Here is a 144,179-nt window from a genome sequence, read left to right on the forward strand (position 1 = left end):
GTCAGCCATAAGCCCCCCATTAGCCCCTCATGTCAGCCATAAGCCCCCCATTAGCCCCTCATGTCAGCCATAAGCCCCCCATTAGCCCCTCATGTCAGCCATAAGCCCCCCATTAGCCCTTCATGTCAGCCATAAGCCCCCCATTAGCCCCTCATGTCAGCCATAAGCCCCCCATTAGCCCCTCATGTCAGCCATAAGCCCCCCATTAGCCCCTCATGTCAGCCATAAGCCCCCCATTAGCCCCTCATGTCAGCCATAAGCCCCCATTAGCCCCTCATGTCAGCCATTAGCCCCCCATTAGCCCCTCATGTCAGCCATAAGCCCCCATTAGCCCCTCATGTCAGCCATAAGCCCCCCATTAGCCCCTCATGTCAGCCATAAGCACCCCATTAGCCCCTCATGTCAGCCATAAGCCCCCCATTAGCCCCTCATGTCAGCCATAAGCTCCCCATTAGCCCCTCATGTCAGCCATAAGCCCCCCATTAGCCCTTCATGTCAGCCATAAGCCCCCCATTAGCCCCTCATGTCAGCCATAAGCCACCCATTAGCCCCTCATGTCAGCCATAAGCCCCCCATTAGCCCCTCATGTCAGCCATTAGCCCCCCATTAGCCCCTCATGTCAGCCATAAGCCCCCATTAGCCCCTCATGTCAGCCATAAGCCCCCCATTTGCCCCTCATGTCAGCCATAAGCCCCCCATTAGCCCCTCATGTCAGCCATAAGCCCCCCATTAGCCCCTCATGTCAGCCATTAGACCCTCATGTCAGCCATTAGCCCCTCATGTCAGCCATTAGCCCCTCATGTCAGCCATAAGCCCCCATTAGCCCCTCATGTCAGCCATTAGCCCCTCATGTCAGCCATAAGCCCCCATTAGCCCCTCATGTCAGCCCCAGGTCCCTCATGTCAGCCTTCAGCCCCTAGTGCAAATAAAATAAAATAAAAAAACCACTTACCTCTCCTGCTCCTGGTCACCATCGCGATCCTCTTCATTCTGCTGTCGGCTCTGGCTGTGTATAGCGGCGCACAGCGTGAGGTCACAGAGAGACCTCACGATGAGAGACCTCACGCTGTCACAGAGAGACCTCACGCTGTGCGCAGCCATGCATACCCGATAGCCGAGCCGTGGACCAGGAAGCGGTGAGTACAGATCCTTCACCGCTCCCTGGTCCTTCTGTACTAATGAAGAGCTTCCATAATGGAAGAGCTTCATTAGTACAGAGTTAAAGACTGCCCTGATCGCCGCGGCCTGGCTAACAATCCTCCACGGCCCGGTCCTGGGCCGCGGCCCGGCAGTTGGGGACCGCTGCTCTATGGGATATGGTCGTCTATTATGAGGGTGATAAAATGTCGGGCCCTTAATAATATGGGAGCACTGAAGGCAGTGCAAACATGGAAACATGCCCTTCCGTTGTGTTGTCAGTACCTGTTGCTTTAATGTCACTTTCCTACTCCCTAGATCAGGGTGCACAAGTCTATCCCTGTAACTAGGGTTTCTTTTATTACATATCAAAGGTGGGTTTTTAACCACCTCAGCCCCCTTAGCTTAAACACCCTTAATGACAAGGCCACTTTTTACACTTCTGAACTACACTACTTTCACGGTTTATTGTTTGGTCACACAACTTACCACCCAAATGAATTTTACCTCCTTTTATTCTCACTAATAGAGCTTTCATTTGGTGGTATTTCATTGCTGCTGACATTTTTACTTTTTTTGATATTAATTGAAATTGACCGAAATTTTTGCCAAAAAATTGCATTTTTCACTTTCTGTTGTAAAATTTTTCAAATAAAACTACATTTATATATAATTTTTTCTCTAAATTTATTGTTCCACATGTCTTTGATAAAAAAAAATGCAATAAGTGTATATTTATTGGTTTGCGGAAAAAGTTATAGCGTTTACAAACTATGGTACAAAAATGTGAATTTCCGCATTGTGAAGCAGCTCTGACTTTCTGAGCACCTGTCATGTTTCCTGAGGTTCTACAATGGCCAGACAGTACAAACACCCCACAAATGACCCCATTTCGGAAAGTAGACACCCTAAGGTATTCACTGATGGGCATAGTGAGTTCATGGAAGTTTTTATTTTTCGTCACAAGTTAGCGGAAAATAATTTTTTTTTTATTTTTTTATTTTTTTATTACAAAGTCTCATATTCCACAAACTTGTGACAAAAATTTTTTTTTTACATGAACTCGCCATGCCCCTCAAGAAATACCTTGGGGTGTCTTCTTTCCAAAATGGGGTCACTTGTCGGGTATTTATACTGCCCTGGCATTTTAGGGGACCTAAAGCGTGAGAAGTAGTTTGGAATCCAAATGCGTAAAAAATGCCCTGTGAAATCGGAAAGATACTCATTGGAATTTGGGCCCCTTTGCCCACCTAGGCTGCAAAAAAGTGTCACACATGTGGTAATGCCATACTCAGGAGAAGTAGGGCAATGCGTTTTGGGGTGTATTTTTACATATACCCTTGCTGGGTGAGAGAAATATCTCTGTAAAAGACAACTTTTCCCATTTTTTTATACAAAGTTGTCATTTTAGAGAAATATTTCTCTCACCCAGCATGGGTATATGTAAAAATACACCCCAAAACACATTGCCCTACTTCTCCTGAGTACGGTGATACGCAATGTGTGACACTTTTTTGCAGACAAGATGCGCAAAGGGGCCCAAATTCCAATGAGTACCTTTTAGGAGGGCATTTTTAGATATTTGGATTCCAGACTTCTTCTCAGGCTTTAGGGCCCCTAAAATTCCAGGGCAGTATAAATACCCCACATGTAACCCCATTTGGGAAAGAAGACACCCCAAGGTATTCCGTGAGGGGCATGGCGAGTTCATAGAAGATTTTTTTTTGGGCACAAGTTAGTGGAAATTTTTATTTTTTATTTTTTTTCCGCTAACTTGGGACAAAAAGTTCAATCTTTCATGGACTCAATATGCCCCTCAGCGAATACCTTGGGGTGTCTTCTTTCCAAAATGGGGTCATTTGTGGGGTGTTTGTACTGCCCTGGCATTTGAGGGTCTCCACAATCATTACATGTATGCCCAGCATTAGGAGTTTCTGCTATTCTCCTTATATTGAGCATACGGGTAATGAGATTTTTTTTTTTTTCGTTCAGCCTCTGGGCTGAAAGAAAAAATGAACGGCACAGATTTCTTCATTCGCACCAATCAATGTAGATGAAAAAATCTCTGCCAAAAAAAAAAAGGAGGGGAAAGGCGTCTGCCAGGACATAGGAGCTCCGCCCAACATCCATACCCACTTAGCTCGTATGCCCTGGCAAACCAGATTTCTCCATTCACATCAATCGATGTGGATGAATAAATCATTGCCGGGATTTATTTTATTTTTATAAAAAATGTTTGCCAAAGTATATGAACACCGCCACCTCCTTAGCTCATATGCCTCGGCATACGTATCTTTTTTACTGCAGAGGAGAAATCTCGTCTTGCAGCGCCGCATACACTGACTTTGTGTAATCTGACAGCAGCGCAATGCTTCTGTCAGAATGCACATCAGTGCTGCAGCTAGTCGATCGGTTAGTCCACCTGGAAGGTAAAAAAAAAAAAAAAAAAACCAGGCCGCAACGCAATAAATTTATTAACATTAACTTTATATAACATTTGAAACAGAACATTAACTTTTATAAACTTTATTGAACTTTTGGAACATTAACTTTTTTGCTTACCTGTGATTTTTTTTTTTTTTACCTTTATAGGACAAACCTCTCCTTCCCCATGGGACAATGTGCAAAGCGCAAATCGCCCAAAGATGTGGCGAAGTACATTATGCACTTTGTCCCAGGTGAAAGGAGAGGTTTGCAGCAGCTCTGTGTGAAAGGGCCCTAATAGCCCTGTGTGCCTGTCCTGTGAGATGCAATCCCTATGCTAAGTGTACCTGTGTGTGGTACTTCCGGAAACACTCCCCTAAGCATAGGGCAGGGTGGTCAGGGCAGTCAGGACAGAAATAGCGGGTGTCACGCCTTATTCCACTCCTGCTACAGACACAACATCTTTTTCGGAGTGGCGCTTGGGTTGAGGTACCAGCAACGACACTGGGGAAATGTCGCTCGTGTGGACGGCTAACTACACTGGTGGATGGGGCCACGGAACCTTCTGGATACAGGTGGTTCTCGATGATCTCTTCCTGAAATTTGAGGAAGGATCCTGTTCTCCCAGCCTTACTGTAGAGAACAAAACTATTATATGCAGCCAATTGAATTAAATATACAGACACCTTCTTATACCAGCGTGTGGTGCGTCGGGAAACTAAATACGGAGACAACATCTGGTCATTGAAGTCCACCCCTCCCATGAGCAAATTATAGTCGTGGACTGAGAGGGGCTTTTCAATGACACTGGTTGTCCGTTCAATTTCGATTGTCGTGTCTGCGTGAATGGAGGAGAGCATGTAAACGTCACGCTTGTCTCTCCATTTCACCACGAGCAGTTCTTCATTACACAAGGCAGCCCTCTCCCCCCTTGCAAGACGGGTGGTAACGAGCTGTTGGGGGAAGCCCCGGCGACTAGGTCGCACGGTGCCACAGCAGCCAATCTGTTCTAGGAACAAATGCCTGAAGAGGGGCACACTTGTGTAGAAATTGTCCACATAAAGGTGGTACCCCTTGCCAAATAAGGGTGACACCAAGTCCCAGACTGTCTTCCCACTGCTCCCCAGGTAGTCAGGGCAACCGACCGGCTCCAGGGTCTGATCTTTACCCTCATAGATCCGAAATTTGTGGGTATAGCCTGTGGCCCTTTCACAGAGCTTATACAATTTGACCCCATACCGGGCGCGCTTGCTTGGGATGTATTGTTTGAAGCCAAGGCGCCCGGTAAAATGTATCAGGGACTCGTCTACGCAGATGTTTTGCTCAGGGGTATACAAATCTGCAAATTTGGTGTTAAAGTGGTTTATGAGGGGCCGAATTTTGTGGAGCCGGTCAAAAGCTGGGTGGCCTCTGGGACGAGAGGTGCTATTATTACTAAAGTGCAGGAAACGCCTCAAATCGTCTCAAATCGTGCCCTGGACATAGCAGCAGAGAACATGGGCATGTGATGAATCAGGTTCGTGGACCAATATGACCACAATTCATGCTTTTTGGTTAGGCCCATGTTGAGGAGAAGGCCCAGTAAAGTTTTAAACTCGGAAACTTGGACGGTTTTCCACCGGAAAGACTGGGCATAAAAGCTTCCCGGGTTGGCGGCTATAAATTGAGTGGCATACTGATTTGTTTCTGCCACGACTAAGTCCAAGAGCTCCGCAGTCAAGAACAGCTCAAAAAACCCCAGTGCCGATCCGATATGAGCTGTCTCAACCCGAACTCCAGACTGGGCGGTGAAAGGGGGAACTACAGGTGCGGCTGAAGTTGGTGACTGCCAATCAGGGTTTGCCAGCACCTCAGGGACTCTAGGGGCTCTACGGGCCTGACTGTGCGGTGGCTGCGACGGGGGAACTACTGCACGTGCCACCGTACCAGCTTCAACTGCCCTTCTGGTGCTCGCCACTTCACCATGTTGTACGGCAGTGCTGGTACTAGGTCCAGGGAGGGCTGCGCTGCTGGTGTATGCCTCACCACGTAATCCGACAGCGCCAGCCCCACTCTGCTGCCCTTGAAGCGGATCCTGCGCAACCTGTGGTCTAGCGACACGGGGTCGGGTACGCCTGGTGCTATCAGGGACCTCAACCTCCTCGTCCGAACTTTGGGTCAGAGAGCCACTGCTTTCTACAGGTTCATATTCTGACCCGCTAGATTCGTCAGATGAGGGTTCCCACTCCTCATCCGACTGAGTCAGAATCCTGTAGGCCTCTTCAGAAGAATACCCCTTACTTGCCATTTGGTCAACTAAATTTAGGGATATTCCCTGAGACTACCCAAGAAAAAAAGCAAGCCTGTCTTACAAATGGGAGGCTAGCGATGTACCGGAAGTCGCTGCGATTGATAAAAAATATCAAAACTGATATTTTTTTTTTATCGCCGCAGCGCTTGTGTAGTAATTGTGCAGTGATAAAAAAATTTTTAAAATTTTGTCACTGCGGTGGGGCGGGCGTGGGTGAACGCACGTGTGGGCGACCGATCAGGCCTGATCGGGCAAACACTGCGTTTTGGGTGGAGGGTGAGCTAAGGTGACACTAATACAATTATAGATCTGACTGTGATCAGTTCTGATCACTTACAGATACTATAAAAGTACCAATGCTGATTAGCGATACGCTAAACAGCGAATAAGTGACTGCGGTGCGGTGGGCTGGGCGCTAACTGAAGCTAACTACCTAACCAAGGGGCCTAAACTATCCTAAACCTAACAGTCAATACCAGTGGGGAAAAAAAGTGACAGTTTACACTGATCACTTTTTTCCCTTTCACTAGTGATTGACAGGGGTGATCAAGGGGTTAATTGGGATGATGGGGGGGGATTGATCTGGAGCTAAATGTGTAGTATTGGTGGGTACTCACAGTGATGTCTGCTCCTCTGCTGGGACCAACCGACCAAAAGGACCAGCAGAGGAGCACAGAAGCCATTTAACACCTTATATTTATAAATACAAGGTGTTAAATGGCTTGTGATTCGATTTTTTTAAAGTCAGCAACCTGCCAGCGATGATCATTGGCTGGCAGGTTGATGATGAACTTCTCCTGTAACTTTTCGCGGCCCGCACTGCGCATGCGCGGGCCGGCTATGCTCGTAATCTCGCGTCTAGCGAGAGGACGCGCCGATGCGTCCAGGAGGAATAACCCTGTCGCCGCCAGGAAGCATCCCTGCGTTAGGCGGTCAGGAGGTGGTTAAATTCCTCAATCAAGGGGTATGCTTTCCCCAACAAGTGCCAATGTTTACGTATAATATAATCAAACCTCTGATTATAGGGATGATACTTGTGCACCAATGCCAATCTAGAGGATTTCATATCCTTGGTTTTACTAGAATCTTTATTCAATTCCTTCAAAGTTGAGAGGGGGGTATCCCCTCTCCTCAAATCTACTGGACATTTTTTATATTAGTGATTTGTGATTTGTCGGATCCGTGACTATTCGTCGGACTCTCTGAAATTTTGATTTTGGAATAGCCCTCTTTAGGGATGGTGGATGGAAACTGGAGAAGTGAAGAATGCTATTTCTATCTGTCTCTTTTCTAAATAGATCAATTGATAAATTACCCATTTGATCCTTAATTACTAATGTATCCAAAAAGCTCACCATGTGGTTATCACAAACCAATGTAAACTGTAACTCATCATATACATGATTCAAATGGTCAAGGAAGGCTGATAGGGTCTCCCGTGGCCCCGCCCTCATATGCAAAAAATGTCATCAATAAATCTTTTCCAAACGAGGATATTATTTTGGTACCATTCGGTATTATATACAAAGGAATCCTGAAAGCTTGACATATACGCATTTGCATAGGGAGGGGCCACGTTCGACCCCATCGCGGTCCCACGTCGCTGTAGATAGAAGTTATCCTCGAAAATAAAATAGTTCTCATACAACACAAGATGTAAAAGCTGAAGAAAAAAATTCTTGTTCATTTTTCGTGTATTGACTTCTATCTAATAGGGATCTCACTGCTTGTATACCCCTGTGTACAAGCTAACTACATCAATAGTTACCAGAAGGCTATCTACAGGAATAGATCCTAATCCAGCAATAGTACTGAGAAAGTGCTGTGTATCAAACAAAAAAGATTTAGTATCCTTAATCAAGGGCGTTAATACTTTCTCCAGTACAATTGATAGGGGAGATAGAATAGAATCCACAGAGGCCACAATAGGGCGCCCTGGGGGATCAATTAAAGTATTATGCACTTTAGGAAGAACATAAAACCACCGGGGTAATGGGTGCGTATATTAATCAAAAATGTATACATTTTACCATCAATTACTCCCATAGATAAAAAGTGCTGTACTATTTTCGCAATTTTTTCTTTTTACCGAAACACTGGATCACTTTGTAACTGTTCATATGTGTTGTGATCAGAAAGCTGTCGCATAACTTCCGTGCAAGGATAGGACAATAAAACGGAAGAAAAAAACCTGTATAAGGCGCCAAATGCCTCAAAAGTAATAGCCTACTTGTAGTAAAATGGTTAATTATGGGGTAGTTTTGATAAGTTTGTTTAAAAACATTATGTGCGGCTCGGACGCGGACCAAAACAACGGCCGTGTGCATAAGGCCTTAGGCAGGGAAAATAAAGGGAAAGTTAGTTTGAATAACTTTGATTGCATCACCCTAAGTTAGGGTGTCTGGGGTCCACAGCACAGCTGTGTGACCCTAGACCCCCCAGGGGTGCTGCCGCTTGGCATTTTTTCAGTGACCCACTGGTAAATAAGATGGTGGAGCAGACGAACCTGTACGCCCAACAGTTCGTTGCTCAATACCCGGGCTCCTTTTTGGCCAGGCCCGGTGGCTGGACGCCGGTCAGTGCAGCCGAGATGAGGATATTTTGGGGCCTCGTGCTGCATATGGGCCTGGTCAAGAAACCCAGTGTCAGGCTGTACTGGAGTGGGGACGTCCTATACCAGACCCCACTTTACAGTACGGCCATGACACACTCCCGGTTTGAGGCCATCCGGAAATGTCTGCATTATTCCGATAATGCAGCATGTCCCCCCCGAGGTGATCCTGCCCATGACCGTCTGTATAAGATACGGCCGGTCATCGATCACTTTGGGGCCAAATTCATGGAGGCCTATGTACCTGGAAGGGAGGTCGCGGTTGATGAGTCTCTCATTGCGTTCAAGGGGAGACTCATTTTCCGCCAGTATGTGCCCTCCAAGCGGGTGAGGTATGGCGTGAAGCTATACATAATTTGTGAGAGTACCTCAGGGTGTATACGAGGGGCGAGATTCCCGGATTCAACCCCCAGAATGTCCCCCCACTCTGGGTGTTACCGGGAAACTTGTGTGGGACCTTATGCACCCACTGCTAGATAAGGGTAACTTTTATACTAGTATCCCCTTGTTCCAGTCCCTTGCCGCCAGATCCACGTCCGCTTGTGGGACCGTGCGGAAAAATCAACGCGGCCTCCCTGCCCTCCCCCTCCAGGTACCTATCCCCAGGGGTGAGACCCGTGCCCTTACCACTGGAAACCTGTTGCTGGTCAGGTATAAGGACAAGAGGGATGTCCTTGTACTGTCCACAATTCATGGTAACGGCATCACCCCTGTCCCTGTGCGAGGTACCGCGGCAACGGTCCTCAAGCCCGATTGTATCGTCGACTACAATCGGTATATGGGAGGAGTTGATCTCTCTGATCAAGTCCTCAAGCCATATAATGCCATGCGCAAAACCCGGGCATGGTACAAAAAGTTGCGGTCTACTTGGTACAGGTTGCCTTGTACAACTCTTTTGTGCTGTCCCAGAGCGCTGGCAACACAGGGACATTCCTTCAGTTCTATGAGGCAGTCCTCAAGGCCCTGATCTTTTCGGACCGGGAAAGAGCAGACCGGAGTACCTCGGGAACTGTAGGCGCCCGGATCGTCCCTGGCCAACACTTTCCAGGTGTGGTCCCCCATACTGGAAAGAAGGGACGAACCCAAAAAAGGTGCAGAGTGTGTCACAGGAGGGGGATACGGAAGGACACGACTACTCAGTGCGACACGTGCCCCGATCATCCGGGCCTCTGCATTATTGGTTGCTTCAGGGAGTATCACACTTCCATGGAGTACTAAATTTATATCCCAATTTAGCACTGACATCGGATAAAAAAAACTGGTTCTCAGACTTGAGACACCCAAAAAATTTGTAAAAACTAAAATAATTTATTAAAAATATACAAAATATAAAAATATACAAATTAGGTATCTCAGCGTCGGTAAGAATCTCCTCTATAAAAATACCCCATGACCCAACCCCCCAGATTAACACGGTCCAAAAAAAAACAATAAACGGTGCAAAAAATGAATTTTTTTTGTCACCTTACATAACAAAAAGTTTAATAGCAAGCGATCAAAAAGTCATATAGCCCCCAAAAAAGTGCCAATAAAACAAAAAAATTAATCTTAGACTTTAGAGATACAAAATAAATCTTTTTTGTATCAAAAAGGATAATATAGTCTAAAACCTAAATAGTTGTAAAAAAAAGTAGACTTATTTGGTATCGCCGCGTCCGCAAGAATCTCCTCTATAAAAATACCCCATGACCTAACCCCCCAGATTAACACGGTCAAAAAAAAAACTGTGCCAAAACCACTATTTTTGGCACTTTTCCATTTCAATCTGTTTTTTCCGGTAACAGAACAAGGTGTAACTATAAACTAGATTTTGCGTATATATGTGAAAAATATGTTTAACTGCCTGAATACACACTTAAAAGAATTTTTATTAGTAATATATTAAAAATCGTGGCGAACTTGCCACATATTGAATTCGTCAGGCTAAGCCTGGATGGGTGGCTCACTCCACAATTGTATGGGTACAGCCACTCAATCCACGCCTATAATACGTGCAAAACTGGAATATCAGTGTGGTTTGCTTTATATGCGTCTCCTGATATATTCCCAGATGCACTACCAGTTACTCACTAAATGTGCTGGATATACTTGTGGTTTATCAAGAGCACCAGCTATGAACATTAGTAGCAGCTACAACCAATAAGCCGCAACAATGTAATACAGGTAGTGAGGATGGACCGATAGTAGATGGGATAGATGACCTGCGGGTGAGAGCTTTATGTTTGAGCTCTACTTACAACCCAGCTAGTCTTAGTCTCTATTATCCCATCACTATCTTACAAAAGGACCGTCTCTGCCTATTCATGCGTCTGCTCGACGCGTTTCTATGTTACTGTATAACTAGTAACATGTCCTCAGGAGCAGAGTAGCAGTGGCATAGGTGCAGTTTCTTTCATCTCTGATAACTTGCGCTGTGCACACTGATAGAGAGAACGCTGCACGCTTCTGTTTGCGCGCGTGCAGCTCAAAGAGATACAGCCTCCGGCACTATGTTTGCAGCCGTCTCGCGGCCGCTCAGCCGCTGATCTCATATCAAAGTCGCCACTCCCACTGGGCGGAGCTTCATCGGCAGGCGGTGACGTCACCCAGAAGGGGTGAAACGTTCTGCTGATCCGCTCTGTCTGATCTCCTATGCTGACCGCTGTTGTGGGTATGTTTATTATGGGCAAAAATTGCCTACCATCGTAGGGGGACACTGGGGGGTTGGTATCCTTTCATAGGTAATGATTGGACAGTAGAAACCAGCACATAGGGAAACTTGTATTTATTTACACTTATGAGTCCCATGTATCAAGCCTTTAGGACAATGGATACATGGGATAGATTAATAGCCACCACATCACATATAAAAATTAAATCACCATGTCTACACATCCAGAGCACGAACATGCTCTTGAGATGGTATGGGGTATCTCATACATCCCGGTATCTATATGGTGTGGTGACCAATGTGTCACTCACATGTATTTCTCATAACACATTGTGTGAATGGAACTTTTGGGGGGGGGAGGTGGAGAATTTACATCAGATGAAACAGGTGTATGATATATGGTCATTAAGACCGAATGGTTTCACTGTGCGCAATGTAAAGGTCCATTGAGCCTCTTTTCTCAGTAATAGATTATCTATATCTCCACCTCTTGGAGATGCTCTGACATGTTCTATTCCCTGAAAAGAGATGCATTGTTGTACTCCTGGATGGCATTCCGCCACATGTTGGGCAATGGGCGTATCATCCTCGCTCGTGATGTTTAACAGGTGCTCACCAATACGTCTCCTAAACTCCCTCTTTGTTTTGCCTACATATTGTTTAAGGCAGATACATGTGGCCACATAGATCACCCCTACTGTTTTACAATTTATAAACCATCTGATAGTGAACTCTCGTCCTGTGGTTGTGCATTTTACCACGTTGCCCTTTTTGATGGCTTTACAGGCAATGCACTTGCCACATTTGAACGTACCGGGTGGTCTATTTGGAAGCCACGTAGATTGTATTGAGGGACTGTACAGGCTGTGCACCAATTAATCTCGCAGGTTGCTTCCTCTTCTATAAGTGATCAATGGAGAATCACTTATGAGGTGTCCGACTATCGGATCAGATTTGAGGATGCTCCAGTTCTCCCTGATGATGTTTCTCACCTCCTTATTGGCCTGGTCATAAGTGCCTATAATTCTTATTTTATTATCTGTAGCTCTTTTTTTGGGGACCAGGAGGTCATCCCTGTTGCTGGCTGAGGCATGTTGATATGCCTCAGTGAGACAGGGGCCAGGGTATCCTCTCTGACTAAACCGTTTTTGTAGATCAGAGGATGCTCTCTTGAAATCAATCCATTCGGAGCAATTTCGTCGAGCTCTCAGATATTGCCCCTTAGGTATCCCAGATTTTAGTTTGGTAGGATGTGCACTCTCCCATCTAAGTAAGATGTTTGTGGACGTAGGTTTCCGAAACATTTTGGTGATAATCTTTCTAGATTTATCAATGCTAATGCATAAGTCCAGGAATGTCAGTTGCATATTGTTGATCTCGCTCGTGAAGAATAGGCCCAAATCATTTTGGTTGAGTTCCTTAACAAAGTTACTGAAGGCCGTGCTGGTACCGTTCCACAGAATGAACACGTCGTCTATGAATCTTATCCACAGAATATTAGACGACGTCCATTGTTCCATAGCCTCACTAAAGACGCATTCCCTCTCCCACCAGCCCAGGTAGAGGTTGGCATAAGTCGGGGCACACGGACTTCCCATGGCCACTCCCCTGAGCTGGTGGTAGAACTTGCGATCAAAGGTGAATACGTTGTGATTCAAGATGAAATCGAGTAGCTCGATCACAAAGCCATTGTGGTTGGCCAAATGTGATCCACTTTCAGTGAGGAAAGCGCCTACTGCCTGGCAGCCCCTATCATGGGGTATTGAACTATATAATGCCTCTACATCGAGGCTTGCCAGTAGGGTGCCTGGATCACAATAGATGTCATTTAGTCGTCTCAGGACATCCATAGAGTCTCTAACATAGGATGGAAGGTTTAGGACAAAGGTTCTCAACACCTCATCTACATACAGACTGATTTTCTCTGTTAAACCAGGGGTCTGCAACCTTTAAGACATAAAGAGCCACTTGGACCCGTTTCCGAAGGAAAAAAAAACTGGAAGCCGCAAAACCATTGCTACATTTAAAACAAATATAACACTGCATATATTGTTTCTTACCTTAATGCTATAAACAGGATCGTGCAGTCAGCTGTCAATCTGAAGAAAAAAAGGACTTTTTCACTTAACAATGTAAAATATATTTTTGCAAATGAATAGCTAATTAAAATATTTAATTTACCTTTACCAGACCACCCCCAATCATGTGCCAGTAATACCAGACCCCCCCAATCATGTGCCAGTAATACCAGACCCCCCTCCAATCATGTACCAGTATTACCAGACCCCCCAATCATGTGCCAGTAATACAAGACCCCCCAATCATGTGCCAGTAATACCAGACCCCCCTCCAATCATGTGCCAGTAATACCAGACCCCCTCCAATCATGTGCCAGTATTACCAGACCCCCCCAATCATGTGCCAGTAATACCAGACCCCCCTCCAATCATGTGCCAGTAATACCAGACCCCCTTCCAATCATGTGCCAGTAATACCAGACCCCCCTCCAATCATGTGCCAGTAATACCAGACCCCCCTCCAATCATGTGCCAGTAATACCAGACCCCCCCAATCATGTGCCAGTAATACCAGACCCCCCTCCAATCATGTGCCAGTAATACCAGACCCCCTCCAATTATGTGCCAGTAATACCAGATCCCCCTCCAATCATGTGCCAGTAATACCAAACCCCCCTCCAATCATGTGCCAGTAATACCAGACCCCCTCCAATCATGTGCCAGTAATACCAGATCCCCCTCCAATCATGTGCCAGTAATACCAAACCCCCCTCCAATCATGTGCCAGTAATACCAAACCCCCCTCCAATCATGTGCCAGTAATACCAGACCCCCCTCCAATCATGTGCCAGTAATACCAGACCCCCCTCCAATCATGTGCCAGTAATACCAGACCCCCCTCCAATCATGTGCCAGTAATACCAGACCCCCCTCCAATCATGTGCCAGTAATACCAGACCTCCCCAATCATGTGCCAGTAGTAATACCAGACCCCCCAATCATGTGCCAGTAGTAATACCAGACCCCCCCCAATCATGTGCCAGTAGTAATACCAGACCCCCCCAATCATGTGCCAGTAGTAATACCAGACCCCCCCCCCCCCCCCCCCGAATCATGTGCCAGTAATTCCAGGGGCCCCCCCAAATTCCCCAATCATGTGCCAGTATAATACCATTATGTGCCAGACTGCCAGTTAAAAAAAAAAAAATTAACACTTATACTTTCCTCTTTGGAGCGATGCGATGCAGGCCTCTTCCGGCCTGTGTCCCGACTCCAGCGCTGTACGGCTCAGGTGGCGCGATGAAGTCATCGCGCCGCCTACGCCGGCCTCTGATAGGCTGCCGCCCTAGTAGTGCCGGCAGTCTATGAGAGGAACAGGAAAGGGACACACCTCCCTGCCCTGCTCATCCGCACAGCCTTCTGTTTGTATCACTGTCCTGAGGACGGCAGGGATGGACTGGGACAATAAAGTGGCCCTGGACTTCAGCCAGACCGGCCCACTTTATTTTTCCCAAACACACTCAAAAAAAAACATGTGAATGGCGCTGTTATGGAGGGGATCTGTGAATGGCACTGTTATGGAGGGGATCTGTGAATGGCACTTTTATGGAGGGGATCTGTGGATGGCACTGTTATGGAGGGGATCTGTGGATGGCACTGTTATGGAGGGGATCTGTGGATGGCACTGTTATGGAGGGGATCTGTGGATGGCACTGTTATGGAGAGGATCTGTGGATGGCACTGTTATGGAGGGGATCTGTGGATGGCACTGTTATGGGGGGATCTGTGGATGGCACTGTTATAGAGGGGGATCTGTGGATGACACATACCGTATATAGCATCTTATGCTATGTGTCATCCACAGATACCCCTCCATAACAGTGCCATTCACAGATACCCTCCATAACAGTGCCATCCACAGATCCCCCCCATAACAGTCATCCACAGATCCCCCCATAATAGTGTCATCCACAGATCCCCCCATAACAGTGTCATCCACAGATCCCCTCCATAACAGTGTCATCCACAGATCCCCCATAACAGTGTCATCCACAGATCCCCCCATAACAGTGTCATCCACAGATCCCCCCATAACAGTGTCATCCACAGATCCCCCCCCATAACAGTGTCATCCACAGATCCCCCCCATAATAGTGTCATCCACAGAACACTGTTATGGAGGGGGATCTGTGGATGACATTGTCATGGGGTGGATCTGTGGATGACACATATAGCATAAGATGTTATATACGGTATGTATCATCCACAGATTCCCCATAACGGTGCCATCCACAGATCCCCCTCCATAACGGTGCCATCCACAGATCCCCTTCCATAACGGTGCCATCCACAGATCCCCCTCCATAACAGTGTCATCCACAGATCCCCCTCCATAAGTGTCATCCACAGATCCCCCTCCATAACAGTGTCATCCACAGATCCCCCTCCATAATGGTGCCATCCACAGATCCCCCCCATAAGTGTCATCCACAGACCCCCCCCCATAAGTGTCATCCACATGACAGACCCCCCCCCATAACAGTGCCATCCACGGATCCCCCTCCCTATAACAGTGCCGTCATCCATAGATCCCCCTCCCCGCCACTCACAGTAGTATACATTAATAAATCGGTATCCTGCAGGCTGCAGACAGTAACTTTAATTTTAACACAGCGCTCATCTCTTTACTACCTTACATTCAGCTCCCTCCAGCCTCCAGTAACAAGTGCGGGCGGCAGCGCTCACTCACTGACGTCACGCGCCTGCGCCGCCTAGTGGGAGGAGCAGGCGTGTGACGTCAGTGAGTGAGCGCCGCCCCCACACTGCCTGCTGTTACTGGAGCTGAGTCAGTGTAAGATAGTAAAGAGATGAGCGCTGATTTTAAAGTTAACACACTGACAGCAAAAAAAATAAAATGGCTCGGGACCGGCCGGGCCCCCCCGGGGTCCGGGCCCCTTACTGGGGTATCGGCTTTACCCCCCTGATGGCGGCCCTGGCCGGCCCATAATTCGATCGGCCCACCGGGATTCTCCCGGTACTCCCGATGGCCAGTCCATCGCTGGAGGACGGCGATGCAAACAGATCACTATGGAGATGAGCGCTTCGCTTCCACAATGGAAGCGCTCATCTCAGTGCCTGCCCCGCCGCCGCCGCACACACACTGCTCATGCCCATGCCGGAGCCGCGGCAAAGGTTCAAAAGAGCCGCATGCGGCTCCAGAGCCGCCTGTTGCTGACCACTGTGTTAAACCATTAATGCCAGACACAATGGGCCTGCCCTTCAACGGGCTCAGCCCTTTGTGAACCTTAGGCAGGCTATAGAATACTGCTGTGACCGGATGCTCTGGTAACAAAAAAGCAAATTCATTCTTGTCTATGAGGTGTTTTTGCATACCTTTATTAAGGATACCCCTTAATTCATTTTTGAACACTTCCATTGGATTATGCTCTAGTCGCCTGTAGCAGGACTTATCATCTAGGATCCGCATGCACATCTCCACATATTTACAGTCATCTAGAACCACCACATGCCCCCCTTTATCCGAGGGCTTGATCACTATGGTGGTGTCCTTTTTTAGTATGTCTAATGCAGTCTTTTCTTCTACTGTAACATTAGATATGTGAGATTTGTGCATACAGAGTGATCTCAATTTTTCTGTGGTTACGGTGAGGAATGCATCCAGTGGAGAGTATTCATTTATGGGTGGAGGCCTACGTGAGGGTAGGCGAAGATTTGTAAACGGACCCTCACCAATTTCTCTTTCACCCTCCTCTATAAGGCCCGCTAAGAGTCTTACATCCTGTAGTTCTTCAGAGTCAATGCCTAGCTTATGGCATTGTTCTTTGTCATTGGTGAGGAAAAATTTCTGCCATTTTAGCTTCCGTATAAATAAATTTAGGTCCTTCACCCAGTTGAATGGGTTGTAGTGGCAGTCAGGGACGAATGATAGGCCTTTACAAAGGACGTCCATTTCCACGTCAGATATATGGCGTTTGGAGATGTTGATGACTTGTAATTTATCAGTCTCTTTTTGTTCTAGTTGCCCCTTCTGTTCCTCAATGGGTATTCTGAGGTCATTGGCGTAGACCCTAAAAAAACGCCTCTCATCCCCCTTTCACTGCCTCCACGACCACGGCCACGATTTCTGTAGCCCCCTCTTTTTCTCCCTCTATTCCCAAAGTTGTTCTTGGATTGACTGTCAGATTCAAAATCACAGTCCGAGGATGACTGTTCAGCTTCACTTTCACTTATAGCTTTTCTGTCCGTTTTGATGAAGTCAAATATTTTACCTTCTTTAAAGTCCTTTGTGTCCCTTATAAATTGAAAATGTTTCTTTTCTTTTAGGAACCCAGTGAATCTTTCGACAGATTGCTGAAGTACTAATTCTCTTTTCTCAAAGTCTGTGACAGCAGCCAATTTCTTTGCTGACTCAATACATTCCTGTAGCTCAGATGTATTCTTAGTTAGTAACTCCCTTTCTTCCTCTAGAAGTAATTTCATAAGTCTAAGGGATGACTCAATGGACTCTTTCTCCCATTTCTTCATAAACGATTCTGATCTAATTCTCCCATTTGGTAGAATCGGGTTTCTCAACCCCCGTGGGACTATTTTATTTTTCAGATAGGTTTCTAAGGTTTGTACCTCCCACCACGAGCGCACCTGATTTTTGTAGACTCTAGTAAGGTTTTTAAATACAGAGTTTACACTCAGTGTTTTGGATTGTGCTGGTAATTCTTTGTCCGAGAACACCTCTTTAGGATTTCCCAACCATTTTTCAGTGTTAAAGTCCCCCGATAGGACTTTAACACAGGCAGTTAAACATATTTTTCACATATATACGCAAAATCTAGTTTATAGTTACACCTTATATAAGTATTTCCGACAGAATATGGCAGGCTTCCTATCAGGGGACTTTAACACTGAAAAATGGTTGGGAAATCCTAAAGAGGTGTAAACTCTGTATTTAAAAACCTTACTAGAGTCTACAAAAATCAGGTGCGCTCGTGGTGGGAGGTACAAACCTTAGAAACCTATCTGAAAAATAAAATAGTCCCACGGGGGTTGAGAAACCCGATTCTACCAAATGGGAGAATTAGATCAGAATCGTTTATGAAGAAATGGGAGAAAGAGTCCATTGAGTCATCCCTTAGACTTATGAAATTACTTCTAGAGGAAGAAAGGGAGTTACTAACTAAGAATACATCTGAGCTACAGGAATGTATTGAGTCAGCAAAGAAATTGGCTGCTGTCACAGACTTTGAGAAAAGAGAATTAGTACTTCAGCAATCTGTCGAAAGATTCACTGGGTTCCTAAAAGAAAAGAAACATTTTCAATTTATAAGGGACACAAAGGACTTTAAAGAAGGTAAAATATTTGACTTCATCAAAACGGACAGAAAAGCTATAAGTGAAAGTGAAGCTGAACAGTCATCCTCGGACTGTGATTTTGAATCTGACAGTCAATCCAAGAACAACTTTGGGAATAGAGGGAGAAAAAGAGGGGGCTACAGAAATCGTGGCCGTGGTCGTGGAGGCAGTGAAAGGGGGATGAGAGGCGGTTTTTTAGGGTCTATGCCAATAACCTCAGAATACCCATTGAGGAACAGAAGGGGCAACGAGAACAAAAAGAGACTGATAAATTACAAGTCATCAACATCTCCAAACGCCATATATCTGACGTGGAAATGGACGTCCTTTGTAAAGGCCTATCATTCGTCCCTGACTGCCACTACAACCCATTCAACTGGGTGAAGGACCTAAATTTATTTATACGGAAGCTTAAATGGCAGAAATTTTTCCTCACCAATGACAAAGAACAATGCCATAAGCTAGGCATTGACCCTGAAGAACTACAGGATGTAAGACTCTTAGCGGGCCTTATAGAGGAGGGTGAAAGAGAAATTGGCGAGGGTCCGTTTACAAATCTTCGCCTACCCTCACGTAGGCCTCCACCCATAAATGAATACTCTCCACTGGATGCATTCCTCACCGTAACCACAGAAAAATTGAGATCACTCTGTATGCACAAATCTCACATATCTAATGTTACAGTAGAAGAAAAGACTGCATTAGACATACTAAAAAAGGACACCACCATAGTGATCAAGCCCTCGGATAAAGGGGGGCATGTGGTGGTTCTAGATGACTGTAAATATAAAATTTGGATAGGGGGTCACTCAATATTAGGCAAACACACGATAGTTAGGTATCCACATAAATTTTATAGGCTTAAAAATAGACACGCTACAATATTACATATAAAAACATTTCATAAAATGCAGTTAAAAATATAAATACCGCACAAATCAATAGCACTAAAATCTGGAGTTCAATAGCACTAAAATCCCTGAGAGGGGCTATTTCTCAATAGCATTAGAGCCCTTGGAGAGGCTAATTAGCCGTAGCTGTTATCAAGTAGCTCCAAGCAATATAGTCCAGAGACAGTTGAAGTTATAAATTCCACAGTTGTTGGAAAGTCATTAGTATATCCACATTATACAATATTTGGATAGATAATTATACAGGGTACTTTACCGTTCCTGTGGTCGGTCCGTTGGTACACCAAGGTTTTCAGGTGTAGTGCTCTGTTGTGAGCTGCAAGGACCTGTGGGTAGAGTCTGTATGTGAAGTTCCCCACGCTCCTGGATATTCGTTATAGCGGTGCCGTTTAATATCACCGCTCTGACCTTCCAGGACCTGTGTGGCATCCCACGTGGTTTGCTGGGAGGTCAGGTGAGCTGTAGTTCCAGGCGGGGTTTTCAAATTTCTTTAGCGTAGATAGTTGCTTTCAATCCAAATGTAGATGCACAATTGTAGATATTTCTTCTTAGTAATCCCTCACTGTCATCACCAAACGCGTTTCGGGGTAAAGAGACCCCTTCCTCAGTGTTTTAACAGTGGAGGTGTAATGTCCTCTTTTATATAGTGTCCATGATTAACAGCTGTGGGTTGGAACATGGGTTGAACCATGGGTTGGACCAGTGAGGGATATCCTGAAGACCAGGAAATCAAATCCAAATGTTGGGACATGTGCTGTTTTGTAACTGATTTGTATTTCATGTATTCTGGTTCTAAAGTCTTTCTATTGACGAATTTATCATTCAATTTGACATTTCATGTGGTATATTTCACTTTAATATATATGTTGAACTTAAAACACATAAAATCCGGAAAAAAAATAGAAATAAAAAAAAAAATATGTGAAATTAAAAAAAAATGTAAATTTTTTTTTTAAAAATTCATTAAAAAAAACCAAAAAACACATGTGCGGTTTCTATGCTTATTCAATGCGTTTTTTCCGGAATTAGGCTAAAATGGATCACATTATAAAACTGGATACTATGGTGGGGTTAAAACTTAAAATTAATGCATTGTACACTTTCAAAGATCGAAATAGGGATGGGACTCAATCTAACAGCATGTATATATAATTATCATAAATATTCTATACATTGTTGTTATTAGTATCCTGAATGTAGTGTCAGTAGTTTTCGGTTTTAGTAGTTTTTAATTTTCAATAGTTCAGGTGTAGATGAAAAAGGGGGGGCTGAGCTGACAGGAGAGAGAGATCTGGGTGCTGGGAAAAACAGCCTGACACAGATGTCTCTGTCCCACCAGGCCAACGCCCCATTCATAAGAAGCCGAATAGTTCCATGTCTGCATTCAAACCTTTTGGTAATAGGGTATTGAACTCAAATATCCTCTTAGATTCCATCCGGGACATCTGGAGGATATGGTTGCCCCCTCTCCATGTATATCTGACTTTTTCTAACGCCATATATTTGAGGCTTGATGGGTCACTATCATGGTGATCTTTATAATGTTTGGATAATGAGTGTAGTTCATATCCCTTTTTAATATCTGCGACATGTTCTGACACTCTCTTTTTCAAAGTTCGTTTAGTTCTGCCGATATACTGTTTGCGGCACGGACATTCAATTAAATAGATGACACTCGTTGAGTCACATGTCAATCCTTCCTTAATATCCATTGAGAACGAATTTTGTGTCGACTGTGCTTTTGAAGTTTTTTTTAGGGAATTTAGTGATTTTACAGTTGGAACAGCGTCCACATCTGTAAAAACCACTAAAGGATAACCAATTTTGTTTCTCTTGTGTAGTGAGATTCTTCTTTTTCACTGATGGGGCAACTTTAAGACCCAAATTGGGGACCCTAGTGTATGCAATTTGAGGTATGGTATTTAATAGGGGTCCAACTATTTTGTCCCCAAGCAGATGATGCCAGTATTTCTTAATAATTCTCTCCATGCCTTTATACTGTGCATGGAAAGGCAGGATCATTCTCAATGTATCTTCTGTTGTTTCTCTATGCTTGGGGACAAAGAAGTCTTCCCTACTCATTGTTCTAACTTCCTCTAGTGATCCCTCCAAGAGGTGTGTGGGATATTGTTTTTCTATAAATTGTTGTTTTAATATCTCTGCTTCCATCTCAAATTGTGATTCTTGGGTGCAGTTGCGTTTTATCCTTCTAAATTGACTTTTTGGCACATACGTTTGTTTTTGTTTTGTTTTTTAAATTTTTTTTTTTTTTATTTCAAATTTTTTTTTTTTTTTTTTTATTTCATGCGTTTTTTTCGGATTTTATGTGTTTTAAGTTCAACATATATATTAAAGTGAAATATACCACATGAAATGTCAAATTGAATGATAAATTCGTCAATAGAAAGACTTTAGAACCAGAATACATAAAATACAAATCAGTTACAAAAAAGCACATGTCCCAACATTTGGATTTGATTTCCTGGTCTTCAGGATATCCCTCCCTGGTCCAATCCATGGTTCAACCCATGTTCCAACCCACAGCTGTTAATCATGGACACTATATAAAAGAGGACATTACACCTCCACTGTTAAACCACTGAGGAAGGGGTCTCTTTACCCCGAAACGCGTTTGGTGATGACAGTGAGGGATTACTAAGAAGAAATATCTACAATTGTGCATCTACATTTGGATTGAAAGCAACTATCTACGCTAAAGAAATTTGAAAACCCCGCCTGGAACTACAGCTCACCTGACCGCCCAGCAAACCACGTGGGATGCCACACAGGTCCTGGAAGGTCAGAGCGGTGATATTAAACGGCACCGCTATAACGAATATCCAGGAGCGTGGGGAACTTCACATACAGACTCTACCCACAGGTCCTTGCAGCTCACAACAGAGCACTACACCTGAAAACCTTGGTGTACCAACGGACCGACCACAGGAGCGGTAAAGTACCCTGTATAATTATCTATCCAAATATTGTATAATGTGGATATACTAATGTCTTTCCAACAACTGTGGAATTTATAACTTCAACTGTCTCTGGACTATATTGCTTGGAGCTACTTGATAACAGCTACGGCTAATTAGCCTCTCCAAGGGCTCTAATGCTATTGAGAAATAGCCCCTCTCAGGGATTTTAGTGCTATTGAACTCCAGATTTTAGTGCTATTGATTTGTGCGGTATTTATATTTTTAACTGCATTTTATGAAATGTTTTTATATGTAATATTGTAGCGTGTCTATTTTTAAGCCTATAAAATTTATGTGGATACCTAACTATCGTGTGTTTGCCTAATATTGAGTGACCCCCTATCCAAATTTTACACTTACTCTTATATACCAGCATTTGGGAGTGCTGAGGGGTAGTGCACCATTCCAGAAGTGGTACAGTGGGAGAGCCACCATTTCTTTTCCAATGACTGTAAATATGTGGAGATGTGCATGCGGATCCTAGATGATAAGTCCTGCTACAGGCGACTAGAGCATAATCCGATGGAAGTGTTCAAAAATGAATTAAGGGGTATCCTTAATAAAGGTATGCAAAAACACCTCATAGACAAGAATGAATTAGCTTTTTTGTTACCAGAGCATCCGGTCACAGCAGCATTCTATAGCCTGCCTAAGGTTCACAAGGGGCTGAGCCCGTTGAAGGGCAGGCCCATTGTGTCTGGCATTAATGGCTTAACAGAGAAAATCAGTCTGTATGTAGATGAGGTGTTGAGAACCTTTGTCCTAAACCTTCCATCCTATGTTAGAGACTCTATGGATGTCCTGAGACGACTAAATGACATCTATTGTGATCCAGGCACCCTACTGGCAAGCCTCGATGTAGAGGCATTATATAGTTCAATACCCCATGATAGGGGCTGCCAGGCAGTGGGCGCTTTCCTCACTGAAAGAGGATCACATTTGGCCAACCACAATGGCTTTGTGATCGAGCTACTCGATTTCATCTTGAATCACAACGTATTCACCTTTGATCGCAAGTTCTACCACCAGCTCAGGGGAGTGGCCATGGGAAGTCCGTGTGCCCCGACTTATGCCAACCTCTACCTGGGCTGGTGGGAGAGGGAATGCGTCTTTAGTGAGGCTATGGAACAATGGACGTCGTCTAATATTCTGTGGATAAGATTCATAGACGACGTGTTCATTCTGTGGAACGGTACCAGCACGGCCTTCAGTAACTTTGTTAAGGAACTCAACCAAAATGATTTGGGCCTATTCTTCACGAGCGAGATCAACAATATGCAACTGACATTCCTGGACTTATGCATTAGCATTGATAAATCTAGAAAGATTATCACGAAAATGTTTCGGAAACCTACGTCCACAAACACCTTACTTAGATGGGAGAGTGCACATCCTACCAAACTAAAATCTGGGATACCTAAGGGGCAATATCTGGGAGCTCGATGAAATTGCTCCGAATGGATTGATTTCAAGAGAGCATCCTCTGATCTACAAAAACGGTTTAGTCAGAGAGGATACCCTGGCCCCTGTCTCACTGAGGCATATCAACATGCCTCAGCCAGCAACAGGGATGACCTCCTGGTCCCCAAAAAAAGAGCTACAGATAATAAAATAAGAATTATAGGCACTTATGACCAGGCCAATAAGGAGGTGAGAAACATCATCAGGGAGAACTGGAGCATCCTCAAATCTGATCCGATAGTCGGACACCTCATAAGTGATTCTCCATTGATCACTTATAGAAGAGGAAGCAACCTGCGAGATCAATTGGTGCACAGCCTGTACAGTCCCTCAATACAATCTACGTGGCTTCCAAATAGACCACCCGGTACGTTCAAATGTGGCAAGTGCATTGCCTGTAAAGCCATCAAAAAGGGCAACGTGGTAAAATGCACAACCACAGGACGAGAGTTCACTATCAGATGGTTTATAAATTGTAAAACAGTAGGGGTGATCTATGTGGCCACATGTATCTGCCTTAAACAATATGTAGGCAAAACAAAGAGGGAGTTTAGGAGACGTATTGGTGAGCACCTGTTAAACATCACGAACGAGGATGATACGCCCATTGCCCAACATGTGGCGGAATGCCATCCAGGAGTACAACAATGCATCTCTTTTCAGGGCATAGAACATGTCAGAGCATCTCCAAGAGGTGGAGATATAGATAATCTATTACTGAGAAAAGAGGCTCAATGGACCTTTACATTGCGCACAGTGAAACCATTCGGTCTTAATGACCATATATCATACACCTGTTTCATCTGATGTAAATTCTCCACCTCCCCCCCCAAAAGTTCCATTCACACAATGTGTTATGAGAAATACATGTGAGTGACACATTGGTCACCACACCATATAGATACCGGGATATATGAGATACCCCATACCATCTCAAGAGCATGTTCGTGCTCTGGATGTGTAGACATGGTGATTTAATTTTTATATGTGATGTGGTGGCTATTAATCTATCCCATGTATCCATTGTCCTAAAGGCTTGATACATGGGACTCATAAGTGTAAATAAATACAAGTTTTCCTATGTGCTGGTTTCTACTGTCCAATCATTACCTATGAAAGGATACCAACCCCCCAGTGTCCCCCAATTTTTGCCCATAATAAACATACCCACAACAGCGGTCAGCATAGGAGATCAGACAGAGCGGATCAGCAGAACGTTTCACCCCTTCTGGGTGACGTCACCGCCTGCCGATGAAGCTCCGCCCAGTGGGAGTGGCGACTTTGATATGAGATCGGCGGCTGAGCGGCCGCGAGACGGCTGCAAACATAGTGCCGGAGGCTGTATCTCTTTGAGCTGCACGCGCGCAAACAGAAGCGTGCAGCGTTCTCTCTATCAGTGTGCACAGCGCAAGTTATCAGAGATGAAAGAAACTGCACCTACGCCACTGCTACTCTGCTCCTGAGGACATGTTACTAGTTATACAGTAACATAGAAACGCGTCGAGCAGACGCATGAATAGGCAGAGACGGTCCTTTTGTAAGATAGTGATGGGATAATAGAGACTAAGACTAGCTGGGTTGTAAGTAGAGCTCAAACATAAAGCTCTCACCCGCAGGTCATCTATCCCATCTACTATCGGTCCATCCTCACTACCTGTATTACATTGTTGCGGCTTATTGGTTGTAGCTGCTACTAATGTTCATAGCTGGTGCTCTTGATAAACCACAAGTATATCCAGCACATTTAGTGAGTAACTGGTAGTGCATCTGGGAATATATCAGGAGACGCATATAAAGCAAACCACACTGATATTCCAGTTTTTCACGTATTATAGGCGTGGATTGAGTGGCTGTACCCATACAATTGTGGAGTGAGCCACCCATCCAGGCTTAGCCTGACGAATTCAATATGTGGCAAGTTCGCCACGATTTTTTATATATTTCTAATAAAAATTCTTTTAAGCGTGTATTCAGGCAGTTCAACATAACAAAACAAGGGTTAACAACCAAACAAAAGTTAATATTTATTACCCTGATACTGCAGTTTACAGAAATGCCACATTTGTGGTCGTAAACTGCTGTATCAGTAAAAGGGAGGCCGCAAAAGGAAAGGACCGACATGGTTTCTGGAAGGCTGATTTTGATGGCCTTTTTTATTGACACCATGTCCCTTTTGAAGCCCCCCTGATGCCCCCCTAGAGTAAAAACTCCCTAAAAGTGACCTCATCTAAGAAATTACACCCCTCAAGGTATTCAAAACTGATTATACAAACTTTATAAACCCTTTTGGTGTTCCTCAACAGTTAATGGCAAATGGAGATGAAATTTCAGAATTTCAATTTTTGGTAACCTTGCCTCACAAAAATGTAATATAGAGCAACCAAAAATCATATGTACCCTAAAAATAGTCCCAAAAAAAACGCCACCTTATCCCGTAGTTTCCAAAATGGGGTCACTTTTAGGGAGTTTCTACTCCAGGGGTGCATCAGGGGGGTTGAAACAGGACACGGTGTAAGTCAGAGTCAGGGCAATAAAGATACAGTCTCGTTTGGCTGTTAACCCTTGCTTTGTTAGTGGAAAAAATGGGTTAAAAGGGAAAATTTGGCAAAAAAATGAAATTCGCAAATTTCATCCCCATTTGCCAATAACTCTTGTGCAACACCTAAAGGGTTAACAACGTATGAAAAATCAGTTTTGAATTCCTTGAGGGGTGTAGTTTCTTAGATGGGGTCACTTTTATGGAGTTTCTACTCTAGGGGTGCATCAGGGGGCTTCAAATGGGACATGGTGTAAACAAACCAGTCCAGCAAAATCAGCCCTCCAAAAACCATATGGCGCACCTTTCCCTCTACGCCCCGCTGTGTGGCCGTACAGTAGTTTACGGCCACATATGGGGTGTTTCTATAAACGGCAGAGTCAGGGCAATAAAGATACAGTTTTGTTTGGCTGTTAACCCTTGCTTTATCAGTGGAAAAAATGGGTTAAAATGGAAAATTTGGCAAAAAAATGAAAATCTCAAATTTCATCCTCATTTGCCAATAACTCTTGTGCAACACCGAAAGGGTTAACGACGTATGTAAAATCCGTTTTGAATACCTTGAGGGGTGGTTTCTATTATGTAAGCCTCGCAAAGTGACTTCAGACCTGTAGTGGTCCCTAAAAATTGGGTTTTTGAAAATTTCTGAAAAATCTCCAGATTTGCTTCTAAACTTCTAAGCCTTGTAACATCCCCAAAAAATAAAATATCATTCCCAAAATGATCCAAACATGAAGTAAACATATGGGGAATGTAAAGTCATCACAATTTTTGGGGGTATTATTATGTGTTACAGAAGTAGAGAAACTGAAACTTTGAAATTTGCAAATTTTTCAAAATTTTTTGCAAATTTTGTATTTTTTTATGCAAAAAAATGAACTTTTTTGACCGTATTTTAGCAGTGTCATGAAGTACAATATGTGACAAAAAAATAATATCAGAACGGCCTGGGTAAGTCAAAGCATTTTAAAGTTATCAGCACTTAAAGTGACACTGGTCAGATTTGCAAGAAATGGCCTGGTCCTTAAAGTGAAATAAGGCTTAGGGGTTAAGAACCAGTTCAGGTCTGAAGTCACTTTGTGAGGCTTACATAATAGAAACCACCCAAAAATGACCCCATTTTAGAAACTACACCCCTCAAGGTATTTAAAACCGATTTTACAAACTTTGTTAACCCTTTAGGTGTTCCACAAGAATTAATGAAATTTCAGAATTTCACTTTTTTGGCAGATTTTCAATTTTAATTTAAAAAAAATCCCGCTAACAAAGCAAGGGTTAACAGCCTAATAAAACTCCATATTTATTGCCCTGATTCTCTAGTTTACAGAAACACCCCATTTGTGGTCGTAAACTGCTGTACGGGCACACGGCAGGGCGCAGAAGGGAAGGAACGCCATATGGTTTTTGGAGGGCAGATTTCACTGGGATAATTTTAAGCTGCCATGTCATTTGAAGCCCCCCTGATGCACCGCTAGAGTAGAAACTCCAAAAAAAAGACCCCATTTTTGAAACTACAGTATAAGGTGGCAGTTTTGTTAGTACTATTTTAGGGTACATATGATTTTTGGTTGCTCTATATTACACTTTTTGTGAGGCAAGGTAACAAAAAATAGCTGTTTTGGCACCATTTTTTTTTTTGTTAGATCACATGGTATGTTTATAGAGCAGGTTGTTACGGATGCAACAATACCAAATATAACAACTTTTTGGGGTTGTTTGTTTCAGTTTTAAATAATAAAGCATTTTTGAAAAATATATATTTTTTTGTCTCTCCATATCCTGAAAGCCATAGTTTATTTTTATTTTTTGAGCGACTGTCTTATGTAGGAGCTCATTTTTTTCAGTATGAGATGATGGTTTGATTAGTACTATTTTAGCGTGCGTATGACTTTTTGATTGCTTGGTATTACACTTTTTGTGATGTAAGGTGACAAAAAATGGTTAGATTATGTGATATTTTTTATACAGCAGGTTCTTATGGATGCGGCGATACCTAATATGTATACTTTATTTATTTATTAAAGCTTTACACAATAACAGCATTTTTGAAACAAAAAAAATCATGTGTCACGATACTGGTGTAACAGAACTGGAAACCGATGGCCAGGACTTGGGAGCAGAGTATATATAGTACGGATGTAGCAGAACCCACGTTGTTATGCCCAGCACAGATGAGGCAGAGTCTGTAGACGAGAACCGAGGTCAGGATTAGCAGAAGTCAGGGCAGGCGGCAAGCTGGCAGGAAAGGGAGACGAGCAGAAGGTCAGGTCAGGCGGCAAGCAGGTACGAAGGTCCAAGGACAGTCCGGGTCGGCAACAAGAGGTAGCAGGGAGAACCGCTAGGGCACAGAACACACGGAGGAGTGCGTTCCAGCAAGAGGATTGCAGACTAAAAGCCAAACACAATACTCTAGCAAAGACAGGAAGGTCTGGCCAGTTTAAAAAGGAACAGGAACAGGAAGTGAGATGGCAACCAGTAAACACATAATCCACCATCTTGACTGAGGGCAAACTTGAGGGCAAGGTAAACTATATCAGGGTAGTTTCTGACACAGAAACAGGAAGTAAGATGGCAACCAGGAAACACATAATCCACCATCTTGACTGAGGGCAAGCTTGAGGGCAAAGTAAACTATATCAGGGTGGTTTCTGACATCATGTTTTAATGTCTCCATATTCTGAGAGCCATAGTTATTTTTTTTTGGGGGGTAATTGTCTTAGGTAGGATCTCATTTTTTTGCGGGATGAGGTGACGGTTAGATTGGCACTATTTTGGGGTGCATATGACTTTTTGATCGCTTGGTATTACACTTTTTGTGACAAAATATTGCTTTTTTGTACACAGTTTTTATTTTTTTACGGTGGTCACCTGAGGGGTTAGGTCATGTGATATTTTTATACAGCAGGTTCTTAAGGACATGGTGATACCTAATATGTATGCTTTTTTTCTTTATTTAAGTTTCATACAATGATATCATTTTTGAAACAACAAAAAAAAATCATGTTTTAGTGTCTCCAAAGTCTGAGAGCCATATATAATTTTTTTTTTTGGGGCGATTGTCTTAGGTAGGGTATCATTTTTGCAGGATGAGATGACAGTTTGATTGGCACTATTTTGTGGTGCATAGGACTTTTTGATCGTTTGCTATTACACTTTTTGTGATGTAAGGTGACAAAAAATTGCTTTTTTTACATCGTTATTTTTTACGGTGTTCACCTGAGGGGTTAGGTCATGTGGTATTTTTATAATGCAGGTTGTTACGGATGCGGAGATACCTAATATGTCAACTTTTTTTTATTTATTTTTACATTTAACACAATAAAAGCATTTTTGAAACAAAAAAAATCATGTTTTAGTGTCTCCATAGTCTGAAAGCCATAGATTTTTTATTTTTTAGGCAATTGTCTTAGGTAGGAGCTCATTTTTAGCGGGATGAGGTGATGGTTAGATTGTTACTATTTTGGGGGCATACGCCTTTTTGATCGCTTAGTGTTGCACTTTGAGTGATGTAAGGTGACAAATAAATGCTTTTTTTAGCACAGTTTTTATTTATTTATTTTTTGACGGTGTTTATCTGAGGGGTTAGGTCATGTGATATTTTTATAGAGCCGGACGATACGGATGCGGCAATACCTAATATGTCTACTTTTCTTTATTTTGGGAGAAGGAAGTTTTTTGTTTTTTTTACTTGAAACTTTTTTTTTTGTAACACTTAATTTTTTTTTATTTTCCACAACTTTTGGGGTTCTGATTCCCTTTACAATGCATTACAATACTTCTGTTACAATACGGTCTGTGGCCCTCAATAATGGCTCTTATCACCGATGAATTCCTAGGAATGCTTGTTTCTTTTCCAGGGAGGCAAACTCTTCTCCTACTGGTCAGGGATGCAAGTCTATAGTCCGGCTACAGAAGGAAAACGCTCTTCTGCGCCTAACATCTGAGTATCACCTCCTAGCGAAGTTGGCTCCACTCACTAATCTGTGTTGCGAAGTCTTCACTCTATCTTTCACTCTATATTTCCTCCCACTAACTTGATCTGACTACCTCAGATCTGCTCTCTTCTGACTACATTTTCAACTGCCTAATCTACTCTCACCTCCACAACAACTGACTAACTAGGCCTGGCGTAGGATATATATAGGACCTGAACTTTTATCCCCATCTAGTGGTGGGATGTATAAATTGCACCTAATAGGCCTGTTAACAGGGATTTTGCAGATACATACAGTACAGACCAAAAGTGCTGGAACCGCCTCCCATCAGGTGCACTGGGTGGGGTCATTAGTTTAAATAGCACTCCAGCCCAGTGCTCTGAGCGGATTATAGGTGTCACAGTCGTTACCTTTGGCTGTGACCTTCTGTCTATGCTCTCGCTGCAGCTCCGTTCCTGTGTGTCATTGTGGTTCTTTATGGGTTAACTCCCCTGTGTGCCTATTAAGAGTTAATCCTCTCTGTCTGCTCCATGGGTGTGGCCTCTCTGCTGCACCCATGGAACCTGTATATAAGGCTGAGGTTTCCTCAGTTCTGGGTCAGCTCTCCTGGTGTGTGTTGTCTTGTCCTGCTCCTTGTTTGTACTCACTCTCCCATGCTGCTGACCCATGGGATCCGTGTCTGTCTGTGCTCTGTGGGTTTCCTACTTGTTCATTCCCGTCCTCTTTCCTGTCTTTCTGTTATCTGTTCTGCCAGTTATGTTTGTCACCTTGTGTGTATTAATATGTCTCTGTTCAGCAAGCCCTTGCTGCAGCGTGCCTTGCTGCAGAGTGCTATGGGCAAGGCCACGTAGTATACCACTGGTGGAGCTAGTCCTTCTCTGCTCATTGCCACTCCTGTTCCCTTGCGTGAACTCCTGCTTGTGTTTTTAGTTGCTGTTTGTATTTGCCTGTTTGTTATGTTTGCCTATGTACCGTCTGGTACCTGTTGTCTGTTTGCTCCTGTTGTCACTGTCTAGTTCACGCTCCAAGGTGGACCCTGGCAACTCCCTGCGGCAAAGCCTAACCCTACCATCTGGGGCCCTAGCGAATACCAGGAGTTGCTTAGTCACGCCCCTCTGGAGTATTACTAGACAGTGGCACAGTGGGGGTTTTCCTCCCACTGTGCGGACGGTACATAGAGCTCTCAATTTTCCCTGTGTTTCCCTCCTTCGTTTCTGTTTGTGCAATAAACTCTGTTGTGTCTGTACCGTATTGCTGTATGTTTTTGTTTGACGATGCAGAGGTCTCTCCAGGGACCTCCAACTCGTGACAGAATGAACAAGTGAACTTTCACAGAGTTTTTGTGTTCTGTTTTCTGCTTATCTGTGGTGTGTGCTTTCTGTTTTTGTTTCCCTCTTCATGGTGCCTTTAGGTATCAGATTTAGTTGCCTTGGTGTACTGGCTGCTGTGTTTTCCGTGTATGCTGGTTGCCAGGGGCGACGTCCGATGTAGCCTTTTTAGCTTGCAGTTCTGCCTACGGCCGTGTTTTCCGTTATCGGCGCAGGTATCTGCTTCTGGTCCTGGGCCTCTGGAAGGGGGTGTCAGCATGTCTGACCAATCAGTTCTTGGCAGACATGCCATTCTCCGGAGGGAGAGTGGAGGGGGAGGTGTTAGCACACTGCAGTTCACTATGACTTTTGTGGCCGTGTAGGCTGGCGGCATTCCCCTTGGCGTGCAGAGTGCTATGGGCAAGGCCACGCAGTATTCCACTGGTGGAGCTAGCCCTTCTCTGCTCATTGCCACTCCTGTTGCGTTTTTCGTGTAGGCTGTTGCTAGGGGCTGCGTGCTGGCTTCGGTCGTCTTATGTGTTCTGCTTGTGTACCTCTGTACCCCTTTGATTCCGATTTTCTTTGTATTCTAGTCTGGTTCCTGTTCCTGGTCCCAATCCTCCGGAAGGGGGTGTCTGCATGTCTGGCCAATCAGTTCTTGGCAGACATGTCATTCTCCGGGGGGAGAGTGGAGGGGGAGGTAACTTCTTAGTGCAGTTCACTTGACGTGTATGCCGTGTTGGCTAGCTATCTTCCCCTGGCGTACTGGCTGCGGACCCTCCGTGTAGGCTGGTTTTCAGGGGTTGGGCTGGTTGCGGTCGTCGTGTGTGTTCCTGCCCTTGTACCTCGTAACCCCTTTGATTTCTGTCCCCTTGCCTGGTTCTGTTTGGTTTGTTGCCCCACTTCCTCCCCTTTTCTGTTTGGGGAGGAGAGGGGGGGAATTTGAGGGGTGGGAGTGTCACAGTCGTTACCTTTGGCTGTGACCTTCTGTCTATGCTCTCGCTGCAGCTCCATTCCTGTGTGTCATTTGTGGTTCTTTATGGGTTAACTCCCCTGTGTGCCTATTAAGAGTTAATCCTCTATGTCTGCTCCATGGGTGTGGCCTCTCTGTTGCACCCATGGAACCTGTATATAAGGCTGAGGTTTCCTCAGTTCTGGGTCAGCTCTCCTGGTGTGTGTTGTCTTGTCCTTCTCCTTGTTTGTACTCACTCTCCCATGCTGCTGATCCATGGGATCCGTGTCTGTCTGTGCTCTGTGGGTTTCCTACTTGTTCATTCTCGTCCTCTTTCCTGTCTTTCTGTTATCTGTTCTGCCAGTTATGTTTGTCACCTTGTGTGTATTAATATGTCTCTGTTCAGCAAGCCCTTGCTGCAGCGTGCCTTTTCTGCAGAGTGCTATGGGCAAGGCCACGTAGTATACCACTGGTGGAGCTAGTCCTTCTCTGCTCATTGCCACTCCTGTTCCCTTGCGTGAACTCCTGCTTGTGTTTTTAGTTGCTGTTTATATTTGCCTGTTTGTTATGTTTGCCTATGTACCGTCGGTACCTTCTGGTACCTGTTGTCTGTTTGCTCCTGTTGTCACTGTCTAGTTCACGCTCTAAGGTGGACCCTGGCAACTCCCTGCGGCAAAGCCTAACCCTACCATCTGGGGCCCTAGTGAATACCAGGAGTTGCTTAGTCACGCCCCTCTGGAGTATTACTAGACAGTGGCGCAGTGGGGGTTTTCCTCCCACTGTGCGGATGGTACATAGAGCTCTCAATTTTCCCTGTGTTTCCCTCCTTCGTTTCTGTTTGTGCAATAAACTCTGTTGTGTCTGCACCGTATTGCTGTATGTTTTTGTTTGACAATGCAGAGGTCTCTCCAGGGACCTCCAACTGGTGACAATAGGAATCACTTTGGTCTTGGAAGCTAGGAAGGAAGGTTGTCTGTTCTAGCTCAGAAAGATAAGTGTGGTTTCAAGTTTGATTGTTTTGTGTCATCTCTCCCATCCAGGTTCTGTGTGAGCAGGCTGCTCCTATTTCCCCTCTTCACCATCTCAGGGAATTTAGGGTGTTTCAGCCCAGGCACGGGGACACATCATACCTACCACCAAGGTCTGCATGTGGGCTGAGCAGTGCAGGGAGAGAGGTCAGGGATTAGCTAGGAGGTGACCCTTCCCCTGCCTCTCGTCTAGAGCCTGGTTGGTGGTTTATCTGTTAGTCTGAGTGCACGTCCGCCGTGACAATAGTGAGCCAAACGTTGCTTTACTTTAAACAGTCCAAACTTTGTACATACAGTTGGTAATGATGCAGTCCCTTTTATCATATATTTCACAAGCAGGCTTACTTTCAATAATGGCAGGTATAATCTTGCAAGATACTCAGAGGATACACAATTAATACTTCACAGACCAGGCTGCACTATCTCCACAGCAATTCTGGCTGGCTGTATCCCAAGGCCCGGATGCCTAAATGCTGGCTTTAATCCTTGGTAGTTAATCTTCCTCCCGTATTGACCCTTGCTATTACTTTATAGTACCTCTGCCCATCAGGTTACTTATCTGAGCTGGTTGCAATGTCACTGCTTGGTTGGGGGATATCTGCAGGTTTCTCCCAGGAGGTACATCTCTTCCCTTCGGGTAATCTTCTGAGCTAACTGTGGCTCACTTTATCAACAGACAGGCTATAATTCTTCACTAGCCTCCTGGTAGCAACTAGCAGCCAGGACTATCTAGCTTGTCAGGAGGAGGCCCTCAGCATATCTCTGGCTAAGATGCCCTCTCACTTCTGTGTCCACAGACTCCTGACTACAGACTAACTCCTCCCTGTCTGGGCCTGAACATTTATACTAGGGGCTCCCTATCTCCCTCTAGTGTCTAGGATGCCTAACTACACCCTAATAGGCCTGCTATGCATATCACAGGGGAACAATACATGTAAAAACACATAAAAAATACATTAAAGTACATGGTTAAATATAATATTACTGTCCCTTAGGAGTAGGAGTAACACGTGACCCAATTGACCCTTGTGTAGTGCCCACCCCTACCTAGTGGGACACTACACAGGCGCTAGTCAATTGGGTGGCCGACAGTGGATCCAGCACGTTCACATTATCTCCCACCCAGTCTTCTGCAGAAAGCGCACAGGTGGCGCCTGAAACCCATGCCCATCAGTCTGTCACATCACCCCCGTGCATATCGGGGAACCTGTCTGAGCCTCAAGTCATGCAGCAGTCTCTTATGCTGTTTGAAGACTCTGCTGGCAGGGTTTCCCAAGGGCATCCACCTAGCCCTTCCCCAGGGGTGGAAGACATAGAATGCACTGACGCACAACCACTTATGTTTCCTGATGATGAGGACATGGGAATACCACCTCAGCACGTCTCTGATGATGACGAAACACAGGTGCCAACTGCTGCGTCTTTCTGCAGTGTGCAGACCGAAAAGGAGGTCAGGGAGGAAGACTGGGTGGAAGACGATGCAGGGGACGATGAGGTCCTAGACCCCACATGGAATGAAGGTCGTGCCACTGACTTTCAGAGTTCGGAGGAAGAGGCAGTGGTGAGACCGAGCCAACAGCGTAGCAAAAGATGGAGCAGTGGGCAAAAGCAGAACACCCGCCCCCAAGAGACTGCTACTGACCGCCGCCATCTGGGACCGAACACCCCAAAGGCAGCTTCAAGGAGTTCCCTGGCATGGCACTTCTTCAAACAATGTGCTGACGACAAGACCCGAGTGGTTTGCACGCTGTGCCATCAGAGCCTGAAGCGAGGCATTAACGTTCTGAACCTTAGCACAACCTGCATGACCAGGCACCTGCATGCAAAGCATGAACTGCAGTGGAGTAAACACCTTAAAAACAAGGAACTCACTCAGGCTCCCCCTGCTACCTCTTCTGCTGCTGCCGCCTCGGCCTCTTCCTCCGCCTCTGGAGGAACGTTGGCACCTGCCGCCCAGCAAACAGAGGATGTGCCACCAACAACACCACCTCCGTCACCAAGCATCTCAACCATGTCACACGGAAGCGTTCAGCTCTCCATCTCACAAACCTTTGATAGAAAGCGTAAATTCCCACCTAGCCACCCTCGATCCCTGGCCCTGAATGCCAGCATTTCTAAACTGCTGGCCTTTGAAATGCTGTCATTCAGGCTGGTGGAGACGGACAGCTTCAAACAGCTCATGTCGCTTGCTGTCCCACAGTACGTCGTTCCCAGCCGCCACTACTTCTCCAGGAGAGCCGTGCCTTCCCTGCACAACCAAGTATCCGATAAAATCAAGTGTGCACTGCGCAACGCCATCTGTGGCAAGAGCCACCTAACCACAGATACGTGGACCAGTAAGCACGGCCAGGGACGCTATATCTCCCTAACTGCACACTGGGTAAATGTAGTGGCGGCTGGGCCCCAGGCGGAGAGCTGTTTGGCGCACGTCCTTCCGCCGCCAAGGATCGCAGGGCATCATTCTTTTCCTCCTGTTGCCTCCTCTTCCTACTCGGCTTCCTCCTCCTCTTCTACCAGCTCCTCATCCGGTCAGCGACAGACCTTCACCACCAACTTCAGCACAGCCAGGGGTAAACGTCAGCAGGCCATTCTGAAACTGATGTGTTTGGGGGACAGGCCCCACACCGCGCAGGAGTTGTAGCGGGGTATAGAACAACAGACCGACGAGTGATTGCTGCCGGTGAGCCTCAAGCCTGGCCTGGTGGTGTGCGATAATGGGCGAAATCTCATTGCAGATCTGGGACTAGCCGGTTTGACGCACATCCCTTGCCTGGCGCATGGGCTAAATTGGTGGTGCAGAAATCTATTCACAACTACCCCGACATGTCAGAGCTGCTGCATAAGGTGCTGGCCGTCTGTGCGCGCTTACGGCGCTCTCATCCTGCCGTCGCTCGGCTGTCTGCTCTACAGCGTAACTTCAGCCTTCCGGCTCACCGCCTCATATGCGACGTGCCTACCAGGTGGAACTCCACCTTGCACATACTGGAGAGACTGTGCGAGCAGCAGCAGGCTATAGTGGAGTTTCAGCTGCAGCACGCACGGGTCAGTCGCACTGCGGAACAGCACCACTTCACCACCAATGACTGGGCCTCCATGCGAGACCTGTGTGCCTTGTTGCGCTGTTTCGAGTACTCCACCAACATGGCCAGTGGCGATGACGCCGTTATCAGCGTTACAATACCACTTCTATGTCTCCTTGAGAAAACACTTAGGGCGATGATGGAAGAGGAGGTGGCCCAGGACGAGGAGGTGGAAGAGGGGTCATCTCTAACACTTTCAGGCCAGTCTTTTAGAAGTGGCTCAGAAAGAGGATTTTTGCAACAGCAGAGGCCAGGTACAAATTTGGCCAGCCAGGGCCCACTACTGGAGGACGAGGAGGAGGAGGATGAGGAGGAGGAGGAGGATGGGGATGAAGCATGTTCACAGCGGGGTGGCAACCAACGCAGTTCGGGCCCATCACTGGTGCATGGCTGGGGGGATACGGAGGACGCAGACGATACGCCTCCCACAGAGGACAGCTTGTCCTTACCTCTGGGCAGCCTGGCACACATGAGCGACTACATGCTGCAGTGCCTGTGCAATGACTGCAGACTTGCCCACATTTTAACGTGTGCTGACTACTGGGTGGCCACCCTGCTGGATCCCCGTTACAAAGACAATGTGCCCACCTTACTTCCTACACTGGAGTGTGATCGGAAGATGCGCGACTACAGGCGCACAATGGTAGACGGGGGACAAGTGGAAGCACAAGGCGAAGTCAGGGGAGGAGGAAGAGGTCGCCAACGCAGCTGTGTCAGCGCCAGCACCTCAGAAGGCAGGGTTAGCATGGCCGACATGTGGAAAAGCTTTGTCACCTCGCCGCAACAACCGGCCCCAACTGCTGATATGGAGCGTGTTAGCAGGAGGCAGCATTTGAACAACATGGTGTAACAGTACCTGTGCACACGCCTACACGTACTGACTGATGGTTCTGCCCCATTCAACTTCTGGGTCTCCAAATTGTCCACATGGCCAGAGCGTGCCCTGTATGCCTTGGAGGTGCTGGCCTGCCGGGGCAGCCAGTGTACTCTCTGAACGTGTATTTAGCACGGCAGGAGGGGTCATTACAGACAGACGCAGCCGCCTGTCCACAGCCAACGTGGACAAGCTCACGGTCATTAAAATGAACCAGGCTTGGATCCCACAAGTCTTGTCTGTACCTTGTGCAGAATAGACAGTTCTAACAGCCTCAACCATCCATCCTTGTACTCAAGTGCACTTATTCCTTTTTTTTTTTTTTTATATGTCCCAATATTTTGGGGGATACCCCTATGTAAAAATGCTAAATAACACACATCTGTGTTGGCTACCGATTCCTCCTTCGCTGCCGCTTCCACCTAGACCGCCACGTGAGCCTACACGGCCACATCCACCCATTCACCACCTCCTCAACCTCTTCCTCCTACATCATTCCTAATTTTAATTTTTTTAAGGTCTTTTATGTTTTTTAAATTCATTTCCCTATCTACATTTGTTTGCAGAGCACTTGCCATGCTCTTAAGCACATTTTGCTGCCTTTTGCAGCCCTCTAGCTCTTTCCATGACATTTTTACAGCCATTTTAGTGCTCAAAAGTTCGGGTCCCCATTGACTTCAATGGGGTTCGGGGTCAAGTTCGGGTCAAGTTCGGGTCCCGAACCCGAAATATTTTTTCAAGTTCGGCCAAACCTGCCGAACCCGAACATCCAGGTGTCCGCTCAACTCTAGTCACGTTTTGTCAGTGCTGATGACCACCGTCCGTAATCCCTGGTACTGATTACCAGACTCTGCGGGTAAAAGCCCAACCTCAGACATTACTAAGCGATGTGAACATTCTGCAAGACATTAATAACCGATGACAAAGATTTAAAGGGCAATTCCCCCTTCTACAGATTTGTACATGGCTGTAATCAGTCGAGGAGTGACATCTGGAAATAATTCAGGACCATGATGCTTTGCTGTAATGGTTGGGCGAGTCTTGTACTCAGGGGCGTAGATAAAGGCTCATGGGCCCTAGTGCAAGAGTTCAGCTTGGGGCCCCCCCCCCCCCCTTCCCTCAGTGCTTTGTGGCCAGGGGCAGGGGTGCACAAACCTTTGTGCCGTCCAAGGTAAAATTTGAAAGGGCACCCCCCCCCCCCATGCCAAATTCTTGACCTAACCCCTTCCCTCCAGCCAGAGGTGTAACTTGACCAGCATGCACTTTCTATAATGCTGGTGTCTTCTTATGCACCACAAGGGTCTTTGGGCCCCGCAGGCTCCTGGGCCCGGTAGTGACTGCTACCTCTGCACCCCCTATAGCTACGCCCCTGTTTGTACTATGTTGAGGTCAGCTCTGATAGTTCCTTCCCCTGGATTATAGAGCACGTCTACTTCTGGCTTTGCGACCATTTTTTATTGTTCCGATTAATCAAAAAATCAAAAATACAAAATGAAGCAATAGTTTTGAGTTAAAATCTCCTTCTATTTTGTGCACGCAGTTCCTAAGTAGACCAAAGTGTCTCCATGGTAACAGACTACAAAAGAAACCCTGTGTAGTCTGATCCTGCAACCATGTGCTACTCCCTGTAAACTTAAGGGCGTGGTCAAGTCTAAATGATAGGGAGGGTGTAAAGGCTAGCCCGTTGTGGCGAAACCAACCTCGCCACTGGGTTTTGGAGAGGCCTGTTTATCCGCCTCTTGCCTCAGGATTATGGCCCATACTAACTTTTAAACCCCTGAACCTATTCAAGTGAATTTTGGATAGGTTTGTCCCCAAGTTATACTGTTTAAATTGATGTAAGTTATATGTATGGTTAATGTAAACTCACAAAGTTGTAACAATTTATAATAAGTGTAACTTGTCAGCTTGGGAGGAATATGCTGGGTGTGTTTCTATTGTGCCATTGTCCCATTGTGTGTTTAAATGGTGATGTCTGTCCTGTTGTCTGCACATGTGTATTGGTGATTTCTCTTTGTCTTGGGAGATAATTGGATTGCGCCTCGGGTGTCTCCAGGGCAGAGAGGAGGAAACCATGATGCATTGTGGGGATGTATTGTCTCTGTGTATCCTACAGTGCTGTATATCTGTCCTATGTCACAGTCTTCATTCTGGTCCCCTAGGGGCGTGTACACCAGATGGGCTTGGTGGTTTTATACCTCCCTGTGGGCGGACCTGTATTTGCAAACAACTGTAATAAAAACCAGGCTGGGTGTGCCAGCACCTCAGACCACTGCTTGACCCTCAACACGGAGCCTTGTCTCGTTATTGGGGGGATCCGCTGTATGCTGTTAGAGACTGATTGCCAGGAGTGTAAGCTGATTCCTGTTCGTCTGCTAGCAGCTATTCGTGAGGTTCCAGTTTGGAGTGCTACTTTGTATCCAGTTCGGGAGTTGGTGTCCTGCAGTAGCTGGGCCTGTCTCTCAGAAAGGGGCACATCGCCTAAACGGATTTTAACCCCTTGTCTGCTGAAACGGTCCGTTACACCCGTTTGGTCCGATACCACATAAAAGCAAATTGCTGACACCATTCCTGCTGGTGACAATAGAAAGGTGTCAGAACATCGCAGCTTGTTGCGTATGGGGACAGTCAGAGCGCCCATGCGGAGTTCTGTTCACCACTAAAAGTGGTTACAATGGGCACATGAGTATTAGAACTGGACCACTGAGCAATGGAAGAAGGCGGCCCAGTCTGATTAATCATATTACATCATGTGGACGCCGGGTCCATGAGCATCACTTACCTAGGGAAGAGCTGGCACCAGGTGCACTATGGGAAGAAGGCGGCCTGGTCTGATGAATCACATTACATTGTGTGGAAGGCCGGGTGCGTGTGCGTCACTTACCTGGGGAAGAGATGGCACCAGGTGCACTATGGGAAGCAGGCGGCCTGGTCTGATGAATCACATTACATAATATGGACGGCCGGGTGCGTGTGCGTCGCTTACCTGGGGAAGGGATGGCACCAAGTGAACTATGGGAAGAAGGCGGGCTGGTCTGCTGAATCACATTACATAATATGGACGGCCAGGTGCGTGTGCGTCACTTACCTGGGGAAGGGATGGCACCAAGTGAACTATGGGAAGAAGGCGGCCTGGTCTGCTGAATCACATTACATAATATGGACGGCCGGGTGCGTGTGCGTCACTTACCTGGGGAAGAGATGGCACCAGGTGCATTATGAGAAGAAGACAAGCTGGCGGAGGCAGTGTGATGCTCTGGGCAATGTTCTGCTAGTAACCTTTGTTACTGGCACCATGTGGATGTTACACCTCCCACCCCTCATGGCAGAGGTAAAATGGCGCTTGTCTCCACATTATTTGGTGCCCAGTATGCATAAACATCATACTGGTGGATTCATCTTAACGCAGGTATGTCAGTGTAAACTGTTATTGTATTAGCTTCAGCTTTGTTGGTACTTGTCTATGTTGATCTCATGGACTTGGGTTATATACTGCATCTTTTCATTTCTTGTGTATCTGTTGATAATGGAGACCATGATGATAAAGCGTGATGTATGAATCTTATAATTACATAGGTAGCACTAGCTGGTGGGCGGCTGTGTGCTGGGTGGAAATCAATGGGATGGGAGGAGAAGAATAGTCAGATTCCGGCTGGGTGATCATATGGGGTAGTCATCATCACGGGACCCTGGTCTCTCTGCACCGATACTGTCCCCGTCTACCCCAGGTGACTGCTGAGGCCAGTGACTGGCTGTAGAGATCACATGGGGGAGCCAGATCAGGGGTGCACCAGCAATGAGGCGAGGTAAGGCGATCACCTCAGGCAGCACCAGGAAGGGACAAGAGGGGGGCAGCAGAAGGGCCATGGGCAATGAGCGCTTTCATTGTGGCAAAGGGGTTAGGTTAAGAAATTGACATTGGGGGACGGGGGGCGCCGTTTCAGTTTTTGCCTCAGGCAGCAGAAAGGCTAGGTGCTCCCCTAAGCCAGATACGTTATGTCTGCAGCCTTTGGATTTTTCTCTCTGCATCGCAAAGGTGAAAATCTGCAGAATCAATCAATAGTCTATGGGTTTAAGATCCACCGGTGAAATTAACGCTAAAGAATTTTTCTTAAAATTTTCGTCCACTTTGCCGGTCCTGTAAAACACTGTGGACTTTCCGTATGCAAATTTGCAGCGTTTACGATCCCATGGGCCCTCTTACACTGGGCACGGATCGGCCCACTTCCTACTAAAGTTCCCTATAATTGCCCCATTCAAAGGTGTCGCACCATTTATGTGGCAGCAGCAGGCCGCCCCGTGTAATCAGGGATGTGCCGCCAACAATATCCAAAGTGAATGTGCAATGAATGATCATCATAACGATCATGCACTCCACATTTATGTTGCATCATGCCATATGAAAGGCACTGTAAACGAGCAACAATCGGCGACTAGTGCCAAATTATCTATGTATGATGGGACATTGGGTGACCCATTGGTCCCTCAAACATGGTTATCCAGTTCCTTATGGGCCACCAAAAACCAACGGACCCTGGTTTGCCTGGTGCTGTTGTTACTAATAACATTGAACTAGGGGGCACCTTTGTAACTACCACATAACATAAAATGTATAAACCCCCCTCCTCCGACATTCACCAAGATGGGTCACGTGACACTTTCTTCATCTTCTGAAACAAGACCATGTATCTCTTAAAATGTGTGTATACTGAGGTCATAGTTGCCACATAAAAGAGAAGCCACTGTTATAAATAGTACATGGTAGATGGAGGTAGAATGTCTAGATGTTTTGCATTGGGGCCTTGGACCTTCTAAAAGAAGACATGACCAATGGTTTTCCTTTCTCTTGTTTTATTACGGACAAGCAAAATTAAAAGCTAGACTTATGATACTTTGAAATGTATATCCGGGAGGATGGACAACCACATTGGCCGATGCTACTGTCATGTCCCAAGCGTCTACGAATCCCACATTTATTCCTTGGAAAACCTCCCTCAAGACCAAATATTGAGTATAGCCATGAAGGTCTCCTTGCATCTCCACCGGAGAATAGATCTCCCTGGTATTCTCCGATTTGATGATAACCTTGGTGTCAGGACTTCTGATGAAGAGATGTTCCACCGCTCTCCGGATATTGAATGCCCGTTTAATGAAAACCTTAATTGGGAAATGTCTAAAGTGTTGCCCCAAGGTAATCATAAAAATAGTGCCCTTCCCCCCTGCACTCTGGTCAATCTGACGACTGATGTACATGTCCTCCTTGAAGTAGTAGAATGACGGATGTTCTAATGGAAATCCATGTCTTTTATAGGAAATGTACATATCTTTCTCCATATTTATAGCTTCCAGAGCTTTATGCCACTCTGCCCATCCACCGCTGTGGTACCGGAAGTATTTCACCACTGTAGGAGACAGATCAAAAATATGATTATATTGCTTTAAGACATAGACAAAAAATATAATTAACATAACTATAAGAGATAGACCAAAAATCTGACTAATTTGGCAGTAGGATATAGACCAAAAATCTGACTAATATAGCAATAGGATACAAACCAAAAATCTGATTAATAAGGTAGTAGGATATTAACAAAAAATCTGATTAACCCGTAGAGGACCCGCGCCGTACATGTACGGCGCAACCGGACGTGACTTAAGGACCATAGCCGTACATGTACGGCACGAGGCCCGCCGGGCTCTGGGTGAAAATCGCGGGGGGGGGGACCGGAGCATGATAGCGGCGCTTACCGTCTGGCAGCCGTGCCGGGTAAGGGCAGTATCGGCTATTTCGGCTCCCCTGCAGCTCCGTGCTCTGCGATTGGCCGATCAGTGAAGACCGGCACATCGCAGCCCCAGAAGCACATGTAAGCTGCGGGCGGGGGGAGGTCAGGGGAAGGTGGCCGCTGCTGAACTCGTCAGCACCGGTCACTTCCGAGGTGAGGCAGGGGACACCAGTGTTTGGAGTCCCCGCCAGCGCTGCGATTGGCTGTAACAACGCTCCAGCCAATGGCAGTGCTATAGCTGCACAGGAAAGGGCAGAACCTCCCTGCATGCAGCCATTCTAGCTGGTGACTGCATGCTTAGAGGTTCTATGCTTCTCTGTGCTCGATCTGCTGGGATTTGTGGTTCTACCACAGCTTATACTGCCTTTACTACTCCTGTATAGAAGAAGACGAAGAACATCCGGAACATCTGCTGCAGTGATTTATTTATTTTTTCTGCATCAGAAGTTCCGGATCCCTAATCCACCCCCCTTCCCAAGCCCTAATCCCTGTCCCTATGCTCCTTCTCCCCCCCCCCCCCCCCCTCCCCGTCCTATTTTGCCTGCGGTGAAGAAATTTTGAATTTTTTTGTCACTTTTATCACTTTTTTTCCTGCTCTGCACCACTTTTTCTGTGTGCGAGCTGTGAATGCCAAGTGCTGATCAGTCCGTACTTCACTGCTCAGCACCAGGGCTCTTTTTATTGCCGCAGATATATTTTTTTTTCATCTGTTCCCTTTTTTTTTTTAAAGAAGTAAGTAGTTAGAATCATATATATATATATGTTAATTTTTAGCTAGTGTTCTATTTTTGTATCTGCAGTAAATTTTTATATTGCAGTGTCTGCACCAAAGTCCGCTTGCGTGCGTTCTGCAGCCCTGAGCACCAATAAGTACCATTTTTTTTACTGGTCGCTTTTGTGCTCAGTTTTTTTTTTTTTTTTTGAGGTGTAAAAAGTACTTTTAGTGTTAGATAGAAAACAATTTTAGTTAGGTAGTGTTAGAGTAGATTTTTGCACGCACGTAATATCTGTGTGCGTGTGGACGTCCTGCAAATGTTGAGCGCTGATCAGAAACATCCCTTTTTCTGACCGGTCTGCTCAGTTTACTGTGCACATTTTTTTTTTTTTTTCTGTAGTTAGTTTTATCTATATATATATATATAAATCTCCATATACATATATATAGAAATCTATTTTAGTTAGGTAGTGTTAGTGTAGGTTTGTGCGTGCATCCAGCAATTATTATTATTTTTTTTTCTACTCTTTTCTCTATATTTCAAATTTCTAACAAGCCCCTTCACGTGTGAAAACACTACATACACACCCCATACTAAATAAAGTTTTACACATTTCATACAAAACACCCCAATAAAATAAAAATGGCCCGTCCGTCCCAACGAGTTTACTCAGCTGAAGAGGCATACACGTATCTTGCCTCTGATACTGAGTCGGCCAGTGAGGGAAAAGAGGATGCCACTTTCCTCTACTCCTCTACCCCCTCATCATTACCATCACCCGCTGATGAAGGACACTCTAGAAGGTGCCCCAGGGTAGCAGCGGAGGCAGTCCCCCAGAGTAACCCCATATGGACCCCACCCACTGACGATTATCAGCCCCAAATTCCTGATTTTGTGGGTAACTCCGGAATACAGATAGACTGTGTGGGCTTCACTGAACAAGATTTTTTCAAAATCTTCTTCTCTGAAGATTTTGTAAATTTAATGGTGGCCCAATCCAATTTGCACGCCCAACAATTTATAGCTCAGAACCCTACCTCACCACATGGTATACCCCTAGGTTGGACCCCAGTAAGTGCAGCAGAAATTATGAAGCTTTGGGGACTTGTGCTGCATATGGGCATAGTAAAGAACCCAAACGTCAGACAATATTGGAGTTTGGACATTTTCTACCAGACTCCAATTTACAGTAAGACAATGACCCGGAAGAGTTTTGAGTCAATTCGGTAATTCCTACACTACAACGACAATACACAGTGCCCACCCCAAAATGACCCGACATTTGACCATCTGTTCAAGGTTAGGCCCGTCCTTGACCACTTTAACACCAAGTTTGCTGAGGTGTACACCCCTGATAAAAATGTATGTGTAGATGAGTCCCTGTTACTTTTCAAAGGGAGGGTTAGATTCCGGCAGTACCTGCCTAGCAAATGGGCAAGGTATGGCATAAAAATTTACAAACTTTTTTAAAGTAGCTCCGGGTACACCCACAAGTTCCGCGCGTCGATGAGGGGAAAGATTCCTGCAGAGAACCCACAGAATGCCCCCCCATCCTAGGAGTTAACGGAAACATTGTGTGGGACTTGCTGCACCCACTGATGGATAGGGGTTACTACCTCTATGTGGATAACTATTATACCAGCATACCCCTATTCAGGTCCCTAACTGCCAGAAGTACTGTGGCTTGCGGCACAGTGCGCAAAAATCTGAGAGGCCTCTCTAGATTCTTGGTAGGGCAACCACAGAGAATGGGTGAAAGCAGGGCTCTCCTCCATGAGAACATGCTGGCGGTTAAGTACAAGGACAAGAGGGATGTCCTTTTACTGACCACCGTTCACACAAATACCAGCTCCCCTGCTCATGTGCAAGGTACCACTACCACTGTCCCCAAACCAGTTTGCATCCTGGACTACAATAAGCACATGGGAGGGGTGGATCTTTCAGATCAAGTTCTGAAGCCCTACAGTGCCACACGAAAAACAAAAGTGTGGTACAAAAAGCTGGCCGTACACATTGTACAGGTGGCAATGTACAATGCGTAAATGCTATTTCAATCTGTAGGCCACACAGGAACTTTTCTCCAGTTCCAAGAGGTGGTTATCAAGGCCCTAATTTTTCAAAACCAGGCCGAGGAGGGTCCAAGTACTTCTGGAAGTCATGGTGCCCGAGTCGTACCAGGGCAACATTTTCCAGGTCAAGTCCCCCAGACAGCAAGGAAGGGAAGGACCCAAAAAAGATAAGAAAAGGATAAGAAAAGACACCATTTACCACAGCGAAACCTGACCTGAAAAGCCTGGCCTGGGCATGCAGGAGTGTTTTAGAATCTACCACACATCCATGGAGTGTTAATTTCATCCTTTATGCACACTGTAATTTTACAACCTTATACCTCTGATTTAGTCCGCATAGCTTACATATCCACTTTTCACCAACCACTACATCATCATATGAAACACCTGTTAGGTCAAAAGTGCCCTTTCCACCTCTTAAAATGTTCGTATGGGGGTCCACTTTCCAAAATGGGGTCACTTTTTGGGGTTTTTAATTTCAGGAATTTTTTAAATGCGACATGGCACCTAAAATTCATGGGGTGTTTTCTGAATGGGGAGAAAATGGTGAACACAACCTGGGGTGCATTTTCTCCTTTAGCCCCTTGTGGGGGAAAAATTGGGGTCTGCTAGTAATTTTTCTTTTTTTTCACAAATATGTGCTTAGAAATGCTTTCCAAGTATTTATGTCTTCTGTGAGACACCTGTTTGCTGAAAAGAACCCTTTCTACCACTTAAAATGTTCGTATGGGGGTGCTCTTTCCGAAATTGGGTCACTTGTTGGTGTTTTATTATTTCTGGGGACCTCAGGAATTTATTTATTGCGACATGGCACCTAAAATTCATGTCTGCCAATTCACGTCAGCAAAATCCATATTTAGCTGTTTGATTCTAGAGCCCTGCCATGCGCCCAGACATAATTTTTTGAGCACATATGGGGTGTTGGTGTATTCGGGGGGAAATGGGGATCAAAATGTGCATTTTGTCCTGTTACCCCTTGTGAAAGTGAAAAATGTGGGTGTAAAGCAACTTATTCTGGAAAAAATTGTTATTTTTCATTTTCACAGCCAAGCATTTCCTAATTCTGGGAAGCGCCTGATGGGTCAAAGTGCTCACTACACATCTTGAAATATTCCTTGAGGGGTGTAGTTTCCAGAATGGGGTCACTTTTTGGGGGTTTCCACTCTAGGGGTACCTCAGGGTGTATTTATATGCGACATAGCTCCCAGAAGCCAAACCTGCAAAATATGTCCTCCAAAAGCCCTATGGCGCTACTTGCCTTTTAAACCCTGCCATGCATCCATACATCATTTTTTGAGCACATATGGGGTGTTGGTTTATTTGGTGGGAAATGGGGATCAAAATGTGGGGTGCATTTTGTCCTGTTTCCCCTTGTGAAAGTGAAAAACGTGGGTTTAAAGCAACTTTTTTCTGAAAAAAAATTTCATTTTTAATTTTCACAGCCAAGCGTTTCCAAATTCTGTGAAATGCCTGATGAGTCAAAGTGCTTACTACACACTTTGAAATATTCCTTGAGAGGTGTAGTTTCCGGAATGGGGTCCCTTTTTGGGGGTTTCCACTCTCAGGCCACCTCAGGGTGTCTTCATATGCGACATAGCTCCCAATTACCATTCCAGCTAAATCCGCTCTCCAAAAGCCATATGGTGCTCCTTCCACTCTGAAGCCTGCTGTGAGCCCATACATCAGTTTTTGAGCACGTATGGGGTGTTTCTGTAAAATACTGATTCAGGGTAATAGATTTTGAGTTTTGATTGGCTGTTAACCCTTGATGTGTTGCAGAAAAAAATAGATTAAAATTTAAAATCTGCTAAAAAAAAATGTGAAATTTAAAATTTTCATTCCCATTTTTATTTACCGGTAATTCTCGTGGGGCACCTAAAGGGTTAACCAAGTTTGTAAAATCAGTTTTGAATACCTTGAGGGGTGTAGTTTTTAAAATGGGGTGATTTACGGGTGGTTTTAATATGTAAGCCCCAGAAAGTGACTTTATAACTGAACTGGTCCTTAAAAAATTGGGGTTTGGAAATGTTCTTAAAAATTTAAAGATTTGCTTCTAAACTTCTAAGCCTTCTAATGTCCCAAAAAAATTAAATGTCATTTTCAAAATGATCCAAACATTAAGTAGACATATGGGGAATGTAAAGTAATAACTATTTTTGGAGTTATTACTATCTATTATAAAAGTAGAGAAATTGAAATTTGATAATTTGCTAATTTTTCTAAATATTTTGTCAATTTGGTATTTTTTTATAAATAAAAATGACATTTTTTGGACTCACTGTCATGAAGTACATTATGTGACGAGAAAACAGTCTCAGAATGGCCTGGATAAGTAAAAGCGTTTTAAAGCTATTACCACATAAAGTGATACATGTCAGATTTGATACAAAATGGCCTGGTCCTTAAAGGGAATCTGTCACTAGCAATTTACCCAATTTTTTTTTTCATGAATCCATGTTTAACAGAGTACCTTTTTTCCATCTGTCTCATTCTTTTGATTGTCAGTCTTGTCATTCCTTCAAAAAATCAATTCTTATGAGATGTAAATGACGCTGTAAGGAGCCCAGAGGGGCGTTCTTCTTTCTCCACGGTGCCCAGGAACGCCCCTCTGAAGTGCCGTGCCCGGCTAAATTTGAAAACTAATAACGCCTCCAAGTTCATCTAAATCGCCTCCCAGAGGCGCTGCTAAGTGCTCAACACCCCCCCTCCTCAGCGCCGCGCTCTGCGGCAAACACCCCGATCCTCCTCTCGCCGGCATCCCAAATCCCGCGCAGGCGCAGTGCCGGCGATTGCCTGCGCTATGATGAGATGAGTGATGGCACTGCGCCTGCGCGGGATTTGGGATGCCGGCGAGAGGAGGATCGGGGTGTTTGCCGCAGAGCGCGGCGCTGAGGAGGGGGGGTATTGAGCACTTAGCCGCGCCTCTGGGAGGCGATTTAGATGAACTTGGAGGCGTTATTAGTTTTCAAATTTAGCCGGGCACGGCACTTCAGAGGGGCGTTCCTGGGCACCGTGGAGAAAGAAGAACGCCCCTCTGGGCTCCTTACAGCGTCATTTACATCTCATAAGAATCGATTTTTTGAAGAAATGACAAGACTGACAATCAAAAGAACAAGACAGATGGAAAAAAGGTACTCTGTTAAACATGGATTCATGAAAAAAAAAATTGGTAAATTGCTAGTGATAGATTCCCTTTAAGGGGAAAAATGGCAGGGTCCTGAAGGGGTTAATAAGGCAGTAGGATATAAACAAAAAATCTGATTAATAAGGCAATAGGATATAAACCAAAAATCTGACTAATATGGCGATAGGATATAAACCAAATACTCTGATTAATAAGGCAGTAGGAGATAAACCACAAATCTGATTAGTAAGATTTTAGGAGATACCCCTCACCTCAATTTGGCCTTGAACTAAATAAAGAATAATCAAAGACAGACTAGTGACTAAGTACTGCATATAAAAGACTGTGGTTGTTAAGAACTGTATCCCTAGCAATCAGATTGTCAGGCATGCCAGTCCCCAAATCAGCCTGTGCTATTAATGTCCCACAATTTGACAATATGAATGTAAAGGCAACCATTTGACCAGACGTCTTACTCTTGATTCCCTCGGTGAAATACATCATGAACTGACGTAACGTGGAATCTCCAATGAGGAAGAGGTTCTTCCCCTGCAGACATTTAATGAAATCATTCTCCGTCATATAGAAGGTCATGTTACAATAAACAGGACGCCAGATGTTATTGTAGAAGTATCCACTGGGATAGGGAGAGCCCATCCCCGGCTGACATTTTGGCTTTGGGGCTTCGATTAGGTCTGGAAAAAAGACAAGATCAAGAGTATTAAAATATCATCAGTACTTTTCCCTTTAAGGGATTGTCTACTTTCAACAATATCTTCCAATTAGAAGAGTCCCGTGGCCATAAGCTAAACATAGCACACTGGAACTCCCAGTGATGAGCTGTAATTGTTTGGAAGAATCTAGCAGAAAATTCCCAACAGCGCCCCCAGAGGTGACCTTGTGATGTGCTGAGCGATCCATACATATTCATGGTAGCCTCTTTAAGCTCTGGTTGGAGGATCACACATTTTTGGAAACTAGGAAGCCACATTTATGTAATGCAAAAGTAACTGCACCTATTTAACAGCCTACAACAAAGTGTACATTAACAGAAAACATTTTGTCATATATACTGTGGCAATTGTCCACCAAAAAAATAAATGCAATTTTACAATGTGTCCATAAGAAGATGGCGGTATTCATTTTACATTGTGTCGATCAGAATATGGTGGTATTCATTTTATGATGTGTTGATCAGAAAAGGACTGTATTCATTTTAACATAAGTAAGAAGGAATCCAGCATGTAAAAATTCTTTCAAGTCGCTTTGGTCTTTATTTTTAGTCCTCAAAAATACATCCAGTGAACATCATCTTCCCTCACCCTCTCATTGACGCAGTATGGTTCTTATTCGTAACAAAACAATGAACATCATCTTCCCTTACCCTCTCGTTGACGCGTTTCAAACAATATAGTTCTTATTTGTCACAAAAATTTAGTTACGAATAAGAACTATATTGTTTGAAACGCGTCAACGAGAGGATGAGGGAGTATGATGTTCACTGGATGTATTTTTGAGGACTAAAAATAAAGACCAAAGTGACTTGAAAGAATTTTTACGTGCTGGATTCCTTCTTACTTATTTTGAAAACCAAGGTTGACCTGCAGCTGTCCGTGCACCAGGGGGTAGAAAGGAAAGGTGAGCTGGATTTACTTTTTTACCTGTATTCATTATACAATGTATCGCTAGAAGATGGCGGTATTTATTTTACAATGTGTTTATCAGAAGGTGGTGGTATTAATTTTACAATGTGTTGTTCAGAAGATGGTGGTATTCATTTTGTAATGTGTCAATCAGAAGATGTCGGGATTAACTTTACAATGTCTTTAATAGATGGCGGTATTAATTTTACGACATGTTCATGAGAAGATGCTTTAACTGACAGTTTCAGAAACCTATTCTTGGCTCCTTAGTGGCAAATCCTGTTTTCTGCTGATATTAAATTCGACTTAAGCCGAGAACTGTAATGATGCATTATAACAAGAAGCTCGGCACTCCTGCCATTGAAAACACAAGTGGGAATTATCATTCCTCGTAAATCAAAACAATAAAAGGATATGTATGCTTTTGCAACAACTGTTTAGTTGCCGCAATGCATATAAAATTTTAAAAACTAAGCAACACGGCAATAAATCTTGAGTTGACCAATAAATCTCCTACAGTATACAGCTGCTAGGCTCGTAGGCAGACCTATGTGTAGTCTGATCCTGAAGTCTTATAGCAGCACAGCAAAACCTTGTATCCGGCTGGTCAACAAAATCTCATGGAGACCCTTGTCTAGTACGACTGGCAGTCTCCTCAACAGGCCTGGGGGGATTGATTCTAAATTGGGGGAAGATATCCTAAAACTGGGGAGTGTGTAGATATCACAGGATGGCGCTGCTTCATCACAGTCCACAGTACACGGGATTGTAGGTTTATTTTATGCTGGAACCCACACGTAAGGGTTTGAATAGAAATGAAGCCACCATCTGCATTCTCTACAGTGACCCAGATTATGTCTCTAGATTGGGTAAACTGAGCTGCAATACCTAACACAACCCACGGACAAGGGTGGCGCTGTTTTTGGACATGTGCAAACTTTTTCTAACCCTGGAAACCTCTTTTAAGTAAGATAACGCTATCCTCTGAGATCAAAATGAAAGCCTTTAAGAAAAATCACAATTTCTATTTTGGTAGCTGGGCTTGTGTATCTACTGTGCATACTGCTCCCTCCCCCCCTCTCACAGCATACAGTTTCATATACCCAACGAGTGAGAGAAACTGCAGCTGCATCCGTCTCCTCCCTCCATTGTGTTCGTTGTGTGAGGTTTATGAACTTTTTGAAAGGACCGTGATGTAAACAGCTATGAACTGTCACAAAAACTTACTTCCACATTTGGTAACAGTTACGGCATCGAATGTTAAGGGGATTTCAACAGCAACATTTGGGCTAAAAAAAAAAGAAAAGTAAGATTTCACATATATTCATGTAGTGTCTACATGTGAACATTAAAGGTGTCGTCTCACTTCAGCAAATAGCATTTATTATGTAGAGGAAGTTAATACAAGCCACTTACTAATGTATTGTAATTGTCCATATTGCTTCCTTTGCTGGCTGGATTCATATTTCAATATAACAAAACAATAACAAACATAGGTGCACTCTGCAATCTAACTAAACCCTCAAACTGATTTTAAAATTGAGAGATTAGTCAACATGTCCTACGGTGTAGAACATGTCTAAGCCCGGGCACCACGCCAAGGTTTCTCAAGTAGCCCGGGACCTAACACTCTCCTACCTGAGCCGTATGGGCAATACCAGGAGCCAGTGGGCAAATTACAGGAGCATAAGGCCGACTCACAAACAGCTCACCAGTTACCTCCAGCATGTAGCCATGCCTGCAATGGGAGGAGGGAGGAGTCTGTGAGTCCCACTCAAGACTGGCTGGTATGGCCCAGGCCTCACAGGTGCACCTACATGTAGCCTGTAGATGGAAAACAGGCACATTTAAATTGGAGTTTATACACCTCCAAGAATCTATATATACAAACTAAGAAGACAGGTTGGCATTAGCAGGAGCTGCTCAAACCCACATGCAGTTGTGCATATATATAGGGGAGCAAATCCTGCACTTGTGGCTTGTTGCTAATGGCAATCCCCAGCAAAATGCATACGGTGGAGGATGCCCGCGGCGAACCACAAGTACCACAATAGACATCCTACACAAGGTAACAAGTGCGGATGTTGTAATTAATATAACAATATAACAAAACAATAACAAATACAGGTGCACTCTGCAATCTAACTAAACCCTGAAACTGATTTTAAAATTGAGAGATTAGCCAACATGTCCTACGGTGTAGAACATGTCTAAGCCCGGGCACCACGCCAAGGTTTCCAGGAGCTCCTGGTATCGCCCATACGGCTCAGGTAGGAGAGTGTTAGGTCCCGGGCTACTTGAGAAACCTTGGCGTGGTGCCCGGGCTTAGACATGTTCTACACCGTAGGACATGTTGGCTAATCTCTCAATTTTAAAATCAGTTTCAGGGTTTAGTTAGATTGCAGAGTGCACCTGTATTTGTTATTGTTTTGTTATATTGGTATATTAATTACAACATCCGCACTTGTTACCTTGTGTAGGATGTCTATTGTGGTACTTGTGGTTCACCGCGGGCATCCTCCACCGTATGCATTTTGCTAGGGATTGCCATTAGCAACGGGCCACAAGTGCAGGATTTGCTCCCCTATATATATGCACAACTGCATGTGGGTTTGAGCAGCTCCTGCTAATGCCAACCTGTCTTCTTAGTCTGGATTCATATTTCCATCACATTATACATTATTCGTTTCCATGGTTACGACCACCCTGTAATCCATCAGCAGTGATCATGCATGCACACTATAGGAAAAAGCACTAGCCTATGAGCGCTCCCAAGGTCCCCGGCACCAGAGAAGCTGCCACTTTTTCCTAAATTTTTTCCTATAGCAATCCAGCACGGCCACCGCTGCTGGATTGCAGGGTGGTCGTAACCATGGAAACGAGCAGTGTTAGAAAAATAAATCCAGCCAGCAAAAGAAGCAATATGGACAATAACAATACATTAGTAAGTGCCTTGTATTAACTTTCTCTACATGATAAATACCTCTTGCTAAAGTGACACAATCCCTTTAAATCATTTTCAACTGGAAACCATCAGCAAGTAGGGAAGCTACTATTTGCTTTTTCTGTTCTAATTATGATAAGTTGAAAAAATGAAATCTAAATCTGGATGCAATGTCTAAACTGGATGCAACTGTAACAAACCCTTAGCTATCTGTAAGTTATTATCCTCCCCTGGACCCGACTATGTTTTACTATATTTCTCGATAGGTTCAGCTTCTGACACCTTTTTATTTTGCTGATACAGAGCTCCAAATTCCTTGCCTACATAGCACAGCTAAATTATAAACTACGGTTACCTGCAACCACCACAAGGGGGAGCTCACTGCATATAGATTTATTATTGAGTTCATTATATTCAGTAAGCTCCCCCTAGTGGTGAAAGCAGGCAGAAAAAATTGTATCATTAAGCTCTTTGCCCATGCCGGAGGTTTGGAGCTCTGTATGAAAAAAAAAGAGCTGTGACCCCTGTTCTCCTTCGCTTCAATGAGCTCAACCTTCACTAATATTGAGATGGGTGCCCTTGTTTAGTGGAAACCCTGTTGACTTGAGATTCTTGTGCTCTGCCTCCCACCAATGTACTATACACAGAACCAACTATTGTAAGGAACCCATTAACGACCATAGAGAATAGACAATGTACCTCTGAAACATTTGTCTTTCCGCAGCTGTAAGATAGGATACTGGAAGATAGTAGCCTCTCATATCTCTCAGGCTTTCACAAGTAAAGTTTGGAACTTTGTAGCAATAGTAGGCCTCTTCGTAGAGTTGGTCCTTGTACTCACAGACCTCCTTACCTTCTACTCTGTTGAGTTCAAATCCGCATTCACTTACAGATTCCTTACCAAATGTTTCAAATTTGCCCTCGAAACCAAGAACACCTAGACTGGAATGTCTAGCTCGCCACAAGGCGGCCACCCCTTCACTTGGGTGGAATAAAAGGATGTGGACTTTGACCTTCCCAGCCCAGTACAATGGAAAGAGAACCTGGTAGGACCCATTGTTGAAGTCTTTAACAATTCCAGATACAGCAGCGCCAAGTTCTGGAGAAAAGAGTCTTGGTCTTATGAAGTCTCCTCCATATGTCTTCCTGTTGCCCAAGTGATCAAACATATCAACCCTCACCACAAAGTCTTCTCCAACACAGTAAGTTTTCTGGGGGTTTACAAGGGACACCTTACTCTTCGTTCCACTTGTGGTTGTGTTGAAGTGTGTAAATGTCACTTTGGGGATGAGTTTTTCGAGTTTGTCATACATTGCATCTATTTTTGCTTGGAGCTTGGTCTTAGGTGATGGAGTCACTTCTTTAATTTCTGTAAGATGCTCTTCATCCGTCGGAGGTCTGAGACAATTTTCAAAAACCTGCTTCAACGACTCCTGCAGATTATGTTCCGTGAAACAATAAATATCTGTTATCTACATATATATATATAGTAGCCAAAAACAATTAGCATTTTACAATTTTTTAAATTAAGTTGTTCCATTATACATGTCAACCTGCACATACAATTCCTAGGGATAACCATCCATCTGCTACATACAACGCAACGTGCTTGCAACAAGTCTACTTGATGACTTTCCAATTGGCTTTCATTAGACCTATGTAGAAATGATCCACGTTTGGTCTTGGGAGTTGATCACCTCTGACCATTACAATTTCTTGAGCTCCACCTCAAAACCCTCAAATCGCTAAGCATGGGCTCCTCTAGAAGTGGCACTTGTGCAATGACCACCCTCTTGAGCTATGGATGGGGAGTAAAGTGATGGCTTATCTGATTCATTGGTCCTTAATAATCTGACAGGATTTGTAAGCACTATTAATGGTTTTTCTTGCTTCTCTGTTGATGTTCAGTTATCTTTCCCATAGTCTAGACAAATAAGACAGGCTCAGATAGGATGATGTAAGACCACTGCCTACACCATGGACCTTCCCTGGACTGTTGTTATTGATTTGGCTGTTGGAGTAAGCACTCGCCCTGGGAGAGGAGACCACCTGGAATAACATAAGTGGTGCTGGACCACTTCCAGCTTGGAGATATGGTAGGCCAACCCTGATGCTCTGGAAAGACACTGTATACCCTGCCAGCCTCCTAGGCCTTGCAAACGCTCGCTGAGTGTGTGTACTGGACTGTGCCTGGTGGCCCTGTTGATATGTGCAACCACCAAGTTTGCACCACATTACTGTATGCCACCAGTAAGCTCTGTGCCACTTTAATGTGGGTAATCAGCAAGCTCTGTGCCTCCATATTGTGTGCAACTGCCAAGCTATGTGCCACCTAACTGTGTATAAACACCAAGCTCTGTGTCACCACATTGTGTGTGCAACTGCCAAGCTCTGTGTCACCATATTGTATGTAACCACCAAGCTCTGTGCCATAATAATGTATTTTACCACCAAGCTCTGTGCAACCATACTGTATGTGTAACTGCCAAGCTCTGTGCCACTATACAGTGTATAACCACCAAGCTCTGTGTCACCACATTGTGTGTGCAACCGCCAAGCTCTGTGTCACCATATTGTATGTAACCACCAAGCTCTGTGCTATAATAATGTGTTTTACCACAAAGCTCTGTGCCACCAAGTTTGTGCACTCTCTGAGAGACTGTAACTTCTTGCCGCAATCTGAGTAAACTGCTGTTGGAGTTTAAACTTGTCGAGCCCGCATGAGTAACTGTGCTATCCTTACAAGGGGGTACCGTGTTATGGTCATAGGCCGAACCTATAGGTCTCTGAGGCTCATATAAGCCATCCAGTTCAAGTAGGACTTTTTTCCATCTGGGACTCTACTTTGCATGAATAACAGGGTGATATCTAGGCATTGATGACCCAACAGATCAACCAGACTAGGGTGTATAAAGAAGTCACGGGTCTAAGCCAAAACTCTGAACTGGACACCATATCGATGGTGCAATAACATAAGCTTTGTGACAAGGAGTTTGAATAATGGGTACCCAAATGGTAGATCTGCTCTTACTGTGAGAATCCACCACTTAACGTGTTGTTTTTCTAACATTCTTTGCTGATTAACATTGTAATATATCTTTATAATTATTACAATGGAGGTTCATGACTACCACTTTGAATTAGGGTCCACTGTTCATTGTATCTCACCTCAGTTGTGTGATTCCTGGATACTGACTCACTGCCACCTGTCCTGACCTGTGCCTGTTCACTGTACTGCTACTGTGCCGTCTCCCCTGACCTGTGCCTGTTCACTGTACTGCTACTGTGCCATCTCCCCTGACATGTGCCTGTTTACTGTACTGCTACTGTGCCATCTCCCCTGACCTGTGCCTGTTCAATGTACTGCTACTGTGCCGTCTCCCCTGACCTGTGCCTGTTCACTGTACTGCTACTGTGCCGTCTCCCCTGACATGTGCCTGTTCACTGTACTGCTACTGTGCCATCTCCCCTGACCTGTGCCTGTTCACTGTACTGCTACTGTGCCATCTCCCCTGACCTGTGCCTGTTCACTGTACTGCTACTGTGCCGTCTCCCCTGACCTGTGCCTGTTCAATGTACTGCTACTGTGCCGTCTCCCCTGACCTGTGCCTGTTCACTGTACTGCTACTGTGCCGTCTCCCCTGACCTGTGCCTGTTCACTGTACTGCTACTGTGCCGTCTCCCCTGACCTGTGCCTGTTCACTGTACTGCTACTGTGCCGTCTCCCCTGCCCTGTGCCTGGTCACTGTACTGCTACTGTGCCGTCTCCCCTGACCTGTGCCTGTTCACTGTACTGCTACTGTGCCGTCTCCCTTGACCTTTGAAATGTTTCACAGATCTCTGCCTATTCCTGACTATGAGTATTGCCTGATCCCTTGGTGCTTTGCACCAGGGTCTCTGACCCCCGCGGGTCTGCTGCTAACTATACTGGCATTTTTCCAAGAGGCAACAGCCTGGTGGCCCCCCTGCAGTGAAGAGACCCCCAGGACAATGCCCTCATGAATAGCCCAAAGTCAAACTGGATAGTTGGCACAGTGGGTCCACAAACATTTCACCTAACAATAATGAGCACAGCTCAAAATCACCTGCATAGACATAGAAAGAGTTATATGTTAAAAGGCAGCTTTCCTGCAGCCACCACTAGGGGTAGCTGAAGAGCTTACCACATACTTCTTAATTATTGAAACCAGTACGCAGAGAGCTCCCTCTAATGGTGGCTGCAGGAAGCCAGATTTTAACCCCTTCTCGACCAGCACCATACATGTACACCGCTGGGCAGGACTTTAAAGATGGCACCATAGCCGCCGAGTGCCTGCTGTTTTAAACAGCAAAGACCTGGGACTAATGTATGCAATCGACAATAATATTGATTGCATACTTTTAACCCCATGGCACCTGGGAGCGCAAAAAACCAGAAGCACACACACTTCCAGATGAGTCCTAGCTCCCCCTAGCGAGGATTGGGGGAGCCAGAGTGTTTGTGCGGCAGCCTCCGTATTCCTGAATGATATGAGGCTGCCGCACACTAGTTCCTATGGAGCCCCTGCCTGTGGCATTGATGACTGTTTGTTATAGTTCCCTATAAGAACTATAAAAAAGTGGGAAAAAATTAATATTTTTGAAAAATATAAATATAAAAATTCAAATCACCCACCCTTTCCCCACAATAAAAAAAAAAATACATCATGGCCATCGCCGCATGTGAAAACGCACGGACTATTAAAATATAAAAATATTTATCGCATACAGCAAAAAGTCATTTTTGATTGCTTTACCTCCCACAAAATATTAAATACAAAGTGATTAAAAAGTTAAACACACCTCAGAATGGTATCAATGAAAAATATATTTTTTTTGTTTTTTTTCAGTATTAAAACTAGAAAAAAACGATACATATGTGGTATCACCGTAATCATATTGACCTGGAGAATGAAAGTAAAGCCGTAAAAACAAAAACCATAAAACTGTTGCAGGATTTTTTCCAGCTCCCCACTACATGAATGCAATATTAAATGCTGCAATTAGAAAGTGCAACTTGTCCTGCAAAAAAACAAGACCTCCTATGGGTATGTGAACTGAAAAATAAAAAAGTTATGGCCCCGAAAAGGCAGGGAGTAAAAAAAAAAAAAATGCAGAAAGAAAAGAACTTTACACCTATGCAGGGGATTTGGAGCTCTGCATTGGAAACGAGGAACTTCAACTGCTCGAAAAATATAGAAAGACAGGAATCAGCACAGATTTTAGGATTTCCCTTAAATAAACCCCATAAATGAGAAATAAAGAAGATGAATCTTCACCTGAAATAGGTTTCGGTACCAAGAGAAGCTCATAATAAATATGGCAGCAATGACCAACGGCAAGTACGTTCTGCACAGGGCTGCAGCTTTGAACCGAGACATCATCCTGTGGATGGAGAGACGTTATGGGACTAGGGCTGGATTGCACTGTGGTGGTCATCAGTTGCACTTGGTATATCAGTATACAAGCAGAGATATGGAGCATGCTCCTATAAGAAGTCCTTACCGTGTCTTGCAGATCTAGTAAGACGATGTTAACAATAAAGTCATCCTGCTCTTCCTGGATATAAAATCCTGTGTCTATTTTCATCGTAGGAAACAAGTTCCTCATGACAAAGTACAAGTTCCATCTTATGCTTACGCATTTCAAACATAGCTGAACCTGATGAAGCCAAAACTCGACTTTCACTTACCGATCTATCGCTTCATTCAGGAGAAAAAGCCCTTTAAATACAGGAGCAGTTAAGTCCAGTACTCTGTGCACCCTCCTCGCTCGTCCTGCTGTCTCTGCCAGATCCTCCCTCTCCTTCTAGATCGAGATCATGCAGAAAACTGTCTCTGGTTGCAGGGCAGGGCTCGGGTGCCTGCCGCATGTCTTGCAGGTTCTATAGTTGTGAGGAGTCACAACGGGAGGTCTCACTTTGCTGGTATCGCCCGATCAGCATATGGGATGCCTGCGCTGCTGCCTGGGTTCCTACGTTTCAAGGGCGGAACGCCCCCTTCATCGGGAAAATGATACACCCTAGGGCTCTTTCACACTTGCGTTCTTTTCTTCCGGCATAGAGTTCCGTTGTCGGGGCTCTATGCCGGAAGAATCCTGATCAGGATTATCCTAATGCATTCTGAATGGAGAGTAATCCGTTCAGGATGCATCAGGATGTCCTCAGTTCCGGACCGGAACGTTTTTTGGCCGGAGAAAATACCGCAGCATGCTGCGCTTTTTGCTCCGGCCAAAAATCCTGAACACTTGCCGCAAGGCCGGATCCGGAATTAATGCCCATTGAAAGGCATTAATCCGGATCCGGCCTTAAGCTAAACGTCGTTTCGGCGCATTGCCGGATCCAACATTTAGCTTTTTCTGAATGGTTACCATGGCTGCCAGGACGCTAAAGTCCTGGCAGCCATGGTAAAGTGTAGTGGGGAGCGGGGGAGCGGTATACTTACCGTCCGTGCGGCTCCCCGGGCGCTCCAGAGTGACGTCAGGGCGCCCCACGCGCATGGATGACGTGATCGCATGGCACGTCATCCATGCGCATGGGGCGCTTTGACGTCACTCTGGAGCGCCCCGGGAGCCGCACGGACTGTAAGTATACCGCTCCCCCGCTCCCCGCTCCTACTATGGCAACCAGGACTTTAATAGCGTCCTGGGTGCCATAGTAACACTGAAAGCATTTGGAAGACGGTTCCGTCTTCAAATGCTTTCAGTACACTTGCGTTGTTACGGATCCGGCAGGCACCTCCGGCAACGGAAGTGCATGCCGGATCCCAACAACGCAAGTGTGAAAGAGGCCTTAGTTGTTTTGACGTCTCCTCTGATGTACATCTTCTCTCTCATCATCTTCTCCATTAGGTTCGTATAACTTCTTTCAGCCGCGCCTCGTCTCTGCAGAGTGTGACACACAGACATTTTAGCTTCCCCACATTTTTATATAATCATCCCCCAACCTGGAGTCCACACAGTGTTATTCTGCTGCTCGCTGTGCTCCCCAATACCCCCAAATACTATCCTGAAGAAATATGAGTGCACCCATAGTAATAGTGCTCCTCATAGTTCCAATAATAGTAATTCCCTTCTAGAATGCACCATTAGTAATACTGCCCCCTACAGTGATAGTGCTCCCCAAGAGTGCCCCCATTAGTAGAAGAGCCCTCCAGTACTAATAATGCCCTCACAGAGCCCCCAGTAGAAATAAGGCCCCCTATTGTTCCCCCAGTGGTAATAAAGCTCTCTACAGACCCCTCAGTAGTAATAAGGCCCCCATATTGCTCTTAGTAGAAATAAGGCGGATCTATAAGTCCCTCCTATAGAGCCCCCAGTAGTAATAAGAACGCCTAATGTCCCCTGGATTTATAATACCCCTACAGTGCCCCCAGTATTTATACTGCCCCCTACTGTTTGTTGTGCCTTTTCATAGGTATATGCATTGATATCCGATTTATTCTAGTCAAGATGGATGTTCATTGCCTTTAAGTGCCATGCTCGACTATAGTTGCAATTTTGTATGTCTTGAGTAGGCCAAAGTAAGGTCGTACAAAGGTTTATAACCTTTAGGGTCCATTCACACGTCCGTTGTTTCTTTCCTGATCTGTTCCGTTTTTTTGTGGAACAGATCTGGACCAGATCTGTACCCATTCATTTTCAATGGGTCCTGAAAAAAAAATCAGACATTTTGCTGTCCGATTTTTTTCAGGACCCATTGAAAATGAATGGGTACAGATCTGGTCCAGATCTGTACCCATTCATTTTCAACACGCTTCTTGCGACCCTGTTGACTATTTTGAATGAAACGCTTGATTGTTCGATGATCACGCTTCAGAAGCTTTGCAATTTTAAGAGTGCTGCATCCCTCTGCAAGATATCTCACTATTTTTGACTTTTCTGAGCCTGTCAAGTCCTTCTTTTGACCCATTTTGCCAAAGGAAAGGAAGTTGCCTAATAATTATGCACACCTAATATAGGGTGTTGATGTCATTAGACCACACCCCTTCTCATTACAGAGATGCACATCACCTAATATGCTTAATTGGTAGTAGGCTTTCGAGCCTATACAGCTTGGAGTAAGACAACATGCATAAAGAGGATGATGTGGTCAAAATACTCATTTGCCTAATAATTCTGCACAGGGTGTATATGGCATGCATAGTCATGTCTTTTGTTTTATGATATGTACTTTTATCTAATGTCCCTATGTGTCACTGTATTTATTTATTACATCAATGTCACAATTTGTAACACACCCACTGGGTGGAGTGTGATCACATGATTTGTATGCTGATTGATTTTCTTATACAACTGCTATCATTTGAGTTGTATCTTTGCTTGAAGAAGGCTCATGTTTGGAGCCAAAACGTTGCACCACCTGGGTGAATAAAGGGTTCACTTGCTTTTATCCATCGGAGTGCCGCTCTTTTTTCTGGATCCATTTATCGGGGTAAAAAGTCCATTCCCCTTGGGACGTGCACCCGTACCTCTCTCTTTTAGCCAGTGCCGCCATTTTTCTTCATCTATATATATATATTTGTTACACCCAGCTTTTCCACAGTCTGATATTGTCCATCCCTCTCATCTCTCCTTCTAAATCCTGGTATGTCTTGTCTGAACTATTAATGTCTCTTTCCCTGCTGGATTTATTGAGTATTTGTTTACATTGACTATATCACCCCTGTATCTGGTCCTCCTTGATTAGGCCAAATGTACCCCCTCCCCTCTTGGTCACACCTGATTGAACACTGAGTGGTATAAATCTAAGGTCCTAGGTCTTTTCAGACCTCGGTCTTTCCAAATGCAACATCTCTCAAATGCAACTCTTAAAGAGATTCTGTCACCTGCTTTTAGCATTTTAAGCTGGCACCATCGCTATGTTGACTAAAGTACCTTATTTTCAGGACTCTTCTTTTTACTTATTTTCGTTTGGTAGTTTTGTTATAAAAGCGATTTTTATGTTATGCTAATTAGGGTCCAAGGTGCCCAGAGGGGCTTTTTTTTCAGTCTCCGGTGCCCAGTGACGCCCCCCTGCAGTGCCCAGTGACGCCTCCTGATCATCAAAACACCCCCTCCCCACGTCATAGTCTACCTTATAGATATGCCCCGTCCTCCTTCCTGTCTGCGGCCAGAAAACTCGCGCAAGCGCAGTATCGCCTGCGGCCTGCGCGATCATCAACGTCCTGAGGGCAACAGCGCTCAGGTCACATCACTGGGCTCGGCGCATGCCCAGTGAGACTTTTGAGGCTGTTGCCCTCAGGAGGTTGATGATCACGCAGGCGGTACTGCGCCTGCGCGAGTTTTCTGGCCGCAGACAGGAAGGAGGACAGGGCATATCTATAAGGTAGACTATGACGTGGGGAGGGGGCGGAACCGTTTGCCGGGCTGTGGGAGGTGTTTTGATGATCAGGAGGCGTCACTGGGCACTGCAGGGGGGCGTCACTGGGCACCGGAGACTGAAAAAAACGCCCCTCTGGGCACCTTGGACCCTAATTAGCATAACATAAAAATTGCTTTTATAATAAAACTACCAAACGAAAATAAGTAAAAAGAAGAGTCCTGGAAATAAGTTACTTTAGTCAACATAGCGATGGTGCCAGCTTAAAATGCTAAAAGCAGTTGACAGAATCCCTTTAAGTGCTCAGACTGAATTATACCAGAATTGGACCAGAAGGGGACCACAGGTAATTACAGACATAGTTAATGCAAACAATGTTTCAATTTTTCATCTTACTGTTCCCACCTGTCAACAACCTCCTGAAATACACCCACGTTTATTCACCCAGCAAGGAACTATTCATCTCTCCCTCCATCTTACCTTCTCATCTGACCGCTTGCACAAACCTGCTTGGCAACATAAAACACTTCCTTCCCAAACACACACAGATACCTCCTGTCCTCTCCTATTCCAGTGCTTCTCAATTATTTTCTGTCATGCCCCCCCTAGCAAGAAGAAAACATTTTGCGCCCCCCGCGCGACTGTAAATAGTATCATTTGTCTATAAAATTGTTATAAGTACTGCTACTGGGGCTCCCTCTCTCCAGCCGTAGAGTTGCTAGGCAACCGACGCCGTGTGGGACGCCGCTTGTGGATGACGGACACTTATGGGGGGATCTGTGGATGACGGACACTTATGGGGGGATCTGTGGATAACGGACACTTATGGGGGGGATCTGTGGATGACGGACACTTATGGGGGGGATCTGTGGATGACGGACACTTATGGGGGGGATCTGTGGATGACGGACACTTATGGGGGATCTGTGGATGACGGACACACACTTATGGGGGGATCTGTGGATGACAGACACTTATGGGGGGATCTGTGGATGACGGACACTTATGGGGGATCTGTGGATGACGGACACACACTTATGGAGGGATCTGTGGATGACGGACACTTATGGGGGGGATCTGTGGCTGGCACTGTTACAGGGGGATCTGTGGCTGGCACTGTTATATATGTGCCATCCACAGACCCCCCACCCCATAACAGTGCCATCCACAGTGCCCCCCCAGCCCATAACAGTGCCATCCACAGTGCCCCCCCAGCCCATAACAGTGCCATCCACAGACCCCCACCCCTTAACTGTGCCAGCCACAGATTCCGTGTGCCCGCCGCCGCCGTTTAAATTTATTAAACATGCCCCCCTCACTCCTAATAGTACCGTATATCCAAATTTCTTCTGTATAATGCCGGCAGGCGGGCCGGGCGGCCGACGCGTCCCTCAGTGACGTCACTTGTCTGTGCCGCCTGCTTCATTCATAAAGCAGGCGGTGCAGGCACGTGACATCACTGAGGGACGCGCCGGCCGCCCGGCCTGCCTGCCAGCATTATACAGAAGAAATTCGGATATACGGTACTATTAGGAGTGAGGGGGGCATGTTTAATAACTTTTAATTCAATAATACATTTTATATTAGCATACCGGAGGGAGCGGTGGGGCGGGGCTATAGTACAGTGACCGCACCGCCCCACCGCTATTGCCGGCCCCCAGCTCCTCCTCCCAGTCCCTCCCCCGGCCACCGCTCCGTACATCGCGTCCAGCGCCTGCGCCGGCCTCTGATCAGAGGAAGGGAGATGAGCGCTTCCACAATGGAAGCGCTCATCTCCCTGCCGCATATTACACTGCGAGCTGTCGGCCACCCGGCGCCCCTGTTGCTATGGCGCCCTGTGCGGCCGCACAGCCCGCACACCCCAAAGGCCGGCCCTGAACGAGCTCCCCTTTACGGAGCCTGGCGCCCCCCTTGGGGGGCGCGCCCCACTATTTGAGAAGCACTGTCCTATTCTCACCTATTAACACTTTCTCTGCTTCTCCTTACTGCTGGTGATATCTCTCCAGATCCAGGCCCCCCTCAGCAAATCCCCACTATCACCTCTACGTCCCAATACAAATCTCCTTCTACAAATTTCTGCAACCCCTTAAACCTAATAACCATCCCTGTGACCCCTGCTCCTTTGGTTCCTCTTGCAGGAGCATTATGGAACGCACGCTCTGTCTGTAACAAACTGTCGTATATTCATGAACTTTTCATCTCTCAAAATCTTTCCTTTCTGGGTCTCACAGAAACATGGCTGACATCCTCTGACACCTCCTCTCCTGCTGCACTCTCATATAGTGGATTTCAATTCACTCACACCCCCCGCCCCGGCTGCAAACATGGTAGAGGAGTTGGTCTTCTCCTATCAGACACCTGCTCCTACAGCCCAACTCCACTGCCACCCTCCATTACGCTCACCTCATTTGAAGTACACTCTGTTCACATCTACTCTCCCTCCAACCTCCAAGTAGCCGTCATTTACCGCCCCCCAGGCCCAGCCACCATCTTTCTTGACCACTTTAACACCTGGCTACTACACTTTCTTTCTGCCGACATCCCCACTATCATCATGGGTGACTTCAACATCCCTATTGACACCTGCCACTCAGCCGCCTCTAAACTCCTATCGCTCTCTTCCTCCTTCGGCCTTTCACAGTGGTCTTCAGTTCCCACCCACAGAGATGGTCACACTTTGGATCTTATCTTTACCCGCCTCTGCTCCCTATCTAACCTTTCTAATTTGCCTCTCCCCCTATCCGACCACAACCTACTCACCTTCTCTTCATTGGTCTCTTCTGCTGCTCCTCCAGTCCACACACTAGCACACCCCCGCAGGAACCTTAAACATCTAGACTTTTGCTTGCTTTCTGACTCTCTTCTCCCACTCTCTACCATCTGTTCCCTCCAAGACCCAGATGCTGCTACCACCCTATATAACACCACAATAAATATAGCTCTGGACACTGTTGCCCCCCTCACACACAACAAAACCCGAAAAATTAACAGACAACCCTGGCACACCAACCTGACCAAAAAACTCAGACAAGCTTCCAGGGCTGCTGAGCGGCGATGGAAGAAATCCCATTCAAAAGATCATTTCACCGCATACAAGCAATCCCTCCTCATATTCAAATCCTCACTCGCTGATGCAAAACAGGCCTACTTCTCATCTCTCATATATTCCCTGGCCCACAGCCCTAAACAACTTTTTAGCACTTTTAACTCCCTTCTCCATTCCCCAGCGCCCCCACCCTCTCCTCTCTTCTCAGCTGAGGACTTTGCCAAATTTTTTAAACAAAAGATAGTCAAGATCAGAGAAAGCTTTACTACACAGTCCCCACAGACCCTCTACACAACTGCTCGGTCCTCTTCTCCCAAAACCCGCTTCTCCACCATTACAGAAGAAAAACTCTCCACTCTACTCTCCAGATCACATCTCACCACCTGTGCACTTGACCCAATCCCATCCCACCTCATCCCTAACCTCACCACAGTGTTTATCCCAGCCCTAACTCATCTCTTCCACCTATCACTAGCCTCTGGTGTCTTCCCCTCTGCTTTTAAACACGCTACCACTACACCCATCCTCAAAAAGCCTTCACTTGACCCATCTTCTTTGTCCAGTTATCGCCCCATATCACTGCTTCCGTATGCCTCAAAGCTACTTGAACAACATGTCCATTCTGAACTGTCCTCTCACCTTTCCTCCTGCTCCCTCTTTGACCGCCTACAATCTGGCTTCCGACCCCACCATTCGACTGAGACTGCCCTCACCAAAGTCACCAATGACCTACTGACAGCCAAAACCAAGAAATAATACTCTGTCCTCCTTCTCCTTGACCTGTCCTCTGCCTTCGACACTGTTAACCACTCCCTTCTGTTGCAAACTCTCTCATCTCTTGGCATCACTGACCTGGCCCTCTCCTGGATCACATCATACCTCACAGACCGGACGTTTAGCGTCTCCCACTCCCGCACCACCTCCTCGTCTCATTCCCTCTCTGTTGGTGTCCCACAAGGCTCTGTCCTAGGACCCCTGCTCTTCTCTATCTACATTTTTGGCCTGGGACAGCTCATAGAGTCCCATGGCTTTCAGTATCACTCCTACGCTGACGACACACAAATCTACCTCTCTGGTTCAGACATCACCACCTTACTATCCAGAATCCCACAATGCCTATCTTCTATATCATCCTTCTTCTCCTCTCGCTTTCTAAAACTTAACATGGATAAAACAGAATTCATCCTCTTTCCCCCATCTTGCTCAACCCCCCCAACAGACCTATCTATCACGTTCAATGGCTGCACACTCTCCCCGGTCAACCAATTCCGCTGCCTTGGAGTGACCTTGGATTCTGCCCTCTCCTTCCGACCGCACATCCAAGCCCTTTCCACCACCTGCCGCCTCCAACTCAAAAACATCTCCCGCATCCGTGCCTTCCTTAACTTTGAATCTGTGAAAATGCTTGTACATGCCCTCATCATCTCCCACCTAGACTACTGCAACACTCTCCTCTGTGGCCTTCTATCTAGCACTCTCGCACCCCTCCAATCTATCCTCAACTCTGCTGCCCGACTAATCCACCTCTCACCCTATTACTCCTCTGCCTCTCCCCTCTGCCAATCCCTTCACTGGCTCCCCATTGCCCAGCGAATTCACTTCAAAGTACTAACAAATACATACAAGGCCGTCCATAACCTGTCCCCTCCCTACATTTCTGAGCTACTGTCCCAATACACCCCCACATGCACTCTCTGATCCTCACAAGACCCCCTTCTCTCCTCTTCTCTTATCGCCTCTTCCCACAATCGCCTCCAAGATTTCTCCCGTGCATCCCCCATACTCTGGAACTCGCTACCCCAACATATCAGACTCTCACCTATAGAGGAATCCTTCAAAAGAAACCTGAAAACCCACCTCCCCACCTCTTCAGACAAGCCTACAACCAGTGACCCTGCTGCCTCCATACCGCCATGACCAACTTCACCTTCACCTACTGTGCCCTTCTCCCATACCATGTAGATTGTAAGCCCTCACGGGCAGGGCCCTCTCTCCTACTGTACCAGTTTGTAACTCGTCTTGTTTATGATTAGTGCAATTGTCTGTATTATGTATGTATGTATAACTCTTCTCATATGTACAGCGCTATGAAATGAATGGCGCTTTAATAATAAATAATAATAAATAATAATAATTATATGTTATGAAGACAACATGTATCCAGTATATTATATATATTTCTCATTAGGAGAATATTCGTCTCTAAAAGAGTGTCTGTAAAGATGTGTATTTTGTAACCATTAATCACATCTTTGTTATGACAGAGGAGGTACTGATATCTATGTGAGAAAACAAAGCCATTCACTTCATCATGGTCCATAAATCAACAGTGTGAGAAACATTCAGAGAGACGCCTAGAGGTCTGTCTCTAATTACTGCAAGTGTCAGAATTAATCCCTATAGCTTGGAATTAAAGCTTTTAAGGTCAAATGTATAAAATACATTTTATTCAGACTTACATAAGTTAACCCTTTATACTGTGATGCAAATAGCTTACACAGCAGTGCCACCTAGGTATGAGTAGGTGACATTACAACAGTAGCAAAAGTGCACTCTGGGAAGGTTATGATGTCACATTTTTTATCAATGGTCACGCCCATCCGACAATGATTGGAAAGTTCCAAACTAGGAAGGTCTGTCTAACTGATAAGTTTGTGATCATAAACCATACACAGAAGGTAGAAGGGAAGGAGAAAAAGAGAGAGGAGAAGAGAAGTTGAGCTCTCTAGAGGGGTCTATCAAGATGAAAGCCATGGTGAGATGCGCTATGATGAACCACCCAGCTTTCCTAGGAGCAGAAATGAGATTCCTACTAGGACTTGGTAAGAGACACAGAAAATGATATTTCATTTTATTAAGACTAATTTGATAGTGTGGGTGAAATTATACCATCTAGATTGGCGAATAAATAAATAATTAAATTAATTGATCATCTCCATATTTAGATGTAGTCTTAGGATATTGTGAGGCTTCATTCTACCTGCAGAAGAATCTAGACTCATAATCTAGCAAAGCATTAAATAATTGCTTATATATATATATATATATATTTATTGATAGAACATTCTTCGCCAAGCTAAGTGATGGATTCCCACGGGAAAGACTTGTTTCAAGTCCTTCCCATTTAAGATCCTAGATCCCTGTTATTTGTCTTAATAGTCTTACCAAAGTTATATATGTGAAAATAGTCCAGGATGGGGCGGAAGGATACAGTTATCTCTTCTAAGTTATATCCTTTAATGGATTTGCCCATCTTGAAGTCATGTGATGTGTAGTTGGTTAGAGAGGGGTGGAATGTATTTAGCATTCTATAATGATGTCTAGGATTAGAAATGCCCATCTTGATATCATGAGGTTTTCTCTGAACAGAAGTAATGTATATAACTTATGTTCCTACTTTGATATCCTAACCTTATAATAGCTTGGTTATAATGTGACAAGTTATTTCCACTCACATGTATTGTTAAGCTTGTAATGCTTTATATTAACGCTACATATATTCATTTGTATGTATCATTGTGTTTATTTACTTATATATGTTTATAATCTTGTAACCAATAAATCTGCATATTTTTTACAATACCTGCATATTATTGTATAATACAGAACTACATTTTATCATTAACGTCATCTCACGTCAAAAAGAACTTATTTATCTGAGGAAATAGTCGGACTCAGATGTGAATTGTATCAATTAGGTTGTCTACAATTCACCAGGTCATGAAAGGGTTATTGTGCATTACCCGGGGCCTACTTACCCCACATATAAACTCCCCCCCTTTTTCCCCCAACCCTCTCACGCCCCTTAAATTAATACACTCAGTCAGGGTTGGATTAAATCGGCCACAGCAGCCGTTTATTAATAAATAAATACATAACATATATAAATATATATATAAATATATATATATAACTTTTGCCACACCCCCTGACGAGGGAGGTCATAGAAGCCCCAAATTTCTAACATATATGTATAACCACGCCAACCCGGCACTTCCATCTTGCCTCCAGCCGCAAAACTCCAGCTCGGAGACACCAACTGATGGACGCCTCTCTGAACGAACCAAAAATGCCTCAACTATGAGAGTCCAGCCCCCCCTCCTGGGGGCCCTCCCATTTTTCCAGACCATCCAAGACCACCAGCTTCTATGACCTTCCCCCGCCAACAACGAGCGGCTTGACTCCTCCCTCAAGCCCGCGCGTTGCTCCACATGCAAAGCGCCCTCTCAATGCCTCCCTGCAGGCCCAAAGACCACAAATCGATCCCCACCGCGTTCAAATGAAAACCATCAGGCCTCCAAAATCCTCCCGTACCCGCCTCCAACTCCACATGCCGAACCACCACCGCCCCATTCCTGGCCGCAAACTTCCCCACAGCCCTGTTCACCTTCACCCTTGTCTTATCCACCCTCTCAAACGACCTGGCCTCACGCCACGACTGCCTATACACCATGTCCGACCAAACCGTGATCATCCCAGGAAACAAAGGCCACAAGCGCAACAAGTCAAACTTGATATCCTTGATCAAATCCCTACAGGACCTCACCCCCAGGTCATTTCCTCCCACATGCAGCACCAGAATATCCGGGGCCCCATCCAATCTCGCATGCCTATGAACCTCACCCATCACACTCCCCCACAACATCCCTCTGCGTCCAATCCATCTCACCACCGCCTCATCCCGGCCTATCCCCAACTGCCGACCGTTGGGCCTCACATCCGCCCGCAAAGCACCCCAAAAAACTAACGAATGTCCCAGGATCCAGACTAACGCCGCCTCACCACCTGCAACAAGAAAAACAAGAATAAAGACACCAACAAAAAACACACTGCGCCCACCAACCCCCACTCACAAGTCCCCCAAACGCACATACGACTTAAAACGGGCCGACTCCCACCGCCCAATCTTCTTAATCACCTCGTCCCCCAACCCCAATCTCGCAGCCTCCGTCGTCGCCCCAATACGAAAGGAATGACCCGTAAAGCCCCTAGAGTCCATTCCCAATTCCGTCATACACTTCTTGAATACGGCCACAAACTGGAATCTTGACAAAAACGAACCATCCTGATGCCTCAACAACGGACCCTCCCCCACCCAACCTCCCTCCGCCCTATACTCTCTTAAACAATTAACTGGACAGACCAAGCACCCTGCCACTGTATACAGAGACACATAACGGCCCCTTCCCTCCCTGTCCGTCTTAGATACCCTAATCCGTACAACCACCCTATCCTCGTACAAATCTACATCATCGCTCCCCAAACCGCCCCCACAAACCGTACTCTTACTCACCAGTTCCCCCAGCCGGAAAGCTCTGAAAAAGGCCAACGCGAATGCGAGCCTAAACAAACGGACCTCACTCACCGAGCTACAAACCGACTCCACACAAACCCCCACTCTCAACAGCAACTCAAAGGACACCGGCCTACGACCGTCCGCTGCCCGGCCCCCACGTCGAAAACCCTTCAACACCTGCCTTGCCAAAAAAGATTTGGTAACATCCGGAAGGCCCCTCAATCTAAAACCAAAAACCAAACCTGCAAAGCACCGGTTAACCCTTGCCACCGACCAACCCTCCTCCACCATGTGCCCCAAAAACAACACCAATGGGATCTCCCCCCCATTAACCCCAACCCCAAAACTCACATACCACTGCTCCCAAGAACGCCACGCCTTACCATAGTCAGACCAAGTACCTTCACTCAAAGACCTCCTAAACAAATCCGCTATGGTACCTCCAATAGTTCCCAGAGCCACACCGGGCAGTCCAATCCCTCCTCCTCTGCCTCTGGAGCCAGCTGACGAAAACGCTCCCACTGAAAACGAGAAAGAGAGTCAGCCACCCCGTTATGAACACCTGTACCGCCACAACTCTCGTGTTCAGAGGCAAACACATCAGCACCAAGTGCTGCAATAACCTAACCACAGGAGGCGAAGATGCCGTAAGACTATTAACTGCCTGTACAACCCCCAAGTTATCGCAATGCCACTTCACTTTACTATCTTTGAACTTGCCCCCCCATAGCACCACCACCAGCACTATCGGGAACAATCCAAGCAACGCCACATTCCTAACCCAACCCCTCTCAAACCAACTCACCGGCCATTCACCCGCACACCACTGACCCTCGCAATACACACCAAAACCCACCCCCCCAGCGGCATCCGAAAACAAGTCAAAACTCTCCACCGCCTCCCCCATGACCAACGCCCTGCCATTAAATTGCTCCAAAAAACTGTCCCAAACCTCCAGATCCCTCCTCAATTATTTTCCAAGCCGAATAAAATGGTGGTCCGACACCACACCTGCCGTTGCCGCCGCCAACCTCCTACAAAATATTCTGCCCATCGGAATAATCCTACAAGCAAAATTCAACTTCCCTAATAAGGATTGCAACTCCCTCAAACGAATCTTCGCCCCCCCCCCCCTCGCCGACCGCACCGCAGACCGCACATCAATCAATTTGTCCTCAGGTAACCTACATTCCATCCGAACCGTATCCAGCACTATGCCCAAAAAACATAACTCAGTAGTGGGGCCGACCGTCTTCTCAGCCAACAACGGCACCCCGAACCTTCTGAACACCGACTGCAACGAAGCCAACAGCAACCCACACACCCCGGAACCAGCCGGCCCCAAACAAAGGAAGTCATCCAGATAATGAATGAGCGACTGACACCCTGCCACCTCCTTCACCACCCATTCTAAGAAGGAGCTAAACTTCTCAAAATAAGCACAAGAGATCGAACACCCCATCGGCAAACACCCGTCCACATAATACCCCCCCTCCCAAAAACATCCCAACAAGCGCAAACTATCTGGATGAACCGGCAACAGACGAAACGCAGCCTCAATGTCCGCCTTTGCCAACATCGCACCCGGCCCCAACTTCCTAACCCAATTAACCGCCGTATCAAAAGAGGTGTAAACAACCGAACACAATTCCGGATCAATCCCATCATTCACCGATGACCCCTTTGGGAAAGATAAATGGTGAATCAGCCGAAAAGCATTCGGCTCCTTCTTTGGAACCACCCCCAACGGAGAAACCACCAAGTTCCCCAAAGGTGACTCCACAAACGGCCCGTACATTCTCCCTAAACTCACCTCCTTAGCTAGCTTCTGAGACACCACTTCCGGGTGCATCAAAGCCGACCTTAAATTCTTACCTCTTCCCCCCCAACATCCTCACGACAAGACGGAATCACAAACCCCTCCTCAAACCCCATCCGTAACAGCTCCGCCCCCACCCTATCCGGGTACCTACTTAAATACGGCCCCATCACGTCCACCCTGACCGAAGTCCGCCCCTTTTCCAACCGTCTCTCCCCCCCCTCGGCCTATGCCCCCGGAAACACCGGCTGGCCTTGTGGCTCCCCCCACACCCCGAACACTCGTGCTTAAACTTACATTTTTGACCGAACTTGCAACTCCCCTCATTGAACAAAAAGCACAAGCCCTTGGCCGAGGCAGTGGCAAAACCCGACTGCCCACCACCCCCTCCCCCCCATCCCCCCCCCTGCTCAGCACGAAAAGGCTGCCCCTGTCTACCAGCCCCCATCACCCCACTTCTGGTAATCCTCCACTGTAGCCTGGCGACCCAGCACTCTCAGGGCTGGTCGCGTCTTGTTCAGCCCCTGCCATCTGCTCACCCGACTCCTCAATAAGACCAGCCGCCGGCTGTCCGTCATCTATAAGGGGCCTGTGCACCCACTCCGCCTCCCGGTGCACAGCCCCGCAGCCCCTCGCACCACTTGCTCTCCCACGTCGAGCAGGCCACCCCCCAGGCCCAAGAGGGGAGCCTGCAGTACCTGGTCCTGTATTCCCGCCGTCTGCAGCCGCACGCGATGAAGGGGGCCGCCCCCCTCCCTTCACTGAGTCCCGCCGTGTATGCGGATTCCTCCCGAGCTGTGAGGACTTAGGGAGGGGTTGAGCATGTCCCCCACGGCCCGGAGGGTCCCTAGAGGGGCTCCTAACTCGGCGCTGGACTCTGGGGGTGTCCTCCTCAATCAGGCGCGCCGGCGGCCTAGCCCGCCGCGGCCGTTTTTCCTCTGCCTTCACTTACCTCTCCTCATGTAGCAGACATCACCTTAGCCTCTTCCCCCAGGTCTTCTCTTCTTCACTGCCGTCCTCTCCTGCACTGGTCACATGATGGTGACATCATCGCAGGTCCTTCTCAACCACTGCCTGTTTTGCTGGTCACATGATCTGTGATGTCACCACAGGTCCTTCAGATCTTCCACCACATTAGATGTAATTATATTGCTGTCCTGTGGATGGCAATACAGTTGTATCTAGCAGGCAAGCAGGACATTCGGGGCCTGGGACAAAACATCAGGGGCCCAGGCCTCGAATGTCTTAACCTATCAACGCCCCTAATTAAATGTGACTATAACCTCCCTCATCCATAGAAATTCACCCATGTGCAGTATTCCTATGAATGAGGGGGTTATAGTCACATTTAATGCAAACCCTTAGGCCAATAATAGTGCAGCTCCCGGACAGTGTTTATATTAAATGTGACTATAACCCCCCTCATCCTAAAGAGTGCACCCATGTACTGCAGTACATGGGTGTATTCCTATAGATGAGGAGAAGTTATAGCCATGTGTAATACATATTTGTCCAGGTAGGCCCTTGACCCCCCCCCCTTCTTTATATCCAGGCTGTCACTCACCAAGTCTCAGGTAGAGACAGCCCAGTAGTCCCAGGGGAAAGCAGTGCTGACTCGGGGGGCCGGAGGTTCAGTACTGGCGAGCAGTCGGGCAACTGACTAAACTGATTGGTGGAGGCGGCAGCTCCCGCCGTGCTCACCACCAATCAGCTCACCATACAGGGCAGCAGTGCCGGAGCGCGTCACAGTAGGGGAGGGAGGTGTGGTGCGGAGGACAGCACAGCGTCAGTGCTGCTAAGCAACAGCAGACTGAGCGCTCACACGTCCTATTAAACATACGTGCTGGTGGCATTTAGCTTCAATGACCGCCGCCCGCCCCACACTTCCTACTAGAGGGCGCCACTTCACATTATTAACACTGGAGGTGCGTCTCTAGATAATAGCCTGCAATATGGCGGCCATATTTCTGGGCACGTTCACTTTATAAGACGCATTGACTTCTTCCCCCCATTTTGGTGGGGGGGGGGTGCGTCTTATAAAGCGAAAAATACGGTAAATTATAATAAAAAAAGACTTGGAGGAGAAGATGAGACGCAGGTCACAGTAGAGAGCCAGCTCTACATATAGGGGAATACAGCACCACACACCTCTTACTGCCAGGGACATCTCCTGTCATGTAGACCTTCTCTTTCCTCTTCTCCTACGTTTGACCCAGACCGCCATGACTAATTCTTTCAGCCGCATCTCGTCTCTGCAGAGTTTGTTACACAGACACGTTAGATTTCTCATAATTGGGGTCATTTATCAAACTGGTGTAAAGTACAACTGGCTTAGGTGCCCACAGCAACCAATCAGATTCCACCCCTTTCATTTTCAAAAGGAGCTGTCTAAAATTTAAAGTGGAATCTGGTTGCTATGGGAAACTAAGCCAGTTCTACATTACACCAGTTTGATAAATTACCCCCAAATGTCCCTATAGTGTCTACAGCAATTATAATGTCCCCTAGAGTGCCCCCAGTAATAATAACACCCTATATTGTGCTCCAGGTAATAATGCCTGTATAGTGTCCCTGAAAAATAATGTCCCCTAATATGTCCTTGTAATAGAAATGCCCCTATAGTTCCTACCCAATAGCAACATCCCCCACACTAACCCCATATAGTAGTTTGCCCCCACAGTATTAATTCCTCCCACGGTAGTAATTTTCCCCCACACTGCCCCTACAGTATTAATTGTCCCCCACACTACCCCCACAGTATTAATTTCCCCCACGGTAGTAATTTTCCCCCACACTGCCCCCACAGTATTAATTTCCCCCACACTAGTAATTTGCCCCCACGTAGTAGTTTGCACCCCACTATCCCTTCAGTAATATTCTCCTGTCCCCCCCGTAATGTCCCCCAAAGTTGGCACACAAAAAATAAAAAAAATAAAAGCTAATACTTACCTGTGTCCCAGTCGGCGCTCACTCGTAGATGGTAGACAAGCGCACTGCGCACACACGTCAGTGTGCTGCGTCCGGGCACAGGCGCCTGCACCGGGATTTTACTACCGCATAGGCTTCAGGCCTACTAGGCCTGAAGCCTATAGCGGCGATCGGGGAGCAGGGAACTATGCGCCCCCGTGCCCCGCCATAGCCAAAAATTATTTTAAAAATCACTGATTGTCGATGTTATTTGTATCATTGTCCCTATGAAGGGGGCGTTCCGCCCTTGAAACGTGTTGACCTGAAATAAATTATCTTTTTTTTTTTTACCAATACTCACCTGTTACTGCATCCCTGCGCCGATACAGAGGCTCCAATCGTTCTTCTATTCTCTCACGGACAGCTGACACCCTGCTATAATGGCCTGGATCGCAGATAACCCCAGGGCCACCCATTTAACCCTTTGGGGATACAGAAGAATCAGGTTCCCTCTGCCACCCCATCAGAACCCCCACAGAGGGGTTTTTTCTATGGGTTGCTTTGGGGGCCAGGGGATCGGAGGTCCAAGTTTCCCTGTAAAAAAAAAAAAAAAAAGTCAAGAAATGTTCTAAAAGGTTAAAAGGTTTTAGGAAAATAAATAAAAAGAAACCCTAAAAAAACACCTTTTATCCTTTTTTACATAAAAAAAAATAGGAAAACAAAAATAGTCAATTTGGCAATCCCAGGCAGATCAGGATCTGTCAAGGGCTCCCATGAGGACGTGTGTGTCACCTGGCGAGGGGCTTGTCTGCTCACTGGGGCCAGCTTCCTTTTAGTTTTCTTTTTAACTGCTGTTGATGGATCCTATTGTTTTCTCTCAGAAGGATCCTCGAATGTCTGTGTATAGGGGGAGGGGTTCAGCTAAGGGAGACTTAGCCGTTTATTGACTTGAGCATTTTAGGATACTCTGTCTCATGAACTGGGTGCTGGAAAGGGAGGGGCGTGTGTATATTTGCATTAAAAGGGGTCGGGTCATTTCTGGACAGAGTTGGATGGACTTTGAATTAGGAATACCCTGAAAGCCAGGCAGCAGGCGAGTCTTCCTCTTGAGTGTTCCATTTCTCTGCTTGCTGTTAGTGAATAAAAACATTCTTTTAAAGGGTGAAATCCTCTACAGACCTAATACTTCTCACAGCTGGGAGTTTGTCGCAATTGTATCCAGTCCAGACAATAATGGCCAGTGTCCTGCGACCAAATACTGTCATGTGGGCAAGACAGTATGGTAGTGTAGAAATGCAGGGGTGGATTTGGACCCCATTACGGTCCCTTCTGTAAGCTAGACCATCAGGTACACTGGCATTAACCCCTTCACTTCTCTAGACCAACCCTTTCACTACCCCAGACCACCAGGTATATTGTAATTAATTGCCCCACTACCTTAGACCATTGGTAATGCAGACCCATTCACAACCTTAGACCACCAGTTATACTGGAATTAACCCCCTCACTTCCCTTGACCACCATAATGTGTACAATCATTGTCCATTATCAGTCTACCCCCCAGCCCCCCCCCCCCCCCCCTCATTCTCTCTACAATTGCATTCACTAATCTGGTCATTACCTGGACCCTCTGTGCCTCATTCACATTCAGGATGATTCACGGGATGGAGCTGTAAATGTGCGACTTTACTGACAATCATCCAAAATAGTATATAAGAAAAATCCACGGCTATGTGCACAGACTGCATATTACCTGCAGATTTTCCATGAGGATTTTTGCAGTGTAATACAGGACCAGAAAATTAGGAGATTTTATCTCCTCTACACATAGAGAGTTTGTGTTTTTTTGTGTCAGTTGACAGATATGAACAATATATTTGTGTGGTCTATTATTAAATGTATTACACTGCCATCTAGAGTCTCCTGTGCATACTGCAGCCTAGTGCAGGAAACTCACTCAGAACTTTTCTGTTGTATTCTCGCCCTTTACTATCCAGTTCAGTTCTTATCACAGCAAGGGTCCATTCACACGTCCGCAAGTGTTTTGCGGTCTGCAAATTGCGGATGCGCAAAACACGGACACCGGCCATGTGCATTCCGCATTTTGCGGACCGCACATGGCCAGCACCTTAAATATAAAAATGCCTCTTCTCGGACAAGAATAGAACATGTTCTATTTCTTTGCGGAACGGAAGTGCGGATGCGAAACGGAAGTGCGGATGCGGAAGCACACTGTGTACTGTCCGCATCTTTTGCGGCCCCGTTAAAAATCCGGACCCATTTTGCGGACGTGTAAATGGACCCTAAGAGGGGAAAATGCAGGACAGAAGTTAAAAAGGGTTGTCTGAGACTTAAATATTGATGACCTGTCCTCAGGGTGGGTTATCAATATCTGACCGGTGGAGGTCCAACTGCCAACACCACCGATGGCTACACCTCCATACTGACAGCTGAAGTGCCTCTATTAAAGGGGTTGTACAGGGTTAGAAGTTTCTTCCAAAAACATTGCCCCACCTGTCCTCAGGTTGTGTGTGGCATTGCTGCTCTGTGCTTGCCATAGACAGGAGGTTTATTTGGGTGAATTTCCCCACAAAGTTGCTTCATTTTCCATTTTGCAGCTTTCAGAAATGGCTATTCCAGTTTCTAACACTAGAGGGAAGCAGTGCACGACCTGCAGCTGAATGCAGCTGTGGACAAGATACATTGTATCATCACCTGCACCCTACAGGTTCTTATTGGGTAAAGCCAATTTTTTAAAGGGGCTGTCCAGGATTAGAAAAACATGAGCTTTTTTTTTTCATTTTCTATTTTGACCCAAACAGATTTCTTAAAAAGTTTGGAAACCCCCTTTAACACCTTCCCGACATCAAGCATACATGAATGGGCAGGGGTGTAGCTATTGGGAGTGCAGAAGGAGCAGTCACTACTGGGTCCAGGAGACTGGGGGGCTCAAAGACCCCTCTGCTGCATACTGTAAAAAAAAAAAAAACACTACTACACTATAGTAGGTGGGGGCCCCATTAAACATTTCGCACTGGGGCCCAAAATAATCAGGTTACACCTTTGGGTATGGGGAAGAAGTCCTAAGAGAGTGGACAGGGCGCGCTCCAGACATGGTGGGTTCCGGCGGTTTTATACATCTGCAAAGGATGTTATTGGAGATGACTCCAGTCCCTGCATTTTAACCCCTCTGATGCCACGAGCAAGGCATCTGAGTGAATAAAAAAAGTTAAAAGGGGTATCCAACCCCTATAATGCCCCCCAAAATGCCAGGGCACCTCATACAGGTTATACTTAACTCCCGCATTGCTCCTGCTCCCTGCATGGCTGCCGCTGCACGAGTGACACTGGGGATGCTCGCCCCCGTCGCGGCCTGCTATTGCCTGTCCCCTACTTCCCCGTGTCGCCAGATGTTTTTGATCCGCGCTACTGGGAGAAGCAGCGGTGGCCAAGCGGGGATCAGGACCAACGTGGGTTCCGGGGAGCGGGGTAAGTATAACCTGTATGCGGTATCCAGGCATTTTCTGGGGGGCATTATAGGGACCCACCATCTTAATACCCCCAGACCAAGGATGACGTATGGTATGTTCACGTCCCCTAATGACAGCACCTGTTTTTTTTTTGTTTTTTTTATTAGTTTATGCATTTGGAACAAAAAGATAAAATTGCAAAAGTATACACCCCCCCTTTAAGACCATTCTAGAGGTGCAGTGTTAGTCATTTAGATTTTTATTTTTATTTAACTCAATCCGACTTTGTCCTTCTTTATCATTTTTTGGGAGGGGGGATTTGATAATCTCCCTCTAACGCCCCTTGTAGGGAACATGGATCAGAACCAGCTGGGGGCAGTGTCGGACTGGGGTGCCTAGGGCCTACCAGTAAAATGTATTTTGGGGGCCCACCGTACGGATACATTCACATATTATCTGCTCACACAGCAGTAAAATGCTACCAGATGATTGAATATGGGGGTCCCTGCAGCAACTTTGAGGTAGGTCCTGGGGAGAAGAGGACACTGGTGGCTTTCCTCTATGACTAGAAGTCATCTCAGCTCTGATCGTGTCTATAATAATAAGCTGGGGAGTTTCTTTAATAATCTATCAAGGTTTTTCTATGAACATAAGCTGGTTGAGGTGCTGTACACTGAATATATGTATGTAGTGCAGTAAGTCTACTGTGTTATGCGCCACTTCTGCAGGGGCCCACCGGGGATTCACCTGTACCCCTGTGGGCCAGTCCGAGTCTGGCTAAGGGGTTATACCAGGAGTAGTTATCGGAGGAGAGGATCCTGTCTGTGAGTCGCGTTACAGGATCTGATGGATCATACTTCAGTCTGAAAGAATTCTTATTCTGAGCATCAATTTTAGGGCTTGTTCACACGACCGCAAATTGCGGTCCGCAATGCACGGGTACCGACCGTGGCCCAGCCGCATGGTTGAGCAAGTTCTATCTTTTTGCGGTGCGGAGGCACGGAATGAAACCCCAGGAGGCACTCCGTAGTGTTCTGTTCCGTGCTTCCGTTCCGCATCATTCCGCATCTCCGGATTTGCGGACCCATTGAGGTGAATTCGCGGTCGCTATACGGCAATTGGCAGTACACGTCCGTGTGAATGAGCCCTTATGGAGTGGAGGGGGTGGAGGAGTTTCCTCGCTGGACGACTTAGAGGTAAGTGGTCTCATTAATGCATGATGTGTCGCCCAGAGGAAGGTGCGGTTCTGACTGCTCTGCGCACCCACCGCCTCTCCTCCGCAGGTCATGGCTGATAACAGGGGACAACAGATGGCACTCACCGCTCTCACAGTCACCTCACATTATTCAGTATAATTTTACAAGGAAAACAGAATCTGGATCGTATCATCAAGAAACCCAGAAATCTACCTGTCGGGAAAGGTGCAGCTCCCCGGTGAGAGTATCCTGCGGTGCTGGAGGATCAGGTCGGTGCTTTGTTCTGCCTTCCATTATATACTGCTGTCATCTGAGCATACTATGGGAAGGGGCGTGAATAGATGTGCAATGCACAGCAGTACAAGTTTATTATGGTGCAGTAGCTGATGATGAGGACCTTATAGCGAAGTTGTGTTATCCGTGTTGTGTTATCGTTGTGTTATCGTTGTGTTATCGTTGTGTTATCCGTGTTGTGTTATCCGTGTTGTGTTATCGTTGTGTTATCTATGTTACTTTTATATCTTTGCATATTTTATGTTCATTTGTATATTATGTGGCTGGTGTTTTAGAAGATGAACATGAGATCACTCAGTAAGATCAGCCGCTCCTTGTAACGATGCCGGGTTTTTATGTTATTGTGTCAATTGGGTGAAAGGATTTTTTTTTTTACTTTTATGAAGTTGTCCGGCTACACCCAATAAAAGAATCGGTGATATTTTACTGACCCCTCCCTGCGCTCATTCAGATCCTGAGTTCTCTACTGGAGGGACCATACCCCTTTAAGGACACAGCGCCTCTGCATAGTGTTTATTATTTTTATTATAGTTTTTTCATCCTGCGTTACAACACGTGTCTGTTGATGCAGGCTTTTTTTAAAATATTTTTTGTTTGTTTTTTATATTTTTCAGTGGTTTTTCCTTTTTTGACACCTACAGGTATAACTTATTTCATTTTTTCGAAATCCGGCTCTCCAGCTGTTTCAGAACGACAGCTTCCAACATGCCCTGATTCCTGTAGGCTGTCCAGGCATGATGGGAGTTGTCGTTTTTTCAACAGCTGGAGGGCCGCAGGTTGGGCATCCCTGGTATACATGAAATCATAGGGAAACCACAGGGCACCACTGAGAAAATCATAAAGGTGAAGAAGAAACAGCATGCTATGGCAAATGAAACCCGACATACTGTACCATGTGATGATGTGGATACTTTATAGTGCCATTGTATCAACACTCTATGGCGGTATTGTTCAGACACTGTTAGGTGCTGTTGGTCAGTGTGTGGTGGTCTTGTTGAGATACTATATGGAGATATAATTTGAACACTGTATTATTTGGGATCTGTATGGTAGTATTGTTTAGACAGCGTATAGTGGTATAATTAGACATTGTAAGGTGGTATTATGTGAGCACTATATGTCAGTGCTGTTTAGACAGTATATGGCGATATCATTTAAACACTGTATTATTTAGTTAATGTTAGGTGGTATTATTTGAGAACTATGGCAACATTTTTGGGACATTATATGGTAGTATTATTTGACACTTTGTTGACTGTATTATTTTTGCACTGTTGGTTCTGCATAGTGTTAATATTTTCACAGTTTTGCTGTTTGCGCACCCTATAACTAGTGATGAGCGGCAGGGGTCATATTCGAATTTGCGATATTTCGCGAATATTTAGGAGAATATTCGTAGAATATTCGCGAATTCGAATATTCGTTAGGAGTAGTGTTGATTGCGAATTTTCGTAATGCCAATTTTTGCAGTGAGAATCAATGAGATCGTGAAAACTCAGATCCGATGGTATATTCTAACCTCCAGCCGTTCCTATGGTGACGGGGGGAGGAGTATATCAAAGTGGAACAACTGTACAGATTTTTTTTTAAAAGACGAATATTCTAAAAAAACAAATATATTAGTTTTTTAGAATATTCGTAATATTCTAAAACAAGAATATATAGCAATATAGCGAATATTCTAAAAAACTAATATATAGCAATATAGCGAATATAAAAAAAAAAAGATTATAGCACTATATTAGCTAAATTGTTCTACATTCCCTTTTTTTCGAATATTCGCTATATTGCTATATATTCTTGTTTTAGAATATTACGAATATTCTAAAAAACAAATATATTAGTTTTTTAGAATATTCGTCTTTTTTTTTTATTATCTGTACAGTTGTTCCACTTTGGCATACTCCTCCCCGACAAGCATCCCCGTCACCATGGGAACGCCTGGGGGTTAGAATATACCATCGGATCTGAGAATCTCTTTGATTCTCACTACAAAAATTTGCATTACGAAAATTCGCAATCAACACTACTCCTAAAGTCAAAGATACTGCAGCCTTCTCATTGGCCCGCAAGCTAGAAGCAGGGAGGGATCATGTGTACTGATTATAAAAAAAATCTCGAATATTCAAAATTACGAATATATATTACTATATTCTAAATATTCGCGAATTCTCGAAGTGCCGATATTCGCGATAAAAATTTGCAATTCTAATATTCGTGATCAACACTGCCTATGACGTATTCACTATACAGGGTCCAATCTTTTACTGATTTCTCCCACAGGGACGACGTTACCTTTTCCCTGATGGCTCTAGTGAGGAATAAAAGCAGGATAGCAGTGTTATTAACCGCCATCTTCCTGCTGAGTCTGTCCTGGCATAAAAGCTTGCTCCAGGTAAGGAGAATACGGTCGGCTGCATTTCGTATTGACCTCCTGCACGCTCCGTGACATTTACTTTCCATCCATCAAGGGGCAAATTCACATCTGACAACCTCAACGTCTTATTCTACTATGGTGTATGACGCCTGAAGAAGGTTCTCATCCTAAATAAAAGGGTAGGGCGCGACCTTGGACAACCCCCGCTCAAGTATCAACCAACTGGTCGCTACGTAGAAACACCACCTGACAACTGCAGCCTTTGGGTTGTCAGACAGCACATTCCTAGCGAATAGTGTGTCTCCGACTATTCAGCTTCACGGGGTTTGGAGGCTTGGCAGTACCCAAGCTATACTTTGCAAAGTGGGTCACCATATGGCGGCACATGAAGTGCATACCGCTGGGGGCCACAGGGACTGTATGTTTCTCCAGGACCCGAGGAAATGCTCTGTATTTAACATGACTCCAGTTTTTCCTGACTAATATAAACCTTAACCTACTAGAGAAATTATCAAGGAATACAATACACCCTAAAATACCTCCCGCCCTACATGATCTCACAGGTAAGAATATGGTTATTATTAGGATATTACATATTCCAATTACATTCCGATCACTATAATTATCCTGGAAGAAACACTGACGCACCAATTACCAAGAATTGCCGACCCATTTCATCTCCGGCTTCCAAAAAGATGAAAGTCGCTGCTATGATTTGCCTCTTAGAATTGTCTGGACGTAACCACCCAAAACAATAAAAAAAATATAATTACGGTACATTAAATTTTAAAAATACATTTCAATGCAAAGTTGCATGAAGGTGTCTGTGTGTATAAAGTGCTGAGTGGCATTTTGACAATGTGCCGGGTGTATATTTTCAGAAAATATATGGGGGTGGGAAGGGTAGTATAATTTTTTTCTTTTTAAATGTCCAATGTAAAGATGAGCGAATCGAAGCTGACAAAGTGGAATTCGTTTAGAATTTCAGGAAAAATTCAATTCGCAGCGAATGCGAATTTCCTCGCGCTTCGTGGTAACAAATCGCAATTTTTCCTAAAATGGCGGCTACACGTGTGCGGACTGAGGACATGGGGCAAGGAACTCTGCGAAGGCGGGATCACCCAGATTGACATGCATGCATGCAGCCAATCAGCAGCCAGCCAGCCCTGTGATGTCACAGCCCTATAAATACGGCAGCCATTTTAGATTCTTCCATTTTCCAGCGTTCTGAGTGCAGGGACAGACGTAAGAAGGCGCTAGGGACAGCGATTGGAAAAACCTTATTGTGATAAAAGAAACTGAAAAAACTATTTATAAGTGCAGGGAAAGGATAGGGAGAAATCATTGCACAGCATCTTAGTGCAGGGAGAGACGTCAGAAGGCGCTAGGGACAGTGATAGGAAAGCGATTTACAAGTGCAGGGAAAGATTATTTTGCGATCCAAATAGCTAATATACAGCTCTGTCATTCCAGCTATTTGTTCTTGAGGTGCAAGTGCTATGTTGAAAAGCCGTTAGTGGCTTATATCTGTGGAAAAAGAAAAAGCGTATAGGGGCGTATTTCAGTACAACAAGAAAAATATATTCGTTGCTTTTAGAGTTGTTTTAATTTGCGTTTAATTAAATTCAACTAAAAGTGTGTCAGACAGAGAAGTGCCAGCCCTGCACAGGGGAGTGGCAGAGGCCTAAATGTTTCTGGCGCAGGCAGAGGTCGCAGCAGAGTAAGGGGTCATGGCAGCAGGAGTCGCAGCGAGAGGCCTGAGCTTCCGGTGTCATCTACTGGTCGTGTCTTGACCAGCAACCCAGCGGTTCTTGATTGGTTAACTCGGTCATCCACTTCATCCCAAGGGACATCAGACACCCCCAGCCAACAGTCGGTGGGTTCGTCAGACACAACCTTTAGTTGGCATGGCCTGGGAGCAGGCCCTGTGCCCTCACCTGTCCTCAACCTGCCTCTGTCCTTTTCTGTTCCCTCAGCCAGAGAAGTATTATATTCTGTGGGCTCAGCTCCACTATACAGTGAGGACGAGCTACTAGAGGACAGTCAGCAGCTACTGCCCAGCCAAGATGTGGAGAAGACATCCGCTAGGCGGGCAAGTAGTGTTGAGGAGAGTGGCGTGGGAAGTGGTGTTGCGAGCGGTCAGGCTCCTGACCCAGAGACTGTTGAGGAGGACATCAGTGACGTGCAGACAGTACTCAAGGATGATGAAGCCGATCGCACTTGGGAGTCAGGTGCAGAAGGGGCTTCATCATCATCAGGAGAAGAGGGTGGCAGCTTGCCCGTGAGGCAGCGGCGGAGCCAGCAAGTCGATAGGGTGGCCGGAAGTCAGCAGGGTGGCAGCAGTGGAAGGTCGGGAGCAAAACAGGCGCGGGGTAGACCACCTGCTTCTCAGCACCCTACCTGCCCGGGAAGTATTTGTGTAGGGGTTCACGGAGGCAGCGGCAGTAGCAGTCAGTCTGTGCGGACTGTTGGGGGAAAAATCACCTACTCAGCGGTGTGGCAGTTTTTTGTGAAGCCGCCGGAGGAGGTGAACGTGGCCATATGTAGAATCTGTGGGCAAAAACTGAAGCGTGGCCAGGGTGCCAATGTTGGCACTACGGCCCTGCGTCAACATATGCAGCGTCGCCATACAGTGGCCTGGGAGAACCGTGGCTCCGATGTGGTGGTCCAGCCTGCTGCAGCAACCGCTGCATCACCCACTGGCACACACACAGTTTCTGGCAGTCAAGGCTCCACCACCTTAGCCGAAGGGAGCTGTCTGTCCCTCCCATCATCTGCTGGTACAGATGCTCCTGCTCCTTCTCCTCCTACTCCTCGTCATGCATTCCATCAGCAGTCGATCACCAAAGCGATTGCCAAGAGACAGCAATACGCGTGTGGTCATCTTATGGCACAGAAGCTGAACGTGCTCCTGTCCAAGTTGCTGGTGCTGCAGTCCCTCCCTTTCCAACTGGTGGACTCTGCAAAGAACTGATATCAAAGAACTGATATCTTGTGCTGAGCCGAGATGGAAAGTCCCAAGCCGTCATTTCTTTGCCAAAAAGGCAGTACCAGCCCTGCACAAATATGTAGAACAGAAGGTGGGCCAGTCCTTGAGCCTGTCGGTCTCTGCGAAAGTGCACGGCAGCGCCGATGTGTGGAGCTGTAACTATGGTCAGGGACAATACATGTCCTTTACGGCCCACTGGTTGATTGTGGTTCCTGCACAGTCACACCAGCAGCCAGGTGACGTCACTTCCGCCTCCACGTTCTCACGCCGTTGGGACAGAGACAATGTCTGCCTCTGCCTCCTCATCCTCCACCGTGTCCTTAGCCTCCACTGCAGAGACAAGTCACAGTGCCTCTCCAGCATACCACATGTACAGGGCACTGCTGGGTCACGCTGTTCTGCACCTGGTTTGCCTTGCGAGGAACTGGTCTGTGTGATTCATCAAGAAATCGAATCATGGCTTTCTCCACGACAACTTAAAATCGGAACCATGGTGACCAACAACGGGAAGAACATGGTGTCGGCACTGCGTCAAGGAAAGCTAAGCGATGCACCCTGCATGGCACATGTGTTCAATTTGGTTCTCAAGCAGTTCCTGAAATCTTCCACCAATCTGCAAGACATTCTAAAAATGGCCAGGAAACTTTGCATGCACTTCAGCCACTCGTACACCATTAAGCACACCCTCCTTGCGCTGCAGCGGCAGAACAGCAGCCCCCAATATAGGCTGATATGCGACGTTTCCACCCGTTGGAATTCCACCCTCCATATGTTGGACCGACTATACGAACAGAGAAAGGCCATCAGCGATTTCTTGATGATCCAAGCAGATAGGAGTACTCCCCTGTGTAACTTCGATGTCAGCCAGTGGCAGCTCATGCGTGACACCTGCCGTTTGCTCAGGCCCTTTGAGGACGCCACGTTATTTGTCAGTCGCCAGGACTACGGGATGAACGACGTCATTCTACTGCTTCATGTCCTGGAACAGATGGTGGTAACAATGGCTAGTCAGAGCACAGGAGACGTGGCGCCTAGATCTCACGGCCCCATGAGCCCTGTGGGGGCTGAACTGGAAGAGGAGGAGGACATTGGAGCACAGGCAATGTGAAGCGAAATGGGTGGTTTTTCTACTCAGTTGACAGGACAGGATAAGCAGGAGCAGCCAGAGGAGCTACAGGGCGATGAGGAAGACGAGACAGAGGACCCGGACACACCGTGGCAGTATGCAGTGGAGATGGAGGCAGGGAGTCCCTCCGAGTCAGTTGCACAAATGGCCCGATGCATGCTCACTTGCTTGCGTAGTGACAGCCGAATTGTCACCATTCGGCAATGGGATGACTTCTGGCTCTTCACCTTGTTGGACCCTCACTACCGGTCCAGAATGGGGGCCTTTTTTACAGCCACCGAGAGGGAGGACAAACTGAACTACTACAGAGACATCCTATGTAGTCAGTTGGCCGCTGCCTATCTCCACCATCATCCATCCTCTCGCACGTCTGACCGGGAGGGCCCTCTGCGCTCACGTTCCACTGCCATGACTGCTGGGGAGGGGTGGGGTGGCAGGAGCATTACCAGCACCATGAGCAGCAGGCTGAGTCTACAGTCGCTGTTGAGTAGCTTTCTTCACCCGCCTAGTGAAGAAACTACTCACCTGCAGCAGCATCTAGACCTGGAGCAGAACCTGAACCAGCAGGTGGTGGCATACTTGGACAGCACCCTGCCAGCCGTCATTGAAGATCCGCTGGACTACTGGGCAGAAAAACTGGATTTGTGGCCGCAACTAGCAGAGTTTGCCCTGGAAAAGATGTCCTGCCCGGCCAGTAGTGTGGCATCAGAGCGGGTGTTTAGTGCGGAGGGGGCGGGTGTTTAGTGCGGATATTTACCCCAAGAAGAACTCGCCTGTCCACCCAAAATGTGGAGAGACTGACCTTTGTCAAGGTGAATCAGGTGTGGATCAGCCAGGATTTCTACCCACCAATTCCAAATGCATCAGACTAGATCCTCCATGGTGCCACACCAACACTTTGACAAAAAGAGACTGGTTTCTTCTGGCTACCTGCCTCAGCTACTACTCTGATGCTGCCACCCGCCTGATGTCACACATCTGATGCCAGGTACTCCTTCTTTCACCCACCTTCGTCAGTAGGTACTGGTAATGCCACCCACCTCCCCACTCTGTCACCGGGTCACTTTGTGGTCTCCTGATGCAGCTGCTGCTGCCTTCTCCACACTGTGTCACCTTGCCATGCTGTGGTATATTGATGCTGATGCTGCTGCCTTATCAACACTATGTCACCTTGCCACTCTGTGGTATCCCGATGGTGATGCCTTATCCACACTATGCCACCTTGCCACTCTGTGGTATCCTGATGCTGCTGCCATCTGCACACTATGTCACCTTGCCACTCTGTGGTATCCTGATGCTGCTGAAGCCATCTCCACACTATGTCACCTTGCCACTCTGTGGTATCCTGATGCTGCTGCCGCCACCTCCACACTCTGTCATTGTGCCACTCGTTGGCCTCCTCATACTGCTGCCAACTCCATACTCTGTTGTTGTGCCACTCGGTGGCCTTATCCTGATGCTGCTGCTGCCAACTCCACACTCTGTCATTGTGCCACTCGGTGCCAACTCCAGACTCTGTCATTGGGCCACTTTGTGGTCTCCTTATGCTGCTTCCACCACACCACTATGTCATAGGTCCACTGTGTGGACTTCTCATGCTGTTCCCACCCTCCCCACTTTATGACTGGTCCACTATTTTGGCTTTCGGCCTGGCTGACATCATCATTTATTTGACCTTTCTTCTGATCTGTCAGAAGGAAGGAAAAATGAGACGCACAACGGATCCTGTCTGTGTAGCGGCTGTAATGCCTGTATGGTCCCATCAGAATTGGCTCGTGATTTGGTAGCCAAAAGCAGGAGTGGGTACAAAACACAGAAGACATGCAAATATTCCATTCACGTGTCATCTCTGTTTTGGATCCACTACACATGTTTCTCAAGCTCCGTTTTTTTATAGGAAATTCTTCGCCGGAAGTGAACTTTTCTTAGACTCGGTGACGTACCGGGTCCCTTGCAGGAGCACTGAAGCCTCTTCTTTCGGCTGCTCAGGGAGCCCGGTGACATCACCGGCACTGATGGGCGGGCTTTAGCGCTGCTCTAGCCAGTAAAACGGCTAGGGCAGCGCTAAAGCCCGCCCATCAGAGCCGGTGACGTCACCAAACACATTACCCGGCGGAAGCCTCCGCCGGGCAGTGTGTTATTGTAAACAAAAGAGCCTTTGCCCTGCGCAATTTAGCTCAGCGCAAAGGAGAGCATCGGAGCATGAACTGCTCCGATGCTCAAGTCAGGGGGGCTGCCTGGGTGAAAATTTAGGTTTGTCCGGGTTCAGCTCTGAACCCGGACAACCCCTTTAACCATGTCTATCAACACGTTGCATAAAATCAGTAAAATCACTAAGGGCTTCCAGTCCACATAAACTTTTGACACTAAGTTGGTCTTACTAATATCAACACTGGGTCTTGCAACATCTATAGGGGCTTACAGTCCATAAATGTAATGGTGCCAAGACGTGGGAGGTATATATCTGCCTAAAGGAGCTTAATGACTGCACTGGTAGCCTTTGACACAAAGCCAGTCCTACAGTAGGAGATATTTGCACCAGACTTGGTGGCATCTCCAGGGGCTTTGGGCCATGTAATTCCATTCTATTTTTTTAGTCATAGAGTGTGGAAGGTCCACAAAGCATATATAATGCAGGTTAGCTGTCATTGTCAACTTTTGTCACGTAGAGTCCAAAACTTCTTCTTTCATATTTGCAGGATTCCCTTAGATACTTGATCGGAAACTGTGTTGGTTCTGTGAGGGAAATTAAAGTCAACATCCAGAAGAACGAAACGACGCTTGAGCCTCTGAGAAAATATGATCTTCAGTCTGAAATAAATAAAATCTTTGAAAAAATCCAAAAACATATTCCAAATGTTACGTTCACCTATTTCAACAGAAGTACAAGTGTGAACAACAGTAAGGTGTCCATAGTCAATGAAAGTGAACAGTACTGTGTTGGAGAAGACCTTGTGGTACAGGTCGATATGTACGATCACCTGGGTAACAGGAAGACCCATGGAGGAGACTTCATAAGATCACGACTCTTTTCTAAAAAGCTTGGGGCTGCTGTGTCTGGCAGTGTGAAAGACTTTCTCAATGGCTCCTACCATATCCACTTTCCATTACAATGGGCTGATGATAAAACCAAGGTCTCTATTAGACTGTGGCATCCTAGTGAAGGAATTGCAGCCCTCTGGAGATCACGGCATGCCAGTCAAGGGGTTCTTGGTTACCAAGGAAAATATGTATACCTCGACAAGGAAGCTATCTCTACTTGTGGCTTTCTGCTCAACACAACTGAAGAGGTTTGTGAGTACAAAGATGAGCTCTACGAAGAGGCCTTCTACTGTATTAGACCCAAGAACCTTCCTTGTGAATGTTTAAATAATATGAGAGCTGTGAATATTGAGATGTCCTACCTTACACCAGAGGAGAGAAAACTGTTTGAACGGTATGAGCTTAAAGTAGTGTCTTTCAGAGCAGTACTAAATTGTCCCAATAGAGTACCCATTCCAAGATGCAGTAAGCTGTTGTGAAGCAGTCAAGCCCAATCATTTAGAAATGAGGTTCTTCTTACAAGTTCCTCACTTTCTGATGCTTTTACTAGGCCCAACTATATAGAGTTCATTTAATGTACATGTTCTGGTACTCACCCAACCCATCCAGAACAATTTCTGACGCATACAGAGTGGCCTACAAAGCTTAAATGGGTTTTCCTGGATCAGAAAAATACTGCAACTTTTTTCCAAAAACAGCATCACACCTTCCCACAGGTTTTGTGTTTTATAGCAGCTCTGTCCTATTCACTTCAATGAAGCTAGGCTGCGATACCAGACACAACCCGTTGACAGGTGTGGGGCTGGTCCTTGTAGAGTAAGGGGCCACCACTCTGGTGATCAGTGCCACACCCATTGGTTGAACCTCCACCAATCTTAGTTATTTCCTACCCTGTGGATAGATGTAACCAGAGTACCCTTTTATCAATGACGGACCTATTTTGACACACTTCCAGGCCACAACTGGTACTTCCCATTAGGAAGGGGCAGCATGACCCTCTAGAGCCAATTTCAGTCCAAAATTAGTGTCGATCTATGATATAACAAGTTGATCTCTCATTGAAAGGACCTTTTAGACATTTTGATGCAAACTCACAGGGGAACAAATGATCATTAGTACGATCATTCATTCCTATTCAGTTTGCATAAAAGATCTGATCACACATGAGCATTTGTCAGCTGATCAATAGCACCGTTTAGACTAGGCAATGGTTGGAAATAGTTCTCATGAAAATGTATAGGCCTGAGCTTTGGCCCATGTAGATGGGCCCGTAGAGCCATGATTTCCAACCAGTGGCTCCTCAATTGTTGCAAAGGTTGAACAGTCAAAGATTGGAGACCACTGCTTTCCTGCCTGTGGAGTCCCAGAGTCACCAAAAGTCTCAAAAGAGATTTATTTTTTAAACAAAAAAAAAAACATTGACTTATAATACAATAAAATATGGTATTTTGTAGTTTTATTTATATTTTACATCATTTATATAAATGGTGTCTTAATTTTTTTGAAAGGTCTAATGTCGGTGTGGAAATGGCCCAAAGTTTGAATCCTGTAGTGGTTACTCCTTGTAAAAGTAAGTGGTGAGTTACATTTTAGCCTGGTTCTATCTTATTTAGTTGCTACATTGTTAAAATTTTGCAACCAAATTACAAAAACCTTAGATGAATGTGATCCTGGTGATCTTAGGTTTTATTTTATTGTATTATTGTTATAATTTTTATTGTGATATATTGATATATCTACTGTTTCTGATGTACTACACAATACTTGGGGATATATTGGATTCCCTATTATATAAAAAAGTTTCCAGCCACTGTTCCTTGTAGAGCTAGTTTTTTCAAATCGATTTTCTTTTGACTGTTTTGGGGGATACAGTAAACTTTTATAACAACTGTGATCCGACCAGATGTATCTGAACTGGATAGACAGATTGACCACAATTTCTAGGTTTCTGCAGTGATGTGAAATGTGCCGCAATGACATTTATTTTTTTATATTTTTTGCTCAGATCATTCAGCCGCTTCCAATGTAAAATGTCAGCCGGGGATGAGCTCTCCCTTTCCCAGCGGATACTTCTACAATTATACCTGGCGCCCCGTTTACTGTGACATGACCGTCTATAAGTCGGGGGACGACTTCCTTAAATGTCTGCAGGGGAAGAACCTCTTCCTCATCGGAGATTCCACGTTACGTCAGTACATGACGCACTTGACCGAGGGGATCAAGAGTAAGTTACTATGATTTCTAGGCCTTCATTAACCACTTTAGTACTCTACTAGTGATGTTGTTATTATCCACTTTATTGCCTTATCTTACCAGGGATGTTATTATCAAATCAAATCAAATAAGCTTTATTGGCAGGACTAAATACATTTTAGCATTGCCAAAGCAAGTGGGAAATAATTGGGTAGGTTTGGGGGGTGGGGACACGTCTAGGGGGGGGGATAAAGGAGTCCATGGTATATCAGGCTCCTCTCAGTGTATGATTCAACTTGAAAGAGAAGCGGTACTCTATAATATCCTTAAAATAATTTGTTATTTTATTAAATGACATAAAAGACATTTACACAAACATGAATGCAGAGACCATACAGAGTGCCATAAAACCTATCCTCATAGGCATCACTAAATAGCTGCTATTTGATAAATAATCTTGCTATATGAGAGCTGTGTGAAGACGCCCAGGTCAGCATATAATTATCGCAGCTGGCTCTGGATGTGCTCACAGCTATCTAAGCTTAAAGTGCATAGCATGAATATATTACAGGTCTAGATGGTGTTGGGGTGCTGCGGCCGACATGGAATGATAATGAGGTGTATCACCAGTTGCTACCATATCTATCTCGCAGGCCAGTCAAAGTCTCTTAGTTCTTACCCTGTATGGAGTGGTGTGTCGATGTGGATAGGTTCTGTTTGGCGTGCTCCTCGACGCACGTTTCGCTTTATTGCTTCATCAGGAGGGGCTCTCAGTCTATGGCAGGCAGTAATATATTGTGCTGCTGTGGCCGCTGTGTTCTCCTCTTCCCCCAGCAGTATGGAGAGTCTCTCTTCTTCCTCCATGGAGGTGAAGTCTGGGCAGAGATCAGACAGTCTCCTGAAGTGAGTGTCCCTGAGTATTTGGGGCACCACAGCAGGAAATGAGCCTCATCCTCCACGGCCTCCTGGCATTATTATCCACTTTACTGCCCTTGCCCACCAGGGATGTTATTATTAACCACTTTACTGCCCTAGCCCACCAGGGATGTTATTATCCACTTTATTGTGTTATCTTACCAGGGATGTTATTATTATCCACTTTACTGCCCTAGCCCACCAGGGATGTTATTATCCACTTTATTGTGTTATCTTACCAGGGATGTTATTATTATCCACTTTACTGCCCTTGCCCACCAGGGATGTTATTATTAACCATATTACTGCCCTAGCCCACCAGGGATGTTATTATCCACTTTATTGCCTTATCTTACCACTGATGTTATTATTAACCACTTTACTGCCGTATCTGACCAGGGATGTTATTATTATCCACTTTACTGCCCTAGCCCACCAGGGATGTTATTATTCACTTTATTGCCTTATCTTACCAGGGATGTTATTATTATCCACTTCACTGCCCTAGCCCACCAGGGATGTTATTAACCACTTTACTGCCGTATCTGACCAGAGATGTTATTATTATCCACTTTACTGCCCTAGCCCACCAGGGATGTTATTATTAACCACTTTACTGCCCTAGCCCACCAGGGATGTTATTATCCATTTTATTGCCTTATCTTACCAGGGATGTTATTATTAACCACTTTACTGCCCTAGCCCACCAGGGATGTTATTATTAACCACTTTACTGCCCTAGCCCACCAGGGATGTTATTATCCACTTTATCATCTTAACAGGGGTGTTATTATTAACCACTTTACTGCCCTAGCCCACCAGGGATGTTATTATTAACCACTTTACTGCCCTAGCCCACCAGGGATGTTATTATCCACTTTACTGCCTTATCTTACCAGGGATGTTATTATTATCCATTTTACTGCCCTAGCCCACCAGGGATGTTATTATTAACCACTTTACTGCCCTAGCCCACCAGGGATGTTATTATCCACTTTATCATCTTAACAGGGATGTTATTATTATCCACTTCACTGCCCTAGCCCACCAGGGATGTTATTAACCACTTTACTGCCGTATCTGACCAGGGATGTTATTATTATCCACTTTACTGCCCTAGCACAGCAGGGATGTTATTAACCACTTTGGAAAAAGTAGTATAGACAAACCGCTCACTCCCCTTACAATTCTGGATTGGGTGCTCTAGTCTCAAATTGATTCACTCAAATCCACAAAGGCGTAATAAAAAGTATATATTATGTAGTATGAGACTGGCACTCCCTCGCATGGAAATAGAGCAATAGTAATAGTGTTATTACACAATATTTAATTGGCAAAATATATTAAAATACAACATCACAATACAATATTAAAATAACAAACGCTGCAGCGGAGACAATATCAGTCTCTAAAAATACCTAAAATCTAAAACTTCAATAAAAACTCAAAAAAAGTCCAAAAAGAAGGGGACCATACGTCCTGAGTGTGCAACAATATCGCAAGCCAAAAGTGTCAGTCTATTCCTTCTAATAGTATTGGCATTCCTTTCTTGTATGCAATATAACATGCAAAATCCATGCAAGGCACCTTTTCAAATATTCGGAATTGTCCGATATAAATATTCAATAAAGTATCCAATCGGACACCAAGTTGTTACTCACAGGTGAATGTCGATTATCCTGCAGTCCCAATATTCAATCCTTTTGATTTTTACTCACGGTATTTATTCACGTGGTTCTCAGTGTTTAGCGTCCCACCTGGTTCGTTCGTCTCTGGTCTCTCTCGATCGTTATCCACAAATCTCAGATCCGGTTATACGATCAGGGTGTAATATCGCGAGAGGTGAACTTATACTTGTATTGACCAGTTTGAATGGCTGAAAATCCGGGTCTTTATCTTTGGAGCGCTCCAATTTCTTTGTGTATCTCCGGATATTAGTAGACGAACTTCCAGTGGGGGTCACTTGTTGGGGATGTCTTTGAAAAGCACCAAAAATTTTATTATTATCCACTTTACTGCCCTAGCCCACCAGGGATGTTATTATTAACCACTTTACTGCCCTAGCACACCAGGGATGTTTTTAACCACATTACTGCCATATCTGACCAGGGATGTTATTATTATACACTTTACTGCCCTAGCCCACTAATGACGTTTTCATGAATCCCTTCACTGCTGTAGTCCACCAGACGTTATCATTTAGCCTCTTCACTTCACTTCCCCTTCCCACCAGAGATCTTTGCATTAGTCCACCTGGACCTCAGCTGTGCTTCCTAAACTCCATCTAAAGAAAAAAAAAAGAACATTTATGAAATGTAATGAGTAAATTAGCATAAAATCGAATTAATTTCCAACTGTCTTTTGTTTTTTTCCCCTCTCCATTAGTAGTAAAATATTTCAGTTATGAGGGTGGATGGAGTTCATGGGAGAAGACACTCGAGGCTTTCAACATGGATAATGACATTTATGTTTCCTACAAAAGGCACGGCTTCCCCCTGGAGAGCTTCTCGTTCTTCTACTCCAAGGAGGACATGTACACAAGTCGTCAGATTGACCAACGTGGTGGGGGGAAGGACACCATCATTGTAATTACCATGGGACAACACTTCAGACAGTTTCCATTAAAACTCTACATTAGACGAGCGATCAACATCCGCAGAGCCGTGGAGCGACTGTTTCTAAGGAGCCCAGATACCAAGGTCATCATCAAGACGGAAAACACCAGAGAAGGCAAATTTCCGACTCCTCAAGAAAAACTTGGTGACTTCCATGGTTATTGCCAGTATCTGGTGCTTAGGGAGGTCTTCCAAGGGATCAATGTGGGCTTCGTGGATGCTTGGGACATGACGGTAGCCTCCTCCATGGAGTGTGTTCACCCTCTGGGATACACATTTTACAATATAATGAGCATGACGTTCACCTTTGCTTGTAATAATCTGATATGAGGGAAAATGTGTGGCCGATCTTCGATACAGTTTTATGAAAGATGGAGCACTGGGTAACAAGCAAAGCCACCAGTCTAATATGGGTTTTACCTTCATTTCTGCCCACATATAATGTACTGTAGATACTGTAAAAAATCCAGAAAATCACATTGTATGATTTTTAAATAATTAATTTGCATTTTATTTCATGAAATAAGTATTTGATACAATAGAGAAGCAGAACTTTATATTTGGTACAGAAACCTTTGTTTGCAATTCCAAAGGTCAGACGTTTCCTGTAGTTCTTGACCAGGTTTGCACACACTGCAGCAGGGATTTTGGTCCACTCCTCCATACAAATCTTCTCCAGATCTTTCAGGGTTCAGGGCTGTCGCTGAGCTACATTGAGTTTCAGCTCCGTCCAAAGATTTTCGATTGGGTTCAGGTCTGGACACTGGCTAGGCCACTCCAGGACCTTAAAATGCTTCGTACAGAGCTGCACCTTAGTTGCCCTGGCTGTGTGTTTCGGGTCATTGTCATGCTGGAAGACCCAGCCACGACCCATCTTCAATGCTCTTGAAGATGGGTTGTTGGCCAAAATCTCGCGATACATGGCCCCATCCATCCTCTCTTCAATACGGTGCAGTCGTCCTGTCCCCTGTGCAGAAAAGCACCCCCAAAGTCTGATGTTTCTACCTCCATGCTTTATGGTTTGGACGGTGTTCTTAGGGTTGTAGTCATCCTTCTTCTTCCTCCAAACACGGCGAGTGGAATTGATACTATCTGACCACATGACCTTCTCCCGTGCCTCCTGTGGATTATCCAGATGGTCATTGGTGAACTTCAAAATGGGCCTGGACATGTGCTGGCGTGAGCTGGGGGACATTGCGTGCCCTGCAAGATTTTAATCCATGATGGCATAGTGTGTTACTAACGGTAATCTTTGAGACTGTGGTCCCGGCTCTCTTCAGGTCATTGACCAGGTCTTCCTGTGTAGTTCTGGGCTGATTCCTGACCTTTCTCAGAATCCTTTGTGTTATCTTCACAGATAGACCCCAACTAGAATTTCATGCAGAATGTGATCGTAATGTAATTATCACAAGGCATCCATCCAGGGGTGCACCTAGACTTTCTGCTGTCTGAGGCGAAAATTAAAACAGCGCCTCTTACATCCAGTGACGTCTCCTTTGATGCAGATGTTCTCTTCCTCATCATCTCACTTTAGATAAGACCACCATCTCGTCTCTGCAGTTTGACAAAAAAAATCTTAGTTTCCTACTTTTCCATCACTCTCCCATCTTTTGGACAAATCATCCTACCACCCCAATACTGTGCCGCTGTGCTCCCCAATACTATACTGCAGAAACAGATAATCCCCCTGATAATACTAGCACCACACAGATAGTGCCCTTCAATAATTATTGGTTTCAGATTGCCAGGATAGTGAACTCACGTATTCTTTGTGGATCTCTTCAGTACCTTGTGCACTGGAAGGGTTACGGTCCAGAGGAAAGAATGTGGGTTCCTGCGACCGACGTGAATGCCAGTCTCCTTGTAAGGGCCTTTCACAGGGCGCTATCTGACAGATCTCCCTGTTTTCCTCTATGTATGTTGTTGTGATGTACATTTGGTGATATACAACTCTGCAAAGATAGATGCATTAATGTTATATGTAGTTATTACATGCATGTTCTTTTTGTATTGCAAAAGATAAAAATAATTAAAAAATAATAATTCTTGTGGAACACCTAAAGGGTTAACAAAGTTTGTAAAATCCGTTTTGAATACCTTGAGGGGTGTAGTTTCTAAAATGGGGTAATTTTTGGGTGGTTTCTATTATGTAAGCCTCACAAAGTGACTTCAGACCTGAACTGGTCCTTAAAAAGTGGGTTTTGGAAATTTTCTAAAAAATTTCAAGATTTGCTTCTAAACTTCTAAGCCGTCTAACGTCCCCAAAAAATAAAATGGCATTCCCAAAATGATCCAAACATGAAGTAGACATATGGGGAATGTAAAGTAATAACTATTTTTGGAAGTATTACTATCTAATATAAAAGTAGAGAAATTGGAATTTGTAAATTTGCTAATTTTTCCAAATTTTTTGTAATTTTCTTGACTCAATTTTACCACTGTCATGAAGTATAATATGTGACGAGAAAGCAATCTCAGAATGGCCTGGATAAGTAAAAGCGTTTTAAAGTTATCACCACATAAAGTGACACGTGTCAGATTTGCAAAAAATGGCCTGGTCCTGAAGGTAAAAAATGACAGGGTCCTGAAGGAGTTAAACAGTTTCTCTAACCAGCCATGGCAATGTTGCACACTCCTTGTTTCTTCAATTGATATATCGTGAATTTTAATATGTACAGGTGTCCCCATTAAACCGAACGAGCCACGTTTCCTTGAGCTGCTGATATAGCTTGTCGCAATCTCGAGGTTGAATACAGAGTTTGTGCTGCCCCACACCACAGGCCCCAGACTCTATCAAACTTTTGTGGTTTGTTGCGATGTTTGTATACTAGTACTACATATGGTAGGATCTGATTTATCTGTAATTTCCACATGGTCAAGTTCGGTGTATTGGGGCTGTACCATCTCATAGCAATACATTTATGTGCCATAAACAGGGATTCCCTCAGGAATATTGTCATATAGTGATCCCAATTGTCCTCATTCAGTATTCCTAGCAGGCAGACCTCCGGAGTGCAGGGTACCCGAACCGGCAATAAAGAGGAAAGAAGGTCAGTCACCTACCTCCAAAACATAGCTATCGGGGTGCAGCTCCACATCATGTGCCAGAAGTCCGCCTCCAATACCCCACATCGCGGGCATGCTGTGGATGAAACTCTGCCCATCCTATACATCCTAGTTGGTGTTAGATACGTCTGATAAATGATATATGATTGGATTATTTTGTCATTGATTTCAGGTGATACTTGTAAATGTGATTCCAATAAAGTCGTTATGAATTCCTCTGTGAGTGTGGGTATCCTTCTTTTCCATTTGTCTATTACTGGGAGGGGATTGTACTAAGTGCGAGTAGATTACCGATACTAAGCCTCTGGGATCTTAGGTCTTGACAACTCCTATACAGGGGCGTAGCTATAGGGGAAGCGGCTGCTTTGGGGCCCTGACCCAAAAGGGGCCCATCCAGGAGGAGGAGGACTAAAATGTTTTGTCAGGGCCCCCTCAACAGTATTACACAATGAATTGATATACAGTGACACTATAGACAGTGTAGGAAACGTATGGAACAGCTGCCGGGCCTGGTCTGAGAGAGAAATCTTTACTAGCCACAGGAATGGGAGCGGCATGAAAGGAAGGGGTTGCAAAAAAATTACTGGGGGAGGGGGGCCCCATTCAAAAATTAGCTGTGGGGCCCAGTCATTTCTAGCTATGCCACTGCTCCTATAAGTGGGTATTTGGAAACTCTGGTGCTGTTATTTGGAAATTTACTCTGTATTGCAGCCCTGAGTTGCAAGTTTGAGAAGAAATGGGTGCGTGGTATGCTGAACTTCTGTGCCAAAGTCTCAAATGTCATTATAATTCCTTGATAATAGATTTCGCCAAGGGTTTTAGCTCCCGCCGATTTCCATCTGTCCGCTCCCATCACCCCCTGCAAACTTGGCATGGACTGATTTTCCCACAAAGGTGTGCCTGAGACAACCTCTGTAAATTTGGCCAGTGATTTAGCCTCTTTCCAAACCGTCCGTGCCAATTTGTGCAGTGGTAACATTGACCTTTGGAACTCCTCCAATACCGACCATAGAGTATTGCAGTTTAGGTAGGTTTTTAAGAAGTACTCTGAAGTAGGCATGTTTTCTGTTCAGTGTTAATGAGCCGTATCTGGCCAGCTATGTAATATATAAAATAATCCGGTAGGGCCATACCTCCCTCTAACTTTGGGCGTTTCAGTGTATCTAGGCAAAGTTTGGCTCTGGATCTGCCCCAAATAAAGACCCTATTCATGGAGTCTAACTCTTTGAACATTGCTTTGGGTATGGGTGTTTCTGAGTGCTGAGCAGCATAAAGAACCTTTGGGAGTATGATCATTTTGACTAAGTTAATGCGTCCTGCCACCGAGATGGGTAACGATTTCCAGTTTTTAAATTTGTCCCGAAATGTGCTCGATTAATGGGCAAATATTAAGTGATAGAGCCTGAGAGTGTCGCTTAGTGATTTTAATTCCTAGATATTTAACAGCTTAACGACCCAGGACGAGAATGCTCGTCCTAAATCGCCGGCACTTAGCGCTAGAGGACGAGCATTCTCGTCCTGCGGTCCTTCCACCCCCCCGCGTGCGGTACAGCGATCAGCGGCAGAGATCCGGCTGTTACTGACAGCCAGATCCCTGCTGCATCAACCAGCATCGGTGATGATGCCAAAGTCGGTGGATTAACCCCTCATATGCCGCGGTCAGTGCTGATTGCGGCATATGGGAGGTTTGTGCTCCCTCACCTCATCTATCGGTTGCCATGGCAGCCCCAAGCCATTCCAAGGCTTGGGGCCTGGCATGTATGGAGGCTTAAGAGGCCCAGCCCCCAGGCTGGGTCTCCTAGGCAACTGTTAGCGTCTTACAGTGTAAGACACTAACAGTTCAATACAGATGTATCGTGCGGCATTGAAACAAGGATCAGACCCTGTAATGTTGAAGTCCCAAAGTGGGACAAATAATAAAGTGAAAAAAAAAAAGTTAATAAAATTAAAGTTTTACAAAAAAATGTTTCAAGTAAAAAAAAAGCGTCCTTTTCCAAAAATAAAGTTTAAAATTTTTTAAAAAATAGGGAAAAGACATATACACATATTAGGTATCGTCGCGTCTGTATCGACCAGCTGTATAAACATATGACATGACCTAACCCCTCAGATAAACACCGTAAAAAATAAAATATAAAAACTGTGCCAAATTTTTTTGTCACCTTATATCACGAAAAGTACAACAGCAGGCGATCAAAAAGGCGTTTGCCCACCAAAATAGTACCAATCTAACCGTCACCTCATCCCGCAAAAAATGCGCCCCTACCTGAGACAATCGCCCCAAAAACAAACAAACTATGGCTCAGAATATGGAGACACTAAAACATAATTTTTTTGTTTTAAAAAAGCTGTTATTGTGTAAAACTTACATAAATAAAATAAAAAAGGATACATATTAGGTATCGCCGCGTCTGCATCGACTGGCTCTATAAAAATATCACATCACCTAACCCCTTAGGTGAACACCGTAAAAAATAAAAAATAAAAACTGTGATAAACCATTTTTTGTCACCTTACATCACAAAAAGTGTAATAGCAAGCGATCAAAAAGTCATATGCACCCCAAAATAGTGCCAATCAAATTGACATCTCATCCCGCAAAAAAATGAGACCCTACCTAAGATAATCGCCCAAAAACTGAAAAAACTATGGCTCTCAGAATATGGAGACACTAAAACATCTTTTTTTTTGTTTCAAGAATGATATTATTGTGTAAAACTTACATAAATAAAAAAAAGTATACATATTAGGTATCGCCGTGTCCGTATCAACCGGCTCTATAAAAATATCACATGACCTAACCCCTCAGGTGAACACCGTAAAAAAATATAAATAAAAACGGTGTAAAAAAACTATTTTTTGTCATCTTACATCACAAAAAGTGTAATAGCAAGCGATCAAAAAGTCATGTGCACCCCAATTTAGTGCCAATCAAACCGTCATCTCATCTCGCAAAAAAATGAGACCCTACCTAAGATAATCGCCCAAAAACTGAAATAAACTATGGCTCTCAGACTATGGAGACACTAAAACATGATTTTTTTTGTTTAAAAAATGAAATCATTGTGTAAAACTTACATAAATAAAAAAAATTGTATACATATTAGGTATCGCCGCGTCCGTGACAATCTGGTCTATAAAAATACCACATGATCTAACCTGTCAGATGAATGTTGTAAATAACAAAAAAAAAAAACGGTGCCAAAACAGCTATTTCTTGTTACCTTGCCTCGCAAAAAGTGTAATATAGAGCAACCAAAAATCATATGTACCCTAAACTAGTACCAACAATACTGCCACCCTATCCCGTAGTTTCTAAAATGGGGTCACTTTTATGGAGTTTCTACTCTAGGGGTGCATCAGGGGGGCTTCAAATGGGACATGGTGTCAAAAAAAACAGTCCAGCAAAATCTGCCTTTCAAAAACCGTATGGCATTCCTTTCCTTCTGCGCCCTGCCGTGTGCCCGTACAGCAGTTTACGACCACATATGGGGTGTTTCTGTAAACTATAGAATCAGAGCCATAAATATAGAGTTTTGTTTGGCTGTTAACCCTTGCTCTGTAACTGGAAAAAAAATATTAAAATGGGAAAATCTGCCAAAAAAGTCAAATTTTGAAATTGTATCTCTATTTTCCATTAATTCTTGTGGAACACCTAAAGGGTTAACGACATTTGTAAAATCAGTTTCGAATACCTTGAGGGGTGTAGTTTCTAGAATGGGGTCATTTTTGGGTGGTTTCTATTATGTAAGCTTCACAAAGTGACTTCAGACCTGAACTGGTCTTTAAAAAGTTGGTTTTTGAAAATTTCTGAGAAATTTCAAGATTTACTTCTAAACTTCTAAGCCTTGTAACGTCCCCCAAAAATAAAATGTCATTCCCAAAATGATCCTAACATGAAGTAGACATATGGGAAATGTAAAGTAATAACTATTTTTGTAGGTATTAATATGTATTATAGAAGTAGAGAAATTTAAACTTGGAAATTTGCATTTTTTTTCAATTTTTGGGCAAATTTGGTATTTTTTTATAAATAAAAAATTTATTTTTTTTTTGCTCCATTTTACCAGTGTCATGAAGTACAATATGTGACGAAAAAACAATCTCAGAATGGCCTGGATAAGTCAAAGCGTTTTAAAGTTATCATCACATAAAGTGACACTGGTCAGATTTGCAAAAAATGGCCTGGTCCTGAAGGTGAAAATGAGCCCGGTCCTTAAGGGGTTGAATGTGTCCATTACTTTTAGCTGGTCAACATGAGAGGGGCCATTCCATTCGGCCCTGCCCAGCGGCATGTACACCGATTTCCCCCAGTTAATTCTCAGACCTGAATAATCCCCAAATTCATCTATCAAAGCCACCGGACTGCTAAGGGACGAGTCAGGTGAAGTAGAGTTGTTGCGATACCAAATTTTTGATTCGGTTTCGATACCATGAAAAAGTATTGCGATACTCGATACCATTCGATACCACGCGAAAAAAATAAACAAAAAAAGCCACGTGCATTCCTCATTTTTAAAAATGGCGAATCGCGCAGTTTTTATTTTATTTTTTCTGTTCCGGCATTCACCACCTAGATTTTTTTTTTATATTTTAATAGTTTGGACTTTTCTGACGTGGCGATGTAATATGTTTATTTATATATTTTATATGTGAAATTGGGAAAAGGGGGGTGATTTATACTTCATATTTTAGTGTTTGGTTTTTTTTCACTTTTTATTTAATAACTATTTCCCCCCTTAGGGGCTAGAACCTGGGATCTTTCATCCCTTTTCCTATTCACCCTGATAGATCTCTATCAGGGTGAATAGGACTCCACACTGTCCCTGCTGCTCTGTGCTTTGTGCACACAGCATCAGGGATGTTACCATGGCAACCAGGGCTTCCTGGCTGCCATGGTAACCGATCGGAGCCCCAGGCTTACACAGCTGGGGCTCCGATCAGAAGCTGCCACTGCACCACCAATGAGGGGGAGTGGAGAGGTCCCTGTGGCCACTGCCACCAATGATTTTAATACTGGAGGGTTGAGAGGGGCCGGCGCACTGTGCCACCAATGATTTTAATGGGATGGGGGGATTGAGGGGGGGGGGGGCACACTGCACCACCAATGATTTTACCCCTTTATACAGGAGGCGGGTACTAGCAGATCAGCGGCAGTTAACTGCCGCTGATCGCAGCTCCCTGTCAGGGGCAGGGTGCCGGCAATGCGATTCTGCTGCCGGCACCCGCCTCCTGTATGTGTTAAAGACTGACTACTGTATATGAGTCCAGACTTTCACTATTAGGCCACACAGAGCGGCGCCCAGCGATGTCTCAGCACTCACCATTTAGTCCTGGGCGCCGCTCCGTTCGCCCGCAGTGCCCCATTACTGTCTCCTCTCCTGCTCCACATGCTGCTGATTACTATCGGAGCGATGGGAGGAGACATCAGCTTCACTAGTGGGCGTTCCTTCTCCCTGGCTGTAGCGCTGTCCAATCGCAGCGCAGGGAAAAGGAACGCCCACTAGTGAAGCTGATGTCTCCTCCCATCGCTCCGATAGTAATCCTATCATTGGGGGCGCAGTGCGCCCGCCCCTCCTCCGCCCCTCTCTTCTCATTGCCGCCCCTCCTCCACCCCCTCTCTTCTCATTGCCGCCCCTCCTCCGCCCCTCTCTTCTCATTGCCGCCCCTCCTCCGCCCCTCTCTTCTCATTGGTGGCAGCGGCAGCAGCACAGGGGGAGGGAGGACAGCTTCCTTCTCCCCGTGCTGCTGAGAGAGAACATGAGCGCGCCGATAGCAGCGCGCTCATGTTCAGAGATACTAGACTGCGCAGAAGCGCAGCCCAGTATCGAAAAAACGGAAATCCCGGTATCGTATCGATACCGGGACAAAAGTATCGATTGGGTATCGAAATTTCGATACCCGCAACAACCCTAAGGTGAAGACAGATATAGAATCATGTCATCAGCATATAATCCTACACGAACCTCCCTCTCTCCCATGGTCACTCCGCTTATGTTATTACTGTTTCTCACCCCAATTGCCAAGGCGAATAGGAGTGGAGACAATCGGCAGCCCTGTCTCGTTCCTCTGTGAAGGGGAAAACTTTCCGATAATTCTCCGTTGACCAGTAGCCTACTTACCGGGTTGCTATACAGGATGCTGACCCATCTGAGGAATTGAGGACCAAACCCAAAGCTTCGAACAAGTATGGCCATTCTGTGGAATCAAATGCTTTGGCTGCGTCAAGTGATGCTAGCGCCCAGTCTGCATTCATGGAGTATCACAGCTGCGTAACCACCTGCACCCTTCTTATGTTTTCTATTGTGGACTTCCCTGTTTGGTCGTGATGGATCAATGATAGAATTACCCGGTTAAGGCGAGTTGCTAATATTCTGGTTAGAATTTAGTAGTCCACATTTAATAGTGCTATGGGTCTGTCAGGGTTAGGTAAGAGTATTATGGTGGCTTCCTTAAATGATTCCGGTAGGTGTCCTGTCTCCAGGGCTGAATGAAAGGTGGCCAGCAGTTGGGGGGCTAACACCTCAGCATATCTGGCATATACTTCCTTGGGGAGCCCATCTGGGCCCGGGGATTTCCCATTATTGAGGTCTGCTATTGCTTGCAGTATCTCCTCTAAACAAAGAGGTTGGTCCAACTGGGCACTTTGTGATGTAGTAAGTTTAGGGAGAGACATGCCTTCTAGGTATGTGGATATCTATGTTTCGGATGCTGCTATATTGGATCTATATAGATTTTGATAGAAGTATGTAAAAGGTGCTGATTATTGTTTCTTGAGTATTAAATTCTTTAATGTGTCCCACACAAGAGCGGTATTGGGTTTATTTTCATGTGTTTTTAGGAACTCCTGTAGTTGATATGAGACTCCATCTGTTGAGCCCATAAGGTCCAGCCAGAACGGATGTATGTTAATTCTGTACATTATTGAGGAAACACGTATAAGTAAACGTATTACGCCTAGTAAAACATATTGTACATTGTCAATAAGAGCATGAACAAAGACATATCTGCCTTCCGTGTCAATGACCAGGTCTTTTGCCTCCCATCATAATTGTTTGTGTACTAGCAGGGACACCCCCCTTGAGGAAGAGGAATGGTAGGAGTGTGCGGTCCACTGTACCCAAGGCTTCTTTAAGGCTATAGATGTATTAGGTGTAAGGCCTCATGCACACGACCGTAGTTATGGTCCGCATCCGAGCCGCAGTCTCAATGGGGCTGCAAAAGATGCGGACCGCACTCCGTGTGCTGTCCGCATCCGTTGCTCCGTTCCGAGGCCCCGCAAAAAAAATTATATAGCATGTCCTATTCTTGTCCGTTTTGCCGACAAGAATAGGCATGTCTACAATGGGCCGCCCGATCCGTTCCGCAAATTGCGGAAGGCACACGGACGGCTTCAGTTTTTTTAGCGGATCCACGGTTTGCGGACCACAAAAAGAGGCACGGTTGTGTGCACGAGGCTTAGAATGCGTCTCTTGGAGACACAGTATTTGTGGGCTGGAATTTCGAATAAAAGCGAGCACCATTGATCTTTTTTGTGGAGTGCCTAATCCCTTGACCTTCCATGAAAGAATTTTCAACTCCAGCCATGGAATCCAGGGCCTGCGTTTAGTGTCAAGAGTTGGACATACCGCAATCGGCTGTAGTGATACAAATAAACAAATCAACATTAGAAGAACTAGGTATACAAACTGTCATATATATTATTCGTGGGATAGATGTTCTGTCTGGTCTAACTTCTTTCATACCAGACTCTAGGCCAGTAAAATCGGCATGCCTCCGTCGTTGGTGATGTTTTGACAGAGGCATGCCGGCTGCAGCACCTACTGTGATACCTTTATTTGAGGATATAAGTATCGCTAGGGTGGCCCATGGTAGTTCGGTGTAAACAAGAAGCTATTGGAAACATGTCAACTTAGCCTAGCCAGTCCAATGGCGCCATCTGGTGACCAGTCCTTAGAGGGTTTCAGGGATTTCCTCGTCTAGGACATCTGCGCCGTAGTCACTGCCAGCCATTCAGAGACCTCTCCAGGAGAGGTGAAGAAAACCAGTGTGTTGGACTCTGTCCCGCAAGTTGTGCATGTCTAGGCGCAGCAGGAGGCCTAGATCAATCTTGAGAAGTCGTGCAGGTCTTGTGCTGTTAGGGTTTATCATGAACTTCCTCAGGGGCTGCAGTATCTGATGCAGTGCTAGCCCTAGTATGCATATTTCGCTGCGGTAACGGATAACGTTTCATCAGGTTGTCTTGCAAATTCTTTCAATTTATCTGCAGCACTTTGTGCTTTTTTGCGGCTCCATTATTATCTTGATTTAGGGATTAGTTTATTTTAGGGTACTTTTACACTAGCGTTTTTCTTTTCCGGCGCTGAGTTCCGTCCTAGGGGCTCAAATCCGGAAAAGAACTGATCAGTTTTATCCTAATGCATTCTGAATGGAGAACAATCCGTCCAGGATGCATCAGGATGTCTTCAGTTCAGTCTTTTTGACTGATCAGGCTTTTCAGAAAAACGTAGCATGTTGTATTTTTAAATCCTGAACACTTTGACTGAACGCCGGATCCAGTTTTTTTCCCATCGACTTGCATTAACGCCGGATCCGGCACCGTGTGTTCAGTCAAACCGGATCCGGCTTTTGCATGTTAAACCCGAAAAATGTGAAAAAAAAGTTAAAGTCCATAAATGGCGGATCCGTTTTTTCCAATGCATTTTTTCATTGTGATCAAAATCCTGATCAGGATTCAAATGTAATCCGTTTTCACACGTTTTTCCGGATCCGGCGGGCAGTTCCGGTGTCGGAATTGAACGCCAGATTAAAACAACGCTAGTGTGAAAGTAGCCTAAGGCAGGGCTGTTATCAGCGCTTATCTATCTTAATAGCGCCTGCCAGAGGAGTGTGCAGGGCTTATCTTTGGATTTGTCTTGCACTCTTACAGTAGGGTTAGAGACCCTGCAATTGGGTTAGAGGCCTTAGTCGCCCCTTATTCTTTATGGGGTTCTGTAGTCTCCTCTGCGCTTGCAGTCTGCGTTGCTCAGGGCCCCCTCCCCCTTCCTGGTGCTGCCGAGGAGCCAGCAAGATGGCCGACTGGCCGGAAAACTGGCAGGGGCACGCATTTCAACTGCACCCAGTCTTTTTTCTCTCCCCTTCTCTCTGCCCGCTCCGGGTCCTTTCCCCGCGCCTCTCACCTCGTCACCAGTGCAGCTGTGCTGAATATGTCCGCTCCTCAGCACACTCTGCGTGCGCGCGTGCTTCTGGTGCTAGCGCCGCTTCCTCCGGACCTCTGCCAGGTAAGTCTGATGTGCGGAAGCTTCGGTGCAGTATTAGGGCACCTCCAGGCGGGTGATGATCAGGATTTATCCTGTAGTGCTGTGGCGGCCTCGGAGCTCTGCTCAAGCACGTTCCGCCATCTTGACTGCTGGCCACGCCCCGTTAGCCATGCTTTTAATCCAATTTTATATTTTTTGTTATTTTAAACATATGTATTTGACATTTATTTATACTGGCCTACATTAATTTTTTTATCCTGTGACCGCCTAATGCACCTCCAGCCACAGAATCCAAAGCTCTTTGCTGTCAGGTGAACGGCTGTTGCCTAATTTTTGGGGTCTGTACTGGCCGACAGTTACATTTTTTTTATCTCTAGCCACATAATCACACCCCTGTCTCACTCCTCTGCCTCTCATTATGGTGGCGTATGAACCGCATTCACCATAAGGACCTTCTAATGTCACAGGGTCATGTGACTGTTCCCCCCACCCCGTACTGTGCCCCCCACCCCGTACTGTGCCCCTCACCCCGTACTGTGCCCCCTTATACCCTGCATTGTGCCCTCTTACCACACCCTGTGCAGTGCCCCTAGTCATTCCCTGTACTGTGCCCTCTTATACCCTTTTATCCGGTCACGGTATGGCGGTGTTATCCGGTCACTGTACAGAGTGGCGGTGGTATCCAATAACTGGATGGCCATAACTGTATCCCTTTCCCTGCCCACGCCATCCTTTTTTAGACCTGGCATGAGCAGGAAAAATATGCAGATTGCGGTGCTAAGGACCTTTGCGCCACAATCTGTGTCAGAAACACGCCAAACATAGACGTATTTCTATATAATAAATTACCACCTAATTGTATTATTATTCGGGGGTAGGGCTAATATCTTTATAGTATATAGATTCTAGTGTATTATACTGTGCCCTGTATTTCCCAGTAGAAAATGATCCCTGAAAAAAAGACAGTCCTCACCCCTGACCACCAGGACCAGGTAGCGTTCTGTCAGTACACGGCGGCCTCCCCTCTCCGCCACGCTGCTCCGCTATGTACTGGTGCTTATTCTGACACTAGGGCTGGGTTCACATCCTATTTTTGCCATCCATTTAATGCATACCAAAAATGTATATGCAGTGGCCAGGTACGTGGGGATAATATTCTGTATTTTTTTTGTGACGCCAATTGCAGCGTGTGCAGGGTGCTATCCCAGGGCCCTTCCAAGGTGTTATAACGCACGTCCCAGATTAGGAATGCCAGAGTGGTGTAATGGCCTATAATGTCTCTACAGGGTGGTGATAGTTGTGTCACGGTGTCTCCTACCTGGGTACAGCCGGACTCCTGGCTCACTTGCAATAAATTTGAGTGTAGTGGAAGTAGGAGTAAGAGAGGAACTTGGCAGAATAAATGATGTCCAGACCTTTAGATGAAGTTCAAATAACTTGCATCCACTTGAAATAACTTGCATCCAAGCGGTATACAGCTTTGGTCCCAGCAGGTTTTGGCAATCATTGGCAGGAATGAGTACTTCTGCTTTAAATGTGGAGCTGGCAGGATAAAACGCCTGCTTGGAAGCTCTATAACTGTGGCAGGATTAGCTTCTGCACTTATCTAGTACCTTCTCCTGTGTGGGGACAGACTAGCTGAGAAGGAATAGGCTTATCCTAGGCACTGGACTTATCTCACAGATGAATTCTCAGGGGATGCTTTCTTCCTGGAACTCTGGAGTTTGTCTGTAGTTTCTGCTTTCTTTATCCAGCAGAGCTGAAGGTGCTCTAGCTGGGTATATGGCCAAGTCTCAGCCAAGACTATGTCCTTGCTGTCTTCCCTATGCAGGGGAACTCCACACACACACACACCCTACCCTCAGCAGGGGGTGGGCTACACTACGACTCCAACTTCCTTCTCCACCGATACTGCAGGATGTGGGACCAGCCCATCTCTCCACAGGGAGCTAAGCTGGATTCATCCATTCCAGCTTAGATTCACTATACACTAAACCATACTTGCCAATGGGTTGCTGCCACCTACTGGTAACCAGGCAAATTACATTGCATTTAACATAGATTTATATGAGGACATAAGCAAGATCACATCTTTCCTTTCACAATGGAAGCGCTCATCTCCACTCCTACTGCTGCTGCCACCCATCACTTGCCACCAAGGCTGCGGCAATCGCCTCACCTCGCCTAATTGGCAATGCGGCCCTGTATCCATCAGAGCTGTCACACATAACTTCCCCCCCACTCCCCCACCAGCAGAAAACACCCCAAAAATATCACTAAAAAATTACCCAATTATTCTTGTAGTAACTGACCTAGAACACTGGTTTCCCCATAACAACACTACCTGGGTTCTGGCAGTTCCCCCTTGTCATAGGTACTTTATGTAGACGGTAATGTAGATGGCGATTTGGATCTAATAAATGTAATGACCCAGAGTGCCATTACCACTCCGCACCCCGCTACTGTCTCCTATAGGCTAATTCCATGTCATCTGTGTATTTATTTCAGGTCTGTCACAATGTGCCTATGTATTTCTTGTAACTGTTATGTTCAGATGTAATATACCTGGGTCACCAGAGGTGGCAGCAAACATGGCAGTGCTACTTTGCAGAGGATGGAGCCCTTCTTTCCATTCTAAACTCCCTCTCTAAGGAGAGGAGGAGTCTAGTTTAGTTAGTTAGAGTGAGTTCAGCTCACCCCCTGCTAGGGGAAGGAAGCAGGTCCACGTCCCTGCTGGACGTGTCCTGCCTAAGCCAGCTACAGCACCTTCAGCTTTGCTGGACACAGAGGCCAAAGCCTGAAGCCTCAGTAGCCAGGAGTAAAGTTCCCTGGAACAGTCTGGAGTCAGACTACAGAGAGAAGTTGCAGCTTAAAGCAGAAAGCAAAGATTCCATTTGATCCTGTAGGAACAGCAGAGCCAGAGAGCAACAGATGTAGCAGGAACTAGTTTGTTTGCCTGCCAGAGTTAATTCTAATGCCTGCTGGAACCAAGATAAAGTCTGTAAACCGTTGGGAGAAACGTCTATCCAAAGTAAAGCTGTTATTGAACTTCACACTAGGTCTGGACTCAGTTTATTACTTTTCTTTTGCACCTAGCTGTGCTGGCGTCACGAACACCAGGGATCCTGCCGCCAAGACACCGTAACATAAACCCATTCCACTCAGGGCACCTCGAACACCATCTGGCGGGATTCTATGGACAAACAGAGTGCCCCGAAGGAACTGGTGCTGTCCTTCCCATCACTGCACACTGGCCCAGGGAGGCTCCGCTAACCGTCAGTAAATCAACTACTACCCCCATCGGCCCACCGTGCCTCACGTGTTGCCCCTGCGGACCCGGTCGCTGCATAAAGTCCTTATGACAACTCAAAATTGTCATAACAATACAGGACCGGAACAGTTGTCAGGGAGAAACTGAAGCTGCATGCTACACTGACTAACCTGCTTATATCCTTAGTCATGTCGCACAGCCTCTTAACAGGTTGGACATTGACTATAGGGTCGGTATCTCCACTAGGTGGCGCTGCAGAGACATTTCTTTCTTGTGGAAGAGAGCTAATCTACATATCCTTTTTCCCAGTGAGAATTGCAGGACCCATAAGATGAGACTCTCCACAAGGAGAAACAATAACCCTGAGACTCGTGGCCAATGTAATATTGGTTATTTGGGTGTCACCCAGAATTTTTTAGTAACAGAATATATCCTTTTATTGACTTGAGTAGTCTGAGACAAACTTGGGGTCCTGGAAAGGGAGGGGCTTGTGAACATTTGCATAAAAAGGGGCGTCTCTGTTTTTGGAATTTATTGCTGGACGGAGTAGGAAGAGACATTACGCGAGTCTTGCTGTATCGCTTGACAGGCTTTTCCATTACGCTGCTTCCTTTTTTTCAGAGGGTGATGAACTTTACAGACCTAATACTTCTCGCAGCTGGGAATTTGTTCCAATTGCATTCAGTCCAGACAATTAGAGCCCGTATCTTGTGACCAAATATTGCAATGTGGTTAAGACAATAGTGCTGAAATGCAGGGGTGGATTTGGACCCCATTACTGTCCCTTCTGCAAGCAATTCCTTCACCGCACAAGACCAGACAACCCCTCTGAAGTTCTGGCCTGTATATTACCCTCTTACTGTGAAAGGGGGCATGGACTGGCCAGATTACAATAGAAAAGCTATGCTAGGAATTGCTATTTGAGCAATAGTGAGCTTACTGGACTAGGGTGCAGTGTGGACAGGAGCCTCTGAGTGGCAGTGTAGTACATGTAATAATAGACCAATTTTCCGATATGATGTCCCATGTCTGACAAAAATTTCCTTTACATGTAGATGAAATTTTTGTAATTTCGTTTACTTTGCTGGTCCTGCATTACGCTGTGGATTTCCTGCCAAAAAAATCTGCATGGAAAATCTGCAGGTAAAATGCATCGTGTGCACGTAGCCGTGGATTCTGCAGCAGAGGTGGGTTTTGGGCGGATACCTCGCAGGTTTCAGCACGGAATATGTGCCCAAAATACATTCAGAAAATGTTGCCGTGTGAACATACCCCAGTGACCAAATCTAAAAATACATCTGGCGGATGAATGCCATTGCTGTGATGGGACGACCAGCTGGTTGACTTCTAGCAGGGGTCATATTCGAATTTGCAATATTTCGCAAATATTTCGTAGAATATTCGTTGAATATTCTCGAATTCGAATATTCGTTACGAGTAGTGTTGATTGCGAATTTTCGTAATGAGAATATTCGTAATGCAAATTTTCGTAATGAGAATCAATAAGATTGTGAATACCCTGATCCGATGGTATATTCTAACCCCCAGGCTTTCCGATGGTGACGGGGACGCTTGTCGGGGAGGAGTATGCCAAAGTGGAACAACTGTACAGATAAAAAATTAAAAAAAGACGAATATTCTAGAAAACGGATATATTCGTTTTTTAGAATATTCGTAATATTCAAAAACAAGAATATATAGCAATGTAGAGAATATAAAAAAAACGAATATAGAGCAATTTAGCTAATATAGTGCTATCATTTTTTTTTTTATAGTTGTAATTTTTTTCCAATCTAAACTTCAGATGAGAAAAAAATTACAACTATTAGACAAAGAAGATTATAGCACTATAGCTAAATTGCTCTATATTCGTTTTTTAGAATATTCGTTTTTTTTTTTTGAAATCTGTACAGTTGTTCCTCTTTGGCATACTTCTCCCCGACAAGAGTCCCCATCACCATGGTAATGCCTAGGGGTTAGAATATACCATCGGATCTGAGTTTTCACGATCTCATTGATTCTCATTACGAAAATTCTCATTACGAAAATTCGCAATCAACACTACTCCTAAAGTCTCTTCTCTTGAATATCATGCTTATTTTTCCTCTTATTCAAGAGGGGTTAGTGTTTATATCCATGGTGGTATGGAATTTTTACCAGTGGACAGCATGATTGACAAAGAAGGGAGATTTGTCTTCTTGCATGGGTATTGGAAAGGGCAGGAGATTATAATGGCGTTCATCTATATTCCTCCACCATTTAAATCAACTGTCTTCTCTTTATTAACTAATTATCTGGCCACAAAGAATCTGTGTCCGTTATTAGTAGCCGGAGACTTTAATTCTGTACCTGACCCTGGATTGGACCGTTTTTCTACTTCTTCTGGGCAAGGTCGGACTGGATTTGCCCTGAGTTCGGTTTGCCAGGAGCTGGCGCTGGTGGACATCTGGCGCCACCTCTATGGCAATAAGATAATTTATTCTTGCTTTAGCCATTCCTATGGGTCAATGTCTCGTATCGATTTGGCTTTTGCAAGTCGTGATCTGTGTCAACAAATAGTGAAAATGAAGTATGAACCTCATGGAATCTCAGATCACTCTCCAGTCCTGATCTCGTTCAGAGAGGTAGATCCTCCAGCTTCAGGCAGAATTTTTAAACTGAACTCGCACTGGCTTGACGCGATAGGAGAGCAAGGCCGGATAGACCATGAAATACAGGAATTTTGGGGCTTCAATGTAGGCTCGACACATATTCATTATGTGTGGGATGCATTGAAGGCCCATATAAGGGGTATTTATTTTTCTAAAATTAACCGGTATAGATCTGAACTCCGTAAAAAGGAACAACAGCTGACAGAGACAACTAGGCGATTACAGGGTGTATTGATTGCTCACTAGAGTGAGCAAAATATAACCCACTTAACCACCTCCGGACCGCTGTACGCACAGACGCGTCCTGGAGGTGGTTGATTCATTCCTCCTGGACGCGCCGGCGCGTCCTCTCGCGAGACGCGAGATTTCCTGTGAACGCGCGCACACAGGCGCGCGCGCTCACAGGAACGGAAGGTAAGAGAGTTGATCTCCAGCCTGCCAGCGGCGATCGTTCGCTGGCAGGCTGGAGATGTGTTTTTTTTAACCCCTAACAGGTATATTAGACGCTGTTTTGATAACAGCGTCTAATATACCTGCTACCTGGTCCTCTGGTGGTCCCATTTGTTTGGATCGACCACCAGAGGACACAGGTAGCTCAGTAAAGTAGCACCAAGCACCACTACACTACACTACACCCCCCCCCCGTCACTTATTAACCCCTTATTAGCCCCTGATCACCCCTGATCACCCCATATAGACTCCCTGATCACCCCCCTGTCATTGATCACCCCCCTGTCATTGATCAACCCCCTGTAAAGCTCCATTCAGACGTCCGCATGATTTTTACGGATCCACTGATAGATGGATCGGATCCGCAAAACGCATCCGACGTCTGAATGAAGCCTTACAGGGGCGTGATCAATGACTGTGGTGATCACCCCATATAGACTCCCTGATCACCCCCCTGTCATTGATTACCCCCCTGTCATTGATTACCCCCCTGTAAAGCTCCATTCAGACGTCCGCATGATTTTTACGGATCCACTGACAGATGGATCGGATCCGCAAAACGCATCCGGACGTCTGAATGAAGCCTTACAGGGGCGTGATCAATGACTGTGGTGATCACCCCATATAGACTCCCTGATCACCCCCCTGTCATTGATTACCCCCCTGTAAAGCTCCATTCAGATGTCCGCATGATTTTTACGGATGCACTGATAGATGGATCGGATCCGCAAAACGCATACGGACGTCTGAATGAAGCCTTACACGGGCGTGATCAATGACTGTGGTGATCACCCCATATAGACTCCCTGATCACCCCCCTGTCATTGATTACCCCCCTGTCATTGATTACCCCCCTGTAAAGCTCCATTCAGACGTCCGCATGATTTTTACGGATCCACTGATAGATGAATCGGATCCGCAAAACGCATCCGGACGTCTGAATGAAGCCTTACACGGGCGTGATCAATGACTGTGGTTATCACCCCATATAGACTCCCTGATCACCCCCCTGTCATTGATTACCCCCCTGTAAAGCTCCATTCAGATGTCCGCATGATTTTTACGGATGCACTGATAGATGGATCGGATCCGCAAAACGCATCCGGACGTCTGAATGAAGCCTTACAGGGGCATGATCAATGACTGTGGTTATCACCCCATATAGACTCCCTGATCACCCCCCTGTCATTGATCACCCCCCTGTCATTGATCACACCCCTGTCATTGATCACCCCCCCTGTCATTGATCACCCCTCTCTCATTGATCACCCCCGTGTCATTGATCACCCCCCCTGTCATTGATCACCCCTCTGTCATTGATCACCCCTCTGTCATTGATCACCCCCCTGTCATTGATCACCCCCCTGTCATTGATCACACCCCTGTCATTGATCACCCCCCTGTCATTGATCACCCCCCTGTCATTGATCACCCCTCTGTAATGCTCCATTCAGACATTTTTTTGGCCCAAGTTAGCGGAATTATAATTTTTTTTTCTTACAAAGTCTCATATTCCACTAACTTGTGTCAAAAAATAAAATCTCACGTGAACTCACCATACCCCTCACGGAATCCAAATGCGTAAAATTTTTTAGACATTTATATTCCAGACTTCTCACGCTTTAGGGCCCCTAGAATGCCAGGGCAGTATAAATACCCCACATGTGACCCCATTTCGGAAAGAAGACACCCCCAGGTATTCCGTGAGGGGCATATTGAGTCCATGAAAGATTTAAATTTTTGTCCCAAGTTAGCGGAACGGGAGACTTTGTGAGAAAAAAATTAAAAATATCAATTTCCTCTAACTTGTGCCAAAAAAAAAAAATTTCTATGAACTCGCCATGCCCCTCATTGAATACCTTGGGGTGTCTTCTTTCCAAAATGGGGTCACATGTGGGGTATTTATACTGCCCTGGCATTCTAGGGGCCCCAAAGCGTGAGAAGAAGTCTGGTATCCAAATGTCTAAAAATGCCCTCCTAAAAGGAATTTGGGCACCTTTGCGCATCTAGGCTGCAAAAAAGTGTCACACATCTGGTATCGCCGTACTCAGGAGAAGTTGGGGAATGTGTTTTGGGGTGTCATTTTACATATACCCATGCTGGGTGAGAGAAATATCTTGGTCAAATGCCAACTTTGTATAAAAAAATGGGAAAAGTTGTCTTTTGTCAAGATATTTCTCTCACCCAGCAAGGGTATATGTAAAATGACACCCCAAAACACATTCCCCAACTTCTCCTGAATACGGCGATACCACATGTGTGACACTTTTTTGCAGCCTAGGTGGGCAAAGGGGCCCATATTCCAAAGAGCACCTTTAGGATTTCACAGGTCATTTACCTACTTACCACACATTAGGGCCCCTGGAAAATGCCAGGGCAGTATAACTACCCCACAAGTGACCCCATTTTGGAAAGAAGACACCCCAAGGTATTCCGTGAGGGGCATGGCGAGTTCCTAGAATTTTTTATTTTTTGTCACAAGTTAGTGGAAAATGCTGATTTTTTATTTATTTTTATTTTTTTCATACAAAGTCTCATATTCCACTAACTTGTGACAAAAAAAAAAAACTTCCATGAATTCACTATGCCCATCAGCGAATACCTTGGGGTCTCTTCTTTCCAAAATGGGGTCACTTGTGGGGTAGTTATACTGCCCTGGCATTCTAGGGGCCCAAATGTGTGGTAAGGAGTTTGAAATCAAATTCTGTAAAAAATGACCTGTGAAATCCGAAAGGTGCTCTTTGGAATATGGGCCCCTTTGCCCACCTAGGCTGCAAAAAAGTGTCACACATCTGGTATCTCCGTACTCAGGAGAAGTTGGGGAATGTGTTTTGGGGTGTCATTTTACATATACCCATGCTGGGTGAGAGAAATATCTTGGCAAAAGACAACTTTTCCCATTTTTTTTATACAAAGTTGGCATTTGACCAAGATATTTATCTCACCCAGCATGGGTATATGTAAAAAGACACCCCAAAACACATTCCTCAACTTCTCCTGAATACAGAGATACCAGATGTGTGACACTTTTTTGCAGCCTAGGTGGGCAAAGGGGCCCATATTCCAAAGAGCACCTTTCGGATTTCACAGGTCATTTTTTAGAGAATTTGATTTCAAACTCCTTACCACACATTTGGGCCCCTAAAATGCCAGGGCAGTATAACTACCCCACAAGTGACCCCATTTTGGAAAGAAGAGACCCCAAGGTATTTCGTGATGGGCATAGTGAGTTCATAGAAGTTTTTATTTTTTGTCACAAGTTAGTGGAATATGAGACTTTGTAAGAAAAGAAAAAAAAAATAAAAAAATCATCATTTTCCACTAACTTGTAAAAAGTTCTATGAACTCACTATGCCCATCAGCGAATACCTTAGGGTGTGTACTTTCCGAAATGGGGTCATTTGTGGGGTGTTTGTACTGTCTGGGCATTGTAGAACCTCAGGAAACATGACAGGTGCTCAGAAAGTCAGAGCTGCTTCAAAAAGCGGAAATTCACATTTTTGTACCATAGTTTGTAAACGCTATAACTTTTACCCAAACCATTTTTTTTTTACCCAAACATTTTTTTTTTATCAAAGACATGTAGAACAATAAATTTAGAGCAAAATTTCTATATGGATGTCGTTTTTTTTTGCAAAATTTTACAACTGAAAGTGAAAAATGTCATTTTTTTGCAAAAAAAATCGTTAAATTTCGATTAATAACAAAAAAAGTAAAAATGTCAGCAGCAATGAAATACCACCAAATGAAAGCTCTATTAGTGAGAAGAAAAGGAGGTAAAATTCATTTGGGTGGTAAGTTGCATGACCGAGCAATAAACGGTGAAAGTAGGGTAGGTCAGAAGTGTAAAAAGTGGCCTGGTCATTAAGGGTGTTTAAGCACTGGGGGCTGAGGTGGTTAAAAGAGGCTGAGGATATTTCTATACAGCAAAGCTCAACATAAGCTTCTTTTTTAGGGCCAAAAACGCTTCTGCGAATCGGGTAAAACAGGAAAGTTCTTGGCACGTCTGGTTGCTAATCAAAGAGAGGCTACTACTATAAGTGAGATCAGGAACTCAAAAGGGAACAAGGTGAGGTCCTCAGAGTTGATAAGGGAGGAATTTGTGAAATATTACTCCATGCTCTATCAGTCTGATGTTTCGCTTGGAAGGGGGGATATGGAGCAATATCTACAACAATTAGGACTTCCCCAGTTAGAACCGCAGGAAAGGGAAATGTTGGATCGCCCTATTGACCTGGAGGAGTTGCAATCGACTCTCCCATTACTGAAATATAATTCATCCCCTGGCCCTGACGGCTTGCCGTTTGAACTCTACAGGTACCATGCAATATCGCTCATTCAAATTCGTTTGCGGGTCCTGAAGGAATCCTGTGTATCTGGCGCTTTGCCTCCATCATTTAGAGAGGCAGTGATCACCTTGGTGTTGAAAAAGGATAAAGATAGATGCGATATGGGATCATATAGACGCATATCGCTTTTAAATACAGATTATAAGATCTTTGCTAAAATACTGGCTAATCGCTTGAAAAGGGTCATCGCCTCTCTGGTCCACCATAATCAGACGGATGATTCTCTATAGGGTTTATTTAAACCTCTCGGTCGGGGGTAGTGTAGACCACTCCATCCTGTCTCTGGATGCCGCAAAGGCGTTTGACAGGATGGAGTGGCCTTTTCTGTGGGCCACTATGTCCCATTTTGGACTGGGGACCGCATTTATAGAAATGACTCAAATGTTATATGAACATCCGTTCGCCCAGCTAAATATTAACGGTAGCTGTACCTCCCCCATTATGATGTGGCGTGGGCAGTGGCGTCTCTAGCTTTCAAATTTTGGGGGGGCACACTGGGGGCCAGGACAAAAGTAGGGGGGGCAGCTATAACAACGATACATTTACACAAGTACGCTTAGAAATGCTGCAATACTTTACCCAATACCTAAAACCGCAACAGGGAAGAAAAGTCCAGCTGTCTGTGGATGACACTTTTATAGAGAGGGGGGATCTGTGGGGATGACACTGCTATGGGGGGGATCTGTGGATGCCACATACCGAATATAGCATCTTATGCTATATGTGTCATCCACAGATCCACCCCATGACAGTGTCATCCCCATTTCCCCCCTCCATAACAGTGTCATCCACAGATCTCCCTCCCCGCCTCTCACAGGAGTGTACATATATAACATAAACATATTTCACATGAACACTTACAGTTACTTGGCTTGGCCCTTGGGGATCTCGGACGCCACTTCAACACTTGGCCGGGGGCTCGGCGGAGCTGATGTTGTGTTTTATCCTAATGAGAAAGATTTCATAATAAGGATTTGGAGAAGGGGCGGAGGGATAGCAGAGCAGGGAGAGGCTGGTGCTGCTACTAGGGGGTCATACCATGGGGGAGTAATAAAACCCACCATAATACCCCCCAGTAGAAATAATTCTCCTTATAATGTGCAAAACATACCCCCTTATGCCCCCAGTTGAGCTAATGTCCCCCATAATGTGCCAGTATAAAATACCCCTATATAGTGCCCCAGTAAATGGCTCCATAGTGCTCCTCTCCCCCCTTCCTGCTAGTGCCCCCCATAATGTACCAGTATAAAATGCCCCATATATCGTGCCCCAGTAGATGCCCTCAGTGTCCCCCATAATTTGCAAGTATAAAATACCCCTTCTTAGTGCCCCCCGTAGATGACTCCATAGTACTCCTGTCTCCCCCTTCTCCATAGTACCCACCATAATGTGTCCCAGTATAAAATGCTACTGTACAGAGCCCCCCATATAAAACACCCCTTCTTTGTGGCCTCAGTAGATGCCGCTATAGTGCCCACCAATAATGTGCCAGTAATAAGTGCCCTCAATAACGTGCCACTGCCAGTAACAAGAGCCCCCCAATGTGCCAGTAATAAGCCCCCATCACGTGCCAGTAACAAGAGCCCCCATCACGTGCCAGTAATAAGCCCCCCATCACGTGCCAGTAATAAGCCCCCATCATGTGCCAGTAATAAGCCCCCCAATGTGCCAGTATTAAGCCCCCCATTACGTGCTAGTAATAAGCCCCCCCCATTACGTGCCAGTATAAGCCCCCCCATTACGTGCCAGTATTAAGCCCCCCATCATGTGCCAGTATTAAGCCCCCCCATGTTCCAGTATTAAGCCCCCCCCCATCATGTGGCAGTATTAAGCCCCCCATCGTGCCAGTATTAAGCCCCCCCATCATGTGCCAGTATTAAGCCCCCATCATGTGCCAGTATTAAGTCCCCCCATCAATGTCCAGTATTAAGCCCCCCCCCATCATCATGTGCCAGCATTAAGTCCCCCCCATCATGTGCCAGTATTAAGTCCCCCCATCATGTGCCAGTATTAAGTCCCCCCCATCATCATGTGCCAGTATTAAGTCCCCCCCCATCATCATGTGCCAGTATTAAGTCCCCCCATCATCATGTGCCAGTATTAAGTCCCCCCCATCATGTGCCAGTATTAAGTCCCCCATCATCATGTGCCAGTATTAAGTCCCCCCATCATCATTGGCCAGTATTAAGTCCCCCCATCATGTGCCAGTATTAAGTCCCCCCCATCATGTGCCAGTATTAAGTCCCCCCATCATGTGCCAGTATTAGTCCCCCCCATCATCATGTGGCCAGTATTAAGTCCCCCCATCATCATGTGCCAGTATAAGTCCCCCCCATCATCATGTGCCAGTATTAAGTCCCCCATCATGTGCCAGTATTAAGTCCCCCCATCATGTGCCAGTATTAAGTCCCCCCATCATCATTTGCCAGTATTAAGTCCCCCCCATCATCATGTGCCAGTATTAAGTCCCCCCCCATCATGTGCCAGTAGTAAGTCCCCATCATCATGTGCGAGGTATTAAGTCCCCCCCATCATCATGTGCCAGTATTAAGTCCCCCCCATCATCATGTGCCAGTATTAAAGCCCCCCCCATCATCATGTGCCAGTATTAAGTCCCCCATCATGTGCCAGTATTAAGTCCCCCCCCCCCCCCCCATTGTAATAAGCCCCCATAATGTGCCAGTAACACTATTGTAAAAAAACAAACAAAAAAAAACCCACTTATACTTACCTCAGTGTCCAGCGATGCGATGCAGACTCTTTCTGTGTCCCGCGCTGTAAGGCTCAGGCGGCGCGATGACGTCATCGCGCCGCCTGCGCCGGCCTCTGATAGGCTGCCAGCCCTAGTGCCTGCAGCCTATCAGAGGAAGGGGAAGGGACACGCCTCTCCCTCCCCCAGTGGCGTAGCGTGGGTGCCAGCACCCGGGGCAGCCAAAAATTGCGCCCCACCCCCACCCCAGACACGCCCCTTTTAACAGATACTGTAGTAGATCACCTGCAGTCCTATGTAACACCACAGATAACACAGTGATAACTCTGAGTACAGATAATGTAGTAGATGGGTGTGAGGCCCCAGAATTCAGAACACGTACAGTGTGACCTGAAGTCTGGGGCCGAATGCGGCAGGGTGGGCCATATTCTCAATCTCCTCCCCCAACCCTACTGTGAAACAGATATGTGCATGGGCATTATTATTACAGTATAATACCGCCCCATACCTGTTACATCCAGTGACGTCTCCTGTGATGTAGACTCTCCTCGACGTCTTTCATTCAGAGATAAGACCCGCCATGACACCTTCTTTCAGCCGCTTCTCGTCTCTGCAGTTTCACAGAAATTTTTTAGGTTCCTCACTTTACTCTCATCCTCTCCTTCCTGGTGTCTCAACAACTCATCCTGCTGCCCCCAATACTGGGCTAGAGCCAGATAGTCCCCCATTCCCCATAATATTATTTCCCCTGTATATTATAATGTCCCCCTCTTTGTTAATAATACAATAGCCCCCTCTTTGTTATTAATATAATGTCCCCCTCTTTGTTATTAATATAATGTCCCCCTCTTTATTATTAATATAATGTCCCCCTCTTTATTATTAATATAATGTCCCCCTCTTTATTATTAATGTAATGACCCCCTCTTTATTATTAATATAATGGCCCCCTCTTTAATAACAAAGAGGGGGACATTATATTAAAGTAAACCTGTCACCATGATTTTGCGCATAGAGCTGGGGACATGGGCTGCTAGATGGCCGCTCGCACATCTGCAGTACCCAGGTCCCATAGCTCTCCGCGCTTTTATTGTGTTAAAAAAACAGTTTTGAGTGATATGCAAATGACCTGATATGAGTCCTGTGTCCGGAGATGAGTCAAGCGTCAAGGAGCCCAGCACCGCCCCGCGTCCTCCGAATCTTCTCCTTGCCGGCTGACGTCACAGAGCTGGAGCGCCGAAATCTCGCGATGCGCGAGCTAGCCCATGCGTAGTGTCGGCATCATGTTCATTCCCTGTTCTGGCATCAGCACAGGGAACGAACTACGCATGTCCTAGCTCGCGCATCGCGAGATTTCGGCGCTCCAGCTCTTTGTTATTAAAGAGGAGGCCATTATATTAATAATAAAGAGGGGGTCATTACATTAATAATAAAGAGGGGCCATTACATTAATACTAATGTATTGGCCCCCTATTTATTATTAATATAATGGCCCCCTCTTTGTTATTAATATAATGGCCCCCTCTCCCCTCCTCTCACCTAATTACACAGGGTGGGACTCTGCACTCAGGGGACTGTCACTCACTCTGGGTCGCTTGAATCACTCTCTGCCTGGAGTGTGGACTTCAGTTCTGCATCTTCTTTCTTGCTCCGGCTACTGGGCTGGCTCTGCACTTACTGCCTTTCCTGCCTGGAAGGTGGGCGGAGCCTATCGGGAACTGCCGTGCATGCCCCGCCCCCTCTCCCCTCCTCACTCTGCTCTGCTCTGCAGCCGGACTCTGTGTGAAGACGCTGGCGGCTCACTTCACTTAGGGGGGGGGGGCATTTTAGTTGGGGGGGCACATGGGGGGGGCACAGCATGATGTAGGTGGGGCCGTGGCCCCCTCTGGCCCCCCCCCTGGCGACACCACTGGGCGTGGGATGAGACAGGGGTGCCCTCTCTCCCCCCTTCTTTTTGCCTTATTTATCGAACCATTAGTCCTGTAGATCCGTTTAGATAAACTGCGGTACGCCGACCTGCAGGGTTATTGCGATTGTGAGGTCACGGTAAATGGGCAAGCGAGGGTTACTCACAGTTCTGTAGGAAAACCCTGGGCAGGCACACAGCAGTGAAGGAGAGGCTGGCACAGGAGTCCTCTGGGGCACACTCTGTATTTAGGGACCAGGCCTGATGAGGGATGAGGTGCCCTGGATGTTGCAGGTGTTTTATGTGCCTGGTGGCAAGGTCCCTTTAAGGTTCGTGACGCCAGTGCCTGTAACGGTGGCACACCGATTTCTAGGTGTAATAAGTGAGGTACACAGATTGGTATGGTGAACCAAACTTTGCTTTACTTGAAAACAGTTCAACTTTGTACAGATGGATGTCAATTCAGTCCACATATAAGATACACTTCACAAGCAGGCTTTACACATCAATGGCAGGTATACTGTTCCTTGCAAGATACTCAGAGGGGTAACAACAACACACTCAGACCAGGCTGTACCTTCTCCTCAGAAATACTGTACAGTCGTGGCCAAAAGTTTTTGAGAATGACACAAATATTAGTTTTCACAAAGTTTGCTGCTAAACTGCTTTTAGATCTTGTTTCAGTTGTTTCTGTGATGTAGTGAAATATAATTACACGCACTTCATACGTTTCAAAGGCTTTTATCGACAATTACATGACATTTATGCAAAGAGTCAGTATTTGCAGTGTTGGCCCCTTCTTTTTCAGGACCTCTGCAATTCGACTGGGCATGCTCTCAATCACTTCTGGGCCAATTCCTGACTGATAGCAACCCATTCTTTCATAATCACTTCTTGGAGTTTGTCAGAATTAGTGGGTTTTTGTTTGTCCACCCGCCTCTTGAGGATTGACCACAAGTTCTCAATGGGATTAAGATCTGGGGAGTTTCCAGGCCATGGACCCAAAATGTCAACGTTTTGTTCCCCGAGCCACTTAGTTATCACTTTTTGCCTTATGGCACGGTGCTCCATCGTGCTGGAAAATGCATTGTTCTTCACCAAACTGTTGTTTGGATTGTTGGAGAGGTTGCTGTTGGAGGGTGTTTTGGTCCCATTCTTTATTCATGGCTGGTTTTTTCGGCAAAATTGTGAGTGAGCCCACTCCCTTGGATGAGAAGCAACCCCACACATGAATGGTCTCAGGATGCTTTACTGTTGGCATGACACAGGACTGATGGTAGCGCTCACCTTTTCTTCTCCGGACAAGCCTTTTTCCAGATGCCCCAAACAATCGGAAAGAGGCTTCATCGGAGAATATGACTTTGCCCCAGTCCTCAGCAGTCCATTCACCATACTTTCTGCAGAAGATCAATCTGTCCCTGATGTTTTTTTTGGAGAGAAGTGTCTTCTTTGCTGCCCTTCTTGACACCAGGCCATCTTCCAAAAGTCTTGGCCTCGCTGTGCGTGCAGATGCGCCCACACCAGCCTGCTGCCCTTCCTGAGCAAGCTCTGCACTGGTGGCACTCCGATCCCGCAGCTGAATCCTCTTTAGGAGACGATCCTGGCGCTTGCTGGACTTTCTTGGATGCCCTGAAGCCTTCTTAACAAGAATTGAACCTCTTTCCTTGAAGTTCTTGATGAGCCCATAAATTGTTGATTGAGGTGCAATCTTAGTAGCCACAATATCCTTGCCTGTGAAGCCATTTTTATGCAACGCAATGATGGCTGCACGCGTTTCTTTGCAGGTCACCATGGTTAACAATGGAAGAACAATGATTTCAAGCATCACCCTCCTTTGAACATGTCAAGTCTGCCATTTTAACCCAATCAGCCTGACATAATGATCTCCAGCCTTGTGCTCGTCAACATTCTCACCTGAGTTAACAAGACGATTACTGAAATGATCTCAGCAGGTCCTTTAATGACAGCAATGAAATGCAGTGGAAAGTTTTTTTTGGGATTAAGTAAATTTTCATGGCAAAGAAGGACTATGCAATTCATCTGATCACTCTTCATAACATTCTGGAGTATATGCAAATTGCTATTATAAAAACTTAAGCAGCAACTTTTCCAATTTTCAATATTTATGTCATTCTCAAAACTTTTGGCCACGACTGTACACTGTTCCTTAGAACTCCTGTCTGGTTTTTATCCCAAGGCCCGGATACCTCAATACTGGCTTTTATCCTTGGTAAACATTCTTCCTCAGGTATATATATCCTTGCTTTACATTTATAATCCTTCTGCCCTTCAGCTTACTTGTTTAGCTGGTACACTGGCTCTGCTTGGCTTGGTGGGAACTGCAGGTTTTCTCCCAGGAGGTAACTCTTCTCTTGGGGTAAATCTTCTGAGCTAACTGAGGCTCATTATCCACAGGCAGCCTATAATCCTTCACTAGCCTCCTGGTGGTAACTAGAAGCCTGGACCGTCTAGCTGCATGTCAGGAGGTGGCCCTCAGCATATCTCTGGCTGGTGCCCTCTCACTTCTGTCTCCACAGACTCCTGACTACAGACTAACTCCTCCCTGTCTGGGTCTAAATATATATACTAAGTGTTCACTGGCTCCCCCTAGTGCCTAGGATGCTTAACTACACCCTAATAGGCCTGCTGCACATATCACAGTGAAAAAATACACATTAAAAATGCATTAAAATGTACTGTGAAATATACTGCCACTGTTCCACAGGAGGTGGAGAACAACGTGGCCCAATTGACCCTTGTGTAGTGCCCACCTTTACTTAGTTGGACACTACATAACAACATAGACGGCTTTGGGGTGGCGGGAGAGAGCGATAAAATTAGCCTTTATGCCGATGACGTTATTTTGTTTTTGGATCGGGGATGGAAAATCCTCCCTTATGTGATATCAGTAATGGAGGACTTCGGTAGACTGTCGGGCTATTTGATTAACTGGCCCAAGTCATCGCTCCTCCCGCTAAACCGCAAAGCTGTAGATGAGGGGAGTGGAGTAAGGGTTCTTGCCCCGAATGATACCCTGGATTATCTAGGCTTCTAGGGATTAAGATTGGTCTCCCTATAAAGAGGTTTTATGAGCTTAATTTAGTGCCGATCCTGAACAAAGTAAAGTCTAAAATATGCGCTTGGCAAAAATAGATTTTAGCTCAGACAGATCGAATAGCTCTAAATTAAGATGAATATCCTCCCTATTGTGATGTACCCGATGTGTGCTTCCCCAGTATGGATTGATGATATTTTCTTTTATAGATTGGAGACCCTTATTAACGATCTAATATGGGGAAGAAAGAGGGTGAGAATAAAACAAAAATATCTATGGTTGTCGGAATTAGATGGTGGGCTATCACTTCCTTTCTTTCAGGGGTATTATTTATGTGCACAGGTTCAGCGATGTTGTAGATTCACTGATAGTTTATTAGCACAATATTTGCAGCAGGTTTTGGGGAAAACCAATAGAGGAATATTTTTATATGTTTGGAGTCTGGTTATTTGGGGGTGAGGAAGTCCCTATTGATTCCTTGGTCCCTACAAAGGGTCTGGAATAAGCTTAAGAGGATTTTGAAAGTCTCTCATTCTTTTGCTTTTACCCCTTTGTGGGAAAATAGGAATCTGATGGAATTCTTTAACCACCTCAGCCCCCAGTGCTTAAACACCCTGAAAGACCAGGCCACTTTTTACACTTCTGACCTACACTACTTTCACCGTTTATTGCTCGGTCATGCAACTTACCACCCAAATGAATTTTACCTCCTTTTCTTCTCACTAATAGAGCTTTCATTTGGTGGTATTTCATTGCTGCTGACATTTTTACTTTTTTTGTTATTAATCGAAATTTAACGATTTTTTTGCAAAAAAATGACATTTTTCACTTTCAGTTGTAAAATTTTGCAAAAAAAAACGAGATCCATATAGAAATTTTGCTCTAAATTTATAGTTCTACATGTCTTTGATAAAAAAAAAATGTTTGGGGTAAAAAAAAAATGGTTTGGGTAAAAGTTATAGCGTTTACAAACTATGGTACAAAAATATGAATTTCGCTTTTTGAAGCAGCTCTGACTTTCTGAGCACCTGTCATGTTTCCTGAGGTTCTACAATGGCCAGACAGTACAAACACCCCACAAATGACCCCATTTCTGAAAGTAGACACCCTAAGGTATTCACTGATGGGCATAGTGAGTTCATAGAACTTTTTATTTTTGTCACAAGTTAGCGGAAAATGATGATTTTTATATTTTTTTTTTTCCTTACAAAGTCTCATATTCCACTAACTTGTGACAAAAAATAAAAACTTCTATGAACTCACTATGCCCATCACGAAATACCTTGGGGTCTCTTCTTTCCAAAATGGGGTCACTTGTGGGGTAGTTATACTGCCCTGGTATTCTAGGGGCCCGAATGTGTGGTAAGGAGTTTGAAATCAAATTCTGTAAAAATGACGAGTGAAATCCGAAAGGTGCTCTTTGGAATATGGGCCCCTTTGCCCACCTAGGCTGCAAAAAAGTGTCACACATCTGGTATCCCCGTACTCAGGAGAAGTTGAGGAATGTGTTTTGGGGTGTCTTTTTACATATACCCATGCTGGGTGAGATAAAATATCTTGGTCAAATGACAACTTTGTATAAAAAAATGGGAGGAAAAGTTGTCTTTTGCCAAGATATTTCTCTCACCCAGCATGGGTATATGTAAAATGACACCCCAAAACACATTCCCCACCTTCTCCTGAGTACGGAGATACAGATGTGTGACACTTTTTTGCAGCCTAGGTGGGCAAAGGGGCCCATATTCCAAAGAGCACCTTTCGGATTTCACAGGTCATTTTTTAGAGAATTTGATTTCAAACTCCTTACCACACATTTGGGCCCCTAGAATGCCAGGGCAGTATAACTACCCCACAAGTGACCCCATTTTGGAAGAAGAGACCCCAAGGTATTCGCTGATGGGCATAGTGAGTTCATGGAAGTTTTTATTTTTTGTCACAAGTTAGTGGAATATGAGACTTTGTATGAAAAAAAAAAAATCATCATTTTCCACTAACTTGTGACAAAAAATAAAAAATTCTAGGAACTCGCCATGCCCCTCACGGAATACCTTGGGGTGTCTTCTTTCCAAAATGGGGTCACTTGTGGGGTAGTTATACTGCCCTGGCATTTTCCAGGGGCCCTAATGTGTGGTAAGTAGGTAAATGACCTGTGAAATCCTAAAGGTGCTCTTTGGAATATGGGCCCCTTTGCCACCTAGGCTGCAAAAAAGTGTCACACATGTGGTATCTCCATACTCGGGAGAAGTTGGGGAATGTGTTTTGGGGTGTCATTTTACATATACCCATGCTGGGTGAGAGAAATATCTTGGCAAAAGACAACTTTTCCCATTTTTTTTATACAAAGTTGGCATTTGACCAAGATATTTCTCTCACCCAGCATGGGTATATGTAAAATGACACCCCAAAACACATTCCCAACTTCTCCTGAGTACGGCGATACCAGATGTGTGACACTTTTTTGCAGCCTAGATGCGCAAAGGTGCCCAAATTCCTTTTAGGAGGGCATTTTTAGACATTTGGATACCAGACTTCTTCTCACGCTTTGGGGCCCCTAGAATGCCAGGGCAGTATAAATACCCCCACATGTGACCCCATTTTGGAAATAAGACACCCCAAGGTATTCAATGAGGGGCATGGCGAGTTCATAGAAATTTTTTTTTTTTGGCACAAGTTAGCGGAAATTGATATTTTTAATTTTTTTCTCACAAAGTCTCCCGTTCCGCTAACTTGGGACAAAAATTTCAATCTTTCATGGACTCAATATGCCCCTCACGGAATACCTGGGGGTGTCTTCTTTCGAAATGGGGTCACATGTGGGGTATTTATACTGCCCTGGCATTCTAGGGGCCCTAAAGCGTGAGAAGAAGTCTGGAATATAAATGTCTAAAAAATTTTACGCATTTGGATTCGTGAGGGTATGGTGAGTTCATGTGAGATTTTATTTTTTGACACAAGTTAGTGGAATATGAGACTTTGTAAGAAAAAAAAAAATTATTCCGCTAACTTGGGCCAAAAAAATGTCTGAATGGAGCCTTACAGAGGGTGATCAATGACAGGGGGGGTGATCAATGACAGGGGTGGTGATCAATGACAGGGGTGGTGATCAATGACAGGGGGGTGATCAGTGACAGGGGGGTGATCAGGGAGTCCTATATGGGGTGATCACCACAGTCATTGATCATGCCCCTGTAAGGCTTCATCAGACGTCCGGATGCGTTTTGCGGATCGGATCCATCTATCAGTGCATCCGTAAAAATCATGCGGACATCTGAATGGAGCTTTACAGGGGGGTAATCAATGACAGGGGGGTGATCACCACAGTCATTGATCATGCCCCTGTAAGGCTTCATTCAGACGTCCGGATGCGTTTTGCGGATCGGATCCATCTATCAGTGCATCCGTAAAAATCATGCGGACAATCTGAATGGAGCTTTACAGGGGGGTAATCAATGACAGGGGGGTGATCACCACAGTCATTGATCATGCCCCTGTAAGGCTTCATTCAGACGTCCGGATGCGTTTTGCGGATCGGATCCATCTATCAGTGCATCCGTAAAAATCATGCGGACATCTGAATGGAGCTTTACAGGGGGGTGATCAGGGAGTCTATATGGGGTGATCACCACAGTCATTGATCATGCCCCTGTAAGGCTTCATTCAGACAGTCCGGATGCGTTTTGCGGATCGGATCCATCTATCAGTGCATCCGTAAAAATCATGCGGACATCTGAATGGAGCTTTACAGGGGGGTAATCAATGACAGGGGTGTAATCAATGACAGGGGGGGTGATCAGGGAGTCTATATGGGGTGATCACCACAGTCATTGATCATGCCCCTGTAAGGCTTCATTCAGACGTCCGATGCGTTTTGCGGATCGGATCCATCTATCAGTGCATCCGTAAAAAATCATGCGGACATCTGAATGGAGCTTTACAGGGGGGTAATCAATGACAGGGGTGTAATCAATGACAGGGGGGTGATCAGGGAGTCTATATGGGGTGATCACCACAGTCATTGATCATGCCCCTGTAAGGCTTCATTCAGACGTCCGGATGCGTTTTGCGGATCGGATCCATCTATCAGTGCATCCGTAAAAATCATGCGGACATCTGAATGGAGCTTTACAGGGGGGTGATCAGGGAGTCTATATGGGGTGATCACCACAGTCATTGATCATGCCCCTGTAAGGCTTCATTCAGACGTCCGGATGCGTTTTGCGGATCGGATCCATCTATCAGTGCATCCGTAAAAATCATGCGGACATCTGAATGGAGCTTTACAGGGGGGTAATCAATGACAGGGGTGTAATCAATGACAGGGGGGTGATCAGGGAGTCTATATGGGGTGATCACCACAGTCATTGATCATGCCCCTGTAAGGCTTCATTCAGACGTCCGGATGCGTTTTGCGGATCCGATCCATCTATCAGTGGATCCGTAAAAATCATGCGGACGTCTGAATGGAGCTTTACAGGGGGTTGGTAAATGACAGGGGGGTAATCAATGACAGGGGGGTGATCAGGGAGTCTATATGGGGTGATCAGGGGTGATCAGGGGCTAATAAGGGGTTAATAAGTGACCGGTGGGGGGGGGGGTGTAGTGTAGTGGTGCTTGGTGCTACTTTACTGAGCTACCTGTGTCCTCTGGTGGTCGATCCAAACAAAGGGGACCACCAGAGGACCAGGTAGCAGGTATATTAGACGCTGTTATCAAAACAGCGTCTAATATACCTGTTCGGGGTTAAAAAAAACACATCTCCAGCCTGCCAGCGAACGATCGCCGCTGGCAGGCTGGAGATCAACTCTCTTACCTTCCGTTCCTGTGAGCGCGCGCGCCTGTGTGCGCGCGTTCACAGGAAATCTCGGCCATCGCGAGATGACGCATATATGCGTGACTCTGCGCAGGGCTGCCACCTCCGGAACGCGATCCTGCGTTAGGCGGTCCGGAGGTGGTTAAAATCACTGATTATGTTTACTGGTCACGTAGGGGGGTGGTCAATATGTCTCATATTTTTGTATGTGGACATTATAAATCCCTCTCTGATTATAATTTCACGAGCAATACACTATTAGATGTGTTTATGTATTCACGTTTAAAACACGCCTATGAGGCCTCTAGGAATAAAGGTTACATGTGTCCACGGGAAAATGTATTTTTTGATTATTGTTGTGTCCAGATAGATGAGAGGGTCAAGATAGCTAGCCTATATAGTAAATTTCGAACAGCATTCGCAATGGTAACTCTATATAAAAGCTCGAGTAAGTGGGAGCAAGAGTTGCATTGCTCTCCACTACAATGGCCTAGTATCTACAGGAATGTAAGGAAGGCAACATCTTCGAATGCCCATAGATTAATCCAATTTAAGATTCTCCACCGGTTGTATTATACGCCAAAAACCCAAGCGAAATTTTCCCGGAATAAAGGTCGAGACTGCTGCTTTCCAAGGTGTGGGTACGTGAATGCCGATTTTGGGCACGTTCTCTGGGATTGTAGGGAAATTAAAAAGGTACTGGGAACAAGTTTTCGAAGCTTTACAGAAGGAATCCTCTTCGAGGTATAGTCCTGGGAAGGTGACGGTGATGCTGGGAGATTATGCCTTGGATATAGAAGTCCCGACTCGGGTTAGACAGATCTGGATGAGGGGTTTGATGGTGCCAAAAGTTATTTTAGTCAGACATTGGGGCTCTGTGTCTCCTCCCTCGATAAATGAATGGATCCGGTATTATCAACAAATTAAAGTGTATGAGGATATGGAAAGAAAGCGGAGAGCGGCACGTAGGACTCTTTTCATTTAGTTACTGGTGAAACTGTGTTGGTTTTTAGTGGTAGTGACGACAGCCAATAGGGGGGGGGGGGGGGGAAGGGATGGGTGGTTATTGTATAATATGTGTATTAAGTATGAATTTACAGCCTGATTTATAATTTTTGTAGGATTCTGCTATACGGTTAAAGGATAGCTGTCTATTTTTGTATACTGGCTGATTTGTTTATTGTAATTTGTGTTGTTTTTCTATTTATGATGAAAATAAAAAATATTTAAATTAAAAAAAAAAAACACTACTCCTAAAGTCAAAGACTTTGCAGCCTTCTCATTGGCCCACAAGCTGGAAGCTCGGAGGGATCATGTGTACTGATTAAAAAAAAATCTCGAATATTCGAAATTACGAATATATATCACTATATTCTAAATGTTCGTGAATTCTCGAAGTGCCGATATTCGCGATAAAAATTAGCAATTCGAATATTCCTAATCAACACTGCTTCTAGCGCGGATGCATCAACATTTTTTTAAATGGTGCCAAAGGGACGGTCACATCACAACTTGGATGGGACCCACTAATGTGCTTGAGAGGAAATTATGGAGCAGGAAAACCGGTTCGGAAGGAAGCGAGAGAGTGCGGCAGCCTGCACTTACCTGATGACTATGGGAGGATAATTGCCTGTAAGAGATCGCTGACCTGTGGACCGTTCACTCGTTTCAAGACGCTGCTGAGAGATGAGCTGCTGCGGGGAGACAGAGACACCGAGGCTGCTGTAGACTGATTCCTGTGAGTAGCTGCATGTGTGATGATGTCATCAGAGTCATGGGTGATGGACGTGATGTCACCATTCATTCTGAAGATCGCCCTTGGTGCATTGTGTGTTGGAGTCCGAGGTAGTCTTAGGGCTGTATTACCCTAGCCGATGGTCGGCGTATCATAGCTAACGATCGGTTGTAGGAACTGGCCGTATAATACAGCCTTAAAAGTGCCGCTGATTCCCCGATGAATGAGCGCTCGTATGCTTGAAAGTCATGGTTTACCGGCGACAGATTGAGCTGTCAAGATCAGGCTCAGTCTATGCTCTCACTTTTCCCCATGCTTTACACTGTTAACCTGCTCCAAGTTTCAGTGACCCGCACTTTAGCTGCGATGTCTCAGGTAGTCTGAAGTTTACCTACTGTCTCATCAGAGGCTCAGCTTAGCGCTCTGTTTCCACAGCATGCTTTACACTGCAGCTCTGCTTTTTCAGATTGGCTTCTGTGTATAAGCAAGTGTAGAGAGATCATTTATATATCTAGGACTGGAGTTTATGGACTTCAAGTAACTAAACTCAAAGAGGCAGTCTGTGGTGCTGTGGGCACTCTCCTGTTCCTATTGATAGTGGGCACTCTGCTGGCATTGCTCATGGGGACACACTCCTGTTTATAGTGGGCACTCTACTGGTAAGTACTGCTTTGGGGGGGGGCACTCTGCTGTTTATGGGGGCACTCTCCAGTTTCTATTTATAGTGGGTACTCTGCTGGCATTACGATTTTTGGGGGCACTCTGCTGGCATTGTTTATGTAGGCACACTCCTGTTTAAAGTGGGCACTCTGCTGGTAAGTACTGCTTTTGGGGGGCACTCTGCCGGCACTGTTCATGGGAGCACTCTCCTGTTCCTATTGATAGTGAGCACTCTGCTGGTAGTACTGTGTTAGGGGGCACTCTGCTGGCACTGTTTATGGGGGCACACATCTTTTCCTATTGATAGTGAGAACTCTGCTGGTAAGTACTGCTTTTGGGGGGCACTCTGCCGGCACTGTTCATGGGAGCACTCTCCTGTTCCTATTGATAGTGGGCACTCTGCTGGTAGTACTGTGTTAGGGGGCACTCTGCTGGCACTGTTTATGGGGGCACACATCTTTTCCTATTGATAGTGAGAACTCTGCTGGTAGTACTGTTTTAGGGGGCACTCTGCTGGCACTGTTTATGGGGGCACACATCTTTTCCTATTGATAGTGAGCACTCTGCTGGTAGTACTGTGTTAGGGGGCACAATGCTGGCACACTTTATGGGGCACTCTTCTGCTCCTGTTTGTAGTGGGCACTCTGCTGGCAGTACTGTTTTTGGGGGGCGCTCTACTGGAGCCGCAGTGCCAAAAGGATGGGAGTGGTGATGGCTATGATGGTGGTAGTAGTACTCGCAGTTCACGGTGGCATTCTTCCCTCTGGCGCTCCCTGGGTCATGCACAGTGAATGGAGAATGCACCCTTTCTTCCCTTGGGGCACTCCGTGGCTGTCTGGGGCTCCTGCCTGGTGCTAGTTGGGGTGCCTTTGATGGTGGGTGTTTGACAGAGGGTAAGGCAGGAGGTCAGGTCGAGTGACGCCCGGCAAATTGTGGAGACATAAACCAGGCCCAGTTTAGTTGTGATAAATAAAGTCTCACTTTACTGATTAGATAATGAGAGTGGTCGTTCATACAGCAGCAAAAGGTGCAGTCCTGAGATATAGCACAGTTTATTTTTCCCAATGGCTGAACATAGGCAGCGGCAATGATGGTGGTAGTACTTCCTGAGTCTCATTCTAAGTTCACTTTATATAACCATCGGCATGACATTTTAATTTTTGCAGATATCAGATACGGATGGCCAGTCCGTCTCAAAATGTGGTGGGTGCCGGAGGCAATTAACCCTCTGCACAAGCAGTAAAGTCTTATTGCCATAAACAAGCAGTACCTTACTGTCTGAATCCAGTGCACCGCCTTGATGTCTGCTCACTTTCCCTCAGGGGTAGTCTCTCAGATAGTCCTCTGGCAGTTCTTTAGTCTCAGAAATGGTGTTTCCTGGATGAGGCTTCTCTTTGGACTTCCTTAGCAGGAGCTCACACAGGTAGGTCTTGTCTCTAGCGCTGATGACTAGTCATACGCACTAACTAACCAGACATTGCCGGTTCAGCCAGTCTCCATGCCAACTAACCAAGACCGCCAGTGTTAACTGTTCGTTGACCAGACAGAGCCATTTGAAATATACAGTGCACAAAGAGATAAGCGCATTTAACCTTAAATCACAACATTTAACGCTTAGCAAATAATTAACCTTTAGCAGTGATCCACTGGGTCACTGCACTGAGGCTGTTTATGGGGGCACTCTCTGCCGACACTATTTATAGTGGGCACTCTCCTGTTTCTGTTTAGAGCGGGCACTCTGCTTTCACAGGTTTTAGGGGACATTAAAGGCATTTTTATGGAGAAATATATTGCCACTGTTTATTGGGTATTCTTAAAGGGGCACAATGCCACTAGTTCAACAGTTCTCTGATGAGATCACCCTTTTAAAGACCTCCAGTTTAAAAATAGGCACTGTTCATCCTGAGATTGCTGGTTCATTATACACAGACAGAGCAGCTCCTGTGGATTTGGGAATGGGTTACCATTAGTGGTTGTCACCCAGGATCTGTTAGCCATCTAGGAGACTAAGCTAGCTGATGACAGTCAAAGGGATGACGCATTTCAGTCCGAGGTTAAAGGACAGAATACGCCTTGGGTTTAAAGGTCCACGCGTTATTTTCTGGTTTATCAGTAAAGTCGCACATTTACAGCTCCGTCCCTCCACCCCGTGAATCATCCTCTACCCCGCTAGAGTCACGGCTTATGTGGATGAGGCACAGAGAGTCCAGGTAATGACCGGATTAGTGAAGGTGATTATAGGGAGCGGGGGAAGGGTGTGACTGATAATGGACAATGACTGCACATATTACAGGTCCTTATATTATATAAGTCGTCGCATGCAGGAAAGAGTTAACAGCTCCTGGTGACCGGTACGTGACACTATTCATACAAAACAGGGTCCCAGGGAGTCACCCTGTAAGATAGATGTATTAGGCCAGGGGCCACAGTCATGATATCTTGTGCTGGTCTCTCTATGGACTAGTTGTGTTTATAGAGCTCGTCCTGAGAACGATCAGGGGAGCACCTAGCCTTTCTGCTGCCTGAGGCAAAAACCGAAACGGCTCCCCCCCCCCCCCTGCCAATTTCTTAACCTAACCACTTCCTTCAGCCCATGGCCCTTCCGCTGCCCCCCTCTTGCCCCTTCCTGGTGCCTCCTGAGACGATCGCCTCACCTGGCCTCATTGGTGGTGCACCCCTGAGAACGATATCCAGCAATTACCATTATATAACGCTAAGCCCCCCTGTCTGGTGCTGAATTTGGTGCGGTCCATAGAGCACCCTTCCCCTTTAACACTCCGTTCTCCAGATCACTCTGAATAGTTCTCGTTCCTTCTGTGATTCGGAATCTCCCGTCTCAAATTATGAATTTATGTCAGAATATTCATTCAGTCATTCGTTCATTCATTCTCATTCAGTTATATATTCAGTATTTCATTCTTTTATATTTTTTATTTTATTTGCTCATGCATTCATTCTTATCCACCCATATGTTCATTCATTTCATTCATTCATTCCTTTATGTCATTAGCTCATTATACTTCATTTCATCCATTTGGTAATCAGTTCTCATTTATCTATATGTTCATTGATGCAGTCATTCATTCATTTGTTCTTAGATTAGTTCATTAGCCATAATTTCATCCATTATTTAATTCATTAATTGATGAATGAAGGAATGTAGGAGAACTAGTGCTACCTGGAAAAAAATAACTAATGTTATGGTGAGCACCGCTCCCTGGTTATACTGTTTATCGTTCATTCATTCATTATATATAATTCATGCACTCATTCAGTAAATTGCTCATTCATTCTAATTCACCCATTCACTTCAGCCTGGCTGCTATTGAAACAGAACAGAGCAGTGGCCGTGACCTGCAGACATTGCAGGGGGGCAGACAGGTAAGTTCTTCATAATCAATTCTCATTCATTCATTCATTAATGTTTATTCTTGAAGTTGCATTTATCAACATTGGCTTCATGTATGAAAATGAGTGCAGGCAGAAAAAGAAATGAAAGTAAAGAGAAAGACCTGGCACTCTAAATATGCAGCCAAAATCGAGATAGGGGTATTAAAATATTTATTGTGTTTTATTTAAAATATATTTAAAAATAAAAATAAACACAGCAGCGTATGGAATAAATAAGTAGCAGCACTGAACTATACAATACAATAGCAGTAAATGGCAGCAGAGAAAAATCAGCAATAATATTGATCTATAAAAATAGTGTCAATAGTAAAATTCAACCATAGAGAATCCGCAATCTGTAGGTGAATTTAAACATAAATTGTTCCTCCTATACCGCAATGGTTACCAATAATGAAGGGGTCACTGTTATATCCCCGAAACGCGTATGGACCATACCTTGCACCGGCATGAATTAAAGCCTCCGGAAGAAAGTTATAAAGCTCTGACGATATACAGTACAGACCAAAAGTTTAGACACACCTTCTCATTCAAAGAGTTTTCTTTATTTTCATGACTATGAAGGCATCAAAACTATGAATTAACACATGTGGAATTATATACATAACAAACAAGTGTGAAACAGCTGAAAATATGTCATATTCTAGGTTCTTCAAAGTAGCCACCTTTTGCTTTGATTACTGCTTTGCACACTCTTGGCATTCTCTTGATGAGCTTCAAGAGGTAGTCCCCTGAAATGGTCTTCCAACAGTCTTGAAGGAGTTCCCAGAGATGCTTAGCACTTGTTGGCCCTTTTGCCTTCACTCTGCGGTCCAGCTCACCCTAAACCATCTCGATTGGGTTCAGGTCCGGTGACTGTGGAGGCCAGGTCATCTGGCGCAGCACCCCATCACTCTCCTTCATGGTCAAATAGCCCTTACTTTCAAAGTTTTCCCAATTTTTCGGCTGACTGACTGACCTTCATTTCTTAAAGTAATGATGGCCACTCGTTTTTTCTTTACTTGGCTGCTTTTTTCTTGCCATAATACAAATTCTAACAGTCTATTCAGTAGGACTATCAGCTGTGTATCCACCTGACTTCTCCTCAACACAACTGATGGTCCCAACCCCATTTATAAGGCAATAAATTCCACTTATTAAACCTGACAGGGCACACCTGTGAAGTGAAAACCATTTCAGGGGACCACCTCTTGAAGCTCATCAAGAGAATGCCAAGAGTGTGCAAAGCAGTAATCAAAGCAAAAGGTGGCTACTTTGAAGAACCTAGAATATGACATATTTTCAGTTGTTTCACACTTGTTTGTTATGTATATAATTCCACATGTGTTAATTCATAGTTTTGATGCCTTCAGTGTAAATCTACAATTTTCATAGTCATGAAAATAAAGAAAACTCTTTGAATGAGAAGGTGTGTCCGAACTTTTGGTCTGTACTGTATATGCTTTCATTGAGCGCACAAACCAGCCATGGTAACGTAGCTTGGATAAGCGCAGCTGACATCCATCATACTACTAACTACCAAGCCCACATTCACACATCGACCAGACTAAGGTAACAAGGATATATAGCAACTGTACCTGGGTGGGACGCCACCTTGAGAAGTTACCGCACTGTACCTTCTGGTCTTCTATGTGTGTTATTTGAAAGACTGGTGATTTATGCGCACGCTGCTATAGAAAGTCAGTAACAACTGTGGACTGTGAATAGCTAAAGTTATCCATTCCGGATAGCGCGGATTAATGATTTCCCATGTGAAGACTTGAACATAGTCTGAAGTCTGCTGGACACCAATTATTGCTGCCATTTGAACGCACTTTGCACTTTCCATTGCGGTATAGGAGGAACTATTTATGTTTAAATTCACCTACAGATTGCGGATTCTCTATGGTTGAATTTTACTATTGACACTATTTTTATATATCAATATTATTGCTGATTTTTCACTGCTGCCATTTACTGCTATTGTATTGTATAGTTCAGTGCTGCTACTTATTTATTCCATACGCTGCTGTGTTTATTTTTATTTTTAAATATATTTTAAATAAAACACAATAAATATTTTAATACCCCTATCTCGATTTTGGCTGCATATTTAGAGTGCCAGGTCTTTCTCTTTACTTTCTGAATACCTTTCTGTGGCTGGGTGGGCCACATAGACCTAGAGCACCTGTTCCATATTGTCTAGTTGTAGCGATCCACAGATACCTTATACATTTTTCAAAAAATAAAAGATGTAAACCTATCAGATTCTAGATGTTTGTTCGGGAAATGTAGATTTTTGCCATTCGTTCATTCACTAATTCTTGGGAAGTAAGCTCTAAAGCTTTATGTATGAAATATACTATGGATTGGAAACATTCACATTTGTTGTGGACTCTGGAATGTCCTATTTCATGAGCGACCATTATTGAAGATCCTACAACGTTTTTGGGTGACCATCTCTGTCTTCAGCAGGGCGGCCTCAGTTTGAACCCCCCACCATGGGTAAACCATTCATCCAAATACTACTGATTGCTATATTCCTCATGAGCTTTGGTTGGTACCGGAGCCTTTTCCAGGTGAGAACTTTCCAACTCATTTATGGTGCAAAGAATTGCATTGTCCAACATTTATGTTCCCATCTACGACCTTTTGACAAATAATTCTTTGCATAGGAACTTCAGTTTCATTCCCTTGTATGATGAGAATGTTATACATTTCAGGATTCTCTGAGACATTTACTTCAGACCTGTCTGGCACCCACCAATCATGACCAACCTTCAACTAAAGAGCCGAGTCCTCCACCAAAAACTGAACTCCAACTAGAAATAGACAGAATATATGACAAAATTAAAAAACTCATCCCCGTTGTGACATTCACACACTTTAACCAGACCACAAGTGGAAGGAACAGTAAGGTGTCCCTTGTAGACCCCCGAAAGACATACTGTGTTGGAGAAGACTTTGTGGTACGGGTTGATATGTTTGATCATTTGGGCAATAGGAAGACTTATGGAGGAGACTTCATAAGACCAAGACTCATCTCTCAAGAACTTGGAGCTTCTGTCTCAGGAATTTTGGAGGACTTTAAAAATGGGTCTTATCATGTTCACTTTCCATTGTACTGGGCCGGCAAGGTCAAAGTCAACATTCTGTTGTTCTACCCGAGTGAAGGGGTGGCCGCTCTCTGGAGGTCAAGACACTCCAGTCAAGGAGTTGTTGGTTTCGAGGGGAAATTTGAAAAGTTTGGTAAAGTTGCAGTGACTAAATGTGGTTTCAAGCTCTCCAATGAAGATGGGAAGAAGATCTGTGAGTACCACGACCCACTCTACGAGGAGGTCTACCACTGCTACAAAGTTCCAAATTTTACTTGTGAGAGTCTGAATGAAATGAGGGGTTATGACCTTCATGCCTCGTATCTTACCCCGGTGGAGCAGCAAATTTTTCAGAGGTATCATTTTCATAATGGGTTTCAGACTTTTAAAGGGGAAGTCCATCATTTATCTTGTAAGATAACATGCAAAATGGTAGGATATTTTAAGCAAGACCTAATGAAGAACAGTGAAATCCAGTAAAATCCTATAAACTGCAATTGTATTCTATTGCAGTCTAAGGTATAAGCGATCAGAAGATCACATGTACAAGCCTCCTAAGGGGACTAAAAATGACAGTGAAAAAATAAAATAAACTATTAAAAATATAAGAATAATAAAAATTAAAATCACTCCCTTTCCCAATTTTACATATAAAAATAAACAAAAGCAGCCAGGATCGCAGACTTGTGGTGATATATTTCAGGAACGGAGCCCTGCAAAGTGGTGGCTGGAGGACTCTGGTCCAGCCACCACCAAGAACTCTCCCCATAGAAGTGAATGGGAGCGCACCGCGCATGACTGGCCACTGCTCCCATTCGCTTCTATGGACCCAAATGAAATAGCCGAGCCAGCGCTTGGCTATTTTCAGCGGCCCCATAGAAAATGAATGGAGGGCAACTGCAGATGCACACTGCACCCTCCACCACTTTCCGTTCTGGACACAGGTGTGGGTCCCGCCCCTATCAGACAATGGGGGCATATCCTGGCAATGCCCCCATTGTCTGAGATGAGACTAACCCTTTAAGTCTATGTACACTGTTAGGGGCAAGGAGCCCTTATTTAGAGATAAGATTTATTAGATGACCGGCACAAAGTGAAAGTACAGTTCACACAGCTAGACAGACACAGTTAACCCTTTGTGACAGAACAGCTGAATATGTTTTAAATAAAATCCAATTGAAAAAATGTTTTTTAGCCCAAAATGAATAAAATGAAATCATAAAAAAAATTATATTAATATATTATAATTACCATTTGTATCATTCCTGTTTTAAAGGTCAAATATTGTTATACAAATCCAAAGTGAAATTCCGCCAATCACAGTAAATCAGTGCAACGGTAAGTTTTTACATTTTATTCTGAATTCAGTCACGGTCAGCCACAGATTTAAAGGGATTATCATTTTTGAAGGGAAAGGCCGGGAGCACTCTAAAATAATAAAAATAAGCAGCACTAACCCGAATAAGCCGCCAGTTCAGCTTTAGGCCTCATGCACACGACCGTTGTTGTGTTCCGTTCCGCAAAATGGGGTTCCGTTGTTCCGTGATCCGTTTCCGTTTTTGTTTCCGTGTGTCTTCCTTTATTTTTGGAGGATCACCAGACATGAAGGAAAGTAAAAAAAAGTCTAAGTCAAGTTTGCCATGAAAATGATAGGAAAAAAAACGGACGCGGATGACAATCTTGTGTGCTTCCGCGTTTTTTCACGGTCCCATTGACTTGAATGGGTCCGCGAACCGTTTTCCCGTGAAAAAAATAGGACAGGTTATATTTTTTTGACGGACTGGAACCACGGATCACGGACGCGGATGACAAACGGTGCATTAGCCGAGTTTTCAGCGGACCCATTGAAAGTCAATGGGTCCGCAGAAAATCACAAAAAACGGAACAACGGACACGGAATAAAACAACGGTCGTGTGCATGAGGCCTTATAGGGCTCCAAGACTTTCCAAAAAATACTTTATATACACTGGACAACACCTTTAAATGGATACTCCAGGACTTCAAAATTGATGCCTCTCGGAGCCGCACGCCGGTCAGCCGTTCACTTGGAGGGGACTGAGCTTGCAGTACTTTTCACAGCCTCTGCTCGGTGAATGGCGCTGTGTTAGTTCGGCACACTGCGACACCTGCAAACAGCTGATTGGCCGGGGTGCATGATGTCAGACCCCCACCGATCTGATATTGATTACCTAAGGATAGGCTATCAACAGTAAATCCTGGAATACCCATTTAAAGGGATGAATGAAAAATGACAAAAACAGCTTTCTTTTATCCAGAAACAGCCTTTCAGGGCCGAGGTGCAATACCAAGCACAGCCTATGGCCAAGAGGGGTGCTATTTCTAGTCCACAAGCAGACATTTTAGTTTTAAACTCATACACAGATTTATTATTGTGCTTTACTTCTCTTGTACTTATCTTACATCATGCCTTGTTCTCCAGTCGCCTCTAGAGCTGCATTCACAGTTCTGCTTTATTGTCACTTGGAGTCTGTCAGCTCTGTGTTGTCAGACAAACCTCTAATTGGATAATGTGCTGAAATCTTACACATTGTATTTTATTTTTATTTTTGGCGATCTATAGCATATTGGTGTGGAGCCCATAGCAACCAATTAGATTTCACCTGTCATTTTTGTGCAGTGACCTGATTGGTTCCCAGAGTTGACTTTTTTCCTTTCACCAGTTTCCATACTTCTCCCTTTATAACTTCCACAATGCACAGCAAAGCATGCTCCATATACACACTAAACCAGCAGGGGGCGGTAGTGAGCTGTAAAGTCTGGCAGACTGGAATCTCACAGGAAGCCAATAGAATTTTGAAGGCAGCTTTAGATGTGACTGGAGTCTAAGGCATGATGGGTTTACATTAAGGGCTATGTACACCTTTGGGGGCATTTTTTTTAATTCTTGCATTGTACTTATTTTAAACTAAAATAATTTTTAATTGGTCTTTTAAAAATTCGGAGCCCTTTTCTCTGTACAGCCTTGAGATTCTCTAGTAGCAAACTGTCTGCTTTCACTATGCTCACAGCTCCTTATTTCTGACCTCCTAAACACTCATTACAGCTCAATTCTTATCTTGCTGATGAGAATGATTTTAAATAAGTGTTTTTATGAACTTTTAGTCCATTAGAGATAAGGTTTATTAGATTCACAAAGCTAGACAGCTAAGCCTTTGTGACAGAACGGCTAAATATTTTTAATAAAGACCAATTGAAAAAATGATTTTTAGCCCATAATGAGTGAATTGCAATCATAAAAAAAAATTGCCCACGAAGGTGTCCATAGCCTTTAAGTTCTTGTATCTCTTCCAGC

The 144,179-nt window shown here is 45.2% G+C and overlaps 3 protein-coding genes across 6 annotated transcripts in view; 2 read left to right on the plus strand and 1 right to left on the minus strand.

Annotated features, from left to right (window-relative positions):
- Positions 1-42,407: 42,407 nt before the first annotated feature.
- Positions 42,408-59,781, minus strand: LOC121008590 (NXPE family member 2-like). Of its 4 annotated transcripts, XM_040441228.1 has the most exons (7): positions 59,539-59,781; positions 59,362-59,375; positions 59,136-59,241; positions 54,538-55,271; positions 52,122-52,183; positions 49,728-49,946; positions 42,408-42,961 (listed from the first exon to the last, which is right to left on the minus strand). In XM_040441228.1, exons 3-7 carry the CDS (start codon positions 59,238-59,240, stop codon positions 42,414-42,416), a joined length of 1,668 nt encoding a protein of 555 aa, XP_040297162.1. In that variant the 5' UTR covers position 59,241; positions 59,362-59,375; positions 59,539-59,781; the 3' UTR covers positions 42,408-42,413. The 4 variants fall into 4 exon arrangements, with proteins under 4 accessions (XP_040297162.1, XP_040297160.1, XP_040297161.1 ...); XM_040441226.1 differs by lacking the exon at positions 59,362-59,375 and having other exon boundaries at positions 59,549-59,781; XM_040441227.1 differs by lacking the exon at positions 59,539-59,781 and having other exon boundaries at positions 59,362-59,537.
- A 10,891-nt stretch (positions 59,782-70,672) lies between these two features.
- Positions 70,673-97,832, plus strand: LOC121008715 (NXPE family member 4-like). Its single transcript, XM_040441410.1, has 7 exons — positions 70,673-70,773; positions 71,518-71,716; positions 90,395-91,131; positions 92,246-92,307; positions 92,743-92,961; positions 96,231-96,694; positions 97,818-97,832. Exons 1-7 carry the CDS (start codon positions 70,673-70,675, stop codon positions 97,830-97,832), a joined length of 1,797 nt encoding a protein of 598 aa, XP_040297344.1.
- A 42,439-nt stretch (positions 97,833-140,271) lies between these two features.
- Positions 140,272-144,179, plus strand: part of LOC121008716 (NXPE family member 4-like) — a 6,327-nt gene continuing 2,419 nt past the window's right edge. Inside the window, exons 1-4 of the mRNA XM_040441411.1 lie at positions 140,272-140,349; positions 140,494-141,221; positions 142,142-142,203; position 144,179. The exon at position 144,179 is cut by the window's right edge and continues 218 nt beyond it. Coding sequence (XP_040297345.1) covers positions 140,272-140,349; positions 140,494-141,221; positions 142,142-142,203; position 144,179 — 869 coding nt within the window. The remainder of the gene's footprint in view (positions 140,350-140,493; positions 141,222-142,141; positions 142,204-144,178) is intronic.

The sequence above is a fragment of the Bufo bufo genome, chromosome 7 (genome assembly GCF_905171765.1).
Source record: "Bufo bufo chromosome 7, aBufBuf1.1, whole genome shotgun sequence".
Taxonomy (NCBI): domain Eukaryota; kingdom Metazoa; phylum Chordata; class Amphibia; order Anura; family Bufonidae; genus Bufo; species Bufo bufo.

What these genes read in the sequence shown, in the direction of transcription:
- LOC121008715 (XM_040441410.1), top strand. Translation starts at nt 70,673, where the DNA reads ATGTCCGACCAAACCGTGATCATCCCAGGAAACAAAGGCCACAAGCGC. An exon ending in GCCTTGCCAAAAAAGATTTG is followed by an intron (nt 71,717 to 90,394) that starts GTAACATCCGGA and finishes TCATATTTGCAG; the next exon opens with GATTCCCTTAGATACTTGAT. An exon ending in CTTGACCGAGGGGATCAAGA is followed by an intron (nt 92,962 to 96,230) that starts GTAAGTTACTAT and finishes CCTCTCCATTAG; the next exon opens with TAGTAAAATATTTCAGTTAT.
- LOC121008590 (XM_040441226.1), bottom strand. Translation starts at nt 59,240, where the DNA reads ATGATGTCTCGGTTCAAAGCTGCAGCCCTGTGCAGAACGTACTTGCCG. An exon ending in GGTACCGAAACCTATTTCAG is followed by an intron (nt 55,272 to 59,135) that starts GTGAAGATTCAT and finishes CATAATCTGCAG; the next exon opens with GAGTCGTTGAAGCAGGTTTT. An exon ending in TTTCACCGAGGGAATCAAGA is followed by an intron (nt 42,962 to 49,727) that starts GTAAGACGTCTG and finishes TGTCTCCTACAG; the next exon opens with TGGTGAAATACTTCCGGTAC.